This window comes from Gymnogyps californianus, chromosome 4, assembly GCF_018139145.2.
Source record: "Gymnogyps californianus isolate 813 chromosome 4, ASM1813914v2, whole genome shotgun sequence".
Taxonomy (NCBI): Eukaryota; Metazoa; Chordata; class Aves; order Accipitriformes; family Cathartidae; genus Gymnogyps; species Gymnogyps californianus.
Genome location: NC_059474.1, coordinates 26,149,392 through 26,268,825, shown reverse-complemented (window position 1 = coordinate 26,268,825; position 119,434 = coordinate 26,149,392). Strand labels below are relative to the sequence as shown.

The 119,434-nt window shown below is 40.9% G+C and overlaps 5 protein-coding genes across 8 annotated transcripts; 3 read left to right on the top strand and 2 right to left on the bottom strand.

Moving 5' to 3' along the window:
* Positions 1 to 4,379: 4,379 nt before the first annotated feature.
* On the top strand, positions 4,380 to 49,380 carry SMIM14 (small integral membrane protein 14). 2 transcript variants are annotated; one of them, XR_007766467.1, is made up of 6 exons: positions 4,380 to 4,436; positions 19,494 to 19,604; positions 37,913 to 37,961; positions 45,477 to 45,625; positions 46,210 to 46,297; positions 46,563 to 46,584. XR_007766467.1 is itself a non-coding variant. In XM_050896706.1 (5 exons), exons 2-5 carry the CDS (start codon positions 19,530 to 19,532, stop codon positions 46,240 to 46,242), a joined length of 306 nt encoding a protein of 101 aa, XP_050752663.1. In that variant the 5' UTR covers positions 4,380 to 4,436; positions 19,494 to 19,529; the 3' UTR covers positions 46,243 to 49,380. The 2 variants fall into 2 exon arrangements, 1 of the variants encoding a protein (XP_050752663.1); XM_050896706.1 differs by having other exon boundaries at positions 46,210 to 49,380.
* Positions 49,381 to 57,937: 8,557 nt separating this feature from the next.
* On the top strand, positions 57,938 to 79,804 carry UGDH (UDP-glucose 6-dehydrogenase). 3 transcript variants are annotated; one of them, XM_050895252.1, is made up of 13 exons: positions 57,938 to 58,013; positions 58,781 to 58,949; positions 61,320 to 61,421; positions 62,806 to 63,006; positions 63,092 to 63,289; positions 63,782 to 63,929; positions 65,131 to 65,225; positions 68,323 to 68,453; positions 69,168 to 69,301; positions 70,464 to 70,555; positions 70,645 to 70,755; positions 73,539 to 73,659; positions 79,761 to 79,804. In XM_050895252.1, exons 2-12 carry the CDS (start codon positions 58,788 to 58,790, stop codon positions 73,647 to 73,649), a joined length of 1,485 nt encoding a protein of 494 aa, XP_050751209.1. In that variant the 5' UTR covers positions 57,938 to 58,013; positions 58,781 to 58,787; the 3' UTR covers positions 73,650 to 73,659; positions 79,761 to 79,804. The 3 variants fall into 3 exon arrangements, with proteins under 3 accessions (XP_050751209.1, XP_050751208.1, XP_050751210.1); XM_050895251.1 differs by lacking the exon at positions 79,761 to 79,804 and having other exon boundaries at positions 73,539 to 74,785; XM_050895253.1 differs by lacking the exons at positions 57,938 to 58,013; positions 79,761 to 79,804 and having other exon boundaries at positions 58,779 to 58,949; positions 73,539 to 74,785.
* Positions 79,805 to 80,026: 222 nt separating this feature from the next.
* Positions 80,027 to 89,701, bottom strand: LIAS (lipoic acid synthetase). The gene is made up of 11 exons (XM_050895254.1): positions 89,618 to 89,701; positions 88,663 to 88,835; positions 87,891 to 87,984; positions 87,048 to 87,128; positions 86,659 to 86,815; positions 85,742 to 85,799; positions 84,542 to 84,670; positions 83,705 to 83,850; positions 81,928 to 81,998; positions 81,031 to 81,142; positions 80,027 to 80,085 (listed from the first exon to the last, which is right to left on the bottom strand). Exons 1-11 carry the CDS (start codon positions 89,699 to 89,701, stop codon positions 80,033 to 80,035), a joined length of 1,158 nt encoding a protein of 385 aa, XP_050751211.1. The 3' UTR covers positions 80,027 to 80,032.
* A 677-nt stretch (positions 89,702 to 90,378) lies between these two features.
* RPL9 (ribosomal protein L9) lies at positions 90,379 to 95,179 on the top strand. The gene is made up of 7 exons (XM_050895703.1): positions 90,379 to 90,425; positions 90,508 to 90,623; positions 91,511 to 91,606; positions 91,938 to 92,070; positions 93,503 to 93,583; positions 94,062 to 94,179; positions 95,062 to 95,179. The coding sequence occupies exons 1-6, from the start codon at positions 90,380 to 90,382 to the stop codon at positions 94,166 to 94,168; spliced, it is 579 nt and encodes a 192-aa protein (XP_050751660.1). The 5' UTR covers position 90,379; the 3' UTR covers positions 94,169 to 94,179; positions 95,062 to 95,179.
* Positions 95,180 to 98,041: 2,862 nt separating this feature from the next.
* Positions 98,042 to 117,335, bottom strand: KLB (klotho beta). Its single transcript, XM_050896522.1, has 5 exons — positions 116,598 to 117,335; positions 107,979 to 108,486; positions 102,990 to 103,258; positions 100,230 to 101,373; positions 98,042 to 98,403 (listed from the first exon to the last, which is right to left on the bottom strand). The coding sequence occupies exons 1-5, from the start codon at positions 117,333 to 117,335 to the stop codon at positions 98,042 to 98,044; spliced, it is 3,021 nt and encodes a 1,006-aa protein (XP_050752479.1).
* Positions 117,336 to 119,434: the final 2,099 nt, after the last annotated feature.

Sequence of the window (119,434 nt, the reverse complement as noted above, 5' to 3'; positions counted from 1 at the left end):
TGGTGATCACATGACTAAATTTCTGTTAAATTAACCTAAGTACACAATATAGTCTTTGTGCCAGCTAATTCACAGGCTTGCTGCCTGGTATCCCGAAGTGTTTTGCAATTCTCCAGTGATTTGTGAGATGCCAGCCCAGCTCAATTCTAGGAATGTTTGTGAGGAACTTTTCTAAGGACTTGGCTGCTTCTTCCAAAATTAGATCCCTCTTTCCAAAAACCCAGTGTTGCTGCCAAAAGGCCGCTCCTACCTTGCTACTGCAAGGGCACTTCAAAATATTTTCCTTCCTGCTTCCTGGATGCCATTTTCAGACCATGCTGCAGACGTCTTCCAAGTGGCTCTTCAGTATCAAAATTTGCAGTAGAGTTTCATGTAGATTCCTTCTGGGAATAGCATTATCTACTCATTATGGACTGCATACAAGAAAAGAGGGAGCAGACGGAAAAGGAGTTACATTAAGAGGATTTGCCCCATTTCTAGGTCATTTTTCAGATCTGATGAAACTGCATGAATTGCAGATGAAGAATTTCCACTCCACAAAGTATCTGGATGTGAGCAATACAATGCCTAGTGGCGTGAGTTATGCAGCAAAGATAAGAACATCAGCAGCAGAAAGAGAACTTCAGAATGGGAAAAGTAATGTTCTTGGGTATCTGTAAACAAGCTCATCCATTATTTGGCAAGTTAGATCACCAACGTGACTCCTGCTTTTCCATTGTCTATCAGGGTAGAAAAGTTGAAAGCTGGCACTGTGATGTGGAATGTGACATCTGCCTGTTGCTTTACAAAGTGCCCAATCCACACTACTTTCAGATGACGGAAGTAGAGAATGTCATAGTAAGTTTTGCTCAACTCCCACCCTCCTCCATTGTACAGGGTTATTGGTGGAAGGAACATTACCATCTCCTGCCCTTCAAGCAGAGTTGTTTTCATAGTTTTAGCTTGGCAGTGGGCAGCACAATTCTTTTTAGTGTGCCAAAATAAATGGATTTACTATTCTGTCCTTGTTACTAGCTGATCTTGAACGCATCTCATGCCTTTGTTCATAAAGTAGCCTAAGTCATCACTGTTTTCATCATAGTTTGACTGCCAGAAAGGAGACTTCATAAAGTCTGAAAACAGCCTCTGTATCAGGATCTCCTTCAACTGCTGTATCGTGCACTAAATTTGTGAGTGTAAGGGGGAGCAGATGGCTGAAGCCTGGGAGTAGGAAGCTGAGATAGAATCAGTGCCTGCTATGGCTTGTTCATTTGCTCGTGGGAACCAGGAGGGCCAAATTCTGAGGGATGCTCTGGCAGAATGTTTTATGCAAAATACCTAGCTACTTTCTGCTTATATATATGTACTTGCTGATTTGAAAGCAATAAACTTATGCATTGTTTCTCTTGTTCCTGGTCTCTACTTTCTGTAGCTCCTATTGCCTGCTCCTCTTCCTTGACAGTTCATACTCTGAAGTTTCATCCATGAGGATCACCCTTTCATGAATCCATCCTTCATTAGGCCCATCGGCTTCCCATATTTCCAAGAATGCCAATGGAAACATATATGTTGAACAAAGAAAAATAATCAGAAAAATAATTGCTATTTTGCTCTCAAAAGACAGTGCCAATAATGCAGAATACAACACTGAAACAAAGCTCAGCTTTTTACTGAGACCAGTTATGTAAAACTGTTTACAGATATGCAGAACTTTGCAGTAACAACATGGGGGAAGAAACAAGAGTAGGGAGGGAGAGCTGCTTGATGTGAGTGCTTGCATCTCACCCAGAGTCCTGGCTGGCCAGCCAGATAGTGCTGCTTGCACGCCTCATCAAGGGACAATTTCAAGAGATTACCAGACACGACGCAAGTTCCTGGATGGGGCGATGTAAGAAATGAGCCAGAAAGATGTGATGCACTGAGTTTTGAGGAGGCTGCATTTGATTCAAAGTAAGAGAGAAAGATGTCACAGCTCTAGCTGTAAGTGCCATCATTGCATACTGCTTTCTTGTAGATCCCTCAGTCGTCATCCCCATCAGCTCCTGCCTCTCCTTTACAGACTCTTTGCAGGTTTGTATTATTTCTGACAAGGCATCTGAGACTGCCTGTCCAGCTCACTTAGTCTTGCCCTTCCAGTTCTAGGATTGTTCAAATTCAGTTCTCCAAGAATCAATCACTATGAGACTCTCTTCTCAATTCCAACGGTTGCCCGAAGTATGCTTGCCATCCTTTTAGCAACAGCAGGCTGTTCGGCTTTACCCACAGGCAAGAAAATTGAAGTGTTCGGTGTTCCTGCCTCACAGGAGGAACCTTCCTCTCCACTATTGTGTGGTTGCCATTGTTCTCCTCTCTTGTTTGAGCCAGGACTAGTGGTAAGCTGTGTCTGGTTTTGGGATTTCAGGATCTCAGAGCCATTTTCTAGAACAGTGACTAGCCCTGTGTACTAGCTGTGGGAGACAGATAGGAAAGGCTGCTTAATGGTGTTGGGAAGCTGTCTCTGCTTGCTTCTAGGATGGCTTGTTCCCTGATGAAGGGTTAGGAGGATGGCTGAGGGAGAGGGGGGGAGGAAGGATGCAGCTAACAGTTGATCATTCTGCTTATGACCACCCTCTGACACTGTTGTCTTGGATAGCTTTGTGTTTGGCCAGGACAGCCAAAGTACACTTCAAGCCAAGCGTACCTTGATGTTGCTGATGTTCATGGTTCCTGTTGCACTCTAAACTCCTGGACAGGCTGTCAAGAAACCTCTTCTCCCAGGAAACATTGTAGGGATATAGTTTCATATTTCCAAATTAAAGATGGATTTTAGCATCCTTAGTGCCTTACCAGAGGTTCAGTTCCCTGGATTGAGGAAGACAAGATGACGCGAGCTCTGCATAGTTTAGTTTTTTTGTGTGATGGCCTGGCTTTGTGTCAGTGCCTCGATTCACTTTTCAGTATTGCCACTGTTTAGTTGGGTGCTAACACAAGAGAAAGGGCTGAAACACGGGAAAGGAGAGGCAAGATCCACAGCAAGTCAGGACTGTGTGGCATGGCTGGACAAAGGGAGCCTGCCTGCTGCCGCTCAGGGAGTGGAATGGTTATGTCCAGGGCCAGCCCTAAATGAGCAGAGTTAGCCTACCCATGTCTTACAGGGAGAGGTGGCTCTGCACACCAACGATGGCTGGATGTGCCAGGCTGCCAACTGGCAATGCACCCGAGCCTTGGCAGAGTAACGTAGGCTTGACACCCAAGGCTAGAAAAAAAACTTTCAGAAAAAAACTGTAGCCATGAAAGGAGGTTTGAAAGCCCCATGACAACAGCAGAGGGTGATGAGAACAGCCAAGCTTGTCCCCATATGTGGGCCATATCAGACTGCATGAGGCACTGGTGCCGTAAGGAGGTACTGACTTGTGAGAACTTGCAACTTCCATCCAACCTTCCTTTCTCACTGTAATTGTAGCATTGTCCTTGTTTTCTGGCTTGCAGGAGGTAAGCCGCCCTTGGAAATACTGGAGGACAAGATTTTCTTCCCTGTGTAATCCCCATTGCATTATGGCATGGTATCGCTGTCCCCAGGACAGGATGTTGTCCATCTTTCCGTACGGGAGCATGGCACCCCAGCTCCTTGGCTAGGCACAGGTAAACCCAACTGGCTGATGTGAGAAGCCATGACCTGAAATTTTCCTTTCTAACTTCATTCCACAGCATCTAAATGCATATTTTGAGGGATGCTTTAATTGCTGAGAAGCCTTGTGAGTCATGAGCTCCTAAACAAGCTTTAGATTGCTAGGTGAGGAAACTACACTGTAAATTCCCTCATACTTCGGAGGTGATGGCTGGGGGCCAAGCAACCATAGTGACCGTATTTCTGAGGGGGGCGCAGAGCCCTGGCCGCGGGGGCTGTGGCAGACCCACACGCACAGCAGGCCCCAGAGGAGCTACTTTCCTTGCGTCTTCTCAGCGCTGACTTACTGGGGCTTTACTTAAGGCCGACGCGTTGCTTGAAAATGACACCGCCCGGCACGCCGGGCTACCGCGGCCGCGTATCCTCCTGCCCGCGTAGCGCCCAAGCCTGCCTCCGCCGGGCAGCGAAGGCCGGGACGCGGCTGCCCCTGCCCGGCAAGCAGCCCAGAGGCGGCGCGGCGCGGGCGGCCTGCGGGCTCCCGAGCCGGGGTGGCAGCCGCCCCGCGGAGGGCCGGGCCGGGCCGGGCCGGCCGGGACGCGGAGGGGCGTGCGCGGAGGGCGGTAGCCGTTCGGCGCCGCCCCGGCCCCGCCGCCGCCGCCGCTGCCGCCGCCGGGAGCCGGCAGATCCGGGTCTCGTGGCGCGGGCTGACGTGTGAGCCGGCCCGAAGCAGCGGGGCCGAGCCGCGGGGCCGCCTCTGCCAGCCCGGCCGCCCTGCCCCTGCCCCCGCGCCCGCCCGAGCCGCGCAGCCCTCCGCAGCCCTCCGCGCCCCCGCGACGGCGGCCAGAGCACGGTGAGCGGTGGGGCGCCGCGGCCGGGGGGCGCCGCGGCGGGGAAGGGGAGGGCGCGGGCCAGCCGCGGCCAGGCAGAGCCGGGCGGGTTTCCGCGGACACCCCCGCCCGTCCCTCCGTCCGCCGGGCGCGGAGCGGAGCGGCGGCGCGGCCCGGGGAGTGGCCGCGGAGCCTGGGGAGCCCGCGGTGGGGGCGGCGGGGGTAACTTCAAGCCTGTTGAAGTACAGAAACGTCCCCGCTGCCAGGCGCTTCGCCGGGTGCCCGGGAAGGTAAACACCAGGAGAGCCGGAGCCGTTCCGCTCGTTATTGGGCAGCACTCCTCTTTTTCAAACCAGTGAAACGTCCGCTCGTCTTCTTTACAGCTGGTCTGATTTGGGTTTTTCTGGTTGTTGGGGTTTTTAGTGCAAAGTGGCACTCCTCTGTCGAGTGTTGTTTTTTTTTTAAAGGATCTCAGTCTGATACTTTGAGCCAAAGGGGTTTAGTTTTCTCTCTTTAAAGAAGCTGGAAGTGGCATGCTGACACCAGGGTATGTGCTCCCAGGCTGCTCCCTGCTTTTTGAAAAGCGTGTGCAACTAAAGTGGGAGAAATTGAACAATGTCTTGTGAAAGATAATCTCAGGAAAAGGACAGTGTCACACTGCCATTAATTTATTAAAGATAGGATTCCTGCCAGGAACTCTTCATATGTGTGCTCCAAGATGTGATTTGTAGCAGATTACAGTGGGGAAGGGGTATATTGGCCTTGGAGACCACAAGATATCGTCCATGGTCATTCCTCCGCAGCTGTCACCGTGCCGGGTTCCCCAGATGTCCTGCCCGCAGCTCAGCCGCTGCCTTCCATGGCAGTTCTGAGGCCTCAGCTAACCACTGCTTCTGTGTGAATGTGGCACATGACCTACATCCAAAACTTTTGTTTCCTGGCAAACACCTGTTTGTCTAGTCAGTCTTCAGGATTGCCTTTTAGATTATAGATTTGTTGGTGTGGGGACTGTTTGTGTTGTATACTGGCTGAACATCCATGTCAGCCAAGATAAGTCTTGAAAACCATCTCCAGTTTTTAGAGGTGAGGACATCTAACTTTTTTGGTCTTAATAGCTTATTATGTTAATGTTATTAGTGTGCCTATTGGGGAGTGTACGTATATACAGTGAGCATTAGTGGCTTACGTCTTAGAAGTCTTTACATGCTTAGCTGCTCGAGTGCTATCCACCTTTACTCATTTCTGGTACTTTCCAAAAGCAGACATCAGCTCAAAAAAATCAAAATGAGAAAAAAAAACCCAAATCAATCTTACTTTTGATTTCTTCCTATATACAGTGAGAGAGAATAAATCCTTGATAATTCCTTCTAATTCTTGTGACCTGTTGAGATGAAAGAAATCAAGCTATTGTTGTTGATCACTGATTTTAAAAAAGTGACCCTGTCACTGACAACATGGCTTGAAATGGTAGAAGCATTGGCAAAATAAAAGTGGTTGTAATGTTAGCAGTACATAAGTCGGTTCAGCCCTGAGCTTGGTTCCTTCCCTTCCCACTGAGGTGGGTGAGTCCAACCTCTTTGGTTCTTTTTGTAAAATACCAGATTTACAATTTTTGCCTAACTCTAGAGTGGTATGGAGTTCTGTATTTTAAGTGGTTTAAGATCATTTTCTGTAAGGTGCTAAACAAGTGCAAAGCCATACCGGATGTGTTATTGGTCATTCCACAAAGTATTGTCACGTGTGCTTCTCTGGCAGGCAGGGACATCCCTGACCCACTCAGGACCATAAGCCAGGAGGGTCTGCTTTAGAACTGAGATGGTGGTAGCAGCCATTCTGTAGCTCTGGGTGGATCTTATTTTAGCCTAGCTGGTATTATTTGGTGACTATAGAAATAAATATGATGAACATGGTTCTATGAAATTCCTTATACCGTGCATGTTGTGATGGTTTTGCAGCACCTTACCCAAACCACAATCAAGTCCATTAAGTCCGAAGTGCATGGCCCAGTTACATGGGCAACATTCTTCAGTCCGTGTTCTTCCCTCATTCTAAGGGAAAAATAAGAATAATACACTTGTTGTTAAAGAAGTAGTCTACATAAAAAGAATTTCAAAATGCATTGTGGTTTTAATCGCTTTGTAACTATTGTATCTGCTTTCAAAAGGTTGGTATTTGATTTTAGAGAAAGTTAGTTTCTAACTGACTTCTTGTTTTGTTATTAACTTCTCATTTTCTACTTTCATATATTTAGACTTCAGAATTAGTGATGTGTGAATGTTATTTGCATAACAGATGTGTAATAAAACAAGGTCTATGTTCGTGTTTCAGAATTTTCCCTCCTAGATATTTTAGGTACTTGACATACATTCTTAAAGACCAAATCTTATCTCTGCTGAAGTTCATCATAGCAGAATTGCGCCTAACAACATCACGAGTCTTCACAGGGCCAGTACAATGAAAGCAGCAAGATCCAATTTCTTTTCTTATAAGCACGTATCAATGGAGAAGGTGTACAGTGCCCTGACAATACCAAGTATCAGATTCTTACTCTGTACGTTTTGAACATTTATCAGATTACTCATCACAACAAATACAAAAATATTTTGGCAGATGCATTTATACATAGAAAAATTGATGTCATCTGCCCATATTCTGCTTGGGAAGCAAATCAGAGAGCCTGTGAGCCTGCTTTGCATACATGCTATTGCATGCATGCTTTGCATACGTGCATTTACATACATGCTGTTACACTTGATGTTAAGCACGCTTTCTGTTTTAACTTCCTAGGTTATAGATTCAATTTAGTAATATGTAAAGATCCATCTAGTTGTTAATGATGCACCTGATTCTGCAAGATGCTGAGTACTTCTTGGAAGATCCAAGTGCTCCCAAGTCCTCTATAGGTACAGTGGAAGCTGAGAAAACTTTGTAAGGTTATACCACAGAGCCAAATCTTGCAGTCCTTGTTCAGGTAAAAAAAAAAAAAAAAAAGAAAAAGGAATTATTTTCCCAGAGTAGCTCCTTCAGCTTTTGTGCCTTGACTCACAAATAGCTAGCTTCCCCATTTCCTAAGGAGCCTCATGTGAAGAAAGACTCCTTAGCTCCTCATTATGAAAGAATACAGTAAGGGATATGAGAAGGATCAGTCTGTGTTAGCTGTGTTAGTCTTACTTCTGCTGGACTTTAGTAGCGGTACAGTGGAGGAGTATGGTCCTGTCCTCCTTTTTCCATCCTATCACCTGTTCCACGGTATTGGCTGGGGCTGGGGCAAGAAAAAGGTCCCTTAGTGATGATTGATATGGCTTTTCATGAAAGATTTGAAGATGCTCAGGGAGCAGCCTCTGGCATGATTGAGTGGTTATACGCTTGCATGGTTATTAATTGAACAAATATGCTTCAGAGGCTTTAGTCGAAGTGTCTAGCTGTTATTTTTACAGATAATGGAACAAATTAGCCCCATTTGGGTGGGAACAGATAGAATTACACTTGATAAAAGTTTTCCTCATTAAGATTAGTTCTGATTCTTCTGCAGCTTTGCATGCATTAAAAACCATGGCTTTCTGGAGCTAAATATAGTTTCATTCTTACTTTATAAAACTGCTAGACAAATGTCAGATCCAAAGCACTGAGCTCTCTTCGGAAAGAAAAGATTTTTTCAGAAAGAACAGAAAAGCTGTACAAAAATGTAGCACCAACCATTTACATGATATAAGCAGCTGCAATGCTTTATTTGTCGAATCTTTGTCAAATACAGGCCTCTAGTAATAGAGCTTTGGTCTTTTTTGTTCATATATTCACATGTATATGTTCATATATTTCCATCATAAAAGCTTTATTTTCAGCAAGGCAATATTTTTGGAGAACTTGATAAAATAGTTTATGTCAGTTTTCGTACATAAGAAAGTTAGTTTAGGGAAAAAAATAGCTGTCTGAATGAAATTACATGAAGATGTGAAGAAAAGTTGGTTAGCTCTTCAAGTAGTTGGACTAAATCAAGCATGAAACAAAGCTTCCTGGTGTGAGTGGCCTTAGTTTAACAAGAATTCCTGTGCAAGTGGTTACAGTGTCGTTAGGGGCTCATCACTTTCATATCTAGGTGAGACTGAGTAGATGGCACCTGTCATTAAGCACCCCTATTTGAAAATACTAGATAAAGCTTTTATCAGGGAACTCCGTGAAATATAGAAATATTCTTATACATAGACTTCTCTTGAGCCTTGTAGATTGTTGGATGCTTCAGTTTCAAGTTAGTACATGGAACAGAAGTGTCTAAAGATGAAAAATACCTTCTTTCCTGTGGGAAAACTGTGGAGCCGAAGGTGAGATGCATGTTGCAAACTAATCCTGATCTCGTGAAATAGTATCATAGATTTTCCTTGTGCAAATTAATGTAACAGATTTAAAAATCTGTTGCTAGTAGGTGCAGGGGAGTCTTGTATAATTTGCATAGCACTTTCCTTTTGATAATCTAAACTAGTCTATGAGTCTGCTGAATTAGATGGATGTTATTCTCTGGTAAAAACTGGGTCGTCTTTTAGCTAAACATATGTAAATAAGCAAGCCCAGAAATCCTGTTAATTGCTACAGATTCCCTCTGGTACAAGTACTGATTAAAAATATTCTAATTGATAAGCTTCAAATTGTTTACTGCAGGTATGTAGAAAACCTGATTCAGCTTCCATTGAAGTTGAAGACAGGCACCCGCTAGCTTCAGATAAAATTTGATCTGGCCTAAAGGGGTTAGGAGCAGGGCTGCCAGGGAATAGAGCTGCTTTCATCTGAAAATTGAAAATCCTGCTATCTTTCTCAGCATGCTCCTACCCTGCTAAATCTGTTTGCTCAGTGGCAAGTTATTAGAAACATATGTCATCCCTGGAGAAAAAAAAAAAAGAAAATATTCCAAAGAATTTCTGTATAATTTTGTGTTTGTATGTGGATGGAGTAACATTAAGGAATAGTGTATTTTTACAGTTTTAAGGATTTAGTAATGTATTTTATAATCTAAACAATAGTACTCTTAATAAACGAGTCTCAAAAAACTTCATAGCTCATGGTTTAGGGCTGCACTTGCTGGCTCAATATGGTGGAAAAACTTTCATTTTTATTTGTTTTGAAACTGTACATTTTTGTAAAGGAGTGAATAAGAGAATTTTTTAATGTTTATTTTTGCAAAGAGATGAAATGTCCAAAAATTTCTGAATGATTGACCCTCCAAAAAAAATTACTTCAAAATAATGAGTTATTGCAGGCCACCTGAGCTGCAGCAACTGCCTGGGTGCTCACGGTTAGCTCAGGGCAGCTCTGAAGTGAAGTGTCTCAGTTTAACCTTTTTCTCGTACGGACTAAGCAAAGTCATGTTTGCTCACTCTTCCCATGGGCTTAGAGTGTGTGCAGGGACCGTTGCCACAGCTCAGCTGCTGTGCAGTGGCTTTGTTACACCATGGTAATTTGCTCATGAGCTTGAGTCCTGAGCCTCACTGGGTGAGCTTTAAAGTTGGATCTGCTTTGAGCTCTCAGGTTGCTTTAGTACATTTGAACATATTAATCATAATCTTGATACATAAATCTTGGAACAAGAGCAGAGATGTTTTATGGACAGGTTACATAGTTGTTTGTAGGAACATATTCTTTTTCCATACTTAGTCTTTTAAAGTAAATGATTAGTTTTGTATTATGAAGCGCGAAAGTTAAGTGCAAAACATCTCTTGGGCGAGGTAACTAACAGCAAAGTCCGTTTCCCTGTTCTACTCCCATGGGGAGGCTGGTGCAAAATGCTCACCTCTGCCGTTTTCCATCTGCAGGGAGTACCCTTTATTCTTGTTTCCCTGCAAAAGTCTGCTCCCTGGAAGGCCAGCTCCTCTTTCGTGTGTAGCCACTTGTTCAGAATCAGGCCTGCCAAAACATTGCAACACAAGCCTGTAGCCCTAGTTGGCATGGTACAGCATGGGTGTCCTCTCAGTGCTGGTGCAGAAGTGCTCTCAGCAGGGGTTTCAGATCCAATATGTGTTGCTTCCAGCAGTAGTGCATCGCTTGTACAGCTGCAACGGTGCTGAATTTAGGAGGCTGGCAGTTGTTGCTGGGGAATGGGAAGAGGAGTGTCGACAGAAGCAGTGGGGCAGTCTGTAGTGCCAGAGACACTAACCAAAAGCAGGAGAGTAAGCAAATTTGCCTTTTGCATTAACATATGTCAAACAAAATTATTAAATAGCCATTAGTCATTCAGTGCAATAGGAATAATTTTGTTGTCCTAGCCCATTGTCACAGTCTCCTACACTAGAAATAAATGTTAAAGTGAAGCTGAAGCATTTACTTAGCAGAAAGAGGGTGTTATTCTTGGACAATGTTCCGTGTCATTGACATCTTCTCTTAATTAGCTTTCATATTCCAAGAGATTTCTTCCAGAAAAATGTCATCATTTTAACAAAAGGATGACCAAATGCTGACAGCTGGAGTTTGGCAATAACATTCTGTATCAAATATCAGTAAATGAATTCTAAAATAGCTGGACTGCTTTTTTGGTCCATGACTGGATGTGCATAATTAGCTCCTTTTCAAGTGTTTTGCCCAGAAGAAATGTTAAGCCACCTGCATGGGAATAAGTAAATAGCTTTTTTTAATCTTGGTGGGTCTTATTTAGCTCCCTTGGGGAGTTCAGTTTTGATCACTGACATCATCCTTATAGCCTTAAAGCCTGAAATCTCTCTCCTCACATATTGGGGACTAGCCATGAAAAGGAAGGTGGGAAACAGTACTGGAACAGTGGGGGGTTTTAATGTGTGGGTTCTTGTCCCTGAGAGTTGTACTTGACACTGACAAGCCTTAATTAAACTGAAAGAAGCATCTGTGTCATCTTCTGTATTTCCCTGATATACCGTTCTGTGTTGAACTGATGCACCTCAGCATAGCTGTAACCTTGGTTAGCCTTGTCCACAAATAGTAAGTTTCCTACTAGATCCTGCCACCCTTTAAAGCGGTGTGAACTTTTTCACATACTTCAGTGAGAGAAGAGTTGTGATGCTTGGCTGTGAAAGGGTTTTGACCATAACTATGAGTCTTTTAAGTTTTCATGCTCTAGCTCCTGCTTCACTGCTCTAGGTGCTAGTGCTGTTGGCAGAGTCACCAGAATTTCCTGACGCACTCAGAGCAAATCCAAATGTTCACATCGGGGTTAAAACACTAGTGGCCCAGCAACGCTCACAGTGTTGTGGTGGTCACACAGTGGTGGACTCGTGCTGTGGGGACAAGGGGTGTACCAGTGCTCCAGTAGTCTTGTGAGACCATCAGAAAAAAACATCAGGAAGATCCTTAGCACGCACTTCTCAGTTCTGAGCCTGTCCCTGCTTCAAAAGCTCCTTCCCTGATTTTGGCATGTCACTGTAGTATCCTTCAGTGGCTGGCTCGGCATTTCTTAGTTTCTTTGGTTTTGCTCCTATTTTTAAGGAGTTGTTTTGTATTAAATTAGCATTTGTAAGAAGCACCAGATGGATGACACTGGAAAATTAATTCATGATTTACTTACCAAATGATTTGTGAGACGGTAGCAAAGTTACCCACTAGTATTCCTTGAGCAGGATGTGGCTGAGTGAGCAGGTCTCTTGTGGAGCTCCTACTCGTCTTGATGTCTCTGTTGAAACCAACAATAACAGCACCAATTGCATACATCTGTGTGCATGGTTAAGCACTGACTTTTCCATGAGGAAAGGAACTGGCTTAGCTTAATCTGCATTGAAAAGCTCATCTTAGATCTTGTTAATTATCCTGAGAGAAGTTGTAGTGCAAAAATACACTTGCCAACTCATTAGGCTACAGCTGGAAGTCCAGGGAGACGTGCTGATGCTTTCAAGTACAAAATCAGCTGCTTTCCCCCCTGCCCCTTGGAATTATAACGAGAGTGGAGAGGATTGCTTTATACTCTGAAAGTGTTGCTATGTCTAGGAACCCTCTTTGGGTATTGTATCACCCATCAAAATCGTTGCAGCTCTTTTCCCTAGAAGAGCTAAATGGATGATCTGAACTGGGACAATTAGTTGAAGAAAGCTGTAATTGGAGCCACACTTCACTGTGGCAGCACTCCTCCTGGCAGGACCCACATTTATATCCTGCTGTTTTGCTTTTGCTGCCCAGTCAGCCAGTTGGTTTTCTTTTGTCCTGAAAACTCAATTTTATGCCCAGGAGAAGGCCTGGTAGAAAAAGATCATCAATGGTCCTCTAGAGATCTGTGACCTTGCAGAACTACTAGATCCTGGTCCACTGAAGCCAATGGGAGTGCTGGTATTTGTTTCAGTAAAAGCAGGATGGAGCTGTAAGCGTGAAAGAGATGATGGGAGACAGCTTCTCTTGCATTGTTAATAAAAGGGATTAAAAATTACCGTTATAAAAAAGCCAAGTATAATGTTGCAGTGTTTCAGACTTAAGCTCTATGAGGGAATATTTACTTGAACTATCTAAATTACAGTAATAGAGGAGAACAGATCCTTGGAATGTTTTAATTAGTATCAATTTGTGTACAAGATTCTTCTTTTTTACAGAACCTATTTTTAGCCTTGTTTGAACAGAGGAAGTTGCTTTGTAAAGGAAGTTTCCTTAGAAATCTTCAAGCTTATTTTTGCCAGTTCTATAACCCCGACAATTTAAAACTCTTGCATAAAAAATGCAGACCACCTCCACTGGTGGGCCTTACTTATGCCAGGCCCTTGGCTTCTGGATTAATTTTGATTTAGTGTGGTGTCCTCCCCTATTGCCTTAGAATCATGCATCCATTAACTTCAGACAGAATAGCATTTATTTATTTTAAAGTACTGCTTATTTTTCTCTTTATTTTCTCCCTATTTCTGTAGTTCCTTTTGTGATGTTTCTTCCCTATTCAGCTACAAATGCTTTTGTTTTCTTACACTGTCCTGTAATTTTATCCTGTGTTTAGTTATTCCCTTCCTTTGCTTTTTTAATGGCTCTGTTACCAGTTCTGCCTCGTTCCTCCTTTATATTGCTCTGGTGATAGGAAATGTGCTGCATTTCTGGTGGTAGCAACTGAAAAAACTAGAAATTTCACAAAGATCTTTGCAGGTAAAATCGGCCAGTCCTATCTACACATATCTCTGGTTTGGTTTTTTAAGAGAGAAACCCCAAATCCATGCATATTATTTTTCCCCTCGATGCTCTAACCCAGTCTGAAGAGAAACTTGATGCAGAAATCAATGGACAAAATTCTCTGGCCTGTCTTACTAACAAAGTTTAGCTGCACAACTGAAATAATAGGAAGTTAAATAATAGGCTAGTGAGTTGGATGTAGGTAGTTCATAAAAAAAATCAACAGGAAAATGCATTCTATAACAAATACAGAAAATTCTGAGTTTGGCAGGGATTCACTGGATTTGAATGTTTAGGCTCCTCATGGTTGGTTGGTCACTAGTAAGCAATATTGCCCTACCTTTATCTATTATTTTACTATATACCTAATTGATGTTGAATTGGACTTTGTGTGACTAGGCAGGGTTCAGTGAGTCCGGTCCCTAGAAGAGGCAGGATTAGAAACAGACTTTGGAGTAACCACTTGTACCAGAGGCATTTTAAAGTGGCCAGTAATGAGTCAGCTGAGGTGCCAGTTACCCCTGGAGCGCTGATGGTACCCAGGGAGACAGAGTGGCCAAGGAGGAGAAGAAAGAGTCCTATAAAAGCAGTGATCAGGAACTTTATGAGGAGCAGATCACAGCAGTCTCTTCTTGCTTTAACTGAAGCAAATTTCCACCCCCTGGGTTAACGGGTGCTATGATCACACAGCCCCAGTGCCTGGTAGTTTCTCTGGGACAGGACTTCATGTGCAGGATTGCAAGGGCATTATGCTACACGAGGCCAATGTACAGGATGTTTTAGATGCTAGAAGAGAATACTTGGAGGTCATTTGGAGATGGGAAAGATTATACAGAAGAACCAAACTTGGGGCATGCTGTGAAGAAAATAATTAGAGAAAGGGTCAGGTGTCGTAAGAAAACATGGATACTAAGATGACTTAGGTGCAGGTAAAAAGGCAAGAGAACAAACCCTTTTTATGGAAATCTGGATCCTTTAGGAGATCATGGAAGAGTATAGCAGAGAGGGTTTCTGCCTCTGACAGTAAGATAAAAATGAACATTTTGTCTTTAGAGCAGTGAATTGTTCATGCTTTGTGTATGGCTTTTGCTATTTTAGCCCTTTATCATTTTGCAGAATGCTTGCAGAGGCATAACAAGTCATTTGCTTTCTTTCTACATTTTTATTTTAAATTTTATACATATTTTCATTTGTTCTGCCACACTTCTCTCAAACTGAACTCAGAAGCAAAATTAACTTTATGGCTTGTTAGAGATATTTGACAATTGTGCTTTGAGTTATTGCAGTTGGCTGAAAAACAGTAACGAGGAGCTGAATAGGGTTTTTTTCTCTTCAAAGTAATGTGGAAAGATTCTGTTACTTGTCTGCTGTACTCTGAGGTATTTTGCTCCCAAGGATTTCTTACCTTCAGTCTTCAAGAAGATAGCAACAGAGCAAAAATAGTTCTTAGCAGAGGAAATCTTCAGCCATTGTATATATCATGTGTATGTGATAGTCTACATTTTAGAAGTGCCTGGATCCAGGAAAGATAAGAGTTAATGAGCTTAGAGTTTTCATGCTGAAGATGCCAGGTTTAGTCCATGATAAATCTACAGTCACTCTGATTTATGTGTCATATAGAGTGAGTGTTTCTTTGAATACTGGAATTATAAATATTTTTACACACTCCTTTAGACCAAGGAGTAGAGATCACCAATATGTGCACTTTGACAGTCTTGCTAATCAGGATCGTATTGGAGTCACATTGGAGGACATCCAGCACACGGAAAATTGACAAAACTTCTTGTTTGCCTTCATGCTAGAAAGGAATTCAGTTTTGTAATGATTAGGGTAGAGAGAGGCAGAGTATAATTTCTGTCTCCCAGAGCTCACCAGCTGCATGCTATTTACTCAGGAGAGGTGTTGCTGAATCGGGAAATAATGTATAGTCATTGCAATAATTTAAAATACAGAAGAGTCTCCAGGTACAAAAAACCAATCAGACTGTAGCCATAAAGATTGCTTTTTTGATAGTAGGGTGTATAAAATATAATATACAGCTGTAGGGCTGGGATTGGGGAAGATAATAAAAGAAGAAACAATTTGCAATAATTACTATAACTGAGAATGCTATTTTTTAAATCATGAGAGACTAGAAATATTTTTCAATATGGCTTAATTGCCTACAATTTCAAATAGATGCTCAAGTCAAAAGGTAATGGTGGGCTTTTATTTCTGTCTTAAATCATCAGAGACCATCCTCCCAAATTATAGTAATGCTGGCTCTGACTACAGTATTTTAATTTCAGTAGTACTGTTTATGATTGCCTCTGTGGGCCTCTTTACACTGGAAGGGTCATATTGACTCTTTGATGGTACATCATATTTGTCCACGTTTACTAATTCTCTCCTTTATTATGCTCTCTATCAGTTTGCTTAGTCTAGAGGCCATACCTTCTCAGCTGTTATCAGTGAGAGCTTTGGCATATTTACCAAATGTATCTTCCAGCTGTTTGTAAACCCTGTGAATTAAATACTGTGCTAGCAGTAATATGGCCAAGCCAAAATACAATAATTTTAAGCAGAGTAAAATTAACTCTCTCAGTCAGAGTACTTGCAGGTATTTGACATCACAGCCTTACCAATTGCTGTGGTCTTACCAGTTACTCTATAAATTCCAAGAAAAACAAGGTAACAATAAACAGGAAAATATACAGAAAAATAAGTAAAGTAAAATCAAATAAAACTACAAGCGTTTTTTTCTTTCTCCAGGTCATGAGGAAAAGAATGGAGCACATCCTCCCTTTTTCTGTGATAGATTGTATGTACAAGAACTGTATTTGCAAAAGGTGGAGAGCTGGTGTGACTCACAGCAAAGAGGTCAGAGCTGGGCAGAACAAGTTAGCCGCTGACGTGAGATCAGACAATTGCAAGTACCGGGAGGCAGGCAGGAAGCACATTGCAATTCTGGAACAGGATTTTGATATGAACAGGCTGCCTAAGAGCACGCAGTGGAGCCAAGGAATCCTGCTCCATGATATATAAAAATACGAGTCTCTTATTACCAAATCTTACACAGGGTCACGAAACATTAATAAACTTAAGGATCTGATTACAGAGCTTAGTTGATATTTAGTACTTTATGCATTCAAAGTCTGTTAAAAATAATACAATTATTAAGCCAAGAATGTTTTATTGGAGAGTGTCATTTTACAAGTGAAGATCATCATATAATATAGAGTGGTTCTCTCTTCTTTATAACTGGTCAGCCACATATAAAATCTCTGTTTCCTCCAGTTCCCAGCAAAAAATAATTGCATAAAGGGGGATTAGGTACCTGGGTTTTTTTAAAGTACTAAAATAACCCAAGTTTAGCATCTTTATCAGGGGAAAACTTAGTGCTTTTCCCAAAATAGATGGTCCATCTTCGGTCCTTTGCCCATGAAAGAACTTGTTATAGGCTTGGAGGAAGGAAAGATAAAGGATGATTCCTTTCAGCATCATGTGAAGGTGAGAAAGCTTGTAAGGGATCTTTTGTTGAAAGCTTGGATGGCATTTTACTTGGTGACATGTGGGCTGCTTTATTTTAGCTCATTAAGGTAATTGGTCACGTACAATTCAGATGCCTTGGGGTAAATTCCTTCTAGCGCACCTCCACTTAAATTTATGATGTTATATGACAGATTAATTTTCCCTGTTTATTGTCTAATCTTTTTCAGTTGTATGCTCTACAAAGAATGTTAGCCTGGTTTCATTGGTGATGACTCTTAGCTGATGTTTTGATTTCTTGTAGTCGTACATAAACACTCCTCTACTAATGGCTGTGACATTACTATGTGTTACTGACTCCTAAATTCTTTCAAGTTACAATTAAATACTGTTTTGCAACTTTACTGGTTCAAATACCTTCTTTTGGATGTCAGCATTATGTCCGGAGAAACCATTTTGCACTATTTAGCAATCAGTGCTTTTACCTGTTCCTCGTGCTAAGATAGTTTTAGAAAGGCCATTCTGGTTGACGTGGCATATCATCCAGGGAGCTTGTGTAGTTAAAAAATTTCTTCTATTGCTGTTGTGCAGTTCTAGTGGTTCTGAGATAATTCCACGAAAGTTAGTGTAGTAGCTTTATAATTAACTCTCAAAAAGAATCATTAGATCATCTGCTGCGATCTCCTGTATATTGGAGAACATCATATCTAAACTTGGGTGCTTCTGTACTTTACTCAATAACCTGTATTTGGCTGAAGCACATCTGAATGCATTGAGAGATGGGAAATCCACCCCTTCCGTGGCAGTTTGTTGCACTGGTCAGTTACTGTAATGGTAAAAATGTATGCCTTGCTTCTCTTTTGAATTTGGTTGATTACAGCTTCCAGTCATTGGTTCTTGATCACCTCTTCATTGAAGAACTTCTCAATACTCAGATTTATTTTTCTGTGCAAAGGTACTTGTATGCTACATAATCAAGTTGTCTCTCAGTCGTCTTTTCACTACATTGCCAGATTAATCTTTCTTAGTGTCTAGGCAAAAGGCCTTTCCTCCATCCCTTCAATGTTATTTTTTTTTCTCTTTTTCAGTTTTCAGTATTCTTTTTAAGAAGTGGAGACCCTAGCAGATTAAGGGCACTGATGTTCAGACTCCATAATGAAGATACGGATATCTCTTACCTTCTTTTACTATCTGGCTTTCTCCATCATGGCAGAGGGTAGTACAGAAGAGTGGTAGACATCAACGGAGGAAGGACTTCTGAAATGCATTTTCTTTTTTCCATCTCTTTCTTCCCCCAAGAGGAAAGAACTATTGTGGTGATACATTCCGTTGAATGAAGATATCTTATAGCCATATGGGTTATTCCTCTTTCTCCTAGTGAGGTTAAAACATTAAAATGCTTATGTTGTGATCAAGGCTGTAAGTTTTGATAGGTGATGACTGCAGAGCACATCTGCTGATTCAGCACACCCTTATCAAATGTCTGGCACCTTCATAAACTACTTGTTTTAGGAAATTGAGAGGTTATATCTACTCTATGCTGCTGCATTTCTTAAGCTTGCCACTTATCTCTCATTAGGGCCCCAGTGTGTGCAATACAAACGCAATCTGAATCCAGCTTTATTGATGCCAAGTTAACAAAAATATTTTGAAAGTATCATTATGCAGAACTGATGTAATACATTGTAAGAGTTCTCATTCGAGAGAAATCAATCCCTGATTTGACCACAAGGCTAGAAATGCCTTGCAATCTGCTACCCATTTTGACCATCAATTAAGTCACTGAGAAGACTATTGGTAAACAGTAAAGATACGCTTATATATGCTTGACATGTCTGGTGTAAGTGGTTTTAGCAGGTGAATAACCTAGAATTGATTCCCCACCATGTCCGTTACAGCTTCTTTGAACTTTCTGTATTGCTAAGTGAATGACGTACTTCTTTGATCTAAAATTAGTGTGTGTAGCTCCATTTTTAAAGTGTTTCCAAGTACATCCACTTTTGCACCCTGCTACTTGCTGTCATTATACAATAAGGGTGATTGTTTTAGCAAAGAACTTACCGGGTTTTAAATTATTTTCCTGTACATTGATCCAGTGGAAGAATGCCAGCAGTTTGTTAGGGTTTAGGAGTACAAGTTCCCCCGACTTTTCAAATTGTGTTCATATACTTAAGAGTTCCACTACGCAGATGAGAGACCAGAATTTAATCTTTGTGGTTCTTGTTTGTTAGGACGTATTTCATTGTGGTATGTGGGAAAACTCAGGGGAGACACACAAATTCTTGCAAAAAAATTATTTGGCTCTCTAAGGAAGCCTGTGTGAGACACTGCTTTCAGCAACATCAAAATGTAACTGCACATACCAGACTTCCTCATTCATGCTGCCAAAGGAATAATAGGATTACCCTGCTTTGTTTTGCTTTTTCATCCTGGCATTAAATGAACTGAAACTTGGTGTGTGAGTCTCTAGAAAATAAGGTCAGTTGAAAAAGAGTTCATTGTCCTTTTATTCCTATTCTTCTTAGGTGTTCACAGACAAGTTCAGGTTTATCCAGAGAACCATGGCAGAAGGTGGATTTGATCCTTGTGAATGCATTTGCTCACATGAACACGCAATGAGAAGACTGATTAATCTGGTAAGGATAACGTGAGGATATTTGGAAGGATAGTTATTCAGACATTACTTCAGCTCTTGCAGATTTGCAGTTATTGATGCTTTTGATTCTGCTTATTCAGTTGCATGTACAGTTAGAATTTGTGTATCTGACTTTCTGATGAGCTTTTGAATGTTAATACAAATGATACCTTTCTGTTTATTTCCCAGGGCTGCATTTTGACAGCATTGACAGTGTTTCTATTGAAATGTTTCTTTGTAACCCTTTTTTAGTTTGCATAAAAACAAAGAAACTACCCTGCAAACTCTTTGAGTTCAAGGTGATACCACACATACGAAGTTCCACGTACTAATATGGCAAGATAACAATGTCTAAGTTTTTAAAACTAACCTTTAAAAAATTCTGAAGTTGAGAATCCAATGAGTTTGAGTTTTGAGTTCTATTTCTTGCTATGTCATTGATATGGTTGAGCAACTTCAAGCAAGTTATTTTACACTGCTGTAACTGTGACCTGTAAAATAGCAATGATTCTTTGCTTCTGTATGGAACTTAGTTCACTGTCCATTGAAGAAAAAGCTACAAAGTGCTAATTTTTTTTTTTCGAAGTAAAAGTATGTTTTTTTTAAAATAACACAAACATTTGTGAACTGTGAGCAATTAGGTGAACTTGATTACAACTCTAATTTGGTTAAACTGTTTTTTAAGATCACATTGTACATCAGCTTCATTTGATGTACTTCCCCTTGTTGATTTTCATAAATTTTTTTTATCGCTTTTTCTTTCTTAGGGCCTAAATTAATGTCCTTTTAAGTTACAGAGTACATCAGCCACTCAAGGCAGTATGTGTGAAGAGTATCCTCTCTAGGATCAGGCCCTTCTTCAAGAGGTTTCTTCTTAGTATTTTAGGAAGGTTGTCAGGAAAATATGGCATCCACTAGCCTGCGATAAGAGTAGGGCTAACATGTAAGTCCCCAAAGAATGTATGTCTGGGAATAAAGAATCAATTTGTGTGCTTGCCCTTAAAATAAAACCACTTCCACGTGCATACATCCACAAAAGAACAAACTTGTTTTAAACAGCACTTTGCAAGAAGTATATATAGCTTGTTCTTGCAAATGTATGGGTTGCACTCATATAGTCCTGCTTCACCCTGAACATAAAATCCTGACTGTCCACACTTTATTGGCTTTGGAGTGCATTGTTACACTATGTCGTCTGGAGTGCCAGGGGAAGAACCTAGAGTTAGGCAGATGCTGTACCTGTGTGTGCTCTCAGGGAGCTTGGCTGACCCCATTTTCCAGAATTACTCTGCTCAGAGTAAGCAGAGTTCACCATGCATGTCCATAACGCAGCACTGCAGAACCTGTGCCATTGTGTTCTCACATTGCACCCCTGGGCCTGTGCACACAGAATGCCTCCTCAGAAACACACAGGCCACACTGGGAGGCAAAATATCCCAGACCAGGCTCAGTGGGAGGGCTACATCAGTGGCTGCAGCAGAAGGCAAAACAATCCCCCACAAGGACAAGAGGAAATGACAAGTGCTTGTCATCTCACAGACCACAAGACCTTTGGGCTAAGCATCAGAGCTGGAGTTGCCAAACAGCCCAGATCCATGTAGTGGCCAGCTGCACCAAAGTCCAAAATGATACCAGACAAATAGAGCATGTCTGCATAGCCAATTCCATGTGCTTTATGGGCCTGATATCATTTCCCTTTGGTAGTTCCCAAGTGTGGTGCAGCCAGTGCTCTCTTGATACTCACAAGTCATTAGAGGTTGACTCACTTCCTTATTGCTGAACAGGCAACAGGCTTATTTGGGGGATGGAGGTGCAAGAAGTGAAAGGGATGTGTGCCCATTTGCGGGTGTTACCACAATGGTTCAGGGTGGAAGGAACTTCAGGAGGTCATCTAGGCCAACCTCCTGCTCAAAGCAGGGTCAACAGTGAATTCAGACCAGGTCATTCAGGGCTTTTATTCCAGCTGAGTTGTGAAAACCTTCAAGGATAGCAATTCTGCAGCCTCTTGGGGCAACTTGGTCCAATGTTTGACAGTCCTTGTGGTAGAGAATTTTTTCCATCCACTGTTTTAGTTGAACGTATCGTACCCTCTGCCATACAGCACTGTGAAGAGCCTCTCTCTGTCCTGTCAATAACCTCCTTGTAAGTACTGGGGGGCTGCTGTTAGATCCACCCCAAAGCATCTCTTCTCTGGGCTGAATGAGCTCAGCTCCCTCAGCCTCTCCTTACAGGGCAAGTGCTCCAGCCCTGGGTGACCCCTTGCTGAATTCACTTCAGTCTGTAAATATATCTTGTGTAGGGGAGCTCGAGACTGGATTCCAGTCTGGAAACCAGTATTCCAAATACGGGTTTAAAGTGCTGAGTACAGGGGTGTAATCGCATCCTTCAGTCTACTTCCACACTGTTTAAAGGTCGATGCTGTTGGCACAAAAGCGTAGAAGTTTGAGGCTTCTATGGAGAACAGTTGTCTCTTCTGTGGAGCCTTTGCATCAGGGCCCAGCCATCCTAGCTCATGCTTCCCAGTTAGAGGCACAATTTCAAAATACTCTGAGCTGTCCCTGCTATCCCCATATGGATGCTCATACACATGTGTGTTGGGTTTGTGTAGCAGGCGAGGGGCTACAGGGGTGACTCCTGTGAGAAGCTGTTAGAAGCTTCTCCGGCTCCAAACTCGGACCCGCCTCTGGCCAAGGTCGAGCCAAGCAGCAACGGTGGTAGTGCCTCTGTGATAGCATATTTAAGAAGGGGAAAAGACTGCTGAGAGAGGAAGAAAAAGAGTGGAGAGGAAGAAGAAGAAGAAGAAGAGTTACAGTGAGGAGTGGGATGTGAGAGAAACAACCATGCAGACACTGAGGTCAGTGAAGAAGGAGAGGGAGGAGGTGTGCTGCAGCAGGGATTCCCCTGCAGCCCGTGGTGAGACGGCAGGCTGTCCCCCTGCAGCCCATGGAGGTTAACGGTGGAGCAGAGATTCCCCTGCAGCCCATGGAGGACCCCACGCCGGAGCAGGTGGCTGGGCCGGAGAAGGCCGTGACTCTGTGGGAGAGCCCACGCTGGAGCAGTGTGTGGAGGACTGCAGTGCGTGGACAGGACTTGAGTTGGAGAAATTCATGGAGGGCTGACCCCGTGAGAGGGACCCCATGCTGGAGCAGGGGAAGAGTGTGAGGAGTCCTCCCCCCTAAGGAGGAAGGAGCGGTAGAAACAATGTGGGATGAACTGACCGCAACCCCGATTCGTGCCCCCCTGCGCTGCTGCGGGGGAGGAGGTAGAGGAATCGGGAGCAAAGCTGAGCCAGGAAGAAGGGAGGGGTGGGGGGAAGGTGTGTTTTTAAGATATGGTTCTATTTCTCATCATCTTACTCTGATTTGATTGGTAACATTAAATGCATTTATTTTTCCCCAAATCAAGTCTGTTTTGCCTGTGACCATAATTGGTGAGTGATCCCTCCCTGTCCTTGTCTTGACTCACGAGCCCTTTTGCTGTATTTTCTCCTCCCCATCCCACTAGGGCAGAGGAGTGAGCGAGTGGCTGCGTGGTGCTTTGTTGCCAGCTAGGCCTAAACCACAACAACATATTCTTTCCCAAGAAGGATTTTCCTCTTGTCCTCAACATGACATTTGTGCCATATCCCACAGTTGTTATCTTTTCCTTTTTTGCGAGAAGATACTGATGGGCAATGGCACCAGTCAGCCAGTTCTCTTTATCTTGTGGCTGGACGATTCTAGGTATGAACAATGTAGGTGAGTTGCATCCAAAGTCAGAAGAAGTGCCACAAAGGTCTGTGAGATTTTGTTCCTGGGCTGCTCCATGCAGTGTAAGGTGGGTGCAAATGGATCATCTAGAGGCACACTAGTTCCTGCATTGTAAATGTAAACAGAGCACATCACAGGTACATGCTCTTGGGCAGTCACCAAGACCAGTCTAACAGTGTTCCTGTGTAGTTGCAGGAATGGAGTTTATTGCTCAGTGTCCAGCTTCCAAAAAGATCATACCAATTAGCACTTGAAACTGTGAGGAGTAAGGGGAAATGACAGATTTCATCTATCCTAAAAAGCAAAACAGATGCTCCTAAATATTTATAAGAGCAAATCACTAGCTGGGATAATTCAGCAGAATCTAGAAAGGAAAAGTCTCAGTCAGCAGCCAGACTATCCTCAAGTAACCTGTTGCATGATTTTAGCAGGAGACTTGCTAAACCTTCATTATTGCATCTGTAACTTTTATGCTTCAGTAAGAGTTTGCTTTCTAAGCTGCTATTTTGTCACTCAATCTTACACAACATAAGCAAACAGGAATTTTACTATTTGTTTTAAAAGGAACCCTTGGACATCGGTTCTCAAAGTTGCTGAACCCCACAAGTCTCAATGGAGACTGGATACCCACTACCTGTGAAAGCTGGATCCTCAAAACCTTTACTCCAAAACCATTGCGGTACAAGAAAGCTGGGCAATCTGTACTTGTTCAGCCTGTGGGGGAAAAAAAATATCCAAACATGCTGTATACCCAGAATGGTTCCCTATACCTACCTGATTGTTGATTCTTTTTAACCTAGATAGGTATAAAACACACCAGAGCACATTTGAATGGTGTTATAGCTGGGACTACTTGTCAGGATTTTGGAGCAAGTTGTATAACAAGGTGGTTGTAATTATCTCCAGACCGAGCATTGTAAATCCAGAAGTTCAGAGTTAAGATCAAATTTGACAGAATAACAATGTAACTATAAGAGATGCCCAAGCGTGGAAATGTACTTTTAGGATTCTTCAGTCCATTAATGACATTGTGCAAAAATCCCATGATTGATGTAGACTTTAATAACTTGCATTTGGGTTAAAGTAAGCTAATTTTTACAGACTGATTTGTTTATACCTGTATAGAACAACAGTGATAAGAATTAAGGCTTCTGCTAATGAAGAAGGCATGATGTATTCAATTATGACTATTACATGTAGAGTTAAAAATACATATTCAAATACATAGGATTTCTGTTAGAGTTAACTGTTTGGGAAATTTGAATGACACTGCTATGCCAAGGTCAGAAGGAGGTCAAAAAGTCTGACTACAACCTGAAGTTCTCATTTTAATTCCCAATGTGTTACTTTTAATTTCTAATTTAGTTGGTGTATTTAGTTTGAAATTCTTAGAAAATGTATTTGGCATTCAAAGTACAATTTGTGGATGAATACATTATATTTTTTTATATATAGCATATAGTTTAAATCTCTACTTGAAATGCAGACTTCAGTACATCTTGTCATTACAATTAATGCTTATACAATGGAAAAAGAAAAGCTATTGTCATTTAAACTCTTCTTCCTCTCTGCTATTAGCAGCACCACAGAAAATTACAAACAAGAAAGCTGTTCATTTTTAAAAAGCCTGACTCTTACTAAGCTACGTGGCTTGATTATTTTTCTGTCCTTCATTTTGCTTGACTAAGCAGGGTTTGTTTTGTTGGGTTTTTTCTTCTTAATTCATAATACCATGAAGATTTTATAGACAGTGGACTGTATATCTCTAATGCGCATGATATTTCTAAAAGATTTTTTGCTGCTTATTAGGTTAACTGGGAGATATTGTTCAAACCCACAGTTCTTAGAACTTATACGTACTTAAGTGGCATTGAATTCTCTTATGCTGAATGTTCTATCATTTTCCTGAAGTGGATTTTTCGGGGTTCTCCTTGGTGTCAAAATATGAAAATTTTGCACATGGTAAAATTCTGTAGTATGGCCACTGTAAATAATAAGCAAATACTATGATTTCTAAATATTCCTAGGAAACAATAGAAATCTAAAATCTTTGACTGTGACTTCATAAATATCATTTCTAGTGTGTAATACCCATGGCAACATCTGTTACGATTTGGTGGTGTTGTGTAACAATTTGACTATTGTATGTTGGCTCACTATTTACTCTATGGATATAGCAGATAATTGGGAACTTCCATAAGAGGAAGTAAGCATAGAAGAAAAATATCACAAGACTTTCCATGCTCCGCAGATACACAAGAGTTGTCAAAAGACAGTGACAGGTCTGTTCACTTGTATGACTATATCTCCTGTTCAGTCTCCTCCATCTGCAAAACTTATTTTGACAAGAAGAGCCAAAGTTCAAGAACAAAGAACAACAAATGACATCAAGTACTTAAATGGGGGGGGGACGACTGTCAGATAAGGGGCCAGTTGTTTGAAAGAGTCACGGTGAAGGACATTCTGTGGTATCCAGAGGAAATGGTTCCTGTCTTAGTTGTGGCAGAAAATAGCAAATCTCTAGATAAGAATGATGTTACATTTAAACCTTTTTACTTCCCTTTTTTTCACTTCTTTTGTAAAATAAAAATCTGACTGCACTATGTTACTTCTCTGGACTTCAATGCTCTCTGAGTAAGCATGGCTGATCCATGGAGGATCTTAGCCCAAGGCTCAGTTCAAGTCTGAAAACTAGACTGAAAACACAGTGTATGTGGTGACGGGGGATAATCGTACATAGAACATCTTCCATAAAGCCTGAGACCTGTGTGACTACTTAGAGTGGCCAGAAATGTCAGAGCAAGCCAGGAACACGCATAACTTTGTATGATGTAAATGTCCTTTTTTATTTCCCTTCTGATACAGTATTATTTGCTTTACAGAAACTGTGACTTCAGAATTCTCTTATACTAGTTTCTATGAAAATGAGCAATATGTTAACCCAAAACATTTCTAATTCTGTAATACAAAAGGACCCATTTTGATGAACTGGCAGCAGTTCAACTGTAGAGATTTGATGGCCTTACAAATCTCTGTGGGAGTTACAACCTTGTGTTTTGTTCTTCTGTAGCTAATTGCAAAGTAATGGCCCATGTCTAGTTATGTTGCTGTATCAGAAGGCTTGAATGTCTCATAAACTCGGGGGGATACAAAGCAAATCATTCTTTATTTTAATCTCTCTTGTAATTTGAGGTGTCACTAGATTTTCATAGCAAAAGTTGCAAATTCTTGAACTATTTCAACACAATTGGTTCAAACACTCTTTTGTCAACCAAGTTTCCACATAATTCTCTTGGCCAGGTCATTTTAGAGTCTTACTATTATAAACTGGCATAGTGTGAAATAGTATCCAGCGTAGCCATGAATCTTGGCTGAGGGAGACTTTGTGCGAACAGCACAGAGTAAACACAGATGACTAAAATAGATCTGCGTTGTGTGCTGCAAATGGTTGAAAAGCTCTCAAGATGTCAGCACAGCTAAGCCCGACTTCAATAGTCCCTCAGGCAATCAGCAAAAGTGAGTTACCCTACTGATGTGGCCCTCTACTGAAAGCACAGCACAACTATACCGAATACATTTGTGATAATTTAAAGTGACCTTCTAAATACGGAGGTTGCCCTGGAGACTTCTTGCACATGTTCCACGGCATTTGCCCTCTAATTTTTTTTTTTTTTTAATAGCAATTGCTACTGCTTCTAGTCTATAGCCCTTCTTAGCCAATCACCCCAAGAGCAGGAAATTGCATTTTGCTCTCACTTGCCCCTTTTTTTCCAGACCTGTGCCTTCAGTTCCCAATTTCTTGGCATTCAAGCTGGTTCAAAAAGGACCTTTCCCAACAGCTGAACCGTAGGTTGCTCATTAGGACAAAGAAGCTATCATCCTTCTGAGATGCAGCGGAAGAGACTTGATGCGTCTCCTAAGGCACTGGGCTAAAAGAATAAAACACAAGGTTGGAGTGGCAGGGTGTGAGCCTGTTCCTGAGCGCTCTTGCTCCACTGACTTCCATTTCCCCACCTTCACTGGGTGCTCAAGGTGCTGGTGTTGCACAGGTTAAGGCCCCAAAACTGTATCACAGAATTCATGCACTCCTAATGGTCTTTAACCTAGAAACTAGTTCTAGATCAAGAAGTATAAATGGAGACTATTTTCTAGATAGATAAGTGGATGTTTAAAAAAAAAAGAAATAAAGCCATGAAAAATGGTGTCCACACGGGTCTATGTCCCATGGAGACCATTTTTTCCTCTAAGGGGTTAGGTATCAGGACTTAACTGAAAGTTGAAGGTGCCTGTCATTCATTGCATTTCCCATTCCTGACCTTTGTAGTATGCTGGAAGCTGTTGCTTCTTAACCAGCATACATTAAAAAAAAAAAAAAAAAACAAACAACCAAAACCCCATATATATATATATATTAAAAAAATCTCAGTCATGCCTTATAACCATCTCAAAGCATGCATAGTGTGACAGTATTGCAAGCAGTGTAGAAAATCATGCGTTGCAAATTTTGTCGGCTTGATATTCCAGAAGTAATTAATAGCTATAACCTGTATTATGGATGGCTGAACTGCGTTTGATGATCAGAGCTGTGTTGTAGCCATCTCATATGAGGAAAAAGGAGAAAATTGTGCTTTTTCTCTCAGGCCGCATGTGGATGTAATCAACACTTAGAGCAAACTGTACTGATCTGTTGAAACTCCTAGTTCTAAGCCTTTTCCTCAAGGCTGTCTATGTGGGAGTACACTTTTCATTTGCTAAAATGCATCATTTTGCAGAAGAAACTCAACTGTTTGGTCAAAAAACCCACATGTATTCTGGTTTTGTATTTTAGATATAAGTTTGCTAATGCCCGCTTGGGAGATCTGTGTATGTTGTTCATGAATGTTTTCAGATGCCTCTGTAGTAATACTGTGTAATATTCTATCTCATCCATTTGTTGTCTAGTATTTCATGTAGTCAGGGGTGCTGTGAGCTCCTTGTAATGATCCTGACTATCACACTGCTTCATCTTCTTTTCCCTGACTCTCCTTGTTCTGCTAATTCATTCTGCTTTGCATTCACTAGAACTAGGATGCCAGTGATATCCCAGGTCCTCGAGGTCAGCAAAATTATGAAATGAAGTACCAATGAAAGTCATGCAATGGTAGGAATGTGAGGGAAGTATGGAAGAGGAAGTATGGATCTATATGACGCCAAGGTGAAACAGCAATCCCAGGAGAAATGAGAAAATAAAGGGAAGAATGAGTTCTGGTCTGAATCAGGGCTCCTATTTGCACAGTGGTCCCTCTGACTTGTTTATCTGCTGCATCTTCCTCCATAAAATTTCATGTCCTTCAGTATGAAAGTTAATGTTCTCTCTCTGTCATAACTGGCTGATGGTTCTGGGTCTTAAGAGTTGGTTTGTAATCTCGGTCGGTACTGAAAGGTACCAACCATCCTTCTCTCTCATTTGCCATGGGAGAGAAAATTACTTGTCACCTCACAGGACCAAACTCCATATTTTTATCGCAGACTGTTATTCTGTCCTTGTATGAACAATCATTTATTTTATTTTAATTCTGCATATGCTCATAGAAAATGTCGGAGTGGGGAATGCCGTGTTCATTTTTTCCTTGTTTGTTCCTCTAAGAGAAGCTAATGTAGTTTAAGAGACAATTTAATTCCATCGGTATGCCCTTCTTTTCCCCATATTTTTCTCTCATATCTCTTGGCCAGCTTGTAGCAGAATAATGCATGTAGGTGTCATTTTTTGCATCTTGAAATCTGAACTCTACAGATAATGCTACAATTCAATTCACAACCTGGCTTGTATTCAGGACTGGCCTATCCTACCACAGCAATTTATTTATCATGTTGTTTACTAAATCGTTTATATACTTTGGACAGAACAGGCGTGGCTGCCAACAAAGCTTAAACAGTGATTTCATTACCCAGAAGCATGTGAACGCAATCGGGAATTTGCCATGGTGTTGTCATCTTCTAGTATCATTGGAGAGAAAAAGCAGAGCTTACAACTGGTCTAAACTGCAAAAAAGTATTTTCACGAGGGATGATATTTTGCCCTTGTTATCACATAAAATTTTCTATCAACAGTCTTTATGATTCCATTTTAAATTTACTTTTATTCATGGGATAAATGACCATATCAAGTTAGTTATTTGTCCTTGCTTTCCTACTTATCTATCCTTTTCTTTTCATTGCCACCATTATCCATTTCTGCTCTCTTATCTTTGTACCTAATTTATCTGTTTCTTTCACACATCTCTCTGGGCTTTCTTCCATCACAATTTTTTGTATGGAGGTCTTTTCCTGACCTGGCTCATGAACTTGCTAATTTTTCATTCATGTCTTTTTTGAGGACTTATTTCTGCTTTGAGCTGTCTCAAAAGTTACTCTATAAGGCAATTATTTTAATTATCCCTACATAAATAATTTACTTTCATCTCATCTGCCCTTCACACTAGACTTCATTGATTATTGCACTGTGTTCCTGCCACTAGTCCTGTTCTTGTTTTGTTACCTCTTTATTACACCATTTGTGGAGTTGGAAAGTGCTTTTGGACAGGGATTATGCCATTATTTCTTCTGAAAAATGACAAACTGGTGAGCTGTCTGATCATTAATATCTTCCTGATATTTGTATGCTTTGTCTTTTTTTTTTTTTTTTTTAACTCTTAAATAATGCACTTAACTCTTAAAAAGAAAAAGTGTTCCTACTGGATAGGAGCTCTTAATCTCTTTTCCGGCAAGACAGCATTGACTTTAATAAAAAAAAAAAATTTGTCTGAGCAGAGATTGCAGGACCAGTCCCAGGGTTTGTGAGAATGTTGAACTCTGGGGTGGCAAATTCTGAAAACTCATCTGAAGAGTTTCTGAAAACTCCTCTGAAGAGGAAGCAAGGGAATTGACACAAGAACGAGTTACTGTGAAGGTAGGCAGAAGTCTGAATCTCCTTCTCCACAGTAGCTATCTGTGATGAGCAGTAAATGCAAAGTAGCTTAACTTCTTTCATGGGAAGACTGAAATGATCCCAGTGGCTGAGGTCACTGTATTGGAAAAACAAGCTCTCTGTTTAGCTAGATGAAGCTGTTTCATTGGGCTTACTATTTCACTTGGACTTTAGTGATTTTGTGGAGCAGCTAACATGCAGTAAAAGTTCACACCCTGTTTTCCACCGCACAGTAGCATGTTTGTGTGCCCACAGTAGGTTTCCACATGAAAAAATAGAGACTTTACTTACTGTAGTGACTTCACAAAAAAGTTTCCAGAGGCCGATAGCAGTGTCCCTTTACTGTGACTAGTCACGTTTTGTTCACAGTTGGGGATTGTGAAAAGTGGTGGCTCTCATTGCTAAAAACTGTGCAGACTCCTATCAGAACATGGCATCTGTTGTAAGAGTAGCAGCAGGACACAGTCAGGTTTCAGGTATGCTTGATGGGTAGATGCTGTTGATCCACAAGATGACACGTTAAAACTTCACTTTATATACAGTGTCGAAGCAGGATCTAAACACTGCTGTGTTAGTGTGAACTGGGGCTAAAAGCTGTATCTTTTGGAAAAAGAAAAAAAAAGGAAAGAAGAGCTATTTCAAATTTGAACTGGGAGCCATTTTAAATGTGCTCTTTTTATTTTTGCAATGCAAAATCTGGGTGTTATGGGGAGAGAGTGAGGAAAAGCCCTTTTCTCTCTTTCCACTAGAAGTAACTTGGGGCCCCCAGCATAAGAAGGATATGGACCTGTTGGAGCGAGTCCAGAGGAGGGCCACGAAGATGATCACAGGGCTGGAGCACCTCTCCTATGAAGAAAAGCTGAGAGAGTTGGGGTTGTTTAGCCTGGAGAAGAAAAGGCTCTGGGGAGACCTTCTAGCAGCCTTCCAGTACCTAAAGGGGGCCTACAAGAAAGCTGGAGAGGGACTTTTTACAAGGGCATGTAGTGATAGGACAAGGGGTAATGGCTTTAAACTGAAAGAGGGCAGATTTAGATTGGATGTAAGGAAGAAGTTCTTTACTGTGAGGATGATGAGACACTGGAACAGGTTGCCCAGAGAGGTTGTGGATGCCCCATCCCTGGAAGTGTTGAAGGCCAGGTTGGATGGGGCTTTGAGCAAGCTGGTGTAGTGGAAGGTGTCTCTGCCCATGGCAGGGGGGTTGGAACTAGATGATCTTTAAGGTCCCTTCCAACCCTAAGCATTCTATGGTTCTGTGATTCTTTTTTTCTCAGAATCGTGTTAGGTTTACATTCAAAATATGTCAGTAAGTGGACACTGATTTACTGTAATTCAGCCACTGGTGTCTCCCAGTTCCAAGAACTTATGAGGGGCTTCATAGAAACCAAATACTCATATTGACCAAAAGTTCTTGTGGTGTGGGGATTATTAATTTAAATTATTTTAACTTAAGCTATTCAAGATTTTAAATGTACTGGAGGGAATTAAATTTCACGGTTGTATTTTAAATACCGTGCATACATTTATAATTAGTATATTTACTTGTATTGCACACAAGTTTGCACTGCATTAAACCTGAAAATTTTGGAGCCTTTTTAGCTCCCTTTTAGCTTTCATGCTGTTAACAATTTGTGTTTACTTCATTTTGGACAATAAAAGATAAATTAGTTCATTTTTTGGCTCACATGCACTAAGCCATTTATTGTATTTGGATGGCAAACTGCACAGAGAATGTTAAAATTCAGATATAATCCTCTTCATTTAACTGAAAGAAAATAGTAATTTCTAGAAGTATTTAGTTTTGTAACATTTTTCACTCTCGTCTTCTTTTGTTGAATAAGCCCTGATGTTTCACTCACCTAATTTCTGTGTTCTTTTTAAGGACCTGTTCCAGAAAAACATGAAAAGGCTGTTGCTGACTTCAGCAGGTGTCAGTTCAGGCAGTCAACTATTAATCTTCCACTAAATTCACATTTTTGACAACACAGGAGTCTCTGAAATATGAATAAAACCAAAACCACCGTTAATAATATTTCCTTTAAGTATGTAAGAGTTAATGTATTCTAAGAATTACTTCTCCATTCAGATTTTTCTCATCAACTCTATAGTGTTCCCAGTCTGACAAACATTGAGTGTATTTGAAGTCTTTTTGAGGGTTTTGTTGAGAAGAGGGAAGGTCTGGTTCAACATTTTACTATTATTCCACAAACTTTCATTCAAACTCCCCTTCCACATTGAATAGAAAATCTGAATACAACGGACTGTTTATTTCCAGTCCCTGATAATTGCTCTTTTTTCAATTACCTGACGATTGAAATGTCTCACATTCCATTTTTTTCCAACAGTTGCTATGTCCCTTAAGGGTGTAGTTATCAAGAGAGAGCTAATTGGTAGAAGGAGCATTCTTGTTTCAGCAAAAGGCATTGCCTTTCCCAGCCATTCAACTTACATAAGCATTTCATACATGTGCCAGAATTGTTTCTCGTCTTTTGACTAATTGAGTGACCGCATGGGATCAGATTTGTATTGGGTTACAGAGTTAGGACCTAGTTCACCCGAGCGAATTGAGAAAAACCTGGTTTTTCTGCTGCTCGTTTTCCGTCATCTGCTGTGTTTCATCCCAAGAGAACAATACACAGCCTGTCACTGAGCTGTTAAAAACAAATTTGTTACCTGGCTCCCTGGCTTACAGAGCCCTCCTAGAGCTTCTGCTCGTGGATACTGAGCTTTTGCATGTGCTTCTAGTCAGGAGGGGAAGTGAGCATGAGAAGATATTTGAGTGTGATTTTTATCATGTGATCTATGGCTTCTTAAAACCTGTTTGAGTCTATGGGTGGTCCTGTTCTGACCAAATCTTCTCCAGCACAAGTATATAAAAAGTTTTTATATTACCTGGAATAGTTAAGAAATATTTCTTAGAAATATTTATATTGCTGGATATGAATGTAGCAGAGACTATGAAGTGTAATTTTTTTTTAGGTGGGGTGCTGTTGTGGTTTAACCCCAGTCAGCAACTAAGCACCACGCAGCCGCTTTCCCCTCCCCCCTCCCAGTGGGATGGGGAGGAGGAGCGAAAAAAAAGGTAAAACTCGTGGGTTGAGATAAGAACAGTTTAATAACTAAAGTAAAATAAAATACACTACTAAGAATAATAATAGTAATAATATAATATTAATAATAATTGTAATGAAAAGGAATATAAACAAAAAAAAATGAAATAACACCCAAGAAAAGACAAGTGATGCACAATGCAGTTGCTCACCACCCGCTGACCGATGCCCCAGCAGCAATCCGCCCCTCCCGGCCAACTCCCCCGTTTATATACTGGGCATGACGTTCCATGGTATGGAATACCCCTTTGGCTAGTTCAGGTCAGCTGCCCCAGCTCTGCTCCCTCCCAGCTTCTTGCACACCTGCTTGCTGGCAGAGCATGGGAAACTGAAAAGTCCTTGGCTTAAGATAAGCGCTACTTAGCAACAACTAAAACATCAGAGTGTTATCAACAGTATTCTCACACTAAAATCCAAAACCCAGCACTGTACCAGCTACTAGGAAGAAAATTAACTCTGTCCCAGCTGAAACCAGGACAGGTCTTTACATCTGCATGATTATATGATTATGTATTTTTTTCAATTTGGAGGAATTTAATACAAATTACAAAAAATGCAATTTTTTCATACTTTTCTCTTGTAACTGTTTCACAACATAATTTGAGGTTTCTAAACCTACCTTACACAGTTAGTTTCTAAATCCTCATGAAAAAAAAAAGGAATATTTGTTGTCCAAGCCCTCTGGAAAGCACAGCCCCATTATCACAGAAAGTACAGATAGCTCTGTACTTTGTAAAGGTTCCTCTGTACAGTGTTCCTCCATACATAAGCAGACTTTTTTCCATGTTGGCAGGATATAATCTAATCTAAGAGCATTTTTTCAGTAGAGATCTGTAGAGCAACTCCTAATGGTATTTTTCTTAAGACTGCTTGCTTACTGAAATATTTCTGACATTGGTGTTTCCAGCAGTACTTTTCATTCTGAGGTCTTGGAGCCTGTCCTGTCTTTTGAGAAGTCACCAAGGATGCCCGTGGGATAAACTTAGTATCTTACAGTCAACAAGCCTGTAAGCAGAATTGTAACATCAGATGGCACGCTTTGGGCACAGAAAATCTCAGGGATTTAATACTTACTGTGTCTTAATCATGTTGCCTACTACATCAACAGGCATTTCCAGGAAGTGTTTAGGCTTTTCATGAAGAAATGGTCGAGATGCCAGTGAATGACAAAGCATGGTGTGATCATGCTCACCCCTGAGACCGCTCTTCAAGAAAGGCATAGCTGTAGCCGGAATGTCTTTCTGTTGTTGTTGAACAAGCTTCTCTGGTGGTTAACGTATTCATGTCGGTCAAAGCTGGAGCTCCATCATTTTTTTTGTGGTAGCAGTGGAAGCTTATCTGGTAGACAGGTGAAGGAACAGGATGTTAACGGCAACAAAAAGTGCATGCACCATTTTTGAGATGGCTTTTATAGAAATGTTAATTGCATGGTTTAAAAAAGTTGTATTTGGACAAGGTATAACACTTAGAATGGGAGATAATTAATATTGTGGCTAGAACACCCCAAGGCAGTGTTGTCTATCTGGGCAAACTAGATAAGCTGTATGAGTACTAGCCATCCTGGGGACAGAGGGATAACTACATGCTGTGTGCTTGTTGACCTGTACGATGTTTCTGATCATATACCTGTTACCCATTTTAATTCTGGGCATCATTCTGTGTTGAAGAATACCTGCAAACTGTGTTTTACAGAGTAGGGATTATAAATTAAGCCCCCTCCAGGATTAAACCCTTATACAAACAGAAGATAATTATGTTACTTATCTCTTTAAGATGTGAGTATAGCAATATCCAGTTTTCCCAGTTCAGGAATCTCTCAGTGTCAGATATTCCAGATTGGTAGTATTGCTAATGTAAAACCTCCCCTTTCAGAATTACTTCCAAAGTTTGAAAATAAAATGAGCTTTTACTTTTATATAGGAAAGGCAGGAAATATGCATAGTTTGACAGATTTTTTTTTTTAATAAGGTAAGTAGAAGTCTTTTGTTTTAATTTTCCGTGCTGTTGTTTTTAACTATAGAAATAGCTGAAAGGTTAAATCCAGCCTTCCCAGTACTTCCTAAGGAACTTCTTTGTAGTCTCAGTAAATTTGCTAGCAGATCTTAATATATTAATGAAAGAATGAATGTGATCAATCTCCAATTACATTTTTTTTCTTTCTCAAATGCTTCAGTCATTGAAAATCATTATGATAAAGTGAGGAGCTTAAACTTTTCCAAGTATCTTCTTCCTTCGGTTGCTCATCTGTTTCCTTGATGTGCTTTGCATAATATTATGACTACACACAGCAAATCAGTTATACCAATACAAGGGGAAATTGGGTTTGTAGAAATCATTCATGTATTTCTTTCATAAGGAACATCATCTTTTCTTCTCTTTTACATTTGTGTATTTACACTGATAATAAACAGATTAGCCTGTTGTGGCAAGAAGTGTTGGGATTTGTGACACTACTGTGACATAAAACCTGTCAAAAACCAAATGTCAATTCTAACCGCAGCATCGTAACAATTCTGTACTTTTTACAACTTTTATTATTAATCGGTGTAGTTTACCTAAGCAGGGGATAGAACCTATTTCCATAATACAGCAGATTAAATCCCATCCACTTAACCTCTCTGTGCCTGATAAAGAATGATATTTGTCTTTCTTTTTTGACTCTGTCATCTGTAAAATAGTTATACTGATTTGCAGGTTATCCAGTGTTGACTTTTCTTGCAGTTAGCAAGCTTACCTAGTCTGTAAATGCAAATAGTCACTACAGTTGCTAAAAGCATTTTAAATTTTACCCATCAGTAAAGAGAAAAAACAGTAAAATACATATTAAAATCTGCTTTTAAAAAAATATCTTAGGTGGAAAAAATAGTAATTGCTAAGTTTAAATATGAAATTTTAATTCGGCTTCTCTGTGCGTAACCGTGTCTATTGGGTTTGCGTGGCAAGGTTTTGGCAGCGGGGGGGCTACAGGGGTGGCTTCTGTGAGAAGCTGCTAGAAGCTTCCCCTAGGTCCGATAAAGTTAACGCCAGCGGGTTCTAGGATGGACCTGCTGCTGGCCAAGGCCGAGCCCATCAGCAACAGTGGTAGCGCCTCTGGGATAGCATATTTAAGAAAGGGAAAAGAAGTTACAGGGGAGTAGCAGTTGCAGCCAGAGAGAGGAGTGAGAAGATGTGAGAGGAACAACTCTACAGACACCAAGGTCAGGGAAGAAGGAGGGGGAGGAGGTGCTCCAGGTGCTGGAGCAGAGATTCCCCTGCAGCCTGTGGTGAAGACCATGGTGAGGCAGGCTGTCCCCCTGCAGCCCATGGAGGTTAATGGTGGAGCAGATATCCACCTGCAGCCCATGGAGGACCCCACGCCGGAGCAGGTGGATGCCCGAAGGACGCTGTGACCCCATGGGAAGCCCGCGCTGGAGCAGGCTCCTGGCAGGACCTGTGGACACACAGAGAGAGGAGCCCACGCTGAAGCAGGTTTGCTGGCAGGACTTGTGACCCCACGGGGGACCCACACTGGAGCAGTCTGTTCCTGAAGGACTGCACCCCGTGGATGGGACCCATGCTGGAGCAGTTCGTGAAGAACTGTAGCCCGTGGGAAGGACTCACATTGGAGAAGTTTGTGAAGGACTGTCTCCCGTGGGAGGGACCCCATGCTGGAGCAGGGGAAGAGTGTGAGGAGTCCTCCCCCTGAGGAGGAAGGAGCGGCAGAAACAACGTGTGATGAACTGACCCAAACCCCCATTCCCCGTCCCCCTGCGCCGCTCGGGGGGGAGGAGGTAGAGAAAATAAGGAGTAAAGTTAAGCCTGGGAAGAAGGGAGGGGTGGGGGGAAGGTGTTTTAAGATTTGGTTTTATTTCTCATTATCCTGCTCTGATTTGACTAGTAATAAATTAAACTAATTTTTCCCCAAGTCGAGTCTGTTTTGCCCGTGACGGTAATTGGTGAGTGATCTCTCCCTGTCCTTATCTCGACCCACAAGCCTTCCGTTTTATTTTCTCTCCCCTGTCCAGTTGAGGAGGGGGAGTGATAGAGCGGCTTTGGTGGGCACCTGGCATCCAGCCAGGGTCAAGCCACCACACCGTTATCACAGTCTGATCATTTATTGTTATGTAATCACAGAGTATTTTAATATTACTTGTTCTAGATAATAGTAGTAGCACCTATCCATTATAAATTCCAAAATGTGTGTAGAGGGTATATCTGTATCTAACAATGTCTATGTCAGTATAGATTTTTAACTTGAATTTTAAAAGGCACTCAGTGGCTGCAACCTGTGTGGAAGCAATAACACTTTGGTCAGGTGATTTAAAGGTATTGTGTAAACAGTGTTCAGAAACTACTTCCATACCTGGGATTCTTCACATACCATAAGCCAAGTGCAATGCAGTAAAGGATCGGTTATAATCTTCCTTATCTTGAACTTGTGCTCTGACATTATACTAAATCATGATTTCGGTAAAAGCTGACGGAGTCTCATTGCTAACTGTCACACCTTTCTTTTTCTCTGTTTCAGCTGAGACAATCTCAGTCGTACTGCACAGACACAGAATGCCTTCAGGAATGTGAGTAACTATCGAGATCAGGTGCATATAAGTAAAATAAACAGTAGTAATTAAAATACAGTCTGACTGGTCTTTAAAATGCAGCAGTTGATTTAATGTTATAGGAACATATTACATGAAATCAAATACTACAGTACTAAAATTGTTATGTGAGGGAGGTAGTTTCTGAGGATCTGTGATGCAGATGAACATTTGTACATTGGAAGCATTGTATGGAAGCGGCAACGGTGAGCAGGCTGGAGGTATCAATATACCAGCATGACCATTGATCAGGCCCCAAGCATTACTGAATCTTACCATTAGCCTCCAAATAGGATGATTTCAATTTTCCCTATGGAGAAAATTTGGAGGGGGCTTTATTTGTCCTCCTTACAGTCATAGCAGCCTCACCAGTGAAGACTGGCTATTCAGCACAGACCCCCACACGTACACATGTTCATGGCTGGGGCTGAGTGACTTACTGTCAGTACTGTAAACGCTCTGCTTCACTGTGAGGGAGAGGAGATTCCCTGCCAGCTCTGACTGATAAGTTGACATACACTGTGACTGCATTTCTGTTTGACTTGGCGGCTGTGTAGTTAAGGAAGCAGAGTACTGATGTGTACACTTCCTTGAAATTTGCTGTGAAATACATCTAAAAAACTCTCCCAAACAGTGAGCATTACTAGGACAGTCAAACATTACCAGCGTCTGCTGGGAAGCATAGCTGTGCAGAGGTTATGCACTAATGTAAGCTTGCCCTGAGGCGCTCTGTTTACTCTTTTCATGGTCTAGAGGGAACATTGCCAAATGCTTATAAATAAAAAGGAAGTGGATCTGTTTTTCCTATATTGCTTTACCAACTGAGCATATGAACTCACTCAATTAGCCTGCATCAGGACTACTGTAATGCTCGGAGGGAGCAGGGAGCACCTGAGCAGTGTTCCTGGAAGCAAGAGCTGCTGGTGCCTGTGTCTTCTACAGGTCTAGGAGCAGTGCAGTCAAGGTTTCCAGGATCTTGGGGAGAGGGCATGCCTTCGTTCACTCTCATGTTCCTCCCTCTTCATTCCCCAGTAAAACCTGTTTAGAGATGGGCATCTTGCTTGGACTTGCACTGTGCCCTCCCAGTGTGAAACAGTCCCAGATTCATTGCCATGTTGGGCTGCAGGGGAAACGCTATGAGCTTTCCCAGATAACCCCTGAAAAAAAAGAGTGGGGTGCACACGTGCCATAACAGTGCTGCTGGCTTTACTCTTTCTTTATGGGCTTTCCAAGTTACGCTGTGTGTCTGTGACTTCCAGCACCCCTCCTCTCCCAAATGCATCTGTCCTAGGGCAGACTTCTTTGTCTCCTCCACTTCTACGTGTAGGGGTTTTTCCCCTCTCCTACATGCCTGTGATTTAAAGAGGCAGGTGACAGGAGACAGAATATTTTCTGTATTAGAAGTAGGCACAGACAGGCTGTGCAGCTTTCCGAGCTTTAGTCTGCAGTCAAAACCAAGCAATGGTAGGTCATTCTCACTCAAGCCTTGGGAGTCTTGGCTCATCAATATTTATGAAGCTCTTAGGCTAAAGACTGTATAAATGAGTAAGTTGTGTTATGTGTGGGCACAAAGCTTGTGGGATGGCTTTCATGCTACCAAGCTATAGTACAGTGGGGATGTGAATGGTTTGCGGCAAATAGCTTTCCATTCTGAAAGAGATCCTTGCAATAACTGTCTGTGCAGATGCAAGCAATCTGGCAGCAATTGTTCCAAACCAGTGGTTTGTTTCAAAAACCAAAGCAAAAATTATAGAGTAAGTCCTCTCCTACGTTATTATATTGCCTTAAATTTAGTTCCAGCAAAGGTATTTTTCTGCTGATGCAATGACACTGACTGCCTATTTGTCAGATTATTTTGTGATGCTTCTGTGATTCTGTGCTTGGGTCAACATGAGCTCTGTAAGACTCCCAGGAGTCAAAGGCAAAAACAAACAGATTGAGCCTGGAGAAGTTTCTAGAAATGTTTTCAGAGACAGATTAAACCAATTCTGGGCCAGTCTTCCATCCATTGCTTCATCCTGTTCTGATGAGCTATGCCATGATGAGCTTGTGTTTGAGGTGGGTCTCCTGTTCCCTAGGTTTCACAGCTCCATTTCCTGTTACTTGCTGACTTTGATTCCTCATTTCAGGACCTTGATACAAAGAAGCTTGTTTCACTCCCACCCATTTGCTCATTCCCAGGATTTGGTCTTCCTTCTGGAAGCGCAGCTGGGAATGTTGTCATACACAGATTCTTAAGTTGCAAGGTTGTGGAATAACTGATGAGATGTTTGTGGTTTTGTTTTGGGAAACATCAGGGCTGTGGTTCAGCCAGTGTCACAGCAGCGTCATGCGTTAGGCTGTTGCTACCAGCTGGAAGTTCTCAGAAACACCCTGCGTTGATTCTTCCTGAGCACACTTTGTTTTTTCAACCCGTGATTTCAGATCTTTTTTAGATTTTTGGAGCCAGATCAAAGTAGTAGCACCAAGGCTCCCTCATTCGCGTTTTTGTGTTATTAGCTCTAAATTCTTATTTATGGTTGTTGGCACCACTATATTGTAGTGACTACCCTGCAGAGAGTTTCTTGCCAGGGTCAGGACCAGTGCTTTTGGATTTGTACTCCTCCATACAAGAGGATATAAGCACCACTTCAGAGAGCATTTGGGCACTCTGCTTGATGGCTCTTCTTCTGCTGGTTCTCTGTCAGAATATCTGCTATGATGGTAAAGCATATATCAGAGTCTGATGACTGTTCACTCCATTTCAGTGGGTGCCTTGGAGAAAAAAGGCTGCAAGTTTTGAATATGCAGCACATTTAATATTCTGTTGGGATTGTTTATGCTCAGCAAATCAGAAGATCTTACAGTTTCCCTTGAAACAAGGAATAAGAATGATAATTCTTTTCTGAATTCTGTCTAATGCAAGTGGAGCAGGGAAGATTTCTCTGAAGTGTGCGGCAGTTGCAGCATCAGCGGTTCATCCAGCCCAGGGAGGATCCCCAGCTGGTACTGAGCTGCTCTGATGCATCATGGCCCTTCACAGTCAGCCTTCCATGTCAAAGGAAATGAGGGGCCACTGCCTGAGTTTTTTCTCTGTGTTCTAGCAATTCCCAGATGTTGTGAGCTGGATTTACCGCATTCATATTTTCAACACTATTCTCAGTGCTCTACTAGCTTGTAATATGGTCAGAGATGACTGTCTCAAATGTTGTCTACTCTACTTCCAATTTTTTATGTATTTTTAAATGAATGCATATCTGTGATTCATCTTGAGTTGTACTCATCTAGGGGAGTCACAGCAGCCTAACCTAACGGCATGAAATGTCTGCCAACTCTTCCCTCTCTTTTCTGGTAATTCCCTTCTCCCTTCCTCCAGTCAAGTCCTTTTTGGCTTTCTTCAGTTTCCTTATCCCTGCCTTTGAGAATGTCAGCTTGCAGGGATTATCTGCTGAAGGTCCCACAGGCTCTTTGTCTTCCCTGATGATTCATCTGTAAGATACCTCTCTTCATACGGTTTCCTGCCTTTCTTTCACAGAACAGGCAAGGCTAAAAACACTGTGAAAAGAAGGCGGCACAAGTCAGAGAGCACGCTTTTGCCTTTCTGCATGCAGATGTTAAACAGTAAAAAGCCGAAGATCCAAAAGGAGACATTTCTACCATGAGAGGGCAGACAAAAAAACCCACATGGAATATACTTTTACAGTAAAAGAAATGCAATCTTTCCTCTTTTTCTTTAGATTACAACCTCACTCTGAATGAAAAATAGCATGTTAAGAGGAGAACTAAGTTCATGTAAGGAGTATTTAACAAGGGCATTTATTAATTTTAATATTGTATTCTTGAGATTTCAGTTGCACAATCAGGAGGTGGTTGACCTTTAATCTTTAGAAATTATTTTTACCAAACTCATCATTTTAGTAGCTCTGACTGCCTTCTAGTAGAACATTAAATGAGGTGGCAAACATCTGTCACAGAACATTTTTTTTCTCTTCCCATTTCTCTCTGAGAGAAGACTAGTTTATGTGGCCTAGTCTCTGTTTCTATAGCAAAAAGCAAGTCAAAGAACTGTATCTTGTACGCAGAGCAACAGATAGGATTCACCATAATCATTAGCTCCCATGGGAGTTCATCCCACAGTCTCAGACCAGCTCCTCATAAAGCTTTCTCCTGCATAGAGATAATTCAGCCATGGTGTAAAAAAATTCCAGGTGACCACAGGGGCAGAACTGCTCACAGGCTTCATTCAGAAGTGCATGGATATATAGGTATGCTGAGCCCAGGGGACCAGATACTCTGAAAATAAAGACCTTGGGCTGGATTCAGTGTTGTGTGGAAAGGCAGGTTAGAGACTGTAAGTTTCATGTCGCTCAGTGACACGGGAGTATGTACTGCTACATTCTGTACTAGTTGGTGTCTCCCAGGCACTGCAGATTAATAACCAGTTCCATCCATCAAATGGGTGTGGCAGGGACATTCATCTGTGAGGTTGGAACAGGACAATCTTCTGTCCATCTGGAAATACTGGAAAATATCATCCACAAGTGCTCTTATAGGATAGCCTTTATTCTTCAAGGGATCAAAAAAACCACTTCTAAATTAGCTGCAAAAATACCAGTTATAGGTAAAAGCACTGTGGCTGTGAACTCTTAAAAATAAGATTTTTTTCTTCTGCCCATCAGCATAAATTCCATGCTGCTTGGTTTCAGCTTCACTCAACTGTTCTTTATCCATAAGCTGGTCTTATCTGATTATTTTGTGATCTGGGTGATGGAGGTCTTTGTAGCAGAAGATTGTTGTCTTCTACATATTATTGCTCCCAGTAACTCAAACAGCTTCTTGTCTGTTCTCTTGATTTGTGATGCAAAGCTTTGAAAAGCGTGATTCACCCCAGCTATGTGAGATTTTGCTTATCCTCATCTCCTTATGTTAAGAGATTGAAGTAGCAGATTCTGAAATATCTCACATCCTTATTAAAACACATGGTCACTTGTGAGAGATGTGGGTTTAACGGTTCTTGAATAGTGTAAACAGTGTTGTGGCTGTTTTAGTATCTGGCATGCTTTGAGTAGGTAGTACAGGGCCAAGCTGTGTTAGATCAGCTGTTGTCTTGCTTAACTTAGTTTAGAACATGTTTCAGCACATTTGGTTCCATCTAAACCGTATTACAATGCAGGCTGGAAGAAGTGGTGTCTTGCATGAACGCCTGTGGTTTCCCTCTGGTTCCCTTTGCTCCCTTCCTTGACCTGTAGCATGAGCTGACCTAGTAGCATTTACTTACCCCAACTGTTGTTTAACCACAGACCCAAAGTGCACTATGGTTCAGCAAAAATTCCAGAAGGCAGTCTGACTAGTCCCTGTTTCTCTGCATTGTATGGGGAATCCAGCATAACAGGTGATCTGAATTTTCAACGTTCTACTGAACATACATGCCAAAGCAGGTACCTAAGGCTGTCTTACATGCTGCTGAACGTAGTCTCAGGGTGGCTATTAACGTTGTCTGGAAGCCCTAAAATAAAGCAGTTGTTCTTTTCATGCCGAATTATATGCTAGTTTACTGGATTGCATATATAAAGGTCATCCAAGATTTAAAATATTAATATATGATGTTGGTAACAATAATATTTTCCCTCAACACAATTGCAGGTCTAAACTCTTAACTGCACAATTCCATATGCTTTCTGAATCAATTATATATTAGTTTAATGAATTGAAGGCTGTAGCATTCTCATTTATTTTCTTTGCACTATGCCTTCTCCTCATATACAGTGTGCTTTATTCACTCAGATCTCCAAAAGAATTGTCAGTTGTAATTGTATATACTTCTAATCATAAAACTCCTCTACATTAGCAACTTCTCGAGTTTTGAAATGTCTATATTTCGGACATTTAAAAGGCAAGAGCTGTATAGCAGTTTCATTTGCTCATACATGTTAATGGTGGTGTTTGTGCTGTGAGAAGCATGAACTTATATAATACATGTTTTTTTCTTCTCTGACATTTTTGAGTGCATGTGATGTCGGTAAAGGACATCAGTCCAACAGCCCCAACTCATGAAGTCTTACTCACAGAACAGCAGTGTTGTGAATGGCATAGCTGTAAGCTTCCCCACACTGCCCCTCTGCTGTGTTTTGGCTGTGTTATGAACAAACCGTTTTCATAGAAGAGCCTCTGTTAAAAATGCTACCCAGTATGACAGTGATGAGGGTGGTTCTTTGGTATCAGCATTAACCTTCAAGGAAATGACTCCAGCAGCTCACTGGGTATAAGTTATCTAGCAAATGTTAAATAAGAACAACTTCCAACCAATACTGAATCCAGACTTGACTCCATAATGAGATGATCCAAATGAGTTGAGAAAACTGAAAAATCTGACAGATACGAGTGTCTCTGTGGAATTTCCCCAGATGTTAAAGTTTTCAACTTGAGTAATAAAATAGAACAGTTCTTCTCTTTCTGAAGGTTATTCATTATAGCTTTGTATTGATTGATGATCTAGACCATTAATGAAGATGTCAGGTCTTTAGATACTATTGTAAATGGAGCCATGTAAGTACCATAGGTAATTAACTGTACATTGGTTTACACTTCAGCTGACAACATTACTTACAGTTTGATTATTTGAAATTATGTTTCAGAGGAGAAAAGTTGTTGTTTTCAAATGTGCAGGTATTTGCAAGAGTTTCTTGATCCAAAAAGACTAACCAGCCATCTCCAGTCTGAGGGGATTTTCTCAGTTTTATTTCCATGCTTTGATGTCTCAGCCATCGTGTATGGAAATTAGGTGTAAAATTTCTATATTGTGTTCCTGGGCTTCACTTTTTCATGTATCTCCTCAGCATTTTTTCCCCTCCTGACAGATATGTTTTTCTTGATGCTATCAGAAATACCACATGACCTGGATGATCAGTCATGGAGATCTGGCATATTGACACTCACACTTGCTTGAACAAACTCCCGATAAATAACTTACAGTAGCCAACAAAATTATAACCATTAGTTTGCTCCCTTCTTGCTAGAATTAGCATGTCCTCTGTGTGGGGCCTAACAACGGAGTCTAAGCTTTCATCTCTTTAGCCTTATTCTTTTTATTTGTTTGAGGCAAAAAAACAAACACCAACATACAGATGGGAGTTTTTCCCACATAAATATATTTTGCATCAGGTTTGATTTCTTAAAAATCAAGTTTGATTTCTTAAACACAAAGTATGTGTTTATCATCTCCAGTTCATTAGGAGTTAATGTGAACTAAGAAATATTCATGGTAATTCTGAGAATTCCAGTGAAATCTTATGAAATAGATTCTCTTTTCAAAGGGATAAGAAATGTGATTAAAAAACAGTGTAACACTAGCCAAGAATTACTTGTCTCAAAGCCAAAAGGCAGGACTAATCAGAAAACTCAACTGAAAAATATTTCAGTTTTTTTCCTGAGACTTTTGTTGCATTTTTGTTTTCATTTTGGGGAAAGAACTCTGCTGTCAGTCTGTGTTATAACTTGAGTTTTTCTTGTCTGTAGTGCCAGGACCAAATTCCTCCAGTGACAATGGCATCAGCTTTGCGATGATAATGATGGCCTGGGTGGTGATTGCGCTTGTCTTGTTCTTACTGAGACCTAGTAATCTGAGAGGATCCAACACAGCCGGAAAGCCAACCAGCCCACATAATGTAAGTGCATCTTCAAGTGCCCTGCAGAGAGACTCTACAATAGCTTAAATGTATTTTGTTTTAATACAGACTATGTTACAGTCATTTTTTCCTTACATTTTTTTTCCTGTATTTTCTTGGAACTCCATTAACAATGAAAATGAGTAAAACCAAAGTGAAAGTAGAATCACGAAGGCCAAGTGTGAGGCCTGCCATGAGATGGAGCAGGGACAGATGACTAAGTGTGGGTCATAATGTCCTCTGGACACTGGCTGTCCCTGGTTGGAACTGCCTTCTGCTTTCTTATGTACAAGGGGAAAATCACAGCTTTAAGAGAAGTCAGTAAACAAAATTACAGCATGAAACTGGGAAGGTGATCTTTGTCCTAGATGTGGGATCATGGAAAAATCCCTATCAATGCAGGAAACGGTATTGTTCTTTGATGCTTGTTTACTCTGAATATTGAAAGAGATATTGAAAGGTCTTAAAAGAAAGCGCAATGTAACTCTTCTGAGTTCTTTTATTGCTAAATGATCTTATGTGAAGCACTGTTTCTAATCCTGTACATGTTTTTTTTCTTTCTTTTCCTCCTTCCTTCACCCTAGGGACAAGAACCACCAGCCCCACCAGTGGACTAGAGCATTCAGTATTGGAAAAGTTCAGCAGCTAAAACCTTGCACGACCAAATGAACGGTGACCAGATTACTCCTAAACCCCATTCAATACTGTTTTCTCTTCTCATTTACATAGAGCAGAATTATCATTCAGCAGTTATCTTCATGAACTGCTTTTAGCGACTTCAATTTTAAGTTAATTTTTGCTTTGTATGTTATTACAATTCCTAGTAGATGGTAATTTGAATAATGATAAGGCATTGCAGGGGGGTTTTGGTTGTTACTGTTACTGTGGACATTCCACTCAGTCTCTTTCTGTTACAATGATCTTAATTTCTTTGCAGTGATTTCTGATATGCATTGAAAGAAAAAGAAAATCCCCGTGCATCTATAACAATAGAAGGTTACTGACCTTTCTTCAGATCGATCCATATTTTTTCTCCAGTATGCTTTTGAGAGTTATATTATGGTTGCAACTATTAGCTTAGTTATATGGTGAAAAATTGAAATTATTTTGTATTTGCCCTGGGTTCAGAGCAGCTTTTAGTCTGGTCTTTGGACCACTAACATAGTTTACAGGGTTGTTGGCAAAAGCACGGATTGTCCACTAGAATTGTACTAAGTGTGTGTGTGCGCACATAAGTGAATGTGATAATTGCCACTGTCAAAGCTTTGACATATATATTGGGAACTTTACACAGAAGATTATACCACCAAAAAAGAAATTAATTTAGTCTTGTTCATTAATAAGTTATATATCTTATTCAATAAGTTGTCAAAAAAAAGTATTCCAAAACCAGGTTTGTTTACTTATAGACTTTACGAAAAGAGAAATTTAGTGAGAAGAACTTGGTAGAATTTTCTGTCCTGGTATAGTCTTTTAATAATCGGTATCTTAACGAGTTTTTAGCCATGATGTAATGTATATTGGACAGGATGAAATCATACCAAGAGGTTACCAAGGTTACCAACTTTTGATATACAACATATACTGGATATTCAGGTTTTTTCACCTGTATGTTATCAGCAATTCTTAACATTTCATCCTTATCTACTGGTTGTAATTGTAGAATAACAAACTTGCAGGTGACTACATATGGCATGTCTTTTCCCTCTAATATTTGTGTGTATGTGTGGTGTGTTTATGTGTGCGTATGTGTGGCTGTGCACGTGCCTGTGCACATCTCCCGTTGTAGCAAATGGGAATGACTTTTTTATGTACATTAATTTAAGAACATTTTAAAGATGTACAGAAAAGCAACACTGTATATTTTTCTTGATCAATTTGAAAAATTGATGAGAATAATGTAAAGAACATTTTTATCTTACCAACATGAAGCTTCTTTCCGTAAAGGTCAGTAGAACAGACATATGGGAATTCAAAGCCTTACTCTGCAAACCTTTATTTCCTGAGGACTTTAGTTACGGAGCTGAAGGGGCTAACTGTTAAGATGCATAAAGGTTTGTATTAACGGGCTCTGACAAAAATCTCACATCAGATCCCATGGTTGACAGATGCAGGGTTTTCCTCCTCAGGGTAAATGGCGGGCCAGCTAAGCCTCCTTGTAAAGGTACAGCGTAGACCTGAAGAAAGGCTTCTGTAATTTGATGTAATTGCCCTTTGAATTTCTGTGGAATAGTGTGCTCCCAAGCATAGGAGCATGTGTAAAAAATAAAAAAAAAATGAAGAAGATTAGGCCAGGTGCTCTCAGTGACATCGGTGCAGTGCCATGTAAAGCAATGGAGCTGCAGCAGAGAAGCTGAGAGAATTTGTCCTATTACGTCTAATGGTGTACAGGCCACAAACACTGTGTAAAGATGTCACTGGGACAAGCAATCTGACTGTGCTTGCTTTTTGCCTTCCATGTACATTTATGTTTGGGATACTGTTTTGAGCAGAACAAGTAATACAGCATCATTTTGTTGAACCAACAAGGAAATATATATAATCTCCTACACTGACCTTTTCTCCAAGGATTTTTGGCCAGAATTCTTCGCTACCGGATGCATAAAACAGGGTTCTAATTGATTAAAAAGCCTACTGAAACAGGCTTCATTTCAGACAGAGCACCACTCCTCATCCTATGGGAAGTTGGTGAGATTTACAGCAGACACTCCTCACTTGTGAGGATCAGTCTTGCTTTACTTAAATGTCTGTGTATGTATTTATAAAACTCACCATGTGCACCCAGCTCTAACAGTCTTGGCAAATGAACTTTTTGTTCAGAGTAATGTTGTGTTTTACATTTAAATGAACTGTCTTTGCTTGAAATTCCTCTAAGTAATTGTCCCAGTGATTTTATACATGTATGCTTTCCTCATGTAAATTGCTATTTTAAATTTTCTATGTAAAAGAAAAAACATTGGAAATATTTTATTGTAAAATGTTTTACTAAAGAGCCAGGCCACTATCCCACGTCAAAATGTATGCCTTTTAAATTCAGATACTCTCTCCAAGATATAACCTTCAGATCACCACTCAATTAAAATAAAAGTAACTAATTGTAGGACTGTATTTTGCCACTCTTATTCATGTTAAATAGTGCCTTACTCATCATGTAGTTGCACTGAAGTTTGTGGGACTACTCTGAGATAATGTACTAGTAGCAGCTTTAGTAAGGGTGGCAGAAATCTGGCCTTTAGTGATGTAGTTTGCGATGAAATAATGGTATCAGTTACAGATGTTTATGGTAAATTTTGAGAAGTGTGGAAGAGATTAGTGGTATGTGAAGCTTCAGGATATGATTAATTCTATAATGAGGGTTTTAAGCTCGGTTAGTAAGATATGCAAGTTGTAGCAACTTGGGAAATACGGAGGGAAGTTTACAATTATACCTTAGCTTAGAACTTTGTTAAAACAATAGTATTTTTAGAGTCTGCTTAACACAATTATTATACTCTGAAATGAGAAATCATATGTATTCATGTATTGTCTGCAGATCACTTAGCCTTGTAATGTTCATGATTGAAAAAGGAAGAGTGATGATGTGATGTACCTAATGTAAATTGGTGGTTTAAAATGTCTGAATTATGCCAAACAAAAAATCATCTGTGCCATTTGCGGTTTCCTAGTAATCTTTTACTGAGTACTTGGATTGGGATAAAGGGCTTGTACTATGCACTTTTTATTGACTTAACAAAATAAATAGCAATCGTTAGTAACCTTTTGTCTTTGTCTCTTAGTCTTTGTATAAGATGTAGGACTGTGCCAACCTATCAATTTCTAAGGTAATTTGAAATCATCTAAAAATAAGTATCGGTAAAAATAGCATGTCATTTGTGTAACTTTTAAAATGTAAATTCTAACTTTTCTAATGGACACTTGCCTTCTCTATGTATGTCAAGCAAGTCAGAACAAATTATAAGCGGTTTCCAAGGTTTAAGATACTTTGATGACCAACATGGACGTCTCTGCCTTTTGCTCTTCAAAATAGTTATGCAACCTAGGAAGTCAGAAATAATACAGTAAGAAAAGTAATGACAGAGGCCAAATATACCAATTATGTTACTTCATTTTAGATCAAATCCTACTATTTTGGGATTTGCAGTCTATTTTCTAGTCCCAGTTCTTGGCAGTGTTGGACCCAGAGTTGCTCTGAGGAAAGAAGATGTTCCAGTGGATCCTAGGCACCATGTAGAAGTAGTAGAGACCTGCTGCTTCCTCACTGTTCCCATGGAGTGCAGCACTCTTCTTCCTCCGGCAGTGGAGTACGAAATGCTGAGCACTGCTTCAGCAGCAGCTCAGATCCCACGTTAGGGATTCCTGTGTTAATCCAAGGAAAAAAAGGAAAATGCCAGGGGAGCATTAGAGTTTAAAATAATATATAGCTATCCAGAGATAGTGGTAATAAATACCAGAGAATCAGAAACAAAATCTGAATTTATTTTTAGTAATAATAATAAAAAATAAATAATTTAATAACAAATGCTTTAGGCATTTGAGTCAATTTAGAGACTGTAGGATCTTAATCAGAGATCATTAATGTCTGCTCATTAAGATTTACCCTTTTACTCGAACATGAGGTTATAAATAACCCCTAAAACTAAAGCTAAACTTTACTTACAAGTACACTTGTTAAAATGTCTGCCAAGGATGCACATGCCTATTATGAAAAGTGATGCAGAAAGGAAATTACCACAAATTTAAATTAACTATGTTGAATGGATCTGCATGAGGCCTAGCTGTTCCAGACCTCCAGGTAAGTGAAGAAGATTACTCTGCCCCAAAGCCTGAAAAAAATTGTATCCTATCTAGGATGTTTGGGAGAAATACATCAAATCATTGCAGCAAAATATTCCATGAACGTGAAGTGGGTTCCTTGCAAAAATGGACAACTTGCATTCTTTTCTCCTTCTACCCTTACTTGTTAAGTACCAGCCAACAGCCTACAGTGCAATTCACTGCAAAGACGTGGACCTTGGGGTGGGGGACGAGGCAGACTGTCCCACGGTGAACCACATCCTCACTTGTAAAACAGCACAACTCTTACTGGCTTCCAGGGAGTTACACTCATCGACGTCAGCTGAAGATTTGTCTCTTTTCATACAAGAAGAATAACTGAACCTATGTTAATTGATCTTGTGTCAAAACTATTGCCAACTCCCATAGCAGGCACTTTGTAGTTAAATATAATAACTAGAAGAATCTGGCTTCCGCATTACCTTTTTAACATCCGCAGATAAGAGTGTTGGTCAAAGAGGGTGTCTGAAACAAATGTATTTCAATACATTACTATAATAAATATTAATTCACCATATATATCCAGCTTTTTAAAGGTTTCACTCTTCTTGCTTGTATGGAAAGTGATATTATAAAATATTTTATACAATGTTAATTGAAAATACAGCAGTAATTTCTAACCAAAGATCACAAGTAGCAAGCTTTAAAAAAAAAGTCTTTTGCATTTATGGGTTTTGTTATTACATCCTCCAAGCTATAAATGATGAAACAGAGGAATAATTTCTGTGACTATGTAGTTTTCAGACTTATACTTGTTTTAAAATTCTTGAAGATTATTCATTTCTTCCGATGCAAAAATACCCTTAAAATGTAAGAGAAGATACTAGAGCCGAGAAAATACATTTCCTAAGCAGACCAACAAAAAAAACCCCACCATTGTACAACATTCTGAAGGTCACAGCCACTGCTTTGATATGAAAAGTAAATCTTAGAAAAGGTGTAGGAGCTCAGTTTAGAGGAGAACTTGTAGATGAAATGATAGATGATAAACTGCATGTGATTAGCAAGAAGATGATCCACAGGAGCCCCCACAGGACTGGACGCTACACCAAGCACTGCATGTAACACGTCAAAATCTGCTCTGTTGTTGTGGTGATGGTGAGTAAAAATCTGGTTTCTTCAGCTCTCCTAGTGATTTCACGCAGCCTTGTTTTCCATCCTCAGTTTCATATAGATGAAATAGAAAATCCAAATAATCATTTTCCCACTTCCATCAAATATTAGCTTGCAATTTGAATCACAAGTGCATCTTGTCTCTGACACCCCTTCTGGCTGTATACTTCTGTTGGGCTTCAGTATGTAGGGGGAAGAGATTAAGCCAAATTTGCTTTTAGCTATACTGTAACAGTGGATCAAATCTTCACCTTATTTTATGTGAACAAGTGTTAAGGGAATGAGACAACTCAGCTGAGTAAAACCCTTCAAAGAAGTCATGCTACAAGACAATTTCTCTCCAATGGGGCTTTGATGAAAAGCAGTGCATTATCTGGCTGTTCTTGCTTCCATTGCATTAGTTTTAGGATTTAAGTCTTCGTTATTGTCTTATTGAAATGGCTGTTATGCCTGAAATGGCACTCCTGTTAGGAGATTTAGTATGCTCCATGTTCAGAAAAGCAATGCTGCTGGCCACAGCACTGCTTCTGAAGGAATAGCTTTGATGTCTGGTGTAATGTGTGTGGTTTCCAGAACATCAGAAGAGGAAGAAAAAAAAAAAAAAGAGGTACATACTAAACAATAGATAAGGCCATCAAATGTAATCATGCCTGGGAGGAAGTGTGAATAATTTCTGTGTATACTGAGAGATTTAAATAATCTAATTAGATGAAGGTCATATACTGGAAAACAAAACAATGTTGTGCAGGAACTGAAAGAATAGGGTTTGAGAGGACATTCTCCTCAGAGTTTTCAGGGTGGCCTTCCTCTGATTTTTAAACGTTGTTTTAATCCTGCATGGCTTTCGGTTTTTATTTATATTCCAATATTATCCATGAGTCCAGCTGAAATTGTTGTCCAGATGTTCTGGGCCCTATACAAACAGGCACGTTGACCCTGACCAGAAACTCACTGTATTTCGGGATAAATTTTACCAATAATTGCAGTTCGGGGTGCTGGTTGTCACTAACAAAAATATTGTGTTAGATTAATCATAAGCTGTTTGGGCAAACTGTCAGACCAAACAGCAAAGTAGAAGTTCTGGTAAACCGGAGTGGTGGAGGTGAGGAGAGGGCGTAAGTAGGGACGTGCCAGGCAGAAAATATCTCTCGTAACGACTCGTAATGTTGGCTCTGCGCAGTTAACCGTTATGGTTGGCTCTGAGCACACATAGGAGCTTGGGCACTCGGCTGCCTGTGTCCAAAACTGGCGCATGGCTTGCTTTATGCAGCTGTTGGAGCCTTTTCCAGAGGAACATGCATGCCCAGTCCCACACGTCCCTGTGTAATCTCTTTAGCTGCGTCTCCTTCCTTCCTCTTAGCGGTGTAAAATACAACACATGGATTCAAATACTGACCCAACTGGTCTGCAGGCAAGTCTTCTGGGCACTTTTGTGCCTCAGCCTGGGACTGTTGCCGAGTAGCTCAGATTTCCGCGTTACACGTGGGGTTGCTTCCTGGTTGTGCTGTGTCAAAAGTTAAAGAAAGGCATGACAGACAATGGTGGTTGTTGAATCTGTGTCAGATGTCAGTGTCACAAACTGATTACACAAACATAGCTGCCTTTAGTTAATGATCAGCTAAATCTGGTGGGGGATTAGTCTGACATTAAATGCTCCCTAGATAGGATACAAAACTTCTCTCATATCCAGGGTTCCTTGCTGGCTTTTCCTCTCATCTCCAAGATCAGGATGCCAGCCAGGAGATCATGCAATCATGCACTCACTTGCTCTTTCTTTTCTTCTCTCCCCTTCCGTTCATCCCCCAAATCCTTCATAAGTCACGATTTCTCCCTTGCATGATGGAACAGCTTGTACATGAGAGGTGAAGAGTGCTCCCTCCGCCCACCTCTGGCGTTCAGATCGCCCTTCGCTCGGTGGTTTCTGGAAAGGCAGAGATGTGGCCTCGAGCCCACTCACCTATTTTCCACGCAGAGAGGAGAATGTAGAATCCAATCTCACGCTGGTACATGCTCTAGCCATTGAGCCATTATATTAAAAAGACATTACCACTTTCCTTGGCCAAGCTTTTTGAATGAAGCAGTCTTAAATCTTTGGACTGCATGCCGCCTGATCCTGCTGGTGTTAGCCTTTGCCGGGGCACAAATTAAAGGTCAAGTCTATGAGAGCATATAGCAAAGGGATTGCTCATTTTCAGGATCAGATCAAGTTTAGATATGAGGTAGGCAACTGAACTGCTCATGTCGGATTAGACCGAGGCAGATGATGTACCTTTAGGTACCTAAGGAAATGTATTGTCAAAACTTGAGTATCTTTGGTTTTATATACCTTTTGGACTCCATCCCCTAAGACTAGGTTATTGACTAGGTTATAAACTCTGTCCTATGTGTATCTGTAGCCTAAAATTTACAAATATCTCTAAAAATGCTTATTCTCCTCAAGCAGGTGTGTATGAATTATGACAATCACCTTTCTTGGACATGGATGCTTCCATGAATTACAGTTCAGGGTCTGAAAAGACGATTTCCTAGCAGGATGTATAAGTGAGCAGTGCTCTCGGAAGTATAGATTACTCACAGTTAAATTATTATGCAAATGACAATCTTTAAAATGTAAAATCCTGGATGCACGGAACAGTGACTCATCAGTCCTACCAGCAGCTCTCTCAATTTTCATTGCAAAATAACACACATAGGAACTTAAGTGAAAAACAATGAACACTGAGATGAACCCTATAGGGAGACTTCTGACCCAGCCTGCAATGCATGAAACTTAGTTTGGAGAGTACTAGAGTGGCAATCCTTCATTGATGCTGTTGGTTAACTGAATGGCTGCCCTGCTAAGATACCTTTCAGCAACCAGTTCAGGGGGTGTTTTAGTTAAAATCTTGCATAATATACATATTAAGCTCATAAATTATAAAGCCAAACTGGACTACTATGAACATCTCTTTTGACATCCATAGGATTTGCATTAATTATTTTTTTTTTTCACTAGAAAATATCTTTTAGGAAAACTTTCCAGAGATGGACCATCTCTGAATTGTTTGTGTGGTTACTTATCTTCACTGTTAGAAAACAACTGTCTTGAATCTGAATTTGTCAAGCTTCAATTTTTATACATTATGTTTTGCTATTTTGAAGTAAGGATTATCAATTTTCTGTTCACACAAGAAATGAGCATTGCAAAACTTCATTTTACTCACCCGATTTTTAGGCATTGCCTCCCAGAAAGCAATTTATAGCCCCAAGTTAGATACACAAACTCCCCACACAGTGGGAAGGAAAAGCTGTCTCGGAGCGAGGCCCAGGCTAGCCGATATGCTGGAAGAGGGATCCATCTGATCTAGTCAACTGGCAATGCTAAAGAAAAACATACATCTGAAATCCCATTCCTTGTGTTATTTAAGTTACTGACCCTGCACTGCAAAAGGATTCAGAGCCTACACTGAGCCTTCAAAAAAATGGAGCAGAACTCACACTTTTATTTAAAAACGCGGCCAGCAGTGGACCGGCCTCATCTGCTTTGTAGCAGCCCAGGGCTGTGTTTCCCAAGCAGCGTGCTTCAGGAGGTTTAATGTTATGCCCTGAAGCCTTATATAAGCTTCATTGCCTCTGCGCAGTGTTGTAAAAAATTCTATGTACTGGTAAACGATGGGTCTGCCTGAAAGGAAAAACAAAGAAAACCCCACCCAGTAATTCAGAATTTACTTTGTAAGGAGAAGGGAGACCCAAGCTCCCTGCCCTTTTCATTGCAGTGACTTTGAGCCCTCCATTTTTCCCCTGCCAGCAGTGCCCTCACCACCAGAGTGTGGGCTATACGGAAACAAAAGCTGTCCTTGCCATCCTTTCTGGGAAAGTTGTGCCATTCTGCAAGAAAGAATTCGAGATCCACGTCCCAGGCAGGGGGTGTGACAGTGTAGTCTATCAATGAAGGCCCTTTGCTGAGAGAAAAGAGACCGGGGTCCATTGCCTGCTCCGAGGGCTGTTTCAGACATTTGAAAGAGCTCTCAAATCACAGACTACAACCCAGACCTTTCTCCTCCCAGGAAAGTGCAATGATTACCAAACAAGAAAAACATTCCCTTTCAAGCTCCTTGGCAAACTAGCATAGTTGCAGGTGGAGAATTAGATGCCCATGTTTCTTTATAACCCACCGGACGCGGCACTCTCCCGAGATATGTATGCCTGAACCCCCACAGCCGAGGAAGGGTCTGAAGCTCCTGCCCTCATTCTCAGCAAACGCAGTAACTAGGAGGTATTAGCTGGCTCTGACGAACTACTAACTACCCATACATATAGTAATAAGCAAAGGGAACTCCTCCTCACGAATGTGGCCTTGCACACAGCGACCACCGCTGTTTTTAGAAAATCCACTCCTTGTCAGGCACAGACTAAGCACACTTACCACACCAACACCCTTGGGGGACCATGTAAAGGATCTGAAGTGGATTCGGCCTTGCCAAGATAGCAACAGAGGGACCAGATGAAGTTCTTAGTAGTACAAATGTATGCATTTATGGCTATTCTGAGACCTAAGGAGATAGCCAGGGGTTCTGAAGATGATGGTATAGGTAAGACTGACTCAGTAGTGAGAGCTCAACAAGCTTCTATTTGCCTTGCCTAGGCTTCCCTGGAAAAAAGGATGTGTTCAAAATTGAGACATCTGTGCAAATTAGCAATGAGACAAGGCATTACTTGTTTTTCCTTCAGGATAAACACGGTGAACCCTGTACCTTCGCCAGGCAGTTCTTTGGCTAACCACACGGACTCCGCTAGGATTCTGCACTGAGATTGCAAACCTCAGTAGGCTCTTTCAGCAGAAACATACATATTTTACGGTACCATTTCTAAAGGACCAGTGAGTTACAGTATGTACTCACTTAAATAGGCACAGATTCTTCTAGAGAAAGATCAGATTGTCCAGAGTAAAATAGTAACAGAGTAAAATATAAAACAGAAACAATGATTCCAATTTCTTTTTTAAATACTTTAACATCTATGGACGAAAATGCCATATAAGAACAAGGCAATACTTTATTCGCATTGTTAACAAGGACATTCATATATTATCCACCTAATTTGGCAACATTTAACGCAGAAATTGTAATCTGTTAAAAGCATAAATGACTGCAGTATTGGAGATGCAGCAAAAAACCCTCAGCTTCTAGGAGATGCAGTGTGAGTGAACCTGAATGCACTGGAGAAGCAAAGACGGCAGACTTCTCAAATCTTTCTGCTCCCAAAGTCGGATGAAGTATACTAATAACATATCACACTTATACAAAAGGCAAGAGTAGTATCTGAAAACTTTAATACACCACCACAAGGGCTAGAGAGTGTGAGCTTGTTTTATTTCCTTACTCTGGCAATGTTTGCAATCTGGACTTTAAACACTGTATTTCACTGTTACCTGTCCATGTTTCTATTCATTTATCTTTGTTGAGACGGCACTACGCTACAGGAGAGAGACTTGAGTTTTGTGTTTCACAGTAAGCATAGCTGAAGGACCAAGAATTATTCACACGCATATTCGACCACCAAAATTCATTTCTCTTATAAAACCACTCCGAGGCAGAAGAGGGGGACAGTTCAGCGAGGCACCCTGCTGAACCCCCTTACCCCACCGGTGGCACCGGACCTCCCCTGGGAGCCCAGGCCTGACACGCCAAGCCAGAGCTGCCTGGGGGCACCGGCAGTGTTTGTGGTGGGGCCCGGAGGAGCACTCGCTCCCCGCTGCGCCAGCCCCGTCACCGTCGTCTCTGGGGACAAGACAGTCTGGGGACCTTTGCCGTGGCTCTCGGGTGGGCCAGGCCGCAGCCTAAACCCCTCCCCCAGAAAGAGGCAGTGAGACCAGCCACCGCTCCAGCCGCCATGACGCAAAAAAAACCCGAAATAAAGCAAGGGGAACGAGGTGTAAAAACGCCCAAACCGACACATGGGGAAACGGGCCGCCGGGGGCACGGTCCCGCCCGAGGGCGGCGAGCGCCCTAAGAGGCGCCGCTCCCTCCCTCAGGGCTCAGGGAAGCCACTGCGGCGGGACGCGCCCAGGCCCAGGCCCGCGCCCAGGCCCGAGTCCAGGCCGCGGAGACCCCAGCCGGGCCCGGGGGCCCTGGGGCCCCTCAGCCGCCCGCGCGGTGGCGGGGCCGGGCCTGGCCTGCGCGGCCGCCGGCGCCGCCCGAGGTGTCCCGCGCCCTTCGCCGGCAGCGCGGCGGGGCGGGGAGGCGGCGGGGCGGGCGGGCTCCGCGCCGGCCTCCGCCCCCGGGGGAAGGGAGGAGGCGGGGCCGGCCTCGCTCGGCGTCCCCGGGATGAAACAGGCGCCTCGGCCCCGCGGCGGCCCTTTAAATAGCCGCCGCCGCTCCGCTCGTAGCGGAGCGTCGCCCTGAGCTCACCGAGCATCCTCGCCGCAGCCCTCCAGCTCGATCGGCGGCGGGGCCGGACCGCAGTAAGTCTCTGGGCTGCGGCTTCGGTGCCGGCCGCGGGTACCCCCGCTGCCTTCCCTGGGGGTTCCCCGGGGCGGCGGCGGCGGCCTTTCCCCGCCAGCTGCCGGCCCCCAGAGCGTGGGACCGGGTTGCGGCCGGGGAGCCGCTCTCCGCCGCGGCCGGCAGGAACCTTTCCGCTGGGCTCCCGGGGATGGAGCCCGCGGGGGTCGGCCCCGGCCCGAGCCGCCCGCGGGGGAGCAGGGTCGGCTCCCGGCCCGTTCCCTCCACCGGGGAGGAGGCGGGAGCTGCGGCCTCCGCCCTGACGGCGCCTTTCCCGGCCGAGGGGCTCCGTGGGCCGAGCCCGGCCCGGGGGTCCCGGCCGAGCGCGGCCTGGCGCCGTTATGCCCGCCGTGGGGCTGCGCCGGTCCCTCCCCCTGTGCGCTGCCTGCGGCAGTGGTCTCTGCCCGTGCCTGGGACTATCGTGGCATCAGCAGTTCCTCGGCCTGAGGGGGTGGTATTTATGCTGGCAGGCTTCAAAGCGACCGCAAAAAACGCTTCCTCAAAGGTCTGCGTGTGCTGGCGCTCCTGGAGTGGGGCAGGCTCCAAAGCCTTCCCGGGTGGGAGAGAGTAACTGCAGTTCATTTCAAGAGATCAGCTGTAAGAAAATGTTTCTCTCTGTGGCAGCATAATAAAATCTCAAATCATTAATTGTCTTTTATTTCCGTGAATTGTTGGCCAGAATTTTCACTTATAACTCCTATTTCTCCTTTTCCCTCCCTCCTCTTATTAGAGCAATCATGTTTGAAATTAAGAAGATTTGCTGCATTGGTGCTGGTTATGTTGGTGGGCCAACCTGTAGTGTTATTGCACAGATGTGTCCCAGTATCAAAGTTACTGTTGTGGATGTCAATGAGGCCAGAATCAATGCCTGGAATTCAGATACGCTCCCAATCTATGAGGTAAACTTGTCTCACTGTTGTCTCTTCTTCCAGCTAGTGTTGCATTTGCTTCCCTCCCACCACATGGCATTTCCACATGGCCCACTTCTGAAGCTTGATAAGTATAGCACAGGGATGTCCTTCAAAAAGAGTATTCTGGAACAGCTCCTTGTCACTACTGCTCATTAAACCAGATTTTTGAAATAACTTAATATGTCTGGTGCAGGCACGTATTTAAGGATTATATATGAAGGGCCTAGTAAGGAAAAATGTAATTGTGTATATATATAGTGAATTGTGCTAAATCATACTGACTTTCTTTCGGGACCTGATTGAATCATAACATAGTCCTCTTACTCAGTTATGATATTATCTGCTGCATTGTAGCACAATATGGATGTGTAATATTGAGTGGTAAGCTTTATTCCCATCCTGAATACTGCCAAAATTCAATCTGTGCTGCCCATCTTAACCATGTTGTAAGATGGGGACAGTCATGTTCCTGATTCACTTGTACTATAAACCTCCAATCTGGCCTGGGAAGACTAGGCCAGATAAAAATAATTTTTAAATGTATCACACTGTCACTCCTTCATTACAGAATGACTTTAATTTGAAGATATATAAAGCATTTTTCTCTTTTGCTTCTCTTAGCACTTGTTATTTTTCACCCTTAAAGAATAGGTCTCTTTTTTTTTTTTCCTTTCCTTCATTCTTTTGTGAGATATAGTTTTTATAGGTTTGAGTTCTTTTCTTTAATGGGAGTGAAAACATATCTTCACTCGGCTCCCAAAGACAAGGCATGTTGCCTGGTACTAACAGTTACTCTTTTGCTATGAGAAGTCTTCTGAATCCTGTCTGTGCTGTAACACTAATGGCAGTCTTTTTTTCGTCTTAAAACCAAACCTGTACTGTGACTCTTTAAGTGAAGGTGAATAGACCTCTTTGTCGTACATATTCGAAGGAAAATGTGTATAATGCTCAGATTAGCAGATGAGACGTGAATGAAGATCATGAAAGCAAGTACTTTGTTTTCTATAAACACTTAGACTGAGTGAGTTAAAGTAGAGCTAGTCTTGGCATGTTTTTAAAAAAAAAAACAAACTCACAACATCTGTTTCCTGGAATGGTGTCCTCTGCTTACAAAGAATGTACAAAAACTGCCAAGAATTAGTTCAGACAGTTGTGAAATTGAGTCATTGCACAGTGAGGTGTCTTGTATTTTTTGTTTTGGGTTTTTTCTTTCCAGTGTCAGAAATTGTCTAGTGGGCTGCCTTTCTATTTACATCACAGTAAGACCATAGTTGGAACATTTGATGGGTTGTAACACATGTTTTTCTGTCTGTGCTGACCTTTGTTTCCCTTTTAAGTAGCTATTTGGTATAAAGTGAGACAGCAAAAATGTCTTGCATAAGAAAGCTTCTGCTTTATTTTAATCTCTCTCCCCCTCCAGTGAATCTTTGCCTTTCTGGCACTTAATCAAATATCTCGTATCATGATAGGCGTCTCTCAAGTTGGAGATTTGATTGCCAGGTTACAGCGTATGACTTTATTTTCCAAACAAAAAGTAAAGGCTTCTTTTATCTATGACAACTATATCTTAGTTAAATAATTTTGTAGACCATTCTAATATGGAGGATTGCTCATGTACACATGGCCTCCTGCTCCTCTTGTCTTGAGTGGAGGTGTTAAAGCAAGGGACAGTGTTACAGCACAGTATGTGTCTCTGGAAAGAATCTCATCAGACTGTGCCTGTGATTCTTCCATGCTGCAGGTGTGGTGCCATGATAAATTTAATCTGGTCCAAAGATGGGTGGTTGCCAAAAGGAGTGGTCTTTATCTCTTGTGTGTCTCTTGCTGCCTTTCTTTCACTGGATCTGGGCTTGCTAATTTGGTGGAAGACTTCTTTGTGGGGTTTTTTTGTGCTGAATAAGTTTTAGATCTGATGTTGGGGGAGATCCTGAAATGTGTAGCTGAGGAAAAAGGAAAGTTGGGACCACCTCTTTTGTTTGCAGCCTAGGGAATATTGTAAGACTTTACTTCTTGAATCTACTTAACATCACTCTACAGGTATTTCTTTAATTGTTGCTCTTGGTAATAGAATTGAGCATGGGAATAACTGGAGCCTAAAATCTGTTTGTGCAAATAATTCAGTGTGGCTGAAACTTTCGAGACAGCATTTTGAGTGTTTTGAATAAGAAAGGGATTTATTTTTTTCAGTATGTAAATCTACAGAAGCTTTACTTTACATCTGGCAGACTGAAAACATGCCACACTGAGGGGAAAAGAAAGTCTTTCTGTATCTGAAATGATACGCTGTTTGTTTGGGCATGCAGTTTACTGTTCTTCTAACTGCATTAACCTTAACTGCTTTTTTTATCTTTTTTTCAGCCAGGGTTAAAAGAGGTGGTAGAATCCTGTCGAGGAAGAAACCTCTTCTTTTCCACCAGTATTGATGATGCCATTAGAGAAGCAGATCTTGTATTTATTTCTGTAAGTTTAGGGGGAGAAGGTGGTTGTGTGTGTTTGTCTTTTTTTTTTTTCTTCTTATCAAATCATTGTGTTCCTCTTATGTTAGGAAGAGGCCTTTGTTTTGTCACATAGATACAGTTAGTAATGTCATGTCACTGTGTCACAGTTTTGTCCTTGTCTTTCTGTGTACTATGGGAAAAGTGTTAAGTAAGCTTTTTATTTTATTTTTATCTGTTTCTTATAGTCCGTAGAACATTTGACAAATGAACAGGCTCTAAGTCAAAATGATAATGTTGATGTTTAGCTTGATTAGATGTATGGGGTCTTAGAGCAGAATATAGTGCAGCTCTGTCATTGCAGTGTACTACTGAAATATATGGGACTTTAATAATGTTGATACAATTCCTAGATAGGGATGCAAAGTCATATACTGATTATTGGGTTCAAAGATTACTTACACCGTTTTTTAAAAGCTTCTAGAAGTATTAATGGAAGAGGGGCTAGCTTTAATATTTTCTAGCTTTAATATTTCTAAGCTGTTGACAGTACTAGGAAGAGGATCCAGTCAAACATAAACTGTGTGACCTTTTGTAATTTAGAAGGTTGTTCCTAATGCAGAATCCAAAAGAACTGATTGCTATTCATCATGGTAGACCAGTTGAGTGTGTTTGTTACTTAAGTCCTCTTTTCTTGAGAGCTTCTCTTTGTTAGGGCACCTCAGTACAGAGCTCTCTTTCTGATAGTATTTTTCTCCATCAAGTCTAAAATGAATGCTACTTGGCTGGATGACTGCCACTAATACAGCCCATATATTGCCACCTGTCCTTGGCTTAAAACATGCTGTTGTGTTTTACATGCTGTTGCCATTTCATTACAAACTGAAAGAAGAAAAGGACCCTCTGTCTTAATCTAAATGACGTATTTTCTCTCATGTTGCCTTTTCTGTGTACTTCAGTATAGCAATTTTCAGCAGCTCTACACTTAGGTTTCACTGCAAAGTGGGCTTAAACTATAACTGCCTCAGTAGCTGCAAGATTCTTATGTGAATTTTCACACTCCTAATGTGGGACAGGAAACAAAAGGTGGCTGGTTGTAATCAAGAAGAAATTGCTGGTGTTTCCAGAATAAGGACTAAGTTTCACCGAAGCCTGCAGAGCTGCTATGAATTGCTCTTGTTTAAATTCTATTTGAATAGAGGCCAATGAGCTTTCTTTAGAAGACAAAATGGGTAATTGAGAGAGCTAATAGCTGTTCATCTGATATGGTAACTAGAATAATTCTGGGGTAGAAGCAAGCTGGACTCTGGGAAGGAAAATGTCTGTCACTCTTACAATTTCACCTTGTCAGTACCTCTTGCGTTAAGAGACCTGTAACATTTCTTCCCCCTCCATGTATTTGTAACTAGGTTAACACTCCAACAAAGACCTATGGGATGGGAAAAGGCCGAGCAGCTGATCTGAAATACATTGAAGCTTGTGCTAGACGAATTGTACAAAATTCAAATGGCTATAAAATTGTCACTGAGAAAAGCACAGTTCCAGTACGTGCTGCAGAGAGCATTCGTCGAATATTTGATGCTAATACTAAGCCTAACTTGGATTTGCAGGTAAGCATAATCTTTGAGTTGTGTATTTAAAAGCTGGTGGTTGCTTTTGGCTTTTATCTGTTGTTCTTGATTTCTGTGCCTGTAGGTGCTGTCTAACCCAGAGTTCCTTGCAGAAGGAACAGCCATCAAGGACCTGAAGAACCCAGACAGAGTGCTTATCGGTGGAGATGATTCTCCAGAGGGACAGAAAGCTGTCCGTGCTCTTTGTGCTGTTTATGAGCACTGGGTGCCCAAAGAAAAAATCCTCACAACCAATACCTGGTCATCAGAACTTTCTAAACTGGTTAGTGTTACTCACCACTATTGTCTGCAATGAGCAAAGGGTGTAAGTGAGACAAAGCTCAGAAGCTGAAGTTCACTGACACTGAGTGATGCAGCTAGGAAAGACAGATGAGGTTGGGAGGACCCAATATGTATGTCAAAGGATATCATCTTTTCCAATTATCTCAGCTGAGCTAATAGATTATATCAGCTTTCCACGAAATCCTTTTCTCACTCTTATTGCTGTGTTATCTATTACTAAGAGTAAACCTCCAGTGCTGCAGAAACTGATAACTTGCAGAGTTTGAACTGTTTTATGATAGTAAAGCATTACATTATTTTGCTTAGATCCCATTAACTGGCATTTATGTATTAAACTAGTTGTTAACATTTTGTATCTCAACAGAGTTAAGTATATACTAAAGTAATCCTTCCAGTAGTAACTCCCTTCAGTCTGTGGGCATCTTGGTTTCAGGAGAAATCGAGTTCTCCTTACTATGTTTTTTATTTACAGGCAGCTAATGCTTTCCTTGCCCAAAGAATCAGCAGCATTAACTCAATCAGTGCTCTGTGTGAAGCTACAGGAGCAGATGTTGAAGAAGTAGCAAGAGCTATTGGAACAGACCAAAGAATTGGAAATAAGTTTCTCAAAGCCAGTGTTGGTAAATGAAAAATCCCTGTTTTTTTTTTTCTTCTGGGCATCTGTTTAATAGTGCAATAGGCATACTAGTAGTGTTTTGAAGTGATCTGATACTCTAAAATCTTCTATAACATGAGTGTGTGAAAATATTGCTGTAGAGTACTAGCATGAATCAGTTTTTCTGGTAAAATGTCTAGGACTGAGATTGCTCTAGACCCTGGCAATCTGAAACCCAGGAATTCAGAGTGCATGGTTTACCCTGCCTGGGGCACTGGAAAGAAGAGCTGCAACTTTGTTTTTCTGAAGCATCACTGATGATAGTGCTCTCCAAGATGTCTTCCCAATTGTAACTGCTGCAACTTTGTTTGGGAGTTGCTGCCAGTGGCCTGAGTAAGGAGATGCCTCTAGGTCAGAATGTGTGATGGCAACTTCTGATTTGTAGGATGAATTCAGTTGTTTAGATTTACTAGAGAGTAAGATGTGATAAAGTGGTGATCAGTACAACAAAATTCCAAACTTATGGAACAAGACTAAAACCTACCTGTAAGGCTACAGTCTTCATGCTAGAAAGGGAAAGTGTGACTTTAAAATAACCTTATTAAATATAACCTCTCCTAGAGTCTGTGCAAGAGCAAAAAGTAGACAGCAAATACATTACCAAAATTCCTATTAAGTTGTTATTCCTTCTGCAGTGTGTTGCTTCTGGGACTCTGCTGAGCAAAGTTCTAGGGGTCAAGGATCCCTCTGTTAATTGTCTCAGTTCTCCCTTAGTCAGCTGTTGTGATCTTTTGGTTCTTGGCAATGATTAGGTATCCATTTGGGGGTGGGAGAGGAAAGAACGTAATCTTAACATACTTGTTCTGAGAAATATTAATCTAAATCTCTAGGTGCGGGGAGAGCAAACCCAGGAGCTTGTCCACCCACTTGTAATAATAAAAAAACCAAGGGGCTATCTTATCATATATTTCCCTGAGGCTGAGTTAAAACTTCCATTGACTTCAGTGAGACCTGAAGCAGATTTTAAGGCTTCTGTAACTGACAAAGTAGGTAGGTGCAGGAGTTGGGTTTTGAGAGATTCTTAAGGTTTTAATTTGCTAGCAGTGAAATACTGGGAAAAATTTATAATGCTGACTATGTCAATGATTGCCAAAAACTACTTGATTCCAAAGATTGGGTTAGAGTAGTACCTTAGTCACCTGTAAAATAACAATGTTCTCTTTCAGGATTTGGAGGTAGCTGTTTTCAGAAGGATGTCTTGAATTTAGTGTACCTCTGTGAAGCACTGAACTTACCTGAAGTAGCCCGCTACTGGCAACAGGTACAAGTTATTCACTGATTTTTTTTGAGGGGGTGGTGTTTCTTCAGCATTCAGCTTTCAGGCATTGAGCTTTTGAGCATTGTCCACATATAATCTGTGTTTCAGCTTTAAGGAGCAGATACCTTAGTGTTGATCATCTTTACATTTTAGGGCCCTCAGCCTAACTCTGGCATTTGATACTCATGAGTGCTTAGGCTTTTTTGGGGTGAATTAAGTCATCTGGATCAAATGGATTGGGAAGTTGTCTACAAGTAGCAATAAAAAATGTGAAGTACAAGCATGTCTAGACTCGCTCTTCCTCTTGCACTTGGTTATCTCTGTCCACTTTGAATCCAGAGCTTGTGGTCTTTTCCTCAGGGTCTACTTTTACAGTTCCTTTTCTGAAAACTCAGCAGAACTTGCTATTCTTTTAAATAAAGATGGTTGCTGCTGTTCCCTGGTTAATGTTAGGAATGGTTGGGAAGATGTGGATGCTCTCAGACCTAGCACCAACGCAGCAATACCAGGATGCTAAGTCTGTACTAGCAAGTGTTTCCCCATTAACCAGTGAAAGCACCTCACCCCTTTTCCCAGTCCTGACTGAGGAAGCAGCTTTGACACACGTGGTATGGTCAAAAGAACAGCTTTGGTTTATTGTCCTGATTTAGGCTGTGGTGATCAAGTACAAGGCTGCCTAGCAGATGCCCTCAGAATACCAAGCATGTGATTTGCCTACCTTATTAGCAGCTTTCCTTTTTTTAATCTTCCTTTAGGCTAGCCTTTTTTCACCTCACTTTTCTCCATCCCAGTCTGCTGCCAAATAAACAGCCTGCCCATAATTACTCTTTCATCATTGGTCAGTTGTGCTACATCCATACTGAAGCCCAGTATTTCTTATACCATTACCTAGGTCATCATGGCCATGTGATACTGTTGATGGGATTACTTAGGCTCTGTTGGCTTCGCAAGGTTCTATTCCCCAAAAGGTCCCTAATACTCCTTTCCAATTGTCTGGATCTCACTCATAATTCCCCCGTAACCATTTGTAAAACTCAGCCATCTCTGTGCTATCTGTAACTTTTGTCAGCTTCTTATATGATCTGTGATGTCCAGTGGCTTTCTACATCCTGTTCAGATAGTTTAAGCTCCAGCCAGGGGCTGGTCAGCAGCCTGGTTACTTGCTTGCAACTATAACTCTTACTTCAATTGCTTGGGACAAGGAAGACCTGGGTTTTATGCTGTCTGCCTCTGAAGAGGTTCAGATTGACATCTTCCTTAAAAATGTGCTTCATTAGGGTAGTCTAGTCCATGGTGGAGAGGCTTGCAATCCCATCAGTGAAGAGAGACTAACATACTGCATGAACCTTGTGCAAGCACCCAGGAGAGGTTTGGTTCTGTGTAGGACTTGGATGCATTGGCACAGTAGGAAAGAGAAGGAGCCCTAGGTTCTGATACTTGCTTCAGAACTACTGCTTTTACTCAGTATAAGATGTAAGCAGACAACAGACAATCCCTGGAGCTGCAGGAACTAACCATGTTACCTCACTAATAATCTGATGAATAGGGGAAAATTAATACTGTCTTGCAAGAGGCAAATTGGTTTGGCTCTGTCCTTTGAGATCACAAGGGTCCTTCTCAAAATGCAACCTACTTGGTATCTTGGCAACCCAAAGGCACAGGAACACTTACGGTTTGCTCTGTGTGGAGGTGGCTTTTTATTTAACAAAAGCCTAAAAGGTTGCATTGTTAATGTAAACGAACTAGTTTAAAGTGCTTTTATGCTCTCTTACTTGTTTTAAGAGCAATTCTTTGCAGTTTTTATGTATGGCTTATTAAGCTGTGGACAAATCAGATAGTAAGAACAGCTGCTGCAGAGTTAGGATAAGGTAAAGTGCTATGTTCATGTAGTACAACCCTTTATCTGCACCTTCTGCTTCCTCAGGGCACTGGCATCTTGCAGAGGTCTATCTGCCCCAGCCCACACTGGTCAAGTCGTGTAATGCACACACATGGGCACCTGTATAAGCAACTGTGTGAACGCCTTCTTTGTGGCCTGAACACTGCACTGTCAGCAGCTCATCCTCGTGCATGCACATGGGAGACCTCAGACCAGTCTGAGGACAGGATGCAAATTCTGGAGGATATGCTGATCAGAGCAGCCCCAGAATCCAAACTTTTATTCTCTCTGGCCTTTAGGACAGAGCTCTCTAATACTGAAATCTTCATTCCTTGAAAACATACCTACAGAAAGAGATGTGGCCCTCTTACCCTGTCAACTGTTACCTTTGTTTCCCATCACCACCCTGTTGAATTGCATAAATCTCACTGCTTTTATTTCTTTTCCTCAAATAAATCTGGTTCACCAATATCCTCCTACTGTATAGTTTATACCTTATGTTTCGTAGGCTGCTGCTGTTAATTCTTGATTTGATTTGAAAGTCTCAAAACCAAGAGGGAAGTGTAGTTCTTCCCAGTTCACACTGAACACTGACTAGGTGGGGGAACCTACCTTTCCTATTCTACTAGTGCTCCAGTGCCCTCTGTGTGTTAAGGGCTGGAGATCAAAGTATGAAGCAGGCTGCAGGAAAGTACAGGAACAATCAGAGTGAGTGAACCCACTTTCATGTAATAACAAAAGTGAGGCACTTAAAAATCTGGTTTAACCACACTAATTTTGTGTATTGAAATCTATTAGGGTGGATTAAAAAGGCTAAAAACATGGCATGTAAGGAAGTGTAGGTCTGGCAATGGGATGTCCATGTGACATCAAGTACTCTAACACTGAAATTGCTTTCCATGTTTCTGCCTAGAATACAGTAAGTTGTAGATTTTAAAAAAGGCAATCTGAAAAAATCCTAGCCTTTGAACTAGATAATGCATGATAGTATGTGTGAATATGCACCTACAGTCACTGATTAGAATAGGATTTGTCTCAGAATTTGATAAACTAACTAAATTTATCTTTTGGATTACTTATGATACTGAGTAAGAATACTTAGCTTTCTCTTTTAAGCCTCTATTAAACCTATGTGTGGGTAGCTTGGCTTGATTGTTAATAGAATTTTTTTGTATTTTAAAATGGCTCCCTTCTGTACTGTCATGTTTTATATAATTTCAGGTAATAGACATGAATGATTATCAGAGAAGAAGATTTGCTTCCCGCATTATTGACAGCTTGTTCAATACCGTCACTGATAAGAAGATTGCTATTTTAGGGTTTGCATTCAAAAAGGATACTGGGGACACAAGGTAAGAAAGTGAATTCAGTTCACTAACATGGATTCCCTACACTTGTCACCAGCTATGCGGCTAAACCCCCCCAATTGAATAGCATTAATAAAAATAGATCAAATATGGGAGCCTTAACCTCTTGTGACTGAATTGGTTTGTAACAAGGATTAGTCTTTCTTAAATGGGTGAGACAATTGATTCTTGACCTCTACAACATACCTGAATCATTCAGATGCTAGAGCAGATAACTGTAGTCCTTATTAACTTGCATAAGCAAAGATGGATTTTGACAGAGTCCTTCCATTCTCGACAGAAAAGAATGCAAACACTTTTGCAACTGGTTCTAAATTGCTATGTGAAGCCAAAGTTTCAGCTTTGTTTCCCATAGGTGGTTAATTCTGTTTTCCTGTAAAGCTCAAACTTGATACAACTCTCCAACTGTAGCTTGTGGGGAATGCTTATAAGCTTGATGCCTTGTCAGTTATGGTCAATAGGAGTCCTGGGGCTTAGTATCTCTTGCATGATTCAGCAAGAGAGATGTAAGCTTGTTTTTCATATTACTCTCCTTGGTGTCCCTCAAGATTTCAAGTTTGCTGCTGGCATGGATTACCACTAAGATGTTTAATGTAAAACTGGTATAAAAGCTCTGGCATTGCATATCATGACATTTGAAGACTTTCATTACTTGGAACATGCCACCTGGTTCTTTAACTGATTGATTCACTTCCCCAGAGAGTCATCCAGTATCTACATTAGCAAGTACTTAATGGATGAAGGAGCAAAGCTCCATATCTATGATCCTAAAGTACCTAAGGAACAAATCATCTTGGATCTCTCACATCCAGGTGTCTCAGAAGATAACCAAGGTAAGAATGCTCATGTAAAGCTTATTTCCCCCTTCCCTTCCCACCCTATTCTCAAAATACATGAGATGTGTTTAAATACTATAAATCCATTTTCACATTTTCACCATGGCAATGATGTGCTGTTGGTTACCCTTACTAGAAGATTGTCATAGCTCAGAGGACTGCTGTAACTCTTCCCCCTTTCCCCATAGCTTTTATAGATAAATGCTAATTCTGTACTATTGCATATTTTTCTTTTGATAAATACTCATTTGAATACGCGCAAAGGATTTTCTCTCTGCATAACTAAAGGAAAAGAAAGAAGAATGTCCAGAAGTAGGGGAGACTAGTGTTGTTCTGTCAGCTCCTTTGTGCCCTGAGTCCTATCTTGCCTTAGTTCTTGCTTGCATATCTAAAGTAGAAATAAAGAAATAATTCTGGAATTCACTGTAGAGTATTCTCCCTTCCCCCATATCACTTCCAAATTCATCTGTTCCCTTAAATTCAAGAAGACTTTAAAGTAATCATCTATGACTAGAAATTTCTTGGGGAGAAGCAGGGGGTTTGGGGGCTTTTTGTTTTCTTATTGGGGAGGGGGAGAACAGAGTTGATAGATGGATGGGGGAGAAGGATAGATCAGGCTTCTAGAGGTGAAGAGAATGGAGGAAAAATGAGCTGTGATGAAGTGAAGGGTGTACGTTATTTGACATGCCCTTGAATTAGAGGGGGAGGGGAGGGGAGGGTTGCCTCTAGGCAGCTGGTGAGGCAGGCAGAGGATGAAGGCAGCCCCTAGTGAGCCATGTGTATCTTCTTTAGTGTGAACTGAGTGTTAAATAGGAACTGTGATGTGCTGCTATTGTACAGGCAATGACCTTTGAGAGTTGGCATTTGAACACTCCATAGTAACTTCTAATTCTAGAGATGCTCTTGACTGTTTAAATCAAATTGGAATGCCTAACTTCAAATGTTTAAGTGCTGTGGCTCTATTCAGATGCCAGGTACAAGCTGCTTTCATTTAAATAAGTGAAATCAAAGTGACAAATGTCTTGATAGAAACTATCTCTAGGTGAGTGACCTGAAACTCCTTGTTTGTGTAGGGCAAGGAAGGAGACTCATTTGCCAGGAGTGCACCAGATGCTAAAGATGTGTGCAGAATAAAACTTGTATTTTCCTTCTGTTACAGTGTCTCGGTTGGTCACTATCAGCAAAGATCCCTATGAAGCCTGTGATGGAGCTCATGCCCTTGTAATTTGCACTGAATGGGACATGTTTAAGGTAAATGCTATCTTCAATTTAAGCTAAAGAAAAAGAGAGGGAGTGTTATGCTACTTACTTACTCTATCTGCTTTAATTGCCCTTTACAGGAGTTGGATTATGAACGTATTCATAAGAAGATGCTGAAGCCTGCATTTATCTTTGATGGTAGAAGAGTTCTAGATGATCTTCACAATGAGCTACAAGTCATTGGCTTCCAGGTAATCGGCTGGGTGATGCTGCTTCTTATGTTTCTTTCCTTCTGCTCTCTTCCCTCTTGCTCTCTCTCCCTCTGCAATGACTGAGTAGCAAGGGGAAAAAACCTCTTCAGGTGAGGATTTAAATCTAAACCCATCTGTACTTAAGTCTCTTCACTAGTGCTGTCTTCCTCCATTACCTTACTATTTTCAGACTGATGCTCTGTTAAAATCCAAGCTACATCAGTCTATACCATCAACATTCAGCAGTATAAGCATGCCTTAGAATCATTTAGGTTGGAAAAGACCTTTAAGATTGAGTCCAACTGTAAACCTAACATCTGAATGCCCATCTGGCCTTCTTTGGACCAGGGAAATCATGCAGAGTTATGAGACAGATGTAAAAAACCTGCTAAATCTCACTCCTAAATTCATTCTAGGTAATCAGCAGGATATTTGACTCCAAAATTAGCCCCTCCACAGTTTCCTCAAGCCCTGCAGTTTTTGCTGCTACCACCCAGCAGAACAGCTGAGCTTAGCATTTGGTGTATGTTATAACCTGTGCCACAGCCCCTACCTGGAAACTTATTTTAACACCACCAAACAAAAAAAGCAGCATTTAAAATCGACAGTAACAAGATAGCAAAACATACTTCCTTTAGGAGTAAATGTAAGCTGTAAATGCCCTTTTGGCTCTTCACAAAAGACATAAGCAGGTTTACCTAAGGCATGAGACTTAAACCAGACAAGGTGTAATGCAGGTAACAAATGTTTATCAGCCAGTGAGATCCTCCACTTGGACAGACTATTAAGAGAAGTTTTGGACTCCTCTCCCTGATATCTGCACAACAAGGCTGGCTGATATTAGAGATAAAAGCATTGTATGAAAAGATGTATCTGAAGATAAGTCAGTGAAATGCTGAAGTGTTACATGGGAGGCTGGAGGAGATGATTGATTAGTCCTTTGTGATTGATTAGCATCAGCCGGAAGATGAGAACAATGGTGTTTGTTTACACCAAAGAGGACTCAGAAGCAAATGCTTAACTTCTTAGCTAAGCATTTTGCTAAGCTAATAGCAAATTGTATATCAAATTATAACCAGTGTGATATTTCTCCTAGGAACTTCTCTTCTGAAGTCTGTGGCTTAAAGACTTTCCAATTCAGAGACTGTACCTTTGTGTTTCATAGCTCTTGAGTGACTTTTCTTCTATGAAATTCTAGTTGAATTCTTAACCAATTTGTGAGTTTGCCATCCAGAATCCAGTTTGTCATCCAGGTTCATTATCCAGATTTTTCATCCAGAATATCATTACAAAGGCGTTCAACAATTGACCTGTATTCTTGGTATAAAATAATAAAAAGGATATTGTCTTAAATGGACAACCCCAATATTTAATTTTTTAGGTCCCCAGTCTTTAACTGCCCTTGTTAAAAGCTATTGCGTAGACAGCCTGATGCCAATAGTAATTCCATTATATACAATCCAAATCTATGAATTTGAGCGGGTTTTATTTTTTTCTCAAACTGGAGTTTAAAGAACTTTAAACACACCTACCATTTCAATTATAACCTGTTTCCACAGTGGAAGCTTAATTCAGGAAATATGAATGTGAAGCTCTGTAATTCTAGGTAAAGTAACTTCTGATTTGAGAAAAAGTCTGCTCAGGTCTCAAGTGGGGAAAGCAGAGTAAGCTTTGATTGAAGAGCTTGAAGCACTTCTAGCACAGACAGAATTTGACTAACACTAAAGTCACCAAATCCCTGAATAATCTGATAGAAGCATCTCAGCCAGACACAATCAGAACAAAATCTACAAGCTAGATCAGATGCATATTTCAGTTGTGTTTCATTCTGCGTACTCCTGAGTACTGTGGTTACTTGCATAGTGGCTATAGCCTTTCTCTCTTGATATTTTTTCCCCTGCTTAAACTACACAGTTATTTACACTGTTTGTGAACAGGCTTGTATAAATTGATTTAACCAGTCAATTGAAGCTGTTCTGGGCAAATATGGTACATACAGCTCACATGACTGTTTAAACAACTCTTTTCAGAGTTAACTCAGATGTCTGTCTAGAATATATTCATCAAATTTCTGTTAAATTTAAAATAATTGAAGTATTTTGTCTTTTGGTGCTCTGCATCTGACTTGCACTACTTCCTCAAGAGGAAAGCTACTGCTCTCCTTATTTACTGGGTGTCTGAACTGTTTTGCTAGTTGGCGTTTTGTCCTCTACAAGCTCTGTCCTTAGTGATTTACATTAGTCTGATCTAGAAATTACAGGAACCTGTCTCACTCTTTGAATGTTGCAGTACCTGCCTTATGTGTGTGTTGGCTTTGTTACATGCTTCCTCTTATATAGAGTTGGCTGCCTTTAGCCTTTCAGAGTTGCATTGTTTCAAAAACAACCCACTGCACTAAGGAGGGGGAAAAGCTGCTTCTATCCTAATTTACTGGGTATAAATTTTTAGACAAAGGAGGCCAAACCCACATTTTATGAATACCCAGAAACATTTTGTGATATTTGTACTGATAGTCCTATGGAAGCTGAGGCACATGAATGTTCAAATTAGCAAGATGCAGCTTTAAATAGGCAAAGCAGGCACCTGTGAAAGGCTGTTTTAAAAAACTCTTTACAACTCCAATCCCAGAAACTGTCCCTTGGCACACTGTGCTTTGTGGCTTGTATTATTCTAGTGTTCATGAAACGTAGTCATGGTCCTGGATTTAATTTGTAGATTCCTCATAAGCTGACATGATTGTTAGCTTGCCACACTCACTTGTTAAATGTGTTTTTCTCTTCCAGATTGAAACAATTGGGAAGAAGGTGTCAGCCAAAAGAATTCCTTTTGCCTCTTCTTGTGAAATTCCTAAGTTCAGCCTGCAGGACCCACCTGTCAAAAAGCCTAGAGTATAATGTTTAATAGGTACTGAAGGAATTCTGTGGACCTTCTTAGTGATAATAACTGTAAGCCTATGCTTTTTTTAAGGAAAGATATTTTTCATAAACTAAACCAATTTTACATTAGAAATGGTACCTGGTACATGTGAATTCAGTCTATTTTCAAATCTCTATTTTTATAGCAATTTTTTTGGTTACTGAAGATGGTACAGACCTGTTTTTAATAATGAATCATCTTTTAAGTGGAAAAGTTACATTCAAACTGCAGATTTCTGCTGCCAGAAATGTTCCTAAACTGCACTTTAAATGTTTCAAGTGATATGAAAGCAAAAGAAATAGAATATCTTTTTACTTTAGTCCAGTTATGGACAATGATCAAGAACTTTGGTCTCACCAACTTTTCATTTTCTTTTAGGGTAAATCTTTGCCCAGTTAAATGTTTGCTTTAACTGGCACTGAAGTCAAAAGATAAGTTCTAAGTGAATTTGGCAGGATTTGGGTTGAGCCCTAAAATAGAGCTGACTGCAACAATAATACCCGGATCCTGGTTGGGATCACTTGGCACTGATGCAGTCTAAACTGCATCTGTTAGGAGGCCAGGTAGTTCTGCAGGCATCTATCATGTAATTAATGACAGTGGACTAGCAGCTATAAACTGATCCACTGGCAGATCTTCACTTTTTGATTCTTTGGTTGACTTGCCTACATTCCATGTGCAGCCACGTAAATTATTGATCTAATCAGATTCCTGGGGCAAGCTTTTCCTAAGTTACAGCAATACAACCCATCTTCAGCAGAGGAGCATTCTGCTTGTTTGAACATTGAATTTAAGCAGAATTACCTTAATTTGGTGTCAGTCCAGGTAGAAAGCAAATATTGGCTTCAAAGCTACCTGATGGTTATCTTTTTCCTTCCTTTCTGCTTACGTACTTCATCTGAAAGCAGCTTTCTCAATGAATCTGCAAAATTATTCTCGGCTGTTAAGAAATTATTAAAAATAAAAATTCAGCCCCATAAGTTAGCTTGCTACCTCATTTAATTAGCAGGAATGAATACTTCCTATGTTATCTTGATATTTTTGCCTTTACTTTATTTCTACTTGTTTTTATTATTCTCAATTGGCCAGTGCTATTAAAATCCTTGATGACAGAGTTTGCGTTTGGCTTGTTGCATGGGGTTGTGAAATGGAGGGGAGGATAGAGAAGGATGACGAACAGGTTTCAGACTAGAAGGCATAAATGTCTTAGTTGAATAATAGTAGTGTTGGGATGTTAGAGAATTATCCTGTAACTAGTCACATAATACCTTCTGAATTTATTCAACAGGTATTAAATAGTTAAACAGAGCATAAGATCAGTGTTGTCTTGGTAATGAGTGCTATTATCATAACTACTTAACCACAGAAATGTAGGTACAATTTAAGCTTTAGGACAGATATTTGAAGATTTAAGAAACTTGTATAACAATTTGGGTGGACAATACAAGACAGTGTTATCTGACTGAAATAGCTGTAGCCTTGAACCAGATGCTGTCAGATTCTGCACATTAATGGCTTCCACATAGGGACTTACTATGCAGCGATCACTCAGCACTTTGGGCAAATATGCCTCAGGCTTTTTGTCCTATCATAAGATTCCTCTGTGAGGAGCGCATCAGAAGCCACTCAAAGTGAGTGGGAATTATGGGGACTTAAAATCAAACTGTCATCTTTCATCATGCTATCTCTTGATTCACTAGCACTGCTTTCATACAACACCCACAGAGCAGGGACAACCCTGTGATACAGTTGTGGTATTTGTAAGCATTGTAATCCAAATGGTAGATTACCCTGTCTTTGCAGGTAGGCATCCTCTTGACTACCTCTGCCCCCATAGCACCTGAGAGGGCAGGCTGGTCGCTTCTCCTTGGGGATTAAGAGGGTACTGACAAGTTGTGCTCGAAGGATCTCTTGTCCTGAACTATGTGCAGGGTAGCACAGCACTGCCTCAGGGCTCATCTTAACAGGGAGGGTGAGTAGAGGCTTCAGAAAATCAGGATGCTTTTCAGAAACCTGCATACAGCTGTAATAGTAGTGCCTCTGATGGCACTACTGTCCTCATCAGTTTGAAGTAGACGGATGAACCATTAAACTCTTGTGTGAAGCGTTGCTCCTGTTAGGAATGTGCAAGGCTGGTCAGTGTTCCTGAGGCTTTTACTTTGCATACCGGAGATATTTTTGAGAAGGGATTCTTACGTGATCTAATTCTGCTTTGTCATTCAGTCTGATCCTCCAGTGTCCCCAGGAGATGGGGGAACTAGGTGCTATACCCCTATTTCTACCCTGTTTCTCCTGCAGACTTAGTCAAAGCCTGGATAGTGACTTGTAGCTTAATCATAAAGATGATAAAGAATGGGCAAGTTTGTTGTAGTGGGATCTCTAACTCCCCTTTCTTAGGAAAGGGGGAGCGGCAGATCCTTTCTGAAGAGCAACAAGGGGTAAAACTGGTACTGGCATCTCCCCTGCTTTCTTGGAGAGTCAGCTTATTTAGTTTCTTGGTGGCTGCATTCTTTTAGTGGGACACTGGGATTGTGGGATGAATCCTGTCTGAATAGCTGGTGGAGCATGCCTTTGGGCTACTGCAATACTTACCGTGCGTATGTGCAAGAGAACCCTACCACAGGCCAAAAGAGCGAGCTTTGGAAGCTTTTGCAGCACTGTGAATCATAAGCCATCATCTTCAGAGTACAGTTGCCAGGGAAATAAGAATTGGAGATGACTTGCCTTCCTGCTTTGAAGGCTTGAGTAGTGCATGTAAGAGATGGGGGTTTAATGCTATTGAGTCTTTGTCTATGGGATCTTACAGCATGTAATTCTTGATGAGAATGGTGTAATATGAGTAATGGACTCCTGTGCTCTGAAATTCTTTTTTATGGAGTTCTTAATAAAATGCAATCCCACAGTAACACTGCTTTTCACTGCAAAAATGTGAATACAACAGCTGAAGCAAATCCAGCTTTAATACAAGCCTATGAATAGTATGATACAGACTGCATAAATTAAGTCTTACCCAAGATGTGCATAGACAAATTGTAAAAGCCAGGTAAGATGCACTGTTTTTCTTCTGTGTATGTGTGTTCAACCCTTTGTGCAGCTAAAATTAATCTGGTTCCAAGCATATGATAGCCAAGAATATTGCAAGTGAATAGAACAAACACGTTTTTGACCAAGACTAGTTAGCATAGGAGCAGTTAGCGGTGCGATTTTTGTACTGGCCAACAAGTTCACACTTCTATCACTTGAGGTTCTTCTGTTGATCTAGAATTTATAGTAGTGCTATAATCTTGCTCAACAGCTAAAGTTTGAAATTAATTGTAAAACAATGTAAGAAAGCATAATGGGTTATCTGACTGATTTAGGAATACTGGAGTCAGTTTTCATTACTTGCTTTTTCTATTCTGAGCTGAGAATTTCTATTGCAAGTTGAACATCTGCAGTAAGTTGCCACATGTTGTAGTAAGGAAGCATAAATAGTTGACACTTTCTTTTTAAATGAAGGGGACAGCAATATTAATTATTGATCAAGTAGGAAAAAAATTTAAAACTGTTCTTAAATGAACACTCTGGCTTTGATTTAACCTAAAGACTTGAAGTCACTGGAAGATGCAGCAGTTCTCTAGTCAGCTGCATAACATTTAATTATGCTTCACACAGTGTAGTAGATTGATGTAATGATGCTAAAAAAGACTAGTCATTCTTTTGAAGTGTCTGTGTCAACTTGAAACCATATTCCCAAAACTCAGTTTGATGTTTTCCTGATTGCAAGGAAGATTAATGTTTCTTAAAATATTTTCATGGCTGCTTTGTGAAACAAACTGAAAGAATGAAGTGATTGACATACAAAAAGAAGATGTCACTAAACATGAAACTTCATCGGAAACAAAATTGAGATAGTCATGAAACCTGTGCTGAATTTATAACCAGGAGTTCTGTGAGAGTTTGGTGCTTTAACATACAGTTATGGAAAAACTGAACGGGCAAGAGGGAAGGAAGATGGTTGTAAAAGCAGGATTTCTTAACTAGGAAAAGAACTTTAGGACTTGTCCTCAAACACTTTCAAAAACAAAACACCCCTCCAATCTAAACAGTCAAATTTTGACTGCTTTCCTTAGAAACCACAGCAAAACATGCAGTTAGAAAATAGCTTATGTAGCTTCTGAAACTTGGTCCCAGCTGGCAGACAGTTGTGTAAAAGCATGAGATCATCTTCCAAACCACCCAGCAGCAATTCATAAGATAATTCTAACATGAAATAACATTGGAGTGTGTTTCCAGAAGCATTATTTCTCTCACTGTAAAGAAGTCACGGATAATTACTGTGCAATGTCCTCTTGTTCCAGTTTAATAGCTGTATGGCTCAGAATTCCTTTTTCCATATTTCTGGTGTTGATATGGTGAAAGAGCAGTAACTTGGCAAAAGCTACAGTAACATTCTGCTACATCTGCTCTGTAGGCAAGTCAAAACCGTTATTTATAGTAGGACCTCTAATAAAGGCTGGCAGCTGTTAAATGTGTGGGTATCCTGGAGTTAATGTTGCACCCCTCCCTGCCTGCTGCTGTGGAGGGAGTATTAAATTCCCTTGCCATAGTTGATAATCTTCCACTGCTCTGGTATTTGGTGTACCTCAGCTGAAGCAGGGCATTTTTGGTTCAAAGTATGCCTGGTCTTTCCAAGACTAGTGGTCAGACTTTTTTTAATTTAAATTTTAAAATTTATTATTAATTTTTTTTAATTAAAAAAAAAAGCAGCCTTGCCTTTCTCTCTGCCCTTACAAAGTACAGCTATTAAGGCTTCTGTGTTTCGTTCTTCCCCTCTGTTCCTCATGGCTCAGGTTTCTCTTCCCCTAATTTACACTTCCATTACACTGTTTAATTAGTACATTCCTTCTAGCTTAAGGCTATTTGTCTTCATAATGCTTTAATATTGCTATACTTCATTTTGCGAAGTGTCAATTGTGCATCACTGGCCTCAGTGGTATAATCTGGTTTTTGTTATTCATGACAATATCAAGTTTCTCCTATATATTAAGTTGCTAATTAGCTGTCTTCCTTCTACCATCTTGCTGAGTTGGGGGTGGGTGGAAGGTCCACTCTCCTTCATATAAACTACAGTAGTTTAGAAAAGTACTATAGCCAGCCATAGGATTACCTGCATGATCAGAGTTTGGGACCAGATAGCAAATTCCTGGCATGTTTCCCAAATAACTTCATGAAGATACAGCTGAAGCCAGTTCAAAAATGGTATCTAATGTCCATAGCAGACAACTGAGAATTATTAGGGAGAGATGCACTTTGAACTATCATGACTATAAAGAGAAGAATTTACAGCTGTTAGTATACCATAAGCCATGTTTTTATTTCTGCCTGAGCTTAGTATGGTATGTAATGGATTTCACACTTCATCCATGATGCAGTTCACTCTCTGCCATGAGACCAAACACAACCACCACACCCTTAGACTAGGTTTTTAACTTTCCTTTAATGGTAAGACAATACCTATGGAGTAGAAGTACAGTACAGAATAGCAGCAGTTCTGCATACCCAATACCGAAGAAGCACCTGTGCAACTCAGTGGGGTTTGTTACAGTCATATACCCAAACTAGGGGTGGCTCTATTTATGCTGTTATGGCAACTCTAATTTTCCACAGGGTTTAAATTATATGGTATCTACACAAGGTTAATTGTCTTGCCACAAAGGGCTCTTGTTTTCTTCAACTTGATACCTTGTGTTTACCAAGGCTCACACTTTGAGACATGCAAGCACCTGAAAAGCATTAGCTATCAGAATGTACAGCTTATTTTCTTAAGATGCAGGTAAGAGATACATCTCTTGAAGGAGTATTACCAATACTTTCTCTTGTGTGGTTCAAGATAGTCCTAATCTGGTCCTTTGTCATGTACACAGTCTTTCTTTAGAACTCCTCTAGTTCCCAGAGCCCCTGCAAGCTTGTGTTACATAATGGTAAGATACACCACAATATCAGTACCTTTCAAATTACTATTAGCATCTCCACAATATTAACTGCAGCAATACTGATGGTAGTATCAAACCTGTTTACTTAAATCTGTCCCATTTCTTTTTTTTCAGCTTGCATTTCTTCCACCTCAGTTCCATCACTCTTTCAAAATCCGTTCTGACTTTTTGCTGAACACGAGAAGTACTATGTAGTTGTAGCCTTGCCAGGAGGAATGAGGTAAAATAATGTGAAGTGTGGTGGTGAGAGAAAAGTATTCTGGAAAGATAGTAAGTTTATTCATATATCCACCATCTGGCCTTCTGCATTTCTGGAACTGAGTATAATTATGCGCTGAAAAAAGGATCCTTAAAACTGGCTGCTTTAAATAGGTTCACTCTCATTTTCAGATGGCTTTTGTCTTTCTTTTTTCTACTAAGTTCTTCAAGAAGAATTCACCTAATTAAAAGGCAAAAAAGCACCAAAATGATTTGTAGGTATTTCAATGAAATAAAGCAAAACAATACACATTCTTATTTAATGTGAGTATTCTATTCTACAATACAATTGTTCTTACCAGGATTTTATAGTAATTCAATTCTATACAACAGCACTTTCAATACATACAGCAGGAATGTAAAAAAAAAACCAAACCAAAACCCAACAAACAATGCCTCCACCCCCAAAATCCTGATTTTCCTCATGCCCAGTTTTATGAAATAGCTCTGCTGCTTTGTGCTTTCCAACAGGCAAAGGTGAATTGATTTAATTAAAAATTAATTCCTATTTCATAAAGTATCAGCAACTTATAGTGAAACCTGCTATGAATCTCGTTTGAGCTGGCATTAAAACAGTCTGAGAAGCAAGGTAACCCAGATGAGTCTTCTCTGCTCTCTCCTTAGGAAAATGGAGGATGTTGGACCTACACAACAGCTCCATTAATATCACCTGCTACTTAATAACCAGTGCTTGGTCAGAAAAAGCACTGCCATAAGCGTGTCTCTTTCTAAGGCACTGTAAATAAATTCTGCCTAAAGCAACAAAATTACATCACAAAGGGCCCCATTAAACCCTGAAGCGTCCAAGAGGCAGAATGTAAAGGAAAACTTGCAAATTGGGTACCCTTTATCCTGCCTCACGCGTTAAGTATAATACAAACTAGGTTTGGCAAAAAATTAGCTTAAGCAGCACAGCAATTGTACAAATACCAATTACTGTCATGCTGATGCATTTAGATGACCTACAAAAGATGGTAAGTGTAAATAATTTAAAAAAAAAATAATAGGATGACTCTATGAGGTGTCCTTGAGCTAAGGTGAGCTTTGTTGCATATTACTTCACCATTTTAACTTTATATAATAAAATGTTATGTGCTAAAGAATCTAATGCTTTTCAGTAATTTACCTGCTTTATAGGAGGAGCGCACTAAAGGCCCACTAGCAGTGTAATGGAATCCAAGATCATTTCCTACTTTTTCCCAGTACTTAAATTTTTCGGGAGTTATGTACTCCTCAACCTGAGTGAAAAGAATTCATTTTGATCAGGTATTAATGCAAAGGAAATGGCTATAGCTAGCACGTAGTGACATGAAACACAGTTATATCGCAAGTTCAAAATTTTACACTCCAAAACTTTCAGCAGTCAAGTCACAAACTGAATTTTCTCTCTGCTTTCTACCAAAAGAATGCATTTTATTTGCTTTTCATATTTAGCTGAAAAGTTTAGGATTTAATTTCTAGTTGTTGCTTTATCATTTTCTTCACGCTGTTTTTGAATGGTCCTTTTGAGCAAACCTTTTTTTGGTCCAAGTTAGTAAAAAAAAATACAATAGTCCTACAAATCTCTTCACTAACAGTTATTTCAGTGAAACACAGTAACAGAACAGAGACTCAAGCTCTGGACAGATTACAGAAGGAGAAAATGGTAATTTCCCCAGCTGAAGTGGCACCATTATGGGAGAGCCTATGAGATAGTGAAGGGGAGCTGGCTTGAGCCATTATGTTTGAGACATACACTGAGACTCTTGTTTTCCAGAATCATGCCTCAGCTCCAGCTGTCTCCCCAGCTAACAGCAGCAAGTAGCAATGGGAATTCTGCAGAAGATGGAAGGGATTAGATGGCTGAGGTCATTTTTAGTGAAGAGTCCGTAACAGATGCAGATCAGGTTAACCAAGGAAGGAAATTTTTCCCAATATCTGCTGTTAAGGTAAGGATGCATATCAAGCCTCAATTTACAAAGAGGAAACTTGACTGTGCAAGGTACAGATCATAACGCTGCCTGTAAATTAAAGGCATTTTTACCTTTAGGTGACGTTTTGTTGGTTGCATGTACTGTCCTAGGGTCAAACAGTCTACATCTGCTTCCCGCAATACTGTAAAAACAAAATTCCCTGTTAGTGGCAGAAGGATCACAGGGATTGTCAGCAATTAGAAAACACCCTCCTTCCAAGTCTGAACGCAGGTCACTTCACAGCACCCTGCGGGGGTTACAATCTGCCCTCCAGCAAAGGGAACTTGCAACCTCCATGAGCAGCAGCCACGTACCTCATTCTGAGCTCCATGCTGCTGCAAGACCCGAGCTATCTAGTTTAAAGCTAGAGAGAATACCATTGCGCTGCACTCGCTGCAGTCACGCGTCTCACTGCACAGATGACATGCTCTTGTCTTTTTTATCTTATGGCTTTTCATTGTGGCTTTAGGTCAGAGCCTTCATTTGACAAAAAAATGGACGCATGCACATGTACTTGGCACTTCTCCACCGTCTCAAGCATCTTCATGCTGAAAAGATGCGGGCAGTTCTAAAGAACTATAAACCCAAGGGAAATAATTGCCAACATCTTCTGCCAGTTTTACGCACCGAAGGATGTATGTTAGTTTTGATGCCTGCAGAATCTCATCAACTTTGTATGCTAAAATTTGAGTATGTACTAAAATCAATATACAGCAAATGAGTTCAGGTAGTCTACTTATAGAGTGAAATCCAGACACCCGATAGTCAGCTAGCCTGAAGAATTATGTTCACTGCAGCTAGTGGGGTATTCCAAACAAAGGGATGGCTGAGGAATCAGCTTAATATCTCCATATATTTTCTGGCTACTTGGGCTGGTTGCCCCCAAGTCAAACAGAAAGAAAAGACTGTGTTTTGATTACAACATTACACTCACTGTTGCCCTGGACTCTCTGTTTAGATTGATATGGTTCTGTAAAGAAACTGGTTCAATAGCAGCACACCTACATGTTCTTTAACTCATACCCGCAGGAAGGAAGAACAAAATTAGAGTAACTGAATGAATGTGGTGGGTAACAGTTTGTCTCCGAATACATCCATGAAAGTGGCCTGAAAACAAATAGCACCAAATCTGAACTTTCATACTCTTGTGGCTAGGAAATGCTAGGCAGGAAGAATGGGAAAATCAGGAACTGTAATTATATGGTCCAGATTGTGGGAAAGCTGCAGAAAAACTAGTCTATATCACTGCATTCTAAATATGGGTTGTTGTACACAAAATAAAGTACTAAGTAGACATTCTTTCAGGATATGGGAGAAATGCCATAGGATTTATGAATTCCTACTTACAAGCGCATTGCATTCACTTACCACTGTGAAATTTTCTCCTCTTAAAAATACATTTACATTAAAACATAAGAACATGCTACAGCTCCAAGAATAATAACTTCTTTTGCATCTAAGCAAGCTGAAATAAATTATTTTAAACAATCAGGTCTGCTATTTCTAAAAAGGAATGCACAATAAGGCAACTGTGTTGCAAGCCCATTATTTAAGTATTGGAAAGATAAGAATGTTAATATAGTCACACAAAGATAGTTATAATTTCCACTGAAATCAACACGAGCTGGATCTACCTATCACATTGAATCTGAAAGCCGTATGAAAGCAAAATATTTCAGAAGTTCAATCTGTTTTAACCAAACTTTTTTCTTTTTTCCATAAAGCTTAGAAAACATTTCCTGCACCAGCAAACTGATTTGCACGTAGAGGAAAGATGCTTACAACTGTTTTCCAACACAATGTAACTCATACCTGTGAATTTTGACATGTATTTCAACACCAACTTACATTTCATTGTGGAATATACTTGTTCATCTGTCTCGCCTAGCCCCAGCATAATGGAGGTTTTAGAAATGACGGCGGGCTGGACCTCTTTAGCATGCTTCAGCACACGTACGGATTGCTCAAAGTTGGCTCGGGGATCACGGACCTTCCTTTTCATATTTTCAGCACAAGGGGAAAAAACGCATGAAAGGGCGCACAGAAGTTAGAGATGCCAACAAAGGTGCGTTCTGCTAGTTTCTACAAAGCGAAAACGGCAACTTAGAGGCTTTAGCTGTCTAGTTTGACACCAGCTGAAAACCCCCCGAAGCATCACGAGCGGTGGGACGCGCCCCAGTTCCGAGTACCAAAGCCGGGCTTCCCGGCCCCACGGCGCTGGCTGCGGCCACCCCTTGCCCCCCTGGCCCCCGCCCAGCCGCACCGCCACGGCGGGGCTGGGGCTGAGGAGGCGGGCTGAGGCGCGGCTCCCCCGGCCCGGCGCCGAGGCGGCCCGGGGAGGCGACACCGCCCGAGGGCCGCCCCGGGGGCAGGGGCGCGGCGCGCCGCGGGCGCCCTCTGCCGGCGGGCGGCGGGCACGGCGGCGGCGCCGCGCGCGAGGCAGGCTGGGAGCGGCGCGGGGCGGGGGGCGGGCGGGCGGCGCGCCCCGCGCCATTTCGCCTGCGCCGCCCGGGCTGCGGCCTGCCCCGGCAGCCTTGCCCCGCCTCGGCCGGGACTGGCAGCGAGGGCTTCAGTGCAGCTTTAATGCAGCTCTAAATAAATGGCTCCGGCATCCCTTTCACACAAAGTCCTTTTACAAACCCCCGTGCCTGTTTCATACTTTCCTCCACTTCCATTTATGCTTACCTCTGTAATTGTGGCACCGTCTCCACGTTGTGGGCATACACATCCAGTCCCGACAATGCTACTTTCTCCACAGCTTTAAGGTCACCTCGAAAATCGGGAGTTAGGCATTCTACCAGGATTTTTGAATTCCTGAAAAGGAGAGACAAAATGAACACAGCTACGGGATCGCTGTCACTTGCTAAAAAACTCAATATAGCAAAACCCCAAACATAACTAAATAAACGACACTCGGATAAGCAAAGCAAAGTGATTCAGGATACAATTCTAAAACAATAGATTTCTGCAAATACTTGTATTACAATTCAAAGAAAACATAATGTGTTTAATTCCTGATTTTACTGATGTGAGCTGAAATACAATGAAAGCCAAATAATAAATATAAAAGCGATTCCAACAGTCTCTTAAACAATCACATTCACTGTTTATACGTGATTTTTCATGTGTCTTTGTTGCAGGTTAACTTAACATGAGTTTAATATCATAGCTCCAAAATACAGAGGAGCTATATTCCTGCCTTCTGGGATAAGAAGACTCTGCATTATTGCCCTGGAATCTAATCTTGGTGTCCAGGAGCCAGGTTTCAGCTCAGAAAGGAAGGTGAGGAAAACTGCAGGAACCTTTCAAGTCCCAAGATACACTGGATAAAGACTTAAATGAGGTTATACGAATTAAATCTGCAGGCAGACAAGTACGCTATCAAATGGCATACAGGGCACGGATGTAGAGTGAAGAAGTCACAGCTAGGGAAAGCAGGAAGGTACAATCACAGACTTGGAAACAGCCATTGTGGGAAAATGCAAAGCAATCTGATCACTGCTGAAAGAGAAACCCGACTTCTTCTGTCATGTGGCAACACTGTTATCTAAATCCACTGTGTTTGAGCCCCAAGCTTCAAGAATGAACATACCTCAAAGGTATGTACTCATTTCCTGGTAAACCAGCTGCCTGTTCAAAGAAATAATCCAGTGCTTAGTTTTAAATAAGCCCGGGCTAAATTGGAAATGCATCCAAATTCAAAATACTTTGGGGCCATTATATAAGAAAGATGAAAAATAGGGAAAAAAAAAAGGGGCACAGATAGGCTAAAGGCAGACTTTTGTATTTGCATGGCCCCTGGAATAATTCAGCTAAAGGTAGTTTTGACCTATACGCAGTACCACATTCTAAAGTTTTAATAATAGTAATACATTAATGATATACCTTTCTTTCAGATGAGAGACTGTCTTTGCAAAGTGTTCTGCTCCACCGTCAGGCATATCTAGAAGCATTTCAATTATTCAGTTAACCTTTCTGTTCAAAAAATGTATTTACTTATTAGCAAAGCCACAAAAAACCTACAGATTCAAATTTAAATGCAAAATAATAAAGCAGTCAAACCCCAGTCTTATCTTACCGCGTATGCCAAAGGTTTATAACAGATATTCTACCAAGCCTTGTTCTGCACAAAGTCCAACTGTGATCGACTAGGGCAGACTTCAGATGTTTACTCCGAATTTACCTGTCTCTAGGTTCACTGTCAGCCTGAGCACAGAATGGCTTTATCTATTTATGGTTTTGGTCTGAGAAACAGTTCTACAACAGTTGAAGTGTATATATATTATTGCTCTTCTGTTGTAAGCCACTTCGAAGCTACTGGACCTTCCCCCATACTGAACAGTCTTTTCCCCACCTCTGTGGTGCCACCGCAAAGGAGCTACTACAACCTTAGAAAAAGGCAACGTTCAGTTTTGTTACGTATAATAGATTCCAGGTTTAGGTTTTGGAAGGAAGTTCTGTAATGGTATTATATATGAACGTTTGTGGGGTTTTTTTTTTTGCTAATCAAGTAATAGAACATGGTGTATATGTATGTATTTTGCAATAAATGAGTTATACAGTATTTAGTATTGTAATATTCTTGATGTTTAATAACAGTGTAACTTCTATTATATTTTACCAGACATAGAGAAATACTAAGAATATGTAAAAGCTTTCCAAAGTTTCAGCACTGTCGACTCCTTTAAAATAGTAATCCTCAATGATTGTGCCGAGTGATGAATGTTTATCGAGGTCTGTGTTTACCCCATATAACGCATATGAGAGCTTAGACTGGAAGAGATGAGAGACAACATACTAACCGTCTCTGTCCACAGACGTCAATACAACATAATCCAAGCCCCACTCAGCTATAGCCTTTGCTGTGTTGTAAGGCTCCTCGGGATCCAGTGGAGGTGGATTTTTTGCTGTCTTTACTGAACAAAATCTGCAACCTCTAGTGCACGTGTCACCCATCAGCTGAAACAGGAAAGACATTCCTACCTTTACATTGTACACATCACTATTGCTCAGCTGAGAAACAGCTGCATAACCTAGATGAGACAAATCCCAATATTAAGCAAAAAACCTAGGACAGTGCTTTACTCTGCATTTCTTGTAACAAACCCACTCCACTACAGTAGAGATCCAACAATACACTTCAAACAGCTGAAACATTAATAGAATACTTAAGAAATGGTCAACGGCTTACCATAATAGTAGCTGTAGCTGTAGCATATTCACCACCTCCCCAGCATTCTCCAATGTTGGGACAACGTGCTTCTTCACATACCTAAAGGTAAAAGACAGTAATGTACCTGTCTTTTTCCATATTATTACTGAAAATTATTATTATTGATCAATTTCAATATAGCCTACAAACAAAACATAATTCCTTCTGTGATAAATAAGGAGATTAACAGAGTTACATGTTCTATAAGAAGTCAGGATAGGAAGAGAAGAATTGTTTCCTGACATCCATTACCATTCTTTTCCTCTACTTCACAACTCCAAAACCTCCTCAATCACGTAACTGCCTTATTAATTAGCACAGATTGTCATTAACATTTTAAATTTAAAAACTGATAAAATGTTCACAAAGTCTATGATGCATCAAAGCATGATCTTACTCTGAAAAAAAAAGGAAAAAAGCTCTCCATGCATACCCACCACTTTTTACCATCTGGAAGGTTTATTTAATGAAATACATATATTTCTAGAATTTCTTTTCATGCAAAACATGTATGTAACTGAAATTGTGTGTGTTTCCATTAAAAACAGTTACACATAGCATCTTCTGATCTCTTTGGTGATGCAAATAGTAAACCCTAGTATTTAAAATCACAGCAGGAAAAACATGAAATACTCTATTGGATTTGTCTTCATTCTTTATGGGTAAAATTCACTGCTGGCAAAAAGGATCAGCATTGGGCTTGGTTTCAGCGTTGAAGATCGTGCAAAACATGATTTCTACCTGTCCTCCACAGAGAAATAATTTTGTATCTGTAAAAAATGCCTTATTTCTACAAGAAAACTTGGTTGGTACTAGATTTACCGTATGAAGATTTAAACTTCTCAAGGTATTCTTTAGTTTATTGTAGTTCTTTCCCATGGGAATCTTTGTTTTCAGCCATGGAGGAAGTCGCAGCCTGAATAACATCAAGGAAACATAAAGATTAATAAATTATTTATACAGCAAGCTTCCATTAATTTCATAGGTCCATTTTAATTTGTTACAGATCGCAACTGGGAAAGGTTCCTTGAAAACTGACGCAACTCAGCAACCGATATTAACATCATTCATGTTCATAACGGACTTCTCTCTTCCATGTTTATCATCATCCCAACATTCAAGAGTAGGAGTTTGTTGTCACTGGAAGATTTAAAACTGTTAACTGTACTGGTGGGATTTAATAGCGCCACACTGGAGACTGCAACAATTAATGGCAGTGTATTGGCAGCTATCAAATTTATAACTGGAAATATGGGGGCTTTAAGCATTTTTTAATTTAGTCTTCATTTTTTGTTTTACCCTATCAATAATTTTTTTTTCAACACCGAAGTAGGGTACACTCACCTACTGATGTATATTTGTAATTTAATACAGGCCATGGCACAGGCACGCAAGTGAGAAAATACCACCATGTCTTCATGTCTTGTTACACATTTGAAGTTAATAACGTGTTTGTTCTTTCTTGAAAAATTATGAATTTTGCAAGCCAGTACAACAGAATTTAATAAAAATACATGGTATATATTTTGTAGTTAATACTAAACATGCAAGATAGTGCATGGAAGCAACTACAGTTGTTTAAAATCACAATTACCTTTCTCCTTTCTGACGCTTTAAATTGCCTTTATACTCGGCCCACGCGCTCTTGTCTGACAGATCTCCAGATACAAAGTCTTGTAAGTCTGGTCCATTTTGCAGAAACTCTTTTTTTTCCTCTGACAAAGAACCTGATGCTCTGTACTGATTACACACATGGCTCCCAGACACCTAAAAGAAGCAACACTGTAATTTATTGAATTATAAATGTACTAGCATTATATACTAAATAACTATTTGTTCTTTTGGTGGTTAATGTACGCTTTGTGTAAGCATTTTCCCAATTGCCTTTAAGTTAAACATACAATTCTCTTTTTCATTTTAAGTCACGTGAAACATAAAACATGATCTCTTCCAAAATGTCTTAATATCAAACTAAGCTATATAGTTTTTTAGATATAAATAACACTGTATGGATTGATTTGAGGTTTTGGGGGCTGAAAAACAAGCCGTTGAGGTGATTAACGGCACGCTGCCAAGTCGGTAGCTGACGGCCGTTATTTCGATGGAGAGGTAGCACAAGCCGGGTTCTCAGAAGTGGGGTCTGAAGCCGACGGGATCCGTGGCTCAGTTTTCTACGACTTTTTCTCCCCCCTCGTGTGTGTGTGTGTGTGTGTGTGTGTGTGTGGGCACAGCAGCTCTCCAGCTGCCTCACGTCCCGCCATGCGACCAGCGGCGCGGTGCTGGGGACAGCCCTTCCCAGGGCTCTGCCCGCGGGGAACCACCGCTGTCACGCCCCACGACCCAGCCGGGCAGCCCGCAGCCATCAAGAGACGAGCTCGGATAACGGCACCGTCTTCTGCCGCAGCGATGCGCCCCGTCCCCTCACCGGGGGACGGTCCCGAGGTCTCCTTTCTGCCGGGCCGCAACGCCCACCCCGGTACGCTTCGCAGCCCGCCGTCCGGCACCCCGCCCCCCCTGCGGCACACGGCCCTGACACGGCGCCCACTCACCCGTCCTTGGGGGCCCAGCAGCAGCCGCCGGGCGGCCGCGGCGGTGGCGGCCCCGCGGCAGCGGCCCCGCGGCAGCAGCGACATGGCGGCGCCCGCGGAGCAGCCGGACCGGCTCTCCCGACCGGTCCGATCGAGCCTCTCAGCGCTCGGCCGCCCCGCCTGTCCGCCTCAGTCAGCTCACGCGCATCGGGCCTCGGCTACTCTTGCCTCTTGGACGGCTACCTCGGCGTGATGACGCCAGGGGCCCGGGAGCGGCTACAAGTACGTGATGACGTCAGACGCTGTCTCTTTCCGCTCTGCCTGCTGCGAGGTGAGGCGCGGGCCGGCGGCGGCATCCGGGACCATCCGCCGCGGGCAGCCCCCCGAGCGCCCCACCCGGGCGCAGGCAGCCTCCCGGGGCGGCGCCGGGCCCAGCCGCCGCGTTCTGTCCTAAGCCCTGCGGGAGGGAAGCCCCCGGGATGGCGCCTTCCCAGTGTCCCCCCCCTCCCCCGGCGGTTCTAGGCCCGGGCTGGGCCCCGCGGTGGAGTTGAGCGCTGCGGCCGCCGCTCCTCGCCGCTCCTCGGGGGCCTGGGCGGGAGGTGTCGGTGTTGGTAGCGGAGCCCGGCGCGGTGGCGGCTCAGAGGTGGCAGAGAGGGAGGGGGGCATCGGGTCGCCGCTCCGTAGTTGGGCGTTCCGGGGTCCGTGCGGGGGAGGAGCGGAAAGGGCGCGGGGAAAGGGCCGTGCCTCGAGGGTCTGCAGCTTCTTTCGGTTGTCCCTTGTAGAATGAAGACCATTCTCAGCAACCAGACCGTTGACATCCCCGAGCAAGGTACGTCTGCCTGTGCGTTTGAAAGGCGTGTTGTGGTGCTGACCCCGCAGCCGGTTAACGTGCGTCTGCCTTTGATTTCCAGTCAGTGTTTCACTGAAGGGCCGGACAGTCATTGTAAAGGGCCCCAGAGGAACCTTGCGAAGGGATTTTAACCACATCAACGTGGAGCTGTCCCTCCTGGGAAAGAAACACAAGAAGGTGAGTGCTGCAGAGGTCGTTTCTCTGCCCGGGGACGGAGGGTAGCTTTACAGTTAGCTTTAAAACTTCATGATAGCATAGGAGATTGAATCAAAGTTTTTACCTGCAGATAAGTTATTTAAGTTTTCGCTTATTTCTGTGTTTTCTGAAAAAGTCTGGTCTCATGGAATCTTGGGACCTACTTGGGAACTGTAGAATTCTTGAAGTGCTGTGATATGTTGGAGTGAATTTGTTGATTGATTTGTAGTTACAGTAAGATAGTTACTGGGAAGGGGATTGAGCATTGTATGCTGTGTTTTATAAACTGGCTAGTTTTAGCTAGGTAAAACTAAATCTCTACATTTAATTTCCAGAATTGGCAAGTTATATCAGGAGAGCAGATGTTTTCTAAATAAATGCATAATATTTCTGTACTGTCTTAAAAACTACAAAAGAAAGGGAAAGAGTGGCTGATTTCAGCTACTTTTTCACAAGCATCTAGTGTTTCATTAAAACACTGGACCCCCACGTAGTGTTTCATTAAAAAGTTGATAGATAATATCTAGGAGACTGATTTTGGAACAACCTGTTCAGTGTTTAGCATTTGATTAAACATATTTCAGCTTAAGTTGTCAGAGTGTCTATCCCAGCTTCTTTGAAGATTTGTTAGTAATGAGATATGAAGAAAAAATTCTTTCTCATATGTCTGGGGGTTAGGACTTAAGACTTGAGCTAGGTGGGCCTTTAGTAGTCTTTCAGAGGAACAAAATACCTTTGTGCTTTTGTTAGGAGGGCTTTTAAGTAGTTTACCTGACTTCTCACTCTTAGTTTGTCACAAAAACGTTTCATTTCTAGCTTTGAAGTGTAGCTGAAAGCTTTGTTAATTCTATTTATTTTTTTTAACACAGCTACGTGTTGACAAGTGGTGGGGTAACAGAAAGGAGCTGGCAACAGTTCGCACAATTTGCAGCCATGTACAGAACATGATAAAGGGTGTTACACTGGTGAGTTTTATTTTGATATAGGATAACTCGTGTCGTTTTTGTTACTGACAACAATAGACAGCATTTTACTTTAGTGCGAGCTTTTCTAAGCATCCAAGATGTAGCTTTCTCTCTCTTTTTTTCCCCTTGCACATGCTGTCAAACAAGTTCTGCAGGTGGAAGAAAGCATGAACAATAAACTCTGGATGTCTCTTGGGCTCAGTGGCTTGCCCTTGTTAAGAAACTCTTCTTAATATATTTTGGTTTTAGGTATCTTCAGTAAGCTTTACACATCTGTTTTACTGTTCGGATGCATTCTGCTTTCAATATCTGATGATGTCCTTTATCCTAGGGATTTCGTTACAAGATGAGGTCAGTGTACGCTCACTTCCCCATCAACGTAGTTATACAGGATAATGGCTCACTTGTGGAAATCCGAAACTTCTTGGGAGAGAAGTACATTCGCAGAGTGCGTATGAGGCCAGGTGAGCATATCTGGAGATCTACTTTACTATTTCTGACTAGGGTTTCTAAACTGTTTTCTTTGGATACTGCCACTGATAACAGGAGATGGTGATTGTTGAAGCAGCATTTGCCTGTCTGAATTTATGTAATCTTATGATACTTTTGCCACTGTTTAGATTTATTATTAATAATGCTTTTGTAATTTATTTTTAGTAATGGGAGCTAGCTAATAACTAGTTTAGAGTTAGTTATTGTAATACGAGTTATAAGGAGCCCAGTGTTTACTTTCATCATTGTGAGATCTTGACAGCGTTCATAGTTGGTAAACTGCAGGTGCTTAATTTTACATTTGTGTTCCTGTTTTAAAAGTTGTATATGAACTAGTTTCACACCACATCATATTTTTGGTCTTTGAAGTGGTGTTGTATTTTGAATTTCCTCATTGCCTAGGAGTGTGTATGATAAACTTCAAAATTATCATCTTACATATTGGTTTTAGTCTTGCATACATGGAGTTTTAGCAAAATGTCTAACAGAGTAGGCATTTGATGGAGCTTGTTAAACTTTCGAAAGGAGGAGACAAAACATGTCATAAAAACAGTTACTTAAGACTGTAGGGAAAACTTTCCATATCCATTTTTTTGATAGTTCCACTTCTGGTGAAGGTATGGGTAAGGATATTTAGTGTGACTGATGGTGTTTTGGGGTGGCTTTAGATGAAAGCATGAGACTTGTCCAAAACCACTGGTAGATACGAGTTATGGTGGCTTTGACTTTGATTTACTGTGGGATATTAAGGGTGGGTTTGATTATTGTATTTGATTTTTTAAGTTGGCATTTACTTCAAAGGTAGTAGTGAAGTGCTGGCTTAAAAAGCTAACATCTGTGGACTGAATAGATCAAACTATAAAAATTTACTTGTGTTACTCGCCTTGCAAATGAAAGTTTCCTGTTAAGACTCTTGAATGTCCTAGTGTTCACTCCTTGTGAGTATTCGCAGTGTTGCTAGTATAAACATGGTACTTGACATGTCAGGGGGCAGGGGTTTTTTTTAATTACTTTTAATTGGGGTGACTCCAGTTTTGCCTTAACGAACCTAGGAATGTGGAAAATGGCACCACCTAGCTGACGAAGCCATGCTGGCAAAATCTCTGGCTTGTACGCAGTGTTGGTGATTAACGCTGTGATGTAGTAACATTTGAGTAGGAATATCACTTAGTTGCTTTCAATCCAGAGCACAACTTGCCTTAATCTTTGAGTGCTGAAACTGTGTGAGGGAGGACAATCCTGGAAGGGATTTGGAGGACTCTTTTTAACAAAGTCATAGAAGCTAGTTATTGCCTAGAATACTACTTTCTAGATCTGTAAATTGGGACAGGACATGAATACTGTTTCTTTAGTCTGCTTAACGTCTTCACCAATGATGTAGATTCTGTGTTTTCCTTTCTGTAGGTGTTTCCTGTGCAGTATCTCAAGCCCAGAAAGATGAGCTGATCCTTGAAGGGAATGACATTGAATTGGTCTCCAATTCAGGTTTGTGAAAGTAGATGCGTGGGAAGATATAATGATACGGCCACTTTTATCTGAAGGTGTCAGCTTAGCAAACTCTTTTTTTCTCAAACCCTGAGGTAAATCACAGCTCAGAATTTTTTTTTCCTCTAGTCACCATAATTGCTTTTCATAGTTTCTTAGCTTTTTCTAAACTTAGAGATGTTTTTACAAGTCCACAGAACCTTTTTTTTGAGTCAGTATTGATGGCCTTTTTGGCACCAAACTTTTCAGCTTGCCAGTTGTACGAGTGTGCAGTAATAAACTGTCACTGCCCCGAGTTGCCAAGACAGGCTCAGTGAAATGCATTCTGTTTTCCTTAGAACTGACAGGATTTCAAGTTGGTAATTCCTTTCTCCAGATGACAGTTTTCATTTGTTAGTTGAAATATTGGAGAGTAAACAAAGGCTACGAGTTGGCTTGGACCTCTTGCTTTGTGCTAACGGTCTTGCTTTGTCTGCAGCTGCCTTGATTCAGCAAGCCACTACGGTCAAGAACAAGGATATCAGGAAATTCTTGGATGGTATCTATGTCTCCGAGAAAGGAACGGTACAGCAGGCAGATGAGTAAAACTCTAATAGGTTGGTATCATCTTAATGCAGTTCGTCTATCTTCCGTGTAGAGATCGTTACTCAATCTGGGGACTTGACAAGGTTTATCTACTTTAACAAGGCTGTGGTTAAGCAGGTTCCCAGCAGGGATGCAGTTGTGCTTGTAAAAGGCATTGTAAGAGGTATCGTAAAACTTAAATTTTGCTAGGTCTTTTGACAGCAACTTTCCATCTCTCATCAACTTGGTATTATGCTACTGCATAGAGAAATACCTGACTCTAAAGTGCTGTATTCCACGCTATGAATGCTAGTTACGATGGTGGCTGAGAATTTAAAACCAGCTCACGTAGGATGACAGACTGGTTTACAGCTATTTACAGAGAAGACTTTCTTAGACTAATGTTCTTCCTGGTTGGACACTTGACTTCACTAAAAAAAAGTGGTCAGCACATAATTTATATATAAAGGTCTTCTGTTTAGTTTGTGTGTAAATGCTTGTAAACAACGGTCAATTTAACAATTAAACTATTTACATTTTGTATGTACATTTGTTACTGAAATTGAGTACAAGGATTTTGGGATAATTTAAGAATTTTAACTGCTAAAGGAATTTGGTGCATTTCAGCTATGTATGGTTCCACACATGGTACAAAATGATTTTTAGTGCTGTTCCGAGTTCCTTGAGAGACAGAACAACTTGTTACCTGCTTGTTAAACAGTCGTGAGCTGTTCTGTTTGAAGGCATCTTTAAGTAATCTTGTCTAAATAAAATTAAGCAAATTCTTCAAGCTATTAATGTCTGTCTTGCATTAAAACTATCAGATAAATTAACTTGGCATATGTCTGTAAACTTTCAATTTCACATTTGCAGTGCTAAAACCTTTTTAAAAGCTCTTAACTTTTTATTTACAGTTGTCTGGATCCTGAAACAAACGACCATGAGACATGATATCAGCAAGTACCAGCTTGAAGAGTCTGATACAAAACCTGAACACCATGAGAGGTTTAATAAAATAAAACATATTTCATATCTTGGCCTCTTTTTTTTTTTTTTTAAGAACTAAATCATGATTGTGCAAACCTGTTCAAGATCTTCGGCTTTTGGAGAAGCAGGTTGTCACAGGGTAGTGTAAGATAATGTTGGCGCTGTGTACACATTGCTTTACCGGTCTCTGAGAACATTCAGACTGAATGAAGCCTGATGGTTTGGAAACCTCATGCCTGTGGAGTGTGGACCCAGGGTGTAAAGCCATGAAGTGGTAGTTTTAAATCATAGCATTAAGATAGAGCAAAAGCATTGTTGTTCTCGCAGAAAGGAGACTGGTGTTCCTTCACATCATTTCAGAACCTCAAACTGCAAAACCTGATTTCCGTGTACAATTTCTGGAGGGGAATTCAGACTTGTGATGACAGAATCTGAAGTAGATTAAAAACAAAAGTGGAATCAGAACCAGATTTATAAGACCATTTAAACTAAATACAGAGATAGAAGTAGTAGTCTGTAAATACAGTGCTTTAACTATATTGCTCAATTAAGAAAACCCAGGACTTGACCTCAGAGTTCAGGCAGGGCTTATTGCTGAGTTTTGCCAGCAGTGGTTTGTGTCATCTGAGGCTATAGCTCTGTTTTTGTCGTGGTTACTAATCTTGCCACGTAGCAACAGCTAACTGGGATGTTGTGCTATTTCTGTGCTGTGGTAAAATCCATATTGTCACTTGTTATATTCAATTTTGAAAAAAGATTCACAGGAAATACTGGGATAGTGCAGAAACATACTTGGCAACAAGTGGTGAAAGCTTAATATTGAGGAAAGCATCTATGCATGCCTAAAATTCAGAAAATTGCCCAAAGCACTCACTTGCATGATTCTACTGAGTTCAGCAGGGGTGTGCAGTGCTACTGTCTGAGCCTGGGAAAGCAGTGGCACTAAACTTTGCAGCCATGGAAGCTGCATGTGGCCTGCTTAACATTTTTAAGATAGGTTCTTGTGCTGTTCAAATTGTGCAGCTAAAGGAGTCTTCCAAAATCCTCTGTGCTGCCGCAATGCACACAATTCAAGAGGAGTTTCCCTGTAGTGTGCTTCCGTGTGATTCCACGGTTGCTGTGAGTGATAACTTGTCAGTGTCTTTGGGTGATGGAAGGATGCCCGCACCTCTAACAGCTGTGCTGTTTGCTGTGCTGGTAGTACATCTTATAGTGTAAAATGGGCCAGAGTCCCTCATCATTTTACTAGTACTTACCTTTTGAATTAATGAACCTTCTGTGATGTTGACCAATACTTGAAATACAATGGAGAAATAGTCTCATGCATTTATGAACTGAGACTCAAGGTTGGGTCAAGTATTGGGAGTTTGGGGTTCAGTCAATTGTGCATATCCTCAAAGTAGCTCTTCCACAAAGTGTCTAGTAGTCTGTAAGTGGCCATAATACTTTATCATTTACATTATCATTTACTTTATCATAATACATTGTCATTTACCTGGTGTTTGATGCTATCTTGTGTGTTCAGGTGCAGTTGGAAAAGACAATGTGTTCATATGCCTCATCTCTTCAGAGGTGCTGGGGTACAGATAAAGTGCATCTATCTGTTTTGGGGACCTTAGGACTGAGGTAACTAGCTTCTAGTGGGAACAGGTTGGGGGTTTCACTGGGTCTTGAAAATGGTACTAGCCACTGGAAAAGAAGGTTGTGGAGGAGGACAGTAGGAATTTAACCGATGGCTCTTTTTGCCCTTGGTTCCATTTCTAGAGCAGCTTCTCTGCCCCTCTCCAGAGGTGTGTGATACCTGCCTGGGCAGCGAGGATCTGATGCAATGACTGAAAAGGCTGGCCAATGTGAATTTTAAATGATGGTGCAGTTCAGGGGAAAGACCTGTTGGGCTCATTTTGAGATGCCAAAACCAGACCAAGGGAAACCTCTGGGTTTGGTCCCCGAGAAGTTTAAATGAGAGCGCAGGTTCATTTATCCTTTAGGAGCATTATGCCTGGGTTGGTAGCTTTTGCCTAATGCGGCAATAGCAATAAACTCCTCTCTTGCTTTTATCCTACCCGTGGCTTGCACTGGCACTTGACCAGAGCTAAGATGATAATGTATATTTGTTTCTATGAAAAAGTGCAATTTAGGATTATATTCATCACTCTCTTGAGTGGATTAATAGTTACTATTTATTTTAATGTTCTCTGCTAGTAAAAAATTTTATGGCTGCCCCATTTTGGAGATGAAAAATAGTGATTGTATATTATTTTGACTTGTCTCCTGTGGGTCCAGTTACATTTGCTTAAAATGTTAACCTCTGATCTCTCCTTCACCCAATATGCAAGAGATACAGGTATGTTGGTCGATAATAGAGTTAACTTGGATTTGTTCTTTTAGAGGTATCTTCAGAAGCTGGCCCAGGACATTTCATTCTTGGTGTTGTACTTAGTTGAAAGTTTGTGGGTTTTAATAACACTTTTATTTGTAAACCCTACTTAACTGCAGTTTCATGCTCAACAACATTCATAACATGAATATACATCACAAGACACTTTGGTCCAGAGGTTCATAGAAAAGTGCATATCAGTTCTCACAGCTTAGTATCTCTTTTCAAGTCAAACTGTTTGAAAGGTTATTTCAAGGCACAGGAGAGTCATAAAATGTTCTTTTTTTTAAATAGATGAATTTTTCTTCTTCTATGTACAGTAGGTGGATAAAAGTAATTTCACCAGAAACAAATGTCATCATAGCTCTTCTTCCTGTGCATGTGATTACTTTCCGTTTTCGAATGAAATGCTTGGTGTGTATGACTGGAGTGACTCACGTAGTGCTTTTCTACAGTTGTCTGATCTGCATCATCCTCTGTAGAATGCAAACAGTGATGGATCTCACTGAAAGTGGGCTTGTGCCCCCTTTTTAAAATGGAACACAGATGCACTGGATGCTTTTTGCCTTAAAACGTTTTCTTCTTTTTCTTTTGTGAAAAACAATAATGGTTAAAAGCAAGATAAGGGTAGAGAAAAGGCAGCAGGCAAAGAATATTAACGGCTTCTTCTGAGAAATAAACAAGCAGAAGCTACACTGCTTTTCTTGGTTGGCGGGATCGCAGACTGAATAGTCGGCAGGAAAGCCGTTGTTGCTTATCAGGTTATTGTAAAATTTTATTGAAGGCTTTCCTTTTGAATCCGAAGTGAAGAATCCAAATCTGGGCTTAGATTTTTCTTCAGTCAGCTTAAATGCATAGTAGCCTCTAACCTTGACTTTATCAATGTAGTATGCTGTGAAGGGGAAAAAAAAAAAACCAAACCCAAATGTTAATAAAACTTTGTATGACCTGCAAACTTTCTGGTAATGAGTTCCGATCTCAAATGATTAATCTATCAATTAAAAAAGTGTAATTGCATCATAAAATATTTACTTACATGTCCCGCTTCTAATAATACTCACCTGTCTTAATTAAGTAAAAACAGTACATCGTTATTTAAAAAAAAAAAATTAGAATTTGGGAATTTTCTGGACCTTTCTGTGAAAGCTGGATTTGAACAGGGTTAGAGCTGGGAGCTTGCTTTCCTGGGAAAAGCCAGATGCTGCTCTTTACTGAACCCAGCTGCGATGACTCAAGGGGAGCAGCTGCTCATCGGTGCCACGAGAGGAGCTTTCCAAAAATTCCTGCCCTGCTCCAAACCCAGCTGCTCAGCCCCGCAGCATGCGTGACTGTATGTTATACTGCTGCACCCAAGTGTTGGGTGAAAATACTTAATGAAGTCATAAATAGCAGTCCTTCGTGAGTAAACATCTCTCCAATTCATGTGTAAGCAGAGAGCGCAGTCGCATCTCTCTGGACGTGACCCAGATAAAGCAAGAACATTGTAAATTGGGGGGATCTTTCTGTGAGTACTATAAAGTGTCATGCTACCTGAAAATTAAAACGGGAATACTATGATGAAGTGCCCTTTAAACAACCTTTTCCTTTAATAACTTATCTCTGTTAATAACTTATTGTTCTTTTGTTTGCAATGTGAAATTAGCGTGGAATATAAATCAGCAAATGCTCATTAGTCCTATAGTAATTGAGAAAGAGCTAAGCACTGGAGGGGGAATGCTGTTTCTTGTTGGTGTCTAAAAGTAATCTGAAGCCATGCTTAGCCATGAGTAAGACCCGTCTCATTTTTTACGTAGCTAGCTCCTAGAGAGGCGAAACCAGGATACGTAGACTATGTTTGGGGACAGGTGCCTCAGAAGAGCTTTTAGACGCCCCACGTCCTGATCAGGGAACTCGCTAGTGCTCACCAATAGGGAATAGTGAGTGCAGGGATGTACTGTACGTCTCATTTTGGCTGTGTGGTTCAGGTACCGAGGCCTTTCCGGTATCCTGTGGCTCACTGCTTTCCTTTTAATGTTTGGTTGGAGGAAGAGGGATGGGAGGGGTGAGGTCCCTGTAGCATTTCACATACAATAAGCTATTGCTGAAGATCATTGCCTTGAACATTTTTGTCCTCTACTTCTGTAATTTTTATTAATTTTTGTCTAAATTGAAGAACTAGATTTCTGCAGGTGCCCAGAAGAAAGCAAATAGTGAAACAGGAACTAAACTTTGACTCTCCCTTCAACAGCAGCTCCTTACAAATCTGGTGACCTGCTGTATTTCTTCTGTATGTCCCTCCAGGTCTCCTTGGACTTGCTTGTGCTTTCCTGTCCAATGACTAGTTCAGCAAGCAAGGAAGGAGGCTGCCGCCTTTTTTTGTAGAATAGAAATTAGACTTGTCTCTTGGGAGTTGTTGGTCTGAAGTGCCATCTCCTACTAACTTCTGAATAACTACTCTGCTGTATATGCATGCCCAGATGGCTTCTCACATGGTTTAAACTGGAAGCAGCTGCAGCTGCATTTCACGTGAGGGGCTTGATGCCGTTGCTTTGTGTTGTATCTGCTCTGAGTGTGACTGCAGAATCAGGCCCCTCAGGGGGCTGAATGCTGATGGCCGGTTCCTGCATCTCAACCAGAGCTGCTTGCTCTGTCTAGGACGTCTTAGGCGCTTGCTTAAGGAATGCCTGGGTCTGTGCCGTGGAAATGGCTCCGGGGAACTTGTATCTATCATATACTCACCTTTTAAAACCTCTTGTATGTATTTTCCCAAGTAATAATTTCGAAGTTCATCATTGTCTAAGGACTGGTCATCTATTCCGTTTGCTGTGATGTAAATATCGATGTCACCGTAGGTTTTTTTAATCCACCTGAGAACTTTGCGCACTCCCCAAGGCACCACTGCCAAACGAGAAGGGGAGCTCAGGCAGGTGATATCCTGTAGAAATTGAATGTCACGATCAAATTCATACTGGCTCCCATTCTGAGGTTCATGAATCACAAATCTGGTGGTGAAATGATTCAGTGCGTAAAAGTCAGCTGCACCTTTGACAAGCTGCTTTTCCTCACTTGTGAAAGATGGCAATGAAGAGTACGAGAGGCCTTTTCTGTTTTTAAAGCCAATGTATTCCCGCATAGTAGCTGGATAGTCCCCAGTCTTAAATATGGGGTCGGCAAACCAGCCTATTTCAAACTGAAGAAACCTGTTGGCAGCTTTTGAATGAGATTCAAAGTAGGGGTTGGCAGGCTCAGCCCAGTCCGAATGCAGGGACAGGGACACTTTGCCATACTGAAAGGACCGGTACTGCTCATCATATATTCTCCAGGCCATGGCATGTGCTATTAATAAATTGTGTGCTGCCCGATATGTATCATTGCTGCTCCTATTGTAGACATCACTTAGCCGGTTAGGCTCATTTATTGTAATCCAAAGTTTAACCAAATCGCCAAGTTCCCGAAAACATAAAGCTGCGTAGTCTTGAAAAGCGTAGGCAGTAGACTGGTTCAACCATCCTCCTGTCTGCAGCAAAGGACCTGGCAGGCCCAGGTAGGCATGAGTTGGATAATACAAGGTGACCATGGATTGAACATTGAGCTTCAGTACTTCGCTAATCACACATCTGTAATACCTAAGAACTTGCCTGTTGACCACTGACAAATCTCCATTGGGTAGAATTAGTGACCAGTCAAGTGCAAATCTGTAATGGGTGACTTTCATTTTTTCCAGGAGGTCAAGCTGCTTTTTAATACTGACAAAATCCGTGCACTGTGCTGGTCGGGTTTTTAGCTTCACCCCTTTAACTTTGTGCAGGAGCCCATCTCCTGTGACGTTCCAGAGGTACAGGCTGGAATCACAGAACTGTGGTGAGGAAGCCACGGATTCTGCCTGTGAAAATAAAAATGATATGTTACAATGGGGTTTAATTAAAGGAATGCCTGCTCGTAGTCTGCATTTCTGCCTGTATTTGGCTGTAGGATTTGTGCTGAATGTCAGAAGGTCCTGCTTAGATGCTCCGAGGGGAAGAGGATAACCAGCTCACCTATATGGGCTTTGTCTGTGCTAGCGGTCATCTTTTACCCGTTCTGTTCCTTCATCCACGGAAAACATTAAAATTGCACTCTCTGTTCTATTCAGCTACACACTGGCATTTGCCCTGCCACCAGCCTACACAACATATATTTTCACACAGATAATCTCCCTGATCGAGTTCACTCTGTGGTCACGCAAACAGCAGTTCTCAGGCAGCTGGCAGAAGAGCGGGGTGGTAAGAACAAGCACCGGGGGTATACAAGGCAGGCACGGATTATTTTGGCACTGCTGCTGACATCAACCTTGTGAAACTGTGGCATAGTGTTCCCTGATCTTACCAGTAGTCCTTCTGCCTATGCAAGTATCTGACACAAACAGCTTGTAGCATTTAGTTGTATCTTTACTATCTCCTACTAGTTAACAAGGTTCTGTGTAGCACATGATTTTTTTTTTTCTATTCCATTTTTTTTAAATACTTTTTGTAGGATTTGGAATAGAATATAGTGAAGTTAAAATATTTAGATTAAATTTTATTTTTTTAAGAAAATGGACTTTTCCATGCTGTATATTAACAAAACATATAGAAGCTTTACTTTTTTTCCTATGGTTGTCAGTGAATAGGTTAAATTATGGAGTTTTGCTGTTATTTTTTGAGGCTGATGTTGGTCATTGGACTATCTTTCTGTATGCGATGACAAAAAGAGTATCCCAACACTGGCCAGACATACAGTTATAAATACAGTATTATATCAACTAGATTTAAAGTAGAAATAGATACTGTAAGAACCAGTTTGGAAAAAAGGTGGTATGATCTGTTTTCAAATGTAAGCTCAGACGGTAAAACCTGTATGTGCTGATGTTGGTTGTCTTCACCTGTGGTATAAGTCTTTTTAAAGAATGGCTTGTTACCCACTTGTCTAAGTGGCACTTAGAGCCAGGCTCAACCCAGGAATCTGTTTCTGCCTTGTTCAGTAGCTTTAGACAAGACCTCGAGCCTGCAGGTAGCTCTGCTGCCACCAGCATAACCACCTTGTCCCTGCCCTGTGCCACCCTCTCCGTCGTGCTGTCGTAGGCATCCCTATAGCCCCACTGCGAACTGGATTGGGAAACTCCCCTGGTTGAAAAATAACCCCAGAACAATCGGTTGGGGTCAGTTTCTTGGTCTGAAGTTTCCTGATCTGATCTGCCACGTGAAGATGCAAGCAGAGGGAAGGCAAGGGAGGGCCAGCCTTGGAAGGGCTCCTGCAGCGGGGTCTGTTGCTGCAGGAGCACACCAGCACTCTGTGACTAGCTCACCCGAAAACCTGTAAAGTACATAAAATTGAACTTATGCAACTATGTCTAGGCTTAACTTCTGTTTGCAGCGTGCATTGAGATTCCTGAACGAAAGGTGCTGTACACAGTCATTTATTCACAAAGTAAAGTTGTTGATGGCTCTGCCTCCAGCAGTCTTCCCGATATTTTACGCTTACCTTGAGAACAGACTCGGTGATACCCCAGGAGAAGTCACAGGAGAACTGAGCTTGCAAGCTTGGGGTAGACTCTCTTGGGAAGAAGCCATTTTCTTGTATGATTTGTTTATAATAAAGTGCAGATGACTTGGGAATCCTTTCCTTTTTTTTGCTTTTGAAATCTACATAAAATAATCCACGCCTGATGTTGTAAGCATGTTGCCATTCAAAGCCATCAAGGAGTGACCAGGCTGTGTAACCAAACACATCTATGTTGTCGTATTTAATAGCTGTGTAAGAGAAAGTAACATCCATGAGTCTTATATTTAGTACTCTAACATATATAAGGGATATTTATGAGGAAGGTCTATTGACTTTGAAAATCTTGAGGGTTTTCTCAACACTCATAGGGTTATTGGCCCATTTTAATTCATTGCAAAACCGTGACAGACTTTATATATCTTAGTCTTTATTCATTAAAAAAATATGTACATCACTAGTTCCTTAAGAAATTAAATTACCGTAGGATGCTTTATTTCTGCTCTGAGCAACATGAAATATTATGCCACATCCAGATTTTAAGTTGCATTTGATGATTTGCAAGTAATATATACCAATAAAATTAGAGAATCATGACTAAAAATTAAGGGTGCAACAGTTGATCTAGTTTGTGACTTTGTCATGAAGCTAAAACTTTCTACCTTTATTTGAAAGATCTCTGCAAACTCTACCATTTAGGAATGTCTATTCAGCTTCTAAATTGAAAAATTAAATGCGTCAGTATGGGACATGTAATGACTTTAGAAGAAGCTGGGTTGATCAACCCAGAGACTGAAGTGCTTGATTTATTCACAGAATGGGTGCAGCACATGCGTGTTTCTTCAGGCAATCTTAATGTCCCTCCACCTTGCAAAGTAGTATACATATAATCTTTTACATATAATATATGAGAAAGATGACAAAATGACTGCTTTCTTGGACATGAAACCCGATTCACCAGGAAGGGCAGCAGAACTTCCAAAGCTGCTTCTCGCTGGACACCAACTAACAACAACGTTCGTTACCCACTTACAGTGTGTGCCAGCTGGCAGCCTGGAAGAAAAAGTCCAAACTCCATGGTCAGTCATGTTAGCTGTCTGTCGCCAGCTTTAAGCTAGGAAATAATGCAGGATAACTCCTCACGTTAACCTTATAAGGGCAGGAATATCAAGGGCAAAGCAGTGACCAAGTGGGGTTACTGAGGATTTTGACACAGACAGACGGACAGCCATATTTTACCTGTAGTTGACTGAGAGTAAGCCAAGGAATAAAGATGAAGTATTCTGATTTAAAGCTCTATTCTCGCCCAACATTGCTTTGCCTTATTTTCTCAGGACATTTCACTTTGCATAATTTTGTATTTCCACTGAACTTATTTGCCTTAGTCACACCATGCTGCAACTTCAGCAGGAGCGTTTTGCACAGTACTTGTATTCATGCGACAGAGTAACAAGGTACCCAGCAGTACTGTCATAGTCCAGCATGATCTTTTACTAGCTGCTGGATGAAGAAATCAGAAAGCCCAAGAGCTCGCAATGTAAGTATATGAGAAGCTGATAGACAAGGCCAGAATACTGGTAAGGAGATGAGGGAATGTAACGAAGCAATACATGTATTGGCATGTATTTGCAAGAAAAGCAACTTCTAAGTATTAGGGAAACCATGGGAGAAAGTACAAAAATCTCTGAAAATACCAATTGCAAAACGCAGAGGTGGAGAATGATGTAGAGGATAAAGAGACAGGCCAGAAGGGCCTTGCAAGTAAAGATGAGTGCTTCTTGTCTGCAATGAGGAAGGTTGAACAAATGGAAGTAGACATACAGGGACAGCATAAGTGACAACTGAGAAAAAATATTTTTTTCTAGAAGCATACTGAATGGATGGAGGCTAGGTTTAATTGTCAGAGCAAAAGATGCTGTGATACTTGAGATGGTGCATGCCTAGATGAGAATTTTTGGCTGTTGAAATGGGTAGGGAAAAATGCACTATTTTATGCATATTTTGTGGTAAGAAGAATTAGTAGTTAGGTGGGTGGCAGGTAGAGATCCTGTGGATCAGCATGAGAGTATGTTTGTAGCATTGTCTGCAGTGACAGTGAAAGGAGAGGGCAGAAACAGAACTCAGGATCCTCACTGAACATTAGAGTGGGGATGAGAAAATCCTCCTAAAAACCAAGGGGATGGCTGGGGCAGGAACAAGGGGCTGAAGGTAGAAGAGGTCAGGAGTTAATTAAGCTCCCTGTGTCACCACAGGTGACATCCACAGAAGGAGATAATTTCTGTGTCTGCTATAGGTGGAGCCTTGGAGTCCTGCAGAAGTAATAGTTTCAGTATTGACAGGTGTATGCATGCCACTAAGAAGCTGTTGCTTCAGTTGCATCCTTGTATCATAATTGAGGTCAGTTCATTGCAATGGTGATGTTATACATCACATATTTTCACAACTCACAGTGCCGTGAGTTACAGGCATACAGTGCAAAGTTTACAGCACTCTTCCTGAAACACACACACACACACACACACACACAAAAGTATAGCTCCTTATAACCTGTTACATGCTATCTTAACAGCCACCATCCCATTACTATTTGGCCTATATAAATGATGTTTTGAGGTTAACGTGATCTAATTGATTTTGCTGCAAACAGCAAATTTATACCTGACTTCTCTGTAAGTAAAAATATGAAAATATCTTCCAAATATTATTCCTGATCAGACAAATTAAAGTTTGCTTCACAAAAAATGCATTAGTTAAGAGATAATCCTGTATTTTGAGGCAGAGGTTGAAGTATCTGCATACATAAAAATGTAGATGACAATTCTTGAGAAGTAGTTATTGGTTGAACATTGACCAAGTATTTCAGAAGCATGAATCCACGGATGGTTATTACAGCCAGGTCTGCTGTAGAGGATTCAAAAAAAAGAACACACTATGGATTTTCTTATGTATGTGTCCAGAAATCTACCCGTTCCACACCTCCAAATCCAGGCCTGCATCTAGACTTTCCTGCTGTGTCACTGCAGTATTTAAAATATCATAAACCAAATACTGGAATGTAACCTCCTCAAAATCTGGAAAGGGCAGGACATATCTGGACGATTCAATGATCCGGATGAGGGGATCAAGTGCACCCTCAGTAAGTTTGCAGATGACACCCAGTTGGGTGGGAGTGTTGATCTTCTTGAGGGAAGGAAGGCTCTATAGAGGGATCTGGACAGGCTGGATCGATGGGCCAAGGCCAATTGTATGAGGTTCAACAAGGCTAAGTGCCAGGTCCTGTGCTTGGGTCACAACAACCCCAGGCAACACTACAGGCTTGAGGAAGAGTGGCTCGAAAGCTGCCTGGTGGAAAAGGACCTGGGGGTGTTGGTCAACAGCCAGCTGAATATGAGCTGGCAGTGTGCCCAGGTGGCCAAGAAGGCCAGTAGCATCCTGGCTTGTATCAGAAATAGTGTGGCCAGTAGGACTAGGGAAGTGATCGTCCCCCTGTACTCAGCACTGGTGAGGCCGCACCTCAAATACTGTGTTCAGTTTTGGGCCCCTCACTACAAGAAAGACATCGAGGTGCTGGAGCGTGTCCAAAGAAGGGCAATGAAGTTGGTGAAGGGTCTAGAGAACAAGTCCTATGAGGAGTGGCTGAGGGAACTGGGGTTGTTTAGCCTGGAGAAAAGGAGGCTCAGGGGAGACCTTATCGCTCTCTACAACTACCTGAAAGGAGGTTGTAGCGAAGTGGGTGTCAGTCTCTTCTCCCAAGTAACAAGCGATAGGACAAGAGGAAATGGCCTCAAGTTGCACCAGGGGAGGTTTACATTGGATATTAGGAAAAATTTCTTCACCAAAAGGGCTATCAAGCATTGGAACAAGCTGCCCAGGGAAGTGGTTGAGTCATTATCCCTGGAGGTATTTAAAAGACGTGTAGATGTGGCATTTAGGGACATGGTTTAGTGGTGGACTTGGCAGTGCTAGGTTAACGGTTGGACTCAATGATCTTAAAGCTCTTTTCCAACTTAAATGATTCTATGATTCTAAATCGCACAGTTGTGCTATGTGAAGTTTACAATCTGAACCAACTTTAAATATATCTGGATAATCTTCATTTGGAGCTTAATGACATTTGTTGGTGATACAGTAGTTCCTGACTTGGTGTCAGAGTAAACGATTACTCGTGTTTTCCCTTTTCTGAGGATAAGAAAGCTTTTTGTAAAGGGATCCGAGCCATCCCATCACCGCAGTGTGGCATCAGCAGTGGGGCAGCCTGCTGGGAGGATGGCTCTCAGGACCAGCAGCTGTCCCTCTCCCAGCACCGAACCTACAAACTGGATGAGGGGGAAAAGAAATACTGGTTTTGCAGAGGCTTTAGGTACTAACAGCGTTCATATTTCATACAAAATCAAATCTTTTGCCTTCAGAGAGCACCCCTGTACACTGGCTTTATGAAGGCAAATACCAAGATTAAAAGTGTGTCTTTAAAACATATTATCTCTGTTTGGCGTGCAATAATTCTGAAGAATGATTGCCCGTCTCCTGCTGATTTCCTTCGCGCATTTTACATTGGAGTAGGACCCCAGTATGGCAATGACAGTCTGTAGTCACTGTCTTGTTTTCCTGCTGTCAAGGTATGTACCTGCACAAAGGTTTTACAGTTGGGCTGCCAGCAGTGAAGTGTGATATCCAATAGGTTTGTTTTCATTCATTTCTGACTCAGTTTTGCACTTACTTAGTTTTAAAATCAAATGCAAATGTTGGACTTTAGCTGTCTGGGACAGAGACTATGGTTTTTTTCTGTGTTTGTACAACACCTAGCACCAGTAGATCCTGATCCATGACTTGTACTCATGCAGTATAAATAATTAATAATTAACTTAGTTGCCATTATCTCTTTTAAAAAAACAATTAAATCATTACAGAGCTAAATATCAAATGGTCTTAAAAAGCTCTCTGAAAAATCCAACAACTAACTTGTGTACAAACCTTGTAAAACCTTATTAATGAAGTTTTTCATCATGTAGATGGCTGTGGTGTCATCTGTTTTCACATGGCTGTCAGTGAACCAGCCATTCTCTGCAATCAAGATTCGAGGACTGTTGTATTCCAGTTTAATCCAGTTCAGTACTTCCCTCAAATTGAGTGACAAATTTTGTCCCATTTTTGGTAGAGTGTTTGGAGGTTTAAAGTTATTAGGACCAAAGGAAAATGCAAAGAAGTCAGCTGTTCCCTTTACGTAGTTCTTCTCATCCTCAGTAAAGCGTGGCAAAAACGAGAATTCATTTTTCAGTTCTTCTGGATAATCACCGTCCCCATGGATGGGTTTAGCAAACCATCCGAGTACTCTCTCCATAGACTGCTGACATTTAGAAATATCCAAAGCATTTTCCGATTTGTTAGGTTCGATCCAGTGGGATCCCAATACTATGGACATCATCCCCTTCTGATACGGCTGAAAGCGTTTTTTGTAGTTATGCCAAACTTTTGCATGAGCCTGATGAGAGAAAAATAGCATTAAATTGTAACTCTCTAATAAATCTCTGTGTGTGGTGGCAGCTAGACAGGCAGATAGCTGCATCTGATTCACTGCAGACTTCTATGGAAATATTAACAAACAGTTAAGGCACGCTAATTACCCCGCACAGCTGTGATGGGCAATTACTGTTACACTGCAAGGTACCTCAAGATGATGGTAATGCTCAGTATCTCATGTGTGCTGTTCCTACGACACATTAGGGCTGCGGCTTTTTGCCTTTTAACATAGGTCTAGATTTCACGAGAGGTCCCAGCGGGGATGTCAACAGCTGTTATGTGGACACTTCGGGACTAAGCAGCTGTTAATGGTGGGATTTGAACTCCGTGATCTAGACGGTCCCATCTAGGTCTTTCTTTGTCAAGCAGTGATTGCTGGTATGGTCAAAATTTTAAACCATCTTTACAATTGTTCCAGAAATTATGCATCTCAAATGATGTTTCCTTTGTCAGTATTGGCTCTGTGCTATTAACTGCTCTGTGCTATGGGGGTTACCTGGATTTACTCTGACCAAACCATGTCCACCCCATCCCTCTTCTTGGGATACACTTTCATTTGTTTTAGTTTGGCCTAATCATATGAGTAAGTGTTCAACTTTTGATATTTGCACAGTCCCTAAATGCAAAAACTTGAAGAAAGGACCCAGCTGCAAAGTTTGAACCCAAATGTCAAGTTTCACAGTTCTGTGTGAGAATTTTGATCCAGGATTTTAGTTTATTTCTTCTTTGAAGCTGCTATAATAATAGTTTTTCTGACAGTACATGCAACAGCACAGAATGAAGCTTACTCATTTTAAGTAGAGAGCAACAACACTTTGGTTTTAAAAGGAAATTTGGCAGCAGTATCTCAAAAGATCTCTTGGATATGGCATGTTGTAGTACTCATAATCAGCCGAATATTGACTGCCCTAGGACAGACAGAAGTTTTGCTATTCGTGTTAGTGACAATGAAAGCATACCTTGTATCACATCTTAATTCCATTTTTCTGATTATCATAATGTTTTAGACAGCTTAACATTGTATACATGGGAGACTGAGAAACTACTAGCATGTCAAAGACCCATAGGAAAAGGGGAGAGCTAGGGTGTCAAGGAAGGGTGACTGGATCGCAGCGTGAATCACACCAGAGGATCTGACACAGGGGAGGGGAGCTGACCTCTCCCAGTTGAGGAGTTGTCAAGTAACTCAGGGTTTACCTTATTGCTGAAGTGTGGCTTTATACTCTTAAGCTGGAAAGAAAATAACTGTTTGCACCCAGAAAAAAACATTGAGAAGCATTGTGAAACACTTAGAGTGCCGAGTTAGACTGACATCATTACCAAGCCAAACAGCATTGTTTACCTTTGACAATAATTTCAGTTAATTTATCTAGAAACACACAGCCTTGACAGTTTAAAAAAAACCCCAAAGACCTGATGTCAGGTAGATATTTGGTTAAGCTAGGGAGTACCAAAGAATTACAGTTTGTGAAATTTTGTGTATCAGTTGTTTATGGTTTCTAAGGTCATGCTTGTAACATTTGTTCAAGGTCTGTCTTTGAAAATACTGATAAAGTAACGTTAACCTTTGAAATGCAGGTTCTGTAGCTGAAAAGGGAAGTCAGCAAAATTGTACTCATGAGGCAAATTGCAAGATACAGTTAAAATATTATAAAATAGATTTCTTACCAGTCTCATCAGAAAATTTAAGTGGCCAGCGCCATCTCCTCAGTCACCCTCACTGTCCTCTCCTGAAGCTCTAGCCCCGGGGTGGGTGCTGGGGCCAGGCTTGCTTTGTTCTCTACCTCTAGTGATTTCTCACCTGATTAGTATATTTTTTTCCCCAGACACAGGCTACTGACACCACTGTTTAATCAAAGGTATATGGTCGGGTTGGCTTAACAAGAAAAACCCTGCTGAAGTCAGCTGTATTATGCACAGTGCCAAGTAGCATGACAACAGCACCAGGTAAATCTTAGCAATCACACATTTCTAGGTGAAGTGGAGAAAGATGCCTTTGCCAAAACCCAACTAATTGGAATGCAATATTGACATGTAAAAGACAATCAAGGACAACTCATTGTGTTCATACGCATCTTCAGGAGGTTGATTAGAAGAAAGTAAAGTTACTATTAAAAATGTTGTCTACAGTAGAGAATACAGTCACAGGTATAATTCTACAGGAGCAGACCTCAAGTACAAATAAGTACATTTAATATGAGTCAAGATAGGAGCCCCATACACAAATGCATATGTGTCACTGATGTCTCTTAATTCTGAGGGTTAACTCTACTGAAAAAAAATTGTCACTCTGTCTATAGTAAGGGTTTTTACAGAAGTAGTAGAGACAATAGCATTTGCTTGCCTCTAATTCTGTTTTGAGTTGTTAATTATCTGTAACGCAGCTTAACATTCTCAGATGGAAGGTGTTTGCTAAGTGCAAACTATTGTTGAAGGAACCAACTGATTAATATAATTTGTTTTGTAAGACCACATATGAAACAAACATCAATTTAAAAGCTGTATCATACATCAAATTGTCTATTTTGAGTAAATCTTGACTAATCTTTTTTCAGTTAGAGTTTAATCCCTAATCTTTCACTTTCCTTGTTAGATCAAGGACAAATGTCAAGGCTAAGTACACAGTGAAAGCAGGATCAATATTGTGTATTTATTCTAGATACACGACATTAATTTCAGCATATTTTCCTAGTATTAATATAGAAATTATTCCATAGTCTTGAAAGTCACAGAGTGCTAAGTCAGTTAGTATTAACCCTGTAAAAAGGCTAGATAAGTCAATTTAATAAAATCAAGACAACAGTATTATTCTCCTCTCTTCTTGAAATATTCTCATACTCCTTCAAACTCTGATCCTGTAATTTATCATGTACGTACGCAAAGAGCTCACTATTGAAAGACTAATACTTTCAAATTCTTAAGATATGTTGAAGTCAAGCAATTTTCCTTGAATGTCGCAGCAATGAGCACACAAAACAATGTCAGGGGTATATGGAGTTATTTTAGTGTGCTGGAGAGCAAGAACATTTAGGAAAACTAGAATTTAAAAAATGCTAATAAAATTATACTGGCTTTGTGTTTAATTGTTTGGTTTTTAAACTATGAAGAGCTAGAATACAGAGTCTGATGATGATGGTGTTAAACATCACTTTAGAAGAAGGGCAGGTGTGTGTGGCTTATTTGGAGAGTATATTTCAGTTCAAGGCCCTTTTGGTCTCTGGTAAAAATGCCACATACTCAGTAGAGCTAAAGCCCTTATTTTGCAAATTGACCCTGAAGCTCTATCCCTGAAGCCCTTTGAAGGAAAAAAGGGCTGTTGAGATGTAGGCAACTAAATTTCTAAGAGGGTGGTTTGAAGGACTGAGGCTTTACTATTAAATTTGTTCTATGCTGTCTTGCATTTGGATTGTATTTTTCCTATGACTTCCAAGAAGTGTAAGAAAGCTAACCTGAAAATAATAAATCATACAAAAGAAGTGTGAATCGGTGCTGAATTTTACATCATCACTGATGGCTACTACTGTTTGAAAAATCTTCCAGCAAAGACATTTACAAGCATAGACAATTCTGCCGTCCACCCTAGAGCCATACACGATGGAGACAGATTTCCCTCCTCCTGTAGGAAATATGGGCACTGCTGTAGCTTCATCTTTCTAGATCCTGAGAAAAGGAGGCCTCTTTGGAGGAAGGGAAGAAAGTGTCTGGTTGGATGTAGAGATAGGAATTATTCCCCATTCATTCAGTAGAAACTTGTTTTTAAGGAGAATGAATTATGGGACTTCTCTGGGATGTGCTCATCCAAAGATCCCAAAGGCAGCAGTCTCCACGAAGAGATCCTGGCATAGTGAGAGCTACTGAAGAGCTCTGAGTCACGCAGCTGGGCACAGAGATGAACCTGATCCGTGACAGATCTATATAGAGACACCATATCTGAAAGGGGATTTACTGCCTGTTCCCACTATGTGATATGAAGGTGTGTCCATGAAGAAAATTTTTAGGGAGATCTTATTCTGACAGTTTTCTCCTGGGCTTTTCTGCCAGATGGAAAGGAATGTGAATGATCTTTAACAGGAAAAAAAAAAGCCCCTTTCTGCCTGTTACGTAGCAAAGGCAGAACTGCCCGGAGGGCACTGATATAGAGGATGAAAAGAAGACAGCTTGGTCTGCAGTTTGTGATCTTTACAAACTTCAATCTAAGTATAAAAGAAGATAACTAGATCCAGAGAAAATGGTAATAATATATCAGATATATATCTCATTTAGCTCCAGCCACAATGATTCATCTGCTTTATATTTTCTTGCTTCTTGTCAGATTTATTTACTGTTAAATCAAAGAAATCCATCTAATTTTTCTGTGTGCAGTTTCTTTCTTCTCTGCCTCAGTATGACAGCTGCCTCAGGAGCAAGCTCATAGTTCCTGTATCTTCTTTGATGTGTCTTTCAAATGTCGCATGGCAAGTTACATGTTAACATTAACTGTTTTCTGATGTTGCTTTTGTGAAGTACAGTCTCCTTTAATGAAGAAAGGAGATACAGCCACTCTCCATCTGGTATAAGATTCCACATGCTCCTCGTGTTAGTGGTAATGATCATACAATTGAATAGAAATTTATCTAAGTGAACCCCTTAGCAATTTAGAATTGATAAGCGTCACACTTCACATTTCCTATTCATTTCCATGGAAGTAGTATCAGGTCCTTTAAAATGATCAGTAGCAATTATTACCCTCTGTGTATGAAAAGCATAAAAAGTAACATACAAATACGTTTTTTTAAATTGAAATTTTGAGTTCTTCTTCTGTGGATTATTTTCCCCATGTGGACCTCCTAAGCACCCTGTTTAGCAGCCTTTGCTTCCGCATTCACCAGCCTTCTTTATGGGTCTGGAATAGCAAGACCCATGTAAAAGGCAGGACTGTCTCTTAAGTAGATGTATCTGGGGCATTCCCTTAAAAGGATGCAAGGCACAGAAGGAAAGCACATGTATTAGGTGATGCAGTATCTGCTATGCCTTGTGCTAGCCAACACCATAGGGCTCTGGGGCTTGATGAAGACAGATGAATCCTACTTCTATTGAAAAGCCTTAATAAGATAATTATCTACCTAATTACCTACCTGAATTAATTCATGGAAGCAGATCATGTTTTAATCAGTTCTAAAATGCATGGACTTTTTCCTTATGCCAGCTAGTTATTTGAGTTTTAAGATGTTGGATTTCTTTAGTCTACTAAAATTGATAGTTTAAAATCAAGAGAAATTTCTTCAGCCCTCTTCTAGAGACACAAAAATCTCCAGCAACTTTCAAACTGTTCTTACAATAAAATAATCCAGAGTCCAAAAAAGCAGAAGTTTATGGTTTGTTACATTGGTTTTGTGATTCTATGAAACTTAGCTTCAGTTTGTGATTGATGTATCACATAAAAGCCCTCCTTTATATAAACGGTGATTAGTTCTCACAACACCGCAACTGCAACAGTGCACAGGTAAATGAAACTAAAAGTAGGACTCATGAGAGAGTTAGTTTATCCAAAGGTACTACAAAAAGGCTTGAGAATGATTATTCAGCAATTTGCCATGCAACAGAGTGGTGGCCAGATCAGTTTCTTTTGAGCGTTACAGACCTGTATTTCCTGCTCAGCATATTTCATGGGTGGACCTGGTAATGTACATAGGGTGGCATGGAGAATACTGTCTTTCAACAGCTTGTCCAAAAACTATGCCCTGACATGGACAAGAATGTGGCTCCTCCTAAAGCCGCCAACATAAACGGGAATCTTTTCAACAGCTTTAACAGGCTTTGCCTCACACTGCCAAAACCTGACATTTTTGTTGGTCTTTTATTTTTGGGAGGACATTTTTGGTTTGCAGTGGTCAATTAGAAGGTAGCCATAATACAATGTCTGAGAAACAGATTTGCATATACCTGTCCTGAAATAAAAAGCCATGTGAAATCTCTTTAAAGAGAGATTCTTATAACATTCCCTGCCTCTCAAAGGAGAGACATTTCACAACACATGAATCCTGATTATGCATCAATACATTATATTAATACGGTATTGTCAACAATGCTAAACAAACAACATTTAGATACCCACAAAAATCTTTGAGAAAGATTCTGGCTAGTTGGCTTGAAACATATAATAACACCTATGACTTCTGTGGAATGACTGGCTTTAATTACATTTTATTAAGAAAAAAAAAATTTATATATATATGAGTTGACTCATGTCAACTGGCTCCTCAAGAGCTTCCATTCCACCTCCAACCCCAAACATCAAACTCCAGTTCCTCAAATACATTACTACAAATTTGAGATTCTTCATAAAGACCTAAAATCTTCAGAAATTTTACAGTGCCACAGGAAAGAACTGCTAATACATTAAGTAATGTTCATAGGGCTGTAAGAAAGATACAACACGAAAATAATTTCTGCCCCAAAATAATAAAAAACTAGTTAATGGATTGTGTGTTGCTGAAAGTCTCATTAACTCTTTCATTTAAGTGATTGATTTTATACTCAGATTCACAGACTGTAAAGCTAGAATGAACTATTAGATGAAGTCTGAGATTTAAATAATACTGACCAAGGAACTTAGGTCAGTAATTTGTATATCGGACCCAGCTGTGCTTGGCTTCCTGGAACTCTTCAGCAGAGGCATTGCTCCCTATATGCTGTGTGCTGCTTACACGGGTTTTACAGAGTGGGAAAATGCAGAGACTGCCTACTTGGTACCCTAGATTTGATTGTGCCACTCAGAAATTCAGGTAAGCAATGCTGCAAACTTATGTTGTATCTTTTACATGTATTGTATCAAACATATTTTATATAGCACTTGAAAATAAAAAGAATGATTGAGTATCAGTTCTCTCTGAGATGCTTCACAAATCTCAATAGTTAAATCATTCTTGTGCTAAGTCTGAAATCAATGACTCAGGATGCTCGATGACTTTTCTATGTGTAAAACTTCTACTGACTGCAGTGTGAATTTTCTGAAAAAGGAGGTTCTGCAGGTTCAAGTCCAGAAGCAAATACAAGAAATACAAATGGCCAGTTGCAGAATATTTTTTACTACTCTGGCAATTAATTTTTTCCTACATGCATTCTGCAGGACAAATACATTCAGATTTATTTGTTAATTATATTTATAATATATGGTAGGTAGTAGACAAATTCTTTTTGTGACAGCTAGGAATAGTATGAGCAGGGAGAATTATACTAGCTGCTCCATCAAACAGAGACAGGACAGTGACCTGCTCTGTAAAGTACTTTGAGCACTACAGATGAAAAAAATGCTGTATCAATATTGTTAATTCTTATCTTAAACTGCTGTTATTGGAAATTGTTTTAAATTAAAGCAATTTCCTTCCCAAAGAAAGAATACCATGAACTTAGGACCCAGTACTGCAGCTGTTGAAGCTATTGATCATGGGATCAAGCCTTTTGGATGTGTAATTCTGTAGAAGACAGCTGATAAATAAGACTGGCATAAAAATTAAAATGCTGAAAACATCATGGAAATAACCTAGTTTTGAAACTCTCAAATATTGAAGAGGACATTTGTTTTCTTCCAAACCCAAGAACTGCTGACCTTGCTAGTTTAGCAATAAACATTTTGCAGTATGATCTTACTAAGCTAGAACTAATCATATTTATATATACATACTCTATTGCTAGTAGAATTGATCCAATATGCAAATGCAAATAAATTTCATTTTAAACTAACAGAATAGTCATTTCAGTGTAGCCGAATGAATGATCATGTCAGTGTGTTTAGCTAAGTGGAAAGAATAAAGAAGGAAGATCATGCTCTTTAATAGCCAGATTTTGTAGGCAAAACCTAATTTAAATAAAATAATAAACAAGCACTTTAAAACAAGTAATTACTGTCACCTGTTGTGACAACAACAATAAAATCAACATGAGGATTAAAAAAAAGACTGCCTTAGCTAAGGGTTATTTCTTGGTGTTTTCACATTCCTTGATTTTTCTTTTAACATTGATTACATGATTGATTCCTCCCATCGTTTCCCATGGTGGTGCAAGATCAGTTTGTAAAATCTTACTATACTGTACCTTGATCAAATTGTGTCCTACAGAATAGACGGTTGTTATTTTCCCTCTCTCTCCAGGAGCATGAATACCTGTGCCATACCCATGCCAAGCAACTAAATACGGATTGTGGATTGTAATCCAATACTTAACACGATCCCCAAAGGTCTGGAAGCAAAAGGTAGCATAGTCACTGAAGATATCAATTACTGATTCGTTTTTCCATCCCCCGTATTTTTCTTGCAGCATCAAGGGCAGGTCCCAGTGGTACAGTGTAACCACAGGGTCAATATTTCTGTAGAGTAGAGAGTCAATAAGGGTGTTATAATACTGGAGTCCTTTTTCATTGGGAGCTGCTACCACTCCAGTGGGAAAAAGCCTTGACCATGAAATTGAAAACTGGTAAAAAGTAACTCCCAAAAAATCCAGAGCAGACAAATCTTTGTCCAACAAGGTGTAACTGTCACTGGAAGCGTCTGTGCTGTCAGGATCCCCGAACTCCGAGTGGACGAAGTGGTCCCAGATGGAGGAGCCTTTCCCGTCCTTCCTCCAGCTGCCTTCCACCTGGAAAGCGCCCGTCCCTACACCCCAGAGAAACTCTTTGGGGAAAGTGTCATAGAAAAACATCTGTGTTTCACTCACGGGGCTGAAGTGGGGGTCCTTTTTCCACACAGATTTTCCCTCTCCAGCAAGCCCAGTAACTATCCTTATGAAAAATAATGTCCAAAAAGCAACAAATCTCTCCAGTCGTTGGCCACACATTATGCTGGTTTATAGCGCCAGTGTTAAAAGTCAGATTTCTTGCACTGACGCTGAAAAAAATCCATTCATTCGCTGCAGTCCCCACTGTGCAGACTGTCTTCATTTGCCACGAACTGCTGGAGTGTCTTATCAAAGCTTCACTAAAAGCTTGTGATCGTAAAAGCCCTGTCAATGATTAGCCTGAACTGTGAGACCTAGAACAGGTCAGAGAACAGCGTAATTTTTAGGGAGGTGGCCTCTGTATGACCACTGAGACACCTAGCTGGCTTCTTACTGCAGGAAAATAGGTTGCCTGAACAATACAAACGCTAGTAACTGATTTATCATTATTTAAAGCTCGGTCATTCGAGTGGGAGAATATAGGTGACAGAGGGTGCTAAGGAGCTATCACATTCTTTATTCTTCGTGCAGCTGTATTTCGAGGAAACTTGGCAGAAATATAACTCAGACTACACAGTCTCCAATTAAAAGGTGATTTATCCCATCTGTGTAATTGGATGGCTGGAAGGGCAGTGCATCATTCCTCAGTCCTGCCCTGCTCAAACATCCTCCTTCTGCTGAAAAATTCTCCCTGGACTCGTGGGAAATTTTGTTGTGGACAAGAGATATACGCACATCCCACTAACTATATAAAAACGCAAAGTAAGTCGGTATTTCTTTCAAACACATGCAATTGTTTTTCTATCCTATATAAAAGTCTGCTGCACAGCTCTACGTACAGCAGCAGTACAAGATTAACAGGGGTCTGTTCCAGTCCTTAAGCAATTTCCCTGGATTTCTTCAAATAAACACAAGTAGCAAAAATAATTAGCCCCAAAAGATGCTAATTCAGTATTGATTAATTTAACAATCTTGGTATACATAGCTGGGGCATCAGTACAGCGGATATCTTACAGAGCAGTTATGCAGTATAATTTAATCTTTTAACATATTTCAGATTGCAGCAAAACTACATGTGTTGAGATACAGTCAATTTACTCAATACAGTAGGACTGATGCCTGATATTTTTGCTTTTCTTGAGGTACAGTAATATAAACTGTATCCACATGTAGACCACAGTTGCTGAAGAAATTTTTGGAACAAGATAGCAGCGTGAAGTAACTTTACATGCAAGAAAGATACACACTGAAATCTGAACATAGGAACAACTTATCACCTAAGTATAGCACTCTGCTTGGATGAATTTGCCCTGCTGGCACGTAGGACATGAAAGTCCAGATGGACTGCTGGGCTACTGCCACTGTACTGCTCCTGCTACCTGTGAGAGCATGCTTGCAGCATTGCATAATGCCATTGAGACATACCTTTAGTTTAACAATAAAGCTGATTAATCAATAGAAGGTGGAAGACATTTTACTTATTTGTTTGTTTTTACAATAAACAACAAAACCTCAGTGCATGTTTGTAAGCATTTCTCTGCAGCGCCTTTACAAGAAACAGTTTCACCACAGATGAAGAAGAAAGCTCCCACTGACATCTTCTGCACTGCAGATCCCTGCTGGTGGGGTAGCCATACATCTAACACGAGTCTCCCCCACATAACAAACTCAGCACTCCCTCAGCTACCTGAAGCAACTGATCTGCACTTCTCAGCCAAGATCCTACCAAAGGCAGCTTGGGAAAGAGAGGAGAAGACAGGGACTGCACCAAGTTGGTCTACAGTATATACTGACATGTTCCCTTTTTATTCTATGGAATAGCATTTTAAAATGCTAGTTTGGATAGTCACTGCATGAACATAATCTTTCTATTTTAACATTTAAAAGCTTTGATTGTATGTATCGTACTTTATGAAAGAAAACCCAAATACAAGTCGTTATGGATGCCACTATACTTCCAAAGCAGTTAGGTACCATGATTACAAGATGCTTGAGTTCAAAACACCCACGACAGCTCTGTAATACCACGGCAATGTATTGGCAAGGTAAAGACAATAGGCTTCTCCCCACTAACTACAGCAGAGTTAGTACCACTGGCACCTTTTTGCAGACAATGTGTTGCATCTGAATGAGATGTGAAAGGTGCAGCGGAGACTTGTGCTCCCAGATGCTTGATCTGGACAAAGTTATGAACTGTATTTCTTTCCTCATTATTGATA

Bases quoted from the DNA above. Each gene is read 5' to 3' on its own strand.
- SMIM14 (XM_050896706.1), top strand. From the start codon at position 19,530: ATGGCAGAAGGTGGATTTGATCCTTGTGAATGCATTTGCTCACATGAA. The intron at 19,605-37,912 runs GTAAGGATAACG...TCTCTGTTTCAG, and splicing joins TGAGAAGACTGATTAATCTG to CTGAGACAATCTCAGTCGTA. The intron at 45,626-46,209 runs GTAAGTGCATCT...CCTTCACCCTAG, and splicing joins AGCCAACCAGCCCACATAAT to GGACAAGAACCACCAGCCCC.
- UGDH (XM_050895252.1), top strand. From the start codon at position 58,788: ATGTTTGAAATTAAGAAGATTTGCTGCATTGGTGCTGGTTATGTTGGT. The intron at 63,290-63,781 runs GTTAGTGTTACT...TTTTATTTACAG, and splicing joins CATCAGAACTTTCTAAACTG to GCAGCTAATGCTTTCCTTGC. The intron at 63,930-65,130 runs GTAAATGAAAAA...GTTCTCTTTCAG, and splicing joins GTTTCTCAAAGCCAGTGTTG to GATTTGGAGGTAGCTGTTTT.
- LIAS (XM_050895254.1), bottom strand. From the start codon at position 89,701: ATGTCGCTGCTGCCGCGGGGCCGCTGCCGCGGGGCCGCCACCGCCGCG. The intron at 81,143-81,927 runs GTAAAAATGCCT...CTTTTCACTCAG, and splicing joins CAACAAAACGTCACCTAAAG to GTTGAGGAGTACATAACTCC. The intron at 80,086-81,030 runs GTAAATTACTGA...CCTTTTAATTAG, and splicing joins GCGCTCCTCCTATAAAGCAG to GTGAATTCTTCTTGAAGAAC.
- RPL9 (XM_050895703.1), top strand. From the start codon at position 90,380: ATGAAGACCATTCTCAGCAACCAGACCGTTGACATCCCCGAGCAAG. The intron at 90,624-91,510 runs GTGAGTGCTGCA...TTTTTAACACAG, and splicing joins TGGGAAAGAAACACAAGAAG to CTACGTGTTGACAAGTGGTG. The intron at 93,584-94,061 runs GTTTGTGAAAGT...CTTTGTCTGCAG, and splicing joins TGAATTGGTCTCCAATTCAG to CTGCCTTGATTCAGCAAGCC.
- KLB (XM_050896522.1), bottom strand. From the start codon at position 117,335: ATGTGTGGCCAACGACTGGAGAGATTTGTTGCTTTTTGGACATTATTT. The intron at 101,374-102,989 runs GTAAGCGTAAAA...TTATTTTCACAG, and splicing joins TCACCGAGTCTGTTCTCAAG to GCAGAATCCGTGGCTTCCTC. The intron at 98,404-100,229 runs GTGAGTATATGA...TCCCCTTCACAG, and splicing joins CATACAAGAGGTTTTAAAAG to CATACTACATTGATAAAGTC.